Source organism: Micromys minutus (genome assembly GCF_963924665.1).
Source record: "Micromys minutus genome assembly, chromosome: 18".
In the NCBI taxonomy this organism is placed as follows: Eukaryota; Metazoa; Chordata; class Mammalia; order Rodentia; family Muridae; genus Micromys; species Micromys minutus.
The window spans coordinates 26638851-26782143 of NC_137953.1; the positions used below are offsets into that span (position 1 = coordinate 26638851).

Consider the following 143293-nt stretch of genomic DNA (forward strand, 5'->3'; position numbering starts at 1 on the left):
AACATTTGTGGTCTGCCAACTTAGCATCCCAAGAGCATATATGTGGCCTTCTATGTGCTGGTATTGTAGGAACCTCCATGCTGACTGCCACAGTGACAGCATCATTTTATATTCCTACCATCAGTGAACACAGGCTGTTCTTTCCCACATTCCACCAGTCTTGGCTGCCCTTGGATCTGGTATCCATCATTGTGACTGGAGTCACATTTGCATTTTCCTAATGGCTAAAGATGGTGAAAATTTTATTTATACATTTATTGCTCGCTTGGGTTTCTCATTTTGAGAATTGTCTTATCGATTGAGATTTTTTTTTTTCAGAATATGAAGATTTATTACTGTGTTTCCATTGTCAAACTTTAAGATCGTGGTCTTTCTTTCTTGCCTTTGTACAGAGCCAAAAGAGACACATTGGCTACTTTAACAACCTTAAAGCGGACTCCAGGAATATCACCCACAGCATTACCTTTTCGACCAAATCCAGCAACTAGAACTTCATCGTTTTCCTCAATGAAGTTCAAGCAGCCATTATTGGGCACAAAGGCTGTGATCTTCTTGCCGTTCTTAATGAGCTGCACCTTGACACACTTCCTGATGGCAGAATTTGGCTGTTTGGCTTCAACCCCTACTTTTTCCTGCACAATCCCCTTAGCATGAGAGGCGCCCCCAAACGGATTGGCCTTCAGGGCCGTGCCCAAGTGGGCTTTCTTGTACTACTTGTCATGCCACTTCTGGTCCACCGGTGACCACGACACTTGCCCATCTTGACGATGCCACGGGCCCGAGAGAATCGATTGAGATTTTTGTATTTGATTTTTTAAAGTTTATTTATATTTTAGGGAATGTTATATTATATTATGAATTACATAATTTCTCACTTCCATTTTCTCCCTCCCAATTTTCCCTATAGCCCTCCTTTCTTTCTTTCAAATTTAGGGCTTTCTCATTTCATTAATTGTTGTTGCATACACATATATATTTCTAAATTCACAAGCAAATTCTGCTCAGTAAATATAATGTTACTTGCATGTATATTTTCAGGGCTGATATTTGGAATTGGATAACAGTGTGTTTTTCCCTGGGGAAGACTCCTTCTCCTGCTGTTAGCATTCTTTAGTTGCCCGCAGCTCTTTGTGGAGGGTTGAGAGATATTTAGTTATTTTTTTAGTTCTTTATGTACTGTAAATATGACTCCTCTGTCTGATGTTTCATTAGTAAAGTTTTTTTCCTCCCATATCATCATCTCTCTCTCTTCATCTTGCTGATTATTTCTTGAGGCTTTACTGTACAGGAACTTTTTAACTTTGTATAATCCTATCTGTCAGTTTGGGGGAGAGGTTATTTCCTGGGTTATTTGAATCCCTTTCAGAAAACGCTTGCCCATGCCTGTATCTTGAAGCATTCACTCTGATTCCTTCTCCCAGTTTTAGATGTCTTCAGTCTTGCATTAATGACCTGCCATCATCCTGAACTGGTGTTGTGCTGGATGGGAGCTAGGCATTCAGTCGCATTCTTCTCGATGTGACCTTCAGTTTGCTCAGCACAACTTGTCGAAGAGGCTGTCCTTCCTCCAGTGCATGCTTCGGACATCTTGACAGAAAACTAGGTGTTTGGTTTATTGAATGTATTGCTTCTGAGTCACCTATTCAGTCCATTAGTGTGTGTTCTTGTGCCAAGTTTAGATTTAGTCTCTGTATTGTGCTCACTTTCTGAATCCTCTGCTCTGTTCTGCTTCTGTCTATGTTAGGCATGCTTTTGTGGTTCCTATGGCAATGTAGTATAATTTGAGATCAAGTATTTATGCTCCTAGCATTGCGTCTTCTGTGTAGGATGGCTTCAGATACTTGGGGTCTTTTTTGCTACCATATGAATTTGGACTGTCTTTTCTACTTTTGTGAAGAATGCAATTGGAGTTTTAATGGGCCTGTGCTAAATATATAGATTTCTTTTAGTAATATAATCATATGTACATTAATTCTACTGATCCAAGTGTATGAAAGATCTTCACATCTTCAAGTATCTTCAATTATTTATACAGTGTCTTCATCCATCTGTTTATTCAAAAGTCTATTGTTTACTTTCCAAATGTTTGTGTAATTTTTGTAATTTCTCCTGATATTGCTATGTAGTTTTCTTCCATTATAATTTTTGTAAGATATAATAATTAATTTTGATGGTTTTGTCTTTTTTTGTGAAATAATATAATTCATTTTAGAGAATTTTCTTCCAGGCTGCTAAGAATAATGTGTATTTTGAATATCAGATGGAACATTTGATATCTGTTCAGTGCATTTGATCCATGATTGAGTTTAACTTTTAGGTGGTTTCCAATTTAAATGACCTATCTAAAGATAGAAACATAGTATGGAAGTTATTACTGTACCAGAACATATCTGTTCCTTTTGCCTATTAGCGCTTTGCAAAATTGAGAGCTCCAACATTCAATGGCCATACATTTATAATTTGTATAAATTTATTAATATGTAGTAGCATCCTTTATCTCTTCTGAGTAATTTTTTTATTTGAAGTTGAATCTGTAAGATACTAGAATAGCTACTATAGCTCATTCCAGCTTCAACTTTCTTGATAGATAAACTACCATACTTTGTTGACATCTTTGCCAGTGAGGTGTGTTTCTTGGTGACTACGCCATTGAATCTAGTTTTTAACCAAAGCATCCAGTCCTTCTCCATTAGTGAGTGAGGCAATTTACAGCCAAAACTATTATTGAGAGATATTTATTAATTCTTATCACCTTGTTTCTCTAGTTGATTAGATTGCTGTTTATTAACATCTTTCTTCCCTACTAGTAACAGGGAATTGTTGGTCTCTTCCTGTCTTAGTTAGGGTTACTATTGCTGTGATAAAACACCATCACAAATGCAGCTCAGGGATAATAGGGTTTATTTTACTCACATGTCAACAGTTCATTATTAAAAGCACTGAGGGCACAGACTCAAGCAGGGCAGGATCCTGGAGGCAGGAACTGATACAGAGGAGTGTTGCTTACTGGATTGCTCCTCTTGGCTTTCTCAACCTACTGTCTTACAGAACCCAGGACTACCAGCCTAGAGATGGCACTGCTCACAATGGACTGGGCTTCGCCCCATCAATCACTAATTAAGAAGATGCCATATAAGCTTGTCTACAACCCAATAGTAAGAAGGCATTTTCTTAATTGAGTTTCTCTCCTCTCAGATGAGTTTAGAAAAGTGTCAATTCGATATAAAACTATCCATCACACTTCCCATGCCTCCTTTGTTCATCTTTCCTTACATGGTTTTCATGGCTGACATTTCCTTGTCTCTTTCTATATGCGTAGTAGTATTTCTTTAAGATTCATCTGCATTACTGGGTTGGCGATCATAAACTACCTTAGTTTGTTCTTGTTTCCAAATGTCATTATTTATACATCAATTTTAAAAGATAACTTTGCTGGATAATAAATCTTGGTTGGGGGTTACTTACTTTCATGGTTTGAAATAGACTGTACTTTCACATCTTTTAGAGTTGTTGACAAGAAATCTGGTCTTTTCTTGTAATGTTTGCCTTTGTGGGTACATTACCATTTTCCTTACTCCTTTGGTAGTATTTCTTTGTGTTACATTTTTTATATCCTGACAATAGTGTGTGTGTGAAGAGTGTCTACTTTGTCATGTCTCTCCTGTCTGGATGTCCATTTCCTTCCCTAGACTGGAAGGATTTTTCTGTTCGTATTTCCATTAATGGATATTTATTCCTGTAGTTTTGAACCTTGGCCCTTCTTCTATTCCATGGGTTCTTAGAGCATTATTCCTTTGGTCTCCTGAGAGCATTCCAGAGTTCTCAGATGCTGTGGTCATGCTCATTCACTTATACTTTATTGATGTTTGAGTATAGTGTTTCATTGACTGTGTGCATCAGACTTGGTAATTCTTTTCCTGCTAGGTTGAGTCTATTGGTGAAACTATCCACTGTGCTTTTTATTTAGTTCACTGAATTTCTCATTTTCAACATTTGCATTTGCTTCGTTTTCTTAAATCTCCACTTCCTTGCTCAGAGTTTCTTTCAGCTTGCCTTTTCTCTGAATGAGGAAATTTTACAGATTTTTCTCATTTGCTGCCTTTCCTCTTTGTGCAAAAAATAAATTTGCTTCTTTGTAATCTCCATGGAGTCACTGATATCTTTTTTTCCAAATTTTTGAGATTATCACCTCCCATTTTAGCTGTTTCAGTGTTTTTGAAATCCATAGTCAAGACATTTAGAACTATGGTACTTTTTTGTTTTTTGTGCTTGTTTTTCTGTGCTGAGTTTCTGCTGGACTGGATAGGCTTCTAGTTTTATTTGGGAGACATTTTATTGAGGCTGATCTCAATGCCATCTAGGAAAATCAAAACACATTTCTATGATGGCCAGAAAAAGTTATATAATTTGTAGAAATAGGCCTCCAATGAGATGGGTTGGATGGGAGAAGTGCGCTCTGAGCAGGCCTGATGGCCAGAGTGTGGTCACAAACCCACAAAAACGCAATGGCTGCATCGTAATCCCAGTGTTCCTACACTGAGATGGGAGCTGGAGACAATCTAGTGGGCTGAATAAAAATGGTCCCCACCGGTCTATAGGCAGTGACACTATTAGGTGTAGCCTGTGGGTGTAGGTGTGGCCTTGTTGGAGAAGGTGAGTCACTAGGGGTGGGTTGAGGTCTCAGAAACTCAAACCCAGACCCAATGGTATGCTGTCTCTTCCTGCTGCCTGCAGATGGAGATGTAGAACTCTCAGCTCTTTTTCCAGCACCTGTCGGCCTGCAGGCCACCATGGTTCTCGCCATGATGATAATGGACGAAATCTCTGAACTATAAGCCAGCCCCAATTAAATGTTTTCTTTTTTAAGAGTTTCCTTTGGTCATGGTGTCTGTTCACAGTGATAGAGACCCTAACTAAGACACAGGAGAATCACCTAGAAGCATGGGGCCTAGCTAGCCTCGAGTATGCAGTGTAGCAGAAGCAAGAGAGACCTTGTGTCAGGAAGTGGAAGGAAAACAGACTCCTGAAAGTTGCCCTCGGATCTTCACACATGCGCTCACCTGCCCTCGCCCACACACGAATAGTAAATAAAATTGAATTTAAAATTATATCAAGTATGAAAGGGGAGACATCAAAATCTTTTACAATATTAACTAAAAATATTGCTAGACATGCATTCAGAAGGAAAGGGGGGAAGTTACGGAGGAAGGCTACTGGGGGTGTCTAGGAAGGGATGGGGGAGGAAGAACTAGAAGCAGCTTCTCTGTATCTAAAATCTTGAGATGTGCAGTTGTATGCATGGTAGCATGGGAAATCTTGAACTTACCTTTCCTACTGTTTGTACTGGTGTTGAGACAGGATTAGACAGGTGCCTGAAGCCCACTGGAGCTATCTTTACTTGAATAGTTTCCGTTCTTTGAATATCACTGTGGACTGAGCACATTTTCTCACTGTGAAGAGTTCCCGGATCGTGCTAGCTAGGGCGTCTGATGCTCAGCTGGGAGTGACTCCTAAGTGTATTCCGAGTGCAGTAGGCAGCCACGATCCTGACATCTGTGCAGGCATCGGATGCGTCTTCATGCTTTCACGATCTCTTAAATTATAATCACCCTGCTGGGGGAGCACTTACGTTTGTGGCTCTATCGTTGTGAAGGGCAGACAGTCCTGCTACTGATCTCAGACTAACAAAAGCTCAGATTTATCAGACTCTAGGCTACCACTGGGGCCAGGGCGATACACATCATCACGGTCCGAGGCACGCCTCCTGCTGCCTATTTCTATTGTCAGCTTCCTGCTATTCTCCACAGCTGCTGCTAGGCTGGCTCTTTCTGGGGCTGAGGGAGGAGAAACTGGGGCACACTGCTCTGTGGTGACTCCCCATTTTCATGCTCAGCCTCAGCTAGCGGATTCCCTCACTAGTTGGTGCTACTTCTTCTTCTACTTCATAAGATGTGACAGAATGACACAGAAGGAGATCCCTCCCACTGCTGACTATCTGTGGAGCAATCATTCTCACCTGCACCTGGACTTGAGACTTTGAAGGTGTGGATTGGTCCAGAGGACAAGACTGCTTTGTCTACCCTGTGGAGGAGCAGTCCCCTGCCCCCCTGCCCTGTCCCATGTGCCAAAGAACAGTGTAGCTGGAGCTGGGATCTGCTTGGCACCACATCCTCTGTCTTTTTCTCAGCTACTAAGAGTCACCTGGCATGGTGATGCCTGCCTTTAATCCCAGCTCTCTGGGAGGCAGAGGCAGGCAGATCTCTGTGAGTTTGAGGTCAGCCTGGTCCACAAAGTGAGTTCTAGGACAGCCAGGACTACACAGAAAAATCCTGTCTCAAAAAAAAAAAAAAAAAAAAAAAACCAACCAAACAAAATAGTCATTTTCATATAGGGATTGTTCTTTGTCCAAGAACAATGTGAAAACTAAGGGCACATCGAGATAGGAAAGACGTATTTTGCAAAGTACTGGTCTGCACCAAAACAATGGACTTTGAATTATAGTTGTCCCTTGAGACTTGCATTCGGTTGTTTGGAATGCCTGGGAAATAGCAAACTTTCAGATGCCTATTCGCAAAGAAGCTGTGAGCTTGTTCCCATATATCTGAGAACACCTCTACTTATAATGGCTTCTACTATGCAAATATTATAGTCTAGCTGACATATTGTATCCTTTAGGGAGTAATGACAACAAGAAATGGTCTGTTATATACTCAGCTTACATGTCAGCCTACTTTGACCTGAATATTCAGCTGATAGGACAGAGGAGAATCCACAGCCATGAGGCCCATTGTCTGAAGTTTCTGTCTGGCAAGTTGGGTGTGAAGGGAATGGAGAGAGGGTGATTCTGGTGTGAAAGCTAGACCCAAGGCTAACTTTCTCAGGGACATACCTGATCAGGTTAGCACTGTCTCAGTGTTGTTGCAGAGCGAGGGGGGGGGGGTCACACGAATGTCATGTCATTTCCATTACTAGGGTTCCAGTTCTGATTTCAGCAAGCACTCAATTCACCCATTTAGGTAACCCATGTTAAGGTTGATTCTTCGTGATTTTTTTTCTTTTTAAAGAACTATTCATCTACCACAGAGCTACATACACACACACACACACACACACACACACACACATACACACACATGTAGGTTGATGTCAAGGCAATACATGATTAGACAGTAGAGAGTGGGGTAGAGACAAAGTTTTTGTAAGGTGGGAGAGAAAAGGAAGAAGAGAATCAAGATGGAGCTGGAGGAGAATCTAGATCCAGGTGGTCTGAATTGGCGATAGGTAGATATGAATATTTTCAAGGGTTTTGATAGGTCAATTTGTCTTATCTGGGTGGGCGGTTTATATCTTTGTCAACTGGTTGTAAGCTTATTGTATGGATGCATTGTGGATTGAAATTTTAACATATAAACCTGATTGATACATTATTAATTGTTGAGTCATGATTTTACCAGGTTGTGGGAAATGTGAGCAAAGTTAGCAGCTGGCTGGGAGACAGCCACTAGAGGGCGGGTTGCGGATGGCATGGTAGAGAAGCAGCTAGGGCAAGTGGATCCAGTTTAGTGGCCTGTGGCTCCAAGAGGGAATTGGTAGTCACCGACTTTTTTATTTGTATCGCAACACAGATGTATAAAATCAGTCTTTGACTTAGGGTTTCACTGAGTTGTCCAAGCTGGTTCTGAACTTGTTACTCACTATTGAGCCCAGTGTGGCCTTGCCTTGTGATCCTCCTGCCTCAGCCTCTTAAGCAGTCGAGTTTTATGGGCATATCTACCAAGCCTAGCACATGTTTCTGTTTTTAGGATCTGTTACAGCCCTAGTCAGGTGTCCCTTTAACCTTTCTGAGTAAAGGAAACCAAGATCTAAAGACCAAGTTTCTGTGGGGGATTAATAGTCAGACCTAGAGAAGAAATCTTTCTTTGCAACTCTGTGATATAGTCCCTCCAAAACCTGGCCCACTTTATGGTACTGAGAATATTCTTGTCTCCATGGCTCTTCATTAGGCACACCTTCCCAGGTCCACTCTCTCTGTGCACCCTCTCAGGAGCCAGATAAACCCTGCTGGGGGCTCAGCACATTCTCCATAACCATTTACCAGGAAGCCCAAGGTCCTAGAAGGGAGAAAGGCAGACTTGAGCCCCAACAGTCTCTCTGGGCATCTGCAGCAATGATCCTCTCATGCTGCCAGCTCAAAGGTGAAAGAATGTGGTCTCAAATGGTGTCCTTCCCACTGCCTATGCACGAGGCTTCAAACAAAAAATGTGTGTTCCTGTCCCTGGGGAAGCAAGTGCTAGACTACATACACCCGGGTGAGGCTGGGTACGCTGTGAGGTCCGACAGTAGAGCGCTGAACTCCACTGACCAAGGAGAGGACAGAGGTTTCTTCCTGCTTCTGTACTTTGTCTGGCTGAGGGGTTGGATCTCTGCTGCTTACATTTTCAGGGGATTTGGAGTAAACGCCCTTCATCAAGAGCAGAGGCACATATAATATAAGCAGTTGCATGTCCCGGCGAAGGACCATGCAGAGGACCAAGAGGAAGGCAAGCAGGCTCTTTTCTCAGCCTCCACCGGGTCTAAGCATCCTCTTCAAAGCCCTTTCTTCCAGCTGCTTGCTTGTCTGTGCCAGGGCCTGAATCCTGGAAACTTTATCTATTTCCATGGTGTCCAGCAGCAGGCTAATCTGGTCGAGGGCAAGGCAAAGATGAAACACCATCAACATTCCATTCCGTGCTCAGGCCCTGGGAAGCTAATGAAAAGCCCTCCATCCCCCAGTGTGTGTGTGTGTGTGTGTGTGTGTGTGTGTGTACATACTTAGAATTAAGGCAGAATCCACTATACTGGGGAAAGCAGAGTAGTGGGCAGAGCTCTGAGGGCCTGGATCTAAATGTTAGTCCAACCACTTATGAGTTGTGTTATCTTGTGGAAATTAATTTAGAAAGACAGACAGACACACACACACACACACACACACACACACACACACACACCTATTAAAAAACTAGTGAGATAAGGAACGGAGTTAAAAGGAACTTAGGATGTAACAATACGCAAGCTGTCAAGATCAAGTGTTCAAGGTCCTTGGCTACAAGGCTAGCAAAGACCAGGCTGGGCTATGTGAGACCCTGGTTTTTGGGTTTTTTGGGGGGAGCTTGCTTTTTATTTTAAACAGAAAAGAAAATGGCTTAGTATGTAGTAGGCACATACAGCTAGAGTTTACTCACTCAGCACTGTTTAATTCATGAGAAAAAGGACTGGAAAGTCACCAGGCTATTCTGGAACTATACCACGGAGCCTACACTCCTTGCGATCAAAACACCATCATTTTGAAATTTAATTAATCAAGTCAAATTGCTAAGCTACAAAGTGTTAAAATGCTTTATTGGGGAGTCTGGGAAATAGTTTGATGGCTCATCAATATCCTTTCTCTGTGTTTGTGTCCTGGGTGCATTTCAGTCCCTACCAACGAGCCACAGCCAGTGACATTTGACTGTGGTGTGGGTTAAGCTTTCTTGGGAGGCCCGAACAAGGAGAGCTCCAACTGAAAAAAGGGAGAAAACCTTTTTAATATTTCCCCTTCCTGTGGAAGCTTCTGGGGGGGGTGTGGGGACTAGAGACCCCCCTGCCCTGTTTTAAGACTGGAGACAAGTCCTGTGAAACCTGAGGCATCGCTGCTTGAAGCTCTGCACCTTCTGCTTAGAGTCCTGGTGTCTGGAGGTTTGTAGTCTCTCATTCCCATCTGATCCTTCATCTGTCTGGCCTGCAGGCTCTACAGGACCCGACTCAGGTTCTCCTCCAATCCCACTGACTGCGGCAGCACAGGCACTGGAGCAAATCCCAAATGCTAACCAGCGGCTGAGTCCTGAGCTGAGTCTGCCCACTACAAGACAGAACTCAGCTGTTGCTTTGGCCGGCTGTCAATCACTGGACAGTTTGTTACGTAGGTGTGGGAGCTGCTGAGATAGACCAGGAAACACAGGGCAGAAAACAACCTAGTCAGAGATTAGCAGGCTGCTCCAAGGAATCACATTTTCATCTCTTGTGCCCTGGGTGCCAACTGTCTTTTGCCACACCCTGGCTGATTGCTCCCTGAGACTGCGCCAGTGAGGAGCGTGTGTGGCCTCAGCATCAGGAAGCCCTTTGTTTATACTGTGCTGACCTCTAGAGGCTTTTAATTAAAAGGCATCCCGGAGGACCCACTCACTTTGGCATTGACATCCGCTTTGGGGCTGTTTCCCTAGAAAACAAAATGCTAGGTTCTTTTCACACTTCTTCTTTGGCTGCTAATCACAGCTTGCCCAGGGTTTTTTTTTTTTTTTTTTTTGGCACTGTTTTTTATTCCACAAAAGGGGGAGGGGAAAGATGGTTAGGGATTCAGAAGTACTTTGTGCTTCTTATGGTATCAAAAGGAAAAGTGTCAGCTGGTCCCGGAAGCATTTCAACCCCGCTTCCAAACTACCAGATGGCTAAGCCTGACAAACGGAGGGATGTTTGCTCTTAATTCAGCAGGACACTGGGTTAGACACCTAGTCCTGGACTCTCCAGATACTGGCATGTGGGTTGGGTTGTTTTTCCCCCTGTGTGGTGAATCCACCCATGTGTGCTCATCAAGCCCTGGGGACATGGTGGCACCCACCCCACCTGCCTGACTTCACTATGGAAACGAGTGTTTATTAGATCCCTAAGCAAGGATCCCTGTTCTCTCCTGGCTGTAGTTTGAATCCTGTGATGAACTATAAAGAGAAGGGAGTGTGGCAAGGCAGGAGGAAACCTCCAAGCACAGCTGTGGATCTTCACATGAAAAGGGGATCCTGGGAAAAGGATGTCCATGCAGGTCACCATTGCTGCTTTATGGGACCTTGTGGCACTCCTTCCTCTGCAGCAGAGCTGTACAGGTGTTCTATTGATGCTCCTCCCCCAAGGGAAATCAGAAATGAGGTCACCAGGCTTACTCTTACCCATGAGAAATCAAAAGGATGGGAGGGGGTTGAGTAGTGCCACACAGACTGTCAGGGACCTGTCTAGGCCAGAACCTTCCTCTTGCCAGATGATTTCAGAGATTAATGGCAGGGAGAGGGGAGATGAGTAACGCTGAGATCTGTCTCTGCACGTAAAGGAACCGAGCCTGTGTGATCAAGTCATAGAACTGGGAATTTTCTCATGATAAAAATCTGTCTACAAGGCCCTTCTGGAGCCAGTCTTTGACCAGAGAGCCTTAGAATGTGCACACACAGCTTTCCTCTGGACTTAGAATCAATTCCAAGGACCCTCCCCCCAACGACATTAAACACACAGCCTCAAGCTGGGGCTGCGAAGCCATTTTCAAGTTTAGAGACACCCCCCCCCCAATTCGGAGCAAGAAAATGGATCTTTAAGCAAAGAATGAAGCTTTCTGCCAACTTTCAGAGCTTCTTCCGACACACCTCTGTCTAGTGAATAAAGGCACGGGGAACGAGGTGTCGAGGAAATGCCACAGGATCTGGATTTCTAATTGTGCCACCAAGCATTCCTAACTAGGTTTGCAGAAAGGAATTCTCACCTGTGAAGCCAGTACTAGTTTAAAGGGAGATGACTAATGGCGGAACACTAGCCAGAGCGTGCGTTAGATGCACGAATTACCAACCTTCAAACCCACCTTTGATGGAAATGCTCCCTCCCCACCCCAGTGCCCACGGTCCCAGCTCTTCATTTATAAATCACACACAGTGTTCCTTAACCAAAATCTGCAGAAAGAGTAAAGCAGACAGATAGCTGGGAGGCTCTTTAATAGCAAGCATACGGTAATTACATCCTCAGATGTGGTCCTTGCTCTCATGGGAGGGAGGAGAAAGCAGATGGGACAAGGTGAAGCATCTAACAAAGCACACAGCTTTTTGGCAACCCATTTCACAGTTTGTCACTTAACAAGAGAGCTCTCTGAAAGGAAATACAAACTCAAAGGAAGCACACACGTCACACAGGAAACAAACAAACAAGAACAAACGATGAAGTCCCTTGCTTTTGCTCCTTCTGATTTGCTTCTCTGGAGAAATCTCACTTTTACACTGGATTGAAAACCGGGTTTGGATTTGCCCAGCACTGAATATTTATTTTAGTGCCTTTTAGAAAGCTGGCATTTGTACAGTGTTGGTCTCTGCCAGTTCAGAAGGTTCTTGCTCAAACAGAACCTTGAAACAGCAAAAAGGAAAGCCCAGGGGAAAGGGGAGTTGAAGAACACACTCCCGGCCTTCCCCTTGATAGCGAACAACTTGAACACAGTCCTAATCAAACTGATCGCTAATTCCTATGTATCTTGGTACACACTTTTAACTGCTCGGAACTGCTGAACCTTGCAGTGTTGATGAACGGGGTTTCCAACAGGAAATGCTCAAGGTCAATGCCACAGACCACAGGCTGCCAGCATCCCAGCAAGTTTTACACCTACTCCGTGTGAAACCTACAAGACCTCACCTTCTCAAGTCATGCTTGCTGCCATCAAACCAAAGTAACTCGCCGAGTTTGTGTGGAAGAGGAGTGTTTGTTAATGCGTCTCTGGAGAGGAAGCAAGAAACCATGATGGCATCTCCCTCAAGGTTTGTTCTAGGGACTAGAGCCTCCACCTGAGTCTCCCTGACACCAGAGCACCAGTGAAGGAGAGAGCAGGTATGGCCCACATCATGCCGTGACAGCCCCTCCTGAGCCAGCACTCTTGAAGGCAAGCTTCCCTGGCTAGTAGCCAATCTTCTTTCTAAGGGAAGGAATTTTTTTTACCAGGTGTGCAGGACACTTGCCTCTGGCTTGGCGGGGGGCATAGTGAAAGTCACAAAGCCATTACCAGCATCCTCTAAGCACCCAGTTCTCTAGAGACAGCCAAGTCGTCCTGTGCCCCAGGAGGTAAGTGTGGACTGTGTGCTTTGTTTTCAACTCAGATGGAGGGGGACCGAGCTCCTCATTGTGACCACTCACCCCCTCCCCACAAACATTAAGCCTTGTCCATCCCTACATTCCTCTCACTGCAGAAAACCAGATTTGATTAAAACGGTCTCCCAACCGGTGAGTCTGAACATGCAATAACTAAAAGTTCCACTCTGGGATCACAATACCCTGGACGGACTCTTTGTGCTCAGAGAAACTGAACAATATTCAGAGACATGCATTGTGCTAGAGAACAGTTTCTGTCTGTACTGAGCAGTGGTGTCACTCCCGGACACAGTGTCACTCAGGAGCACTGCAACCCTACTTCTGACACCAGTGTGCAAGGACAATCTCCTCACGTAGCAGACGTTTTGTGCTCTGGTCAAGGAAACACAGAGTATAGCGTGTCCCGCGGCTAGCTTAGGAGTCACAAGCGGAGGACCCTTTAGTCTGGCTGAACCCTAGGAATGCTAGGCACCGAACGGGGCCTCACTACCCTCCCTGGCTCTGTTCTTCCATGTCTGAAGCCTGCTTGGCTCAGTGCCATCGCCAGACAAAGGAAAGTAACCGGGCAGATATGAGAAAAATGTCTCCACGGGTCACTCAGTGATAGGATCCGCCTTTGTAGTGCCGTCGGTGGTGTGGTTCAGATTTCAGCTCACGCTGACCAGCAAGCAATCAGTTTTCCCTGTATGTTCATTCCCACTGCCTCTGTCTGCTGCCACCAAGTCTTCACTGTCCCCCTCTCTTTCCTGAGTGACCGCCATTTTCCCCTCTTGGGTTGCCTGCCTACCACCTCCAAAGCCTTCAGTGTAGGGGGTCAAGGAGCAGCTCTGCCTGCCACTAGCATTCGGCAGAGACAAAGCGTTTCCTGGGGCCTCTGCTTACCCATGTCTCAAAGCGACAGAATCTCATCAGTACCTGGGATAGAGGCCACACCGGGCTCCAGGGATCTGAACATCTGCTGGCCACCATATTCTAAAGGAGCCACATAGCTAGCATCTTAAGGACACCATCTTCGGCAAAATTACAAAATATTTCCTTCCCACGTCCCTCGGTGTCCTGGGTTATTGCTCTTCTGAGCACATACTTCCTCTGGCAGCTACATTAGGAGAGGGTTTTAAACCAGAAGAGCAAATAGCCCTGTGTCATGGAGAAGTCACATGACCTGCCAGTATCCTACAGTCGAGGGTTAAGTGTCTCTCCCAACTCCCGAAGACCTTTCTCCCATGCTATGGCTGATACTAGAAGGCCTACCTCTGTGGGCTTGGGAGGGGTCACACTTGTCTCGCTGTGGAACAGGTAGGCTCGGGTGTGCTCACAGGCCCACACTGGAAGGGACACACAACAGCGAGGGAAGGCAGTTTGTGAGGACCATGGACTTGTTGATGTCTCTGGGATTTGCCATGGGACTCGACCCAGGGATGTCCTCTCTTTCTGACCCCTGGGCGGAAGAGGAGATTCAGTAGCACCTCTGCACCTTGAGGAGGGGTCATGGCTCAATTTGTACAAATAGAGAGCATTAATGTGATGACACCGAGTACACCTGGTCAACGATTAAATATGTTTTTGATAAAAAAAGTTCATCTTCTATTAATATTCAAACACATGTAAATTTAGATTTGAAGCCTCTGTGTATAAAATTTCAGGTTACCTCAGAATGGAGCAAATGGCTCAGGTGTCCTCATTTAGGTACAAAAGCCATATATTTGTGCGACCTACTATATGTAAAAGAAAGTTACCTGCCCCGGACAGTGTCTACAAGACAGAGAGCTCAGTCTCCCTCTGTATGCTCACAACGTGGGACCATGGGCAGGACTGCAAAGGCTGAACCTCACACCCTGGAAGGAGCTCTCAGTCTGACGTCACTAATGGGCTACTTCAAGGGAAGTCACTTGGCTTGAAATTAATCATTAATAAGCTTCTCCCCCCAAAATATAACATATAGGTACAAAAGCACAGATGGAAACCAGTGTGTGGCATCACCCAGCAGCTGCATTATGCAGTGCACCAAGGAGCATGGGACCCTTCGAACTGCCCCTGGGTTAAACAGAGAATGCCCAGGCATAGTGGCCATCCACACGAGCTGCTGTGGTGTCATCATCTTCTTTTTTTTTAATTTAAAATACTACTGGTGTGTGTGTGTGTGTGTGTGTGTGTGTGTGTGTGTGTTTGAAACACTCCCTAACCGGATGCACAGAGGAATCAAGCATTGTCAAGGGGACACTTGCTCCCTAAGTTATGAGATCCTGAGACAGGGAAGGGTCTCACAACGGCATCAGAGAATGTCCTGCTAAGTATTTATTGGCTAAATGTTGACAGCAGTTCCTTCTGGGAGTCGTCTGTGTGCCCTCATCATTAAAATCATCCTCTTTTAACCAAGAATTCCCGTAATTAAGATTCTTACTTTCATGCCTCTTTAAATTTTCACTGCGAGTGGGTTCCCTAGAGCATTTAATTATAATTTTAAATAAATTAACTCACTGGGAACCTTTCTTGACATTCTCCAAAGAATAAAAGATTAGGAAAGTAAAGGATTTCATTACATTAATATTTTTTATCCTAGTTTATTTTCCTGTTAGATTCATCTATGGCTTCAAAGCTTAAGGGGCATTGCTCAGATCCTGGCTTTTCTCTTGATTTAATAAGTTGCCATCTCATCATGAAGCGAAAAGGTGAATGTTTCATCTGCAAGTTTATAAACAGCTTCAAGAAACCAATCATTTATATGTTACTCCCCATCCACTCTTTCCACTATTAGAATCTAAAAGTGGCTTTGGAATCAGCATGTTCTAAAACGATCGAACAACCACGAAACATTGACACCAACCAGTGGCTGCTACAGGCCCAGAAAACCAACCCCACAGTGATGAACTGTCCGAGGGGATTCAGCCACTCTCAGCCTCTGCGTTTGCACAGTGCAGACCATGGCTGGATATTAAAACTCATGCTTTCTAAGCAAAACCTTCACTTACGGACACCTAAAAAGTACATACAGAGTGTAGGCTGCGTTTCTCCTCCATCATGCCTTTCCTAAGCAAGGTCACCTGTGAGGACTCAAAACACATCCTCAGTACATTCAGAGTTCTCTACATTCCAGTTAGGAAACATTAATTCTCCAACATAAACTCAAGGGGAACAGGCAGCCGCGACATGAACTCTAACTTCAAAGAGGCAAAAGCTACCAAGACGTCTCCATAGAGACCCCACCAAGGTGGGACCAAAATTCTGGTCACTTCTGAGCAAAGCTCATCACAGACATTGTGTGGTCACTTAAAAGGTATCTCATTTTCATTTGGATGCTAGGAGCCAGATGTCCTGTTCTGAAGAGCTAATGCAAAAGGGCTATCCCAGGAACACAAGACCCCATGGGGCACACAGGGCTTAATCCCCTTCCCAAGGGGAGTTTACTGCTGACTGACTCCCATTTGGGGGTGGTCTGCCTCTGGCTCCTCCTCCTCCACATCCGCACTGTACTCCTCAAATGCGTCGTCATCTGCGTCTGGAAGCCCCAGCAACTGTAGAGAAGAAATTGGACAAGAAAAGGAGCAGCTGTAAGCATTGCAGGCAGAAGTCCAAAGGCAGCACATGTCCAAATTCATCTGCTTAACACAGAGAGTGCAACCCTGGGCTCAACTCCCCCACCACAGCCTTTACAAATTGAACAGAGGACACACTGAATATTCATGGACTGTTGATTTTTACCAGCTACCTTGGGGAGGCACAGCCCCACAAACCACATGTGTGGGAGACGTGCATGCCACACCCAGGGTGTTGGTGAATCACACCACAAGCATTGCCAATGTCCCCAAATCAATCCTTTGCTTTTATTTCCTCCCCACAAATACTTGTGGCCATTTATTATACGTGGCAAATGAACAAAGATGAAAATAAAGTAGGATGTACAGAAGCAAAAGGTTAAATTTTATGGCATGCTAGTCAGATAAAATCTTACATACACTTAAAATTGAATTTTAAAATTATCGATATAAGAGGAATATAAAATGTAAAAATTGTTAATTATAAGATTGATTTTTTAAAATTCATACAGATGCCCAGAAAAAGACTGCAATTAAATATTTTCAAATATTGAATTTTCTTTTAAAATTTTACATATAGTTTGTGTGTCTGCATGCATGTCACAGAATATATGTAGTCACAGGACAATGTACAAGAGTTGGTTTTTTTCTCATTTCATCATGTGATGCCCAGAGACTAAACGCAGGTCATCAGACTTGGCAGCAGGGGTTAAAACTCACTGAGTCTTCTCATTGGCCATTTTTATTTTTGCAAACATTTAGAGAGAGAGTGTGTGTGTGTGTGTTTGTCTGTGCCTCTGTGTGTGTCTGTGTGCCTGTGTGTGCCTCTATGTGTGTGTGTCTGTGTGTGTGCCTCTGTGTGTGTGCATCTATGTGTGTGTCTCTGTGTGTGTCTGTCTCTGTGTGTCTGTGTATGTGTGTGCCTGTGTGTGATATAAAGCATTTCTATAAAACTGGGACTGCAAACAATCTTTCCTATTTCATCTTTAAATTATTTTACATTTATTTTATATATGTGTGTATGTATTTTTGTATATGTATATGAATGTTTGGCCAGTCTGTATGTTCACTGTGTGCGTGCACAGTGCCCACAGATGTCAGAAGAGGGCATCGGATCTATTGAAATTGGAGTTAAGGATGTTGATGAGCCATCATGTGAGTTCTGGGGATCAAACCTAGGTCCCCTGAAGGAGCTCTAAATAATTTCTCCTTTCATCTGTGTTCCACAAGCATTCTATGATGTTCTACAGTCGTGATCAGGGAAACATAACAAATTCAAGATATTTTTCAGTTTTGCATACGTGTGCATGTCTATGTTTTTGGTATGCACACGTGAGTACTGGTACCCTTGGCAATTAGAGGCATGGGATCTTGTGGAGCTAGTATTACAGACAGTTGTAAGATGCCCAGTGTGAGTGCTAGGAATCAAACTCAGGTCCTCTAGAAGAATAAGTACCCTTAACTGTTAAACCATCTCTCCAGCTCCATGACAACAGTTTTTAATGACATTGGTTTTTCATTAGATACTAATCACTCACAACCAATATGAACCAAAACTTGTGTGTTGGCAGAATGCCACAGCCTTCAGTGTTCCTGGGCTTCTGTATGGGATGACATGAGAGTCAAGAGTGACCAAGAGACATTTCACCCCAGATCTGTCACCTTCAGGCCACTTAACTAAGTAGTTCCGGTGACCTAAATGGTAACTGACTGCATTAAGACATTAAAAGTAGACCTGTTCATTCCTCATGTGGCTTCTCTATTGCTCTGCCACCCCTCCCCCACTCTCCCTGAGGCTCAAATGGGGGAACAGTAATCCAGATGTCACAACTAAGACAATGTCTACACTCAAGTTCTAGAACTCTCAGCCTCAGACCCCCAGGAAGGCATGCAGGGCTAAACCATGTGGCATCACTGGTCTCAAGTCAAGAGGGCCACAGACAATGGCAGATGCATGCTGTCTCTGTAGCGCTCAATGCAGACAACAGCTCAGAAAGTTACTGTTTACTTGGGAAAGGGCAGGGAGAGCTTGTCCATCCCTGGCACACCAATCTCACCTGTCTTTGGAAGAAGAGATCCCCCTCCCTCAGTTTCTCAGACTCTACTCACTGCTTATTATCTCCTTCCCACATTCTAATGAAATCCAAGACAAAATCTGCCTCCTGAGATATAAGATGGCTAGTCACAAGGAAAGCAGGCAGCCGCTATGCTGATGGTCAGTGCCTATTTGAAGAGCTGCTGACACCAGCTCTCACAGCCAAGCGAGAGGAACACTGCAGTGTCCGACAAAGCAGGAATGAGGACGCAGCACCAGGAGCTTCCACGTCATCTGAGCAGAAGAGGAGACACAAGACCACTCTGTATAGCAGAATGCTACCCACTGCAAAACAGCCAATGCATCCACACACTGCACAACAGCCAATGCATCCACACACCGCACAACAGCCAATGCATCCACACACTGCACAACAGCCAATGCATCCACACACCGCACAACAGCCAATGCATCCACACACTGCACAACAGCCAATGCATCCACACACCGCACAACAGCCAATGCATCCACACACTGCACAACAGCCAATGCATCCACACATTGCAGAACAGCCAATGCATCCACACACTGCAGAACAGCCAATGCATCCACACACTGCAGAACAGCCAATGCATCCATCCACATACTGCAAAACAGCCAATGCATCCACACACTGCAGAACAGCCAATGCATCCATCCACATACTGCAAAACAGCCAATGCATCCACACACTGCAAAACAGCCAATGCATCCACACACTGCAGAACAGCCAATGCATCCACACACTGTACAACAGCCAATGCATCCATCCACATACTGCAAAACAGTCAATGCATCCACACACTGCACAACAGCCAATGCATCCACACACTGCAGAACAGCCAATGCATCCACACACTGCACAACAGCCAATGCATCCACACACTTCAGAACAGCCAATGCATCCGCACACTGCACAACAGCCAATGCATCCATCCCATTTAAGCTGAGGTAGCAATTGGCCAGTTGGAAAGCTGGGTTCTGGAGGATTCTGAGGCTCAATGAGAAACTAGTTTAGTTAGCCATGACATTCATGGGTAAGAATCGTACAGCCAAGTGACCTCGTCCTGATACTAGGGCAGCTGGACCTCGAACGTTCTGTGTGTTGATGGTCTGATCTAGACATTCCTCATGATTCTGTGGGGCAGTGAAATAAGAGCTGGGCCCATTTTAAAGATGGAAACAGAGGCCAAGAAAACGGCAAGAAGCCACATAGCAAGGGTCAGGCAGTCCGACCCACCTGGTGTTTCTAAGGACTCTGAGCCCAGAAGCCAAGATGGGCCCTGCCTAGGTCAGCTTTCCTGCTCAGTGTGTCTCACAGGAATCGCTGCAGGAAGTCACTGCCTGGTACTCAGATCTCAGTGACATCCTCCGTAACTTTTAGCATCTCCGACAAACATTAACAGCACGGTGCAGGACTCTGATCCAATGCAGGCCCTGCCTTTACCTTGGCTTCACCCTGCTCAGTGGCCGGTGCTTCTCTTAATCAGCTCCCAGGCGGCAAAAGCCAAATATGCTGTGCTGTCCTCCACCCTCCAGAACAGCGCTCTGGCAATAGATGATTAGAACAAGTTTTGTTTTTTTGTGGGAAATCTGATGAAATAGGCGAAAAACAGGAAGATGGCTCTAAATGGGGGGAGGGGAAGACTGATGTTTCCTTCAAAGATCCAATCAGGTTTCAGAGTGTGTGGAGTGAGGCTCACAGCTATTGATGACTTTGGTTGTAGGAAATGCGGGCTGGACGAAGGGAACACAGCTCCGTCTGAGTGGCACGGCCTTCAGGTGATGCTGCTCTTCAGACTGAGGCTGCCATGGGCCCAGGATTAACAAGGTCAAACAAGCAGGGTTGCGGAGGCCCCTTGGGGGCAGCGGGAGGCCACAGAGATTTTATGTCCTTACCTTTGTGGAGAGACTGCACAAGGCAGGTGACTAGCTGATGACCTTAGGAAAACAATCATGACTGGAATAGGCACACTGCCATTTTCAAATCCCACACCTGACCTCCAGAACGCAGTTGTCTGAAGGCACAGGTGAATGCGTTTATCTTGGGGGATGCTACCACGGAACTATCGGCACCCAGGGCAACCATCCAGGGAAACACGGCACTGGTTTCCTGGCTCATGATCTTCCTGACTAGATATGGTTGTCTCTCAACTACAACAGCAGCAGCCAAACCCTGCCTGTGCCATCTTTCAAAACTCCATATAGAGGGAAAAGCATCAGGGGGAGGCGAGGCATAACTTTCCCCACTGACTTTTCGTCCTGTAAAACTGAGTTCTAACAGCACCAGGCCCTCGCTTTCCTTCCCACAAGCCCTCCCAGCCTCCGTCTGCCACTGTGCAGCTCCTTCATGGCACTGCCAAGAGACTCGGGTGTCCTCAGTTTCTCAGACTCTACTCCAACTCGTCAGAGAGGCAAGCTGTGTCTGCTCTCCAGACCTCTCCAGTTCCGAGTCTCTTGTTCCACTTTTGCTATTTTTAAGCTGGCCTCACATCTGCCTGGGAGATGGTACTGCTTTCTGTTCTGGGCCTACTCTCCCTGCTGACAGACAATCTGAGCACTGTAGTCTACAAGAGGACACCTCTCAAGAAAGGACATCATCACACCCCTCCACCCCTGCTCTATATCTTCAGCTCTCCATAGCTGGCAAACCCAAGTCATTCCACAGCCATGAGACCCTACATCCTCCTGAACTCCTCTCTCACTGTGCCCAGGTCCCCACCTCCACACCCCATAGCTCTGTGGATATTTCTTATACCAAGAACACATGCAATCTCCTGACCCTAGGCTTTCAGAGCTGTCTTTGTGCCCAGCACCTCTCCTGGCTTTCCCCATGCTCACTGCTGACTCTGAGATCTATCTCTCATTGAAGACTCCCAGGCCAAAACCACTGAAGTTCTGCTTCTCCTAATGGTGGACCGGATGATTAGGACCAAGCCTTCCACTGAGAACACTAAAGCCTTTTCAAGCATTAGACCTGGAAATGACCTCTTGAGGACAGCGAGGACTTGGAAGCCAGAGAGGTCAGCCTAACTTGGGCTGGGAAAGCAAGAAAGTATACTGTACATACAGATAGATCAAAGGAACACCTACAGCAAGGTCCTGACTTTATCCAGGAGGGCTCCAAAGGTCCACATTCCTGGGACAATGAACTAATAGAAACCAGGTCTGAAGCCTGGTTGGTTGGCTGGTTGGTTGGTTTGTTGTTGTTGTTGGTTTTTTTTTTTTTTTTTTCTTTCTTTTTAATCACCTAGAGTGCCTAGGAACTATAAATCAAGCAGCAAAGGCCACCTCAGGCTGACAAGACTCTCAAGTCCTAGCAGGTCCGACAAAAGTCCTCTCTGAAAGGTTCCATCATCCTGGGTCTTCATTAATTCCTCCTGTCCACGAACTCACAAACATGCTAGCTTGCATTCACACAACGCCACACACAAATGAAGGATACCAGAAGTGCCAGTCAGGAGACACAAAAGATGCCAAATAGACTTAACAACCTTGAAATGTCAGAACGTCAGGCGGGCTGTTATGCAACCAACCTCCCTGTGTTCAGAGGACTAAAGCTTGAAGTCTTTAGTAGAGAAGATTGAAAACAGTGTGAGAAATGCACAGAAATTCCATAGCACACCAGGCAATATAACCACAGTGGGCAAAGAAGCAAGCTGGGGTGGGGCATGTTGTGATGCTGGGGGTGATGCTGGAAGAGAAAGGGAAGTAAAAACAAAACAAACAGACAAACAAAAAACCAGGGGAGGGGCAAGCTTTATGCAAGTGTTTTTGAGAAATGAGACAGGAAGAGACACCCCACAGGTACAGGCTTGGACATCCTTTATCTATCTCTTCACCCACACCCCTGATGAAAACCCCACTATGATTTAAAAAAAAAAAAAAGGTTAAAAAAAAAGCAAAGCAAGCAGACAAAACCCACGGCTTCCCGGTGGATTTGGAGTCTACCGGGTGAGAACTGGATCACCTCTTGTGTCCCTCCACCCTGTCAGTACTTCTATACTGAGGCTAGAACAGCCTTTGGCCCTGCACCAAACAGCCCCGTTTTTGGTGCACCCGCTTTCAGCCTCCCCACAGTGGCTGCTGTCTTTAGACTGACAAGCAGACCGGAGACCAATCTTGGGTCTGCCCACTTTCCCACCCATCTCTGCTATCAAGGTGCAGTTACGGAGGGGTACAGGGTGGCTTCTGAAGCCACGTAGCACCTACAGGTCTAAAGGACTTGAAGACCTTTTCCAAGACTTCATGGAGTGTCTTCTTGCCGCAGGAAGAGATGTAATCTTGCGCCAGCTGCAAGAAGGGCAGACAGTCCTCGCTCTCGCTCCACACGTGCTGCGGCCCATGAGGGCAAGGAAGAAACAAAGAACACAAGTCATTACCCCAGAGTTTTGGAGAGGCCCTCGCTTGACGTCAGCCTCCATTACCGAGTGGAATCCACCCACTTGTTCTTCATTTGCTTGCATGGTAAGGGATGATGTCAAATCCACAGAATTCCACCAAGTGTTTTGCTAATCTCACCTGTGAGGCCAGGTATCACCCCCCCCACCCTCTTGGCAGGCACCCAAGGGTGATTTTAAAAAGGGGGTGGGGGAAGAAATTGGAGACTTTGCCTTCAAATTCCTTAACTTTGCCTCCAGCTACAGCCAAAGAATTAATGAACTAGTTTGTAATTGTGAACTTGGGACAAGGTGTTCCCTCTGCAGATCAGCCCTTGAGTTGGGATGCTGGTAGATCTCCTCAGAATAAAATGAATTTAGGGGGATATGCAAAGTCGGCTCTGAGTCACTTCAGGACCCTGGTCTTGCTCAGGGTCCTCATCTCCCTCTACACATTAAGAAGACATCTTGCCCGGGCATCATAACCAACCTAGCACATATGGACAATAGTCTGCATTTAGGTTTGCTGTTGTTACTAAGGCTGGGGAACATTTTATCTATGTGAGGAAATTCATGCTACGACATCTTTCAAACTAAAGCAAGGTTTTCCCATAATGGTCAAAGATCTAGAACAAACTAGAGAAGCAGACTGTTGAGGTCCGGATGAAGAAGCAGCCGCGCTCCAGAACGGACGAGCCAGGAACACAGGGCACCCCACAGGTACCACAGGTCTCAAGGGTTTCAACTGCGAGGGCAGTGCTGAGGCCTGGGAAAAGGAAGGAGATGCAGAGGCTAGGCAGCGGGAGACAAGACCTGGTTAGAAAATGGTTCAAGAGGTGTAGCACCCCCTGCCTGCTTCTATTCATGTGCATGAGCAGGACATTAGCCTACAAAGTTCAGTTTGCCACCCAATGAGCTCATCTCACTGCGGGGTGCCTAAGGAGGGCCTCTGTTCCCAACACAGCTGGGGTCTGGGTGAGGATAAGCAGGTGTCATCTCCACACTCCCATTATCCATGTCACTGTCTTAATGGTGGCTTCCCGACCCACCCAGCTGCTCTAATTCTACGGTCTCCTAACCCTCCACTACCTCACCGAGTCACTGGAGAGCACCCCAAACCCTCCTGTGCAGAAGGCTAGTCGTGCAGAGCACGCCTCAATTCAGTACCTTGTCCATTCCCGGTGGACAGAGATACAAGGATGCGTGGGGTGAACACCTAGCAGACTTTACGTTCTGTCTGGGCACCGTGTGAGTGCAAAGTGAAAAGCCAGAGGCGTATCCGAGTGTGTACAGTGCTGGCTGGCGGCCTGGCCCTGGTCTGTAAGTGATGGGCACAGGGAACTCTTCTCTCTTTCTGCATCTGCAGCAAGAGAGGGTGACAACCTGGGCTTCACGCCTGACACAGACAGGAGTCATAGGATGAGTAAACCCGACACCCAGGGTGACATTGCTGTGATTGCTCTCCTAGGCCACTTGGGTTGAGATCAATCCATAAGCAGGTGGATCTAAAATAAATACATAAACAAAACCTTATAGACTTCTTTTTTTTTTTTTAAAGTGTACTTGGACTTTAAATTACAAAGTAAGCAGAGGCGTCTCATTCAGGCAACAGCAGAATGGCAGTGTGCCCGGCTCCTGGCGGTGACCAGCATCAGCTCAGCTCAGCACTCTAAGCTTCTTTAGCCTCAGGAAGACATTCTTACCCCCCTCTCCTGACTCCACCTCTGGAACTATTTATCTGTAGGAGAATTTAGACTTGAACCCCAGGAAAGGCTCTTCTGCCTAAAGCAGCTAATTAGTCTGGTTTTACCCAGAGTCCCAGCCTTGATGGTTTTGTGGACTTAAGAAAAAAAAGGGGGGGGGGTCTGTGAAGATGGCTAAGAGGCTAAGAACACTCGCTGCTCTTGGAGAGAAGATGGTGTGTTCTCTGGCATCTCCAAGACAGCGGACGACTGTCTGTGACTCCGGTTCCAGGGTAGCCAGCACCTCTGTGGGTACCGAGCACACACACAGTGCACATACATACATGTAGGCAAAAGACTTATACACACAGAATAATAAATAAATCAGAAAAAAAAGGAAAAACCCCATAATCTAGAATCACTGTCTCCAAGTGTTGAAAAGACACGGGGCTTGGGTCAGACAGACCAGAGGACTCGGCAACTTGAAAAGACACCATTTACAGACTGCTGATCTTTTTTCTTTTCCTATTGTCTTTACAGGCACCAAGTATTTAATTTAATTTAAACTACTTCTTTCCAAAACTAAAGGTATCTAGAAGTGTTAGAATGGAAGACAGGATGACCTGAGACATAAACCTGGAGAGAGAGAGAGAGAGAGAGAGAGAGAGAGAGAGAGAGAGAGAGAGAGAGAGAGAAGAAAAAAATGATAAAAGGAAAGAAACACGAAACCAGATTGGGGAAGAGAGCAAGCAGCCAGATGAGAGGACAGAGCCTCCAATCAGGGTCTGAAGTTAATTCCATACAAAGACAAAGTGGGTGGCTGAAGAAGTCCCAGAGTCCTGGACCAGAAGGTACGGCCACTGTAACCACAGCTAAGAAAATACTTCAAGCACATAGAACCAAGCACCCACATTAGCCAGGAAAAAAAAAAAAAAACTACCACAGGAACTGGAGAAATTAGCTGCAGCCACAGAAATAGCTTAGCTGGAAGTGTCAGACTAAAGAATACTGGCTGCCCAGGGTACAGAGGGTGCTTGGAGCCTGGGTGAGTTGCAGGCCGCCTGTGGTAGCAGGAGACACTGAGGAGCAGGAAGTGCAGATCTGGGTCCTTAACTGTCAACAGTCACCTGGATGCTTGTTACAATGCAGACCTCAGACCCGCCCAGAGTTTCTAAATGGAGGTGTGCTACATTTCAAATTATTTCCTGGAGAACTCAGGCAGTTCCACTACTGACCACGGCCATGAGCTACAGTGACTTGGTCTTTGCTCCCCTGATCCCGAGTGACCTGCCACTCGTACAGCCAAAGCCCGATGGGAGCACAGTGACTGTATACCATGTGAGCCTCTTCCTGTTACATCAGGTCTGAGCTCATCCAGCTAAGACAACACAAGTAAGTCATCCGCAGGAAGTGTGTTCCACTTTCTGTATAGAGATGACAAGATCTGGTCATCAAAATGTGACATTAGATCACTAAGCTAACTCAATCCCACTGAGTTCTTTTTGTCCTGGGGGTGTGTGTGTGGGGGAAACATGCTGCTAGACTTGTGGCTATGAACCAACGAAACCACAAGGGGTTCAGAGTGCAGATTATCCCCTGGACAATATAAAACAAAACCCACTTACTCCACATTTTCATTGTACTAAACGCCCTAAGTAATCTAACCCAGTTAAAGCATACAGAACCCTGTGTGCAGGCTGTGTGTGTATAAATACGTCATTTCACATACTATCCCTGAGCAGCCTCAGATTTCGGCACCTAAAAGAGGTCCCCAAACCAATGTCCCCATGGACCGTCCCAGCTGAAGTGTGGAGTGTCTGCTAGTCTTGCTCTATTTTTAATTAGTGTCTCTTAATCTAAAATTGCTGTCTGTCCACATAGCAGACAGGACACAGAAACCACAAACCTTGTGGTGCCCAACGTGCTTGCACACCCAGTGGGGAGAACACAGCCAGTCATAACTACGGCAGCCGACTCGCTGTACTGAGCATTCTGTCAGGGAGGAAACTGGTGCTCAAAAGGTTAAGCACCTTACTTGTGGCTACACGGGCAGCAGAAGGCAGAGAACACCCCACAGAGGTTTTGCTTGCATGCCCTCAACTGCCTCTGTGCATGCTGCTCAAGGGAGTCTTGGCTCAGCCATGTCAACGGTTATATTTAGAGGGGGTCTGAAAATCACAGGCGTCTGCCTGCAGACTGCCTGTCAATTAGCCGATAAGTAACGGCTCGTTCCCAATCCTCTGGGTTCATAGGACCCCATAATACCCTCTTCATGAGTAGCTACCATGCAAGCGGCTTTATTCTTTCTTGAAATAACTTGTTGTAGGAAGTGATTCCAATGTGTGCTTGTCTCCTCACACAGCACTCACAGTCGTGATGGCTCATAGTGTGATTATCCTCCTCTGGATGGAGCAACCCAAAGTCGTAGGTGAAGAGGTGCCTTTCCTCCTTCTCACCATGTCAAGAGCACAGTGCGGCTCCATCTACATACACCACAGACACGCTCACAACCCAGAACCTTGTGAACATGCCTGTAAGAACTGACCCTCCATGAGTACTGTTTCTTTAACAATATGACGATTGCTATGTGTTTGGATCAGAGGGGGGTGAAACTGCACAATGATGCGTATCCGATCACCGACCGGTTGTCAGGACAGCGGAACTATAAGGTGAACCGGCTGTCCCTACAATCAGCAGTTTCTATTCCAGGTGTAGACACTCTCCAGTTCGTGGGCAACGGACGAGGGCATCCAGTGCTCCAACTGGACACAAACCAGCATATTTGTGAGTGTACAGGGGCACATGAGCATGTACACACACCACACACACACACACACACACATACACACACACACACGTACACATACAGTTCTGTTCCCCGGTACCTGAATGGCTGCCCACAATCCCCTTCTCAGGGCTGATAGCCCTCAAGACTTTCTGAGAAGAGAGAATTGACAGCCAGTTGCCGGTTCCTGCACCCTCTGCCCAGGTGGCACAGCCCTTCCTGTCATTTGCAAAGCCATGATCCCCAACACGGTGGGCAGTTTGGGAAGGGGTGACATTGGCAGATAGCCTGTGAGGTGAGAAGACAACGAAGAACCGAGGAGCTGCCCTGTGATGTTCAAAGGCATCTTTGTTCTTGAGCCTCTGGCACTACCTTGGGTCAACTTTTAGCGAGGTAACAGAGATCTGGGCTATCGGGGTCTCTTACACAGTTTCCTCCCCTATAAAATGGGCACAACATCTACCTCATAGAATTTTTGTGAGGCCCAGTAAGGAGACATCTTTCATGGCTGAGCAGAGGGCTTGTTACACACCCGAGGACCTGAGTCTCTAGCCACAGAAGACAAGATCCTGGGGTCTTGATGGCCAGCAAGGGTGTTCTAGGGAGAGAATAGCAAATGGTAAGGTCCTGAGGCAGGAAGTGCCTGTGTAGGAAATGGCCAGGAGACAGGTCACGCAAAGGCTTAAGATCTCCCTGCCTCTGCCTCCTGAATGCCAGAATTCCCATCATGCCCGATTCCAGATCATATTAGCTACTTTAGAGATGCTGGTCAGGACGCTTGGGTACGAGAGGAGACAAGCAGTGTGAGGACTCACCCCCATGGGCCCTCACAGGCATGGAGGAAAAGGCTCTGCGTATGCTTTCCTCACGGTGCTGGTGGAACTCTGATGATCTGGATGCGGAGTGGGGGAAGGGGGAGTCAGGAGGTTTGGAGACTGGAAGCTATCAAGCAGATGGCAGTGACATTTACAGTAATGGCACTAACACAGGCTCCCAGATATGAGCACCATAAGCTAGACATGCTCCCAAGTAGTCCTGCCAGGCATTCAGTGACAGCAGGCTGCCACTTAAAGTCAGGTAACAGGAGGGCATACTTGTTTAAACCTAGCAGAGCGGGAGGTTCCCAAGAACTTGGATGTCCGAGCAGAATCGGGGCTAGCCACTGCTACATTCCTTCAGAGCTAACGACCTGTCCTTACAGGCATGAGTGTCATCTGCAAGTTGGATAGCTCTGACCAAGGAAAGACCGAGCCTTCATCAGTGTTTGTAACTGTTCAGATGATCAAACTGAAAGATGCTATCGAACAGTCTTGCTGTTAACAAAAATCTCCAAAGAGCAGAGGTGATACTTAAACTAAAATTTCTTCAAGTGCTTAACAGATTTTTCTAGAAGAAAAAAAAAAAAAAAACAAGATTCCAAAGGCATGCATTTAACATACCTGGTGTGATACGGATTTGAGGGATAGTTTAAAAACAAAACGAAACAAAAACAAGCAGAAACTTGGAGAAAGTTCTAGTTCTAGTGTGTCCAGGGAATTATCTCCTTCATCTAATGGTCAGCTAACACTTTGCTCAGGTTCCAAGTGAGAGCAAATCTGTGCTTAAATGAATCAATAACCTGTCTCCACTGTGAAAACTACTCGGAGGTATTATTTTGGAAATAGGGTCTCAGGATCCTAGGCTGACTTGGAACTCCTAGGAAGACCTTGAACTTCCACCTTTAAGTGTAGGGACTGAAGACTTGTGCCACCCCCTCCCCCATCCACACACACACACACACACACACATCACACCACACACACACACACACACACACACACACACACACACACACCACTTTTGCAGTAAACCCAGGATTTTACACATACTACACAAGTGCTCTACTAACTGAGCTGCACTTTTAGTTTCAGATAAGGGTTTTTACAAAGACTCTGGGGAACACCAGGTCTCTGAACTTGAAATTTGCAGGGCTCTTGCTGTGCACCACACTGCTAGGTCTGCTTCAGGGATCGCCAGAGAACTGTTATTAGGGAACTAATTTTGTGGATAGGCAACTCAAGGGAGGATAAGTGAACAGAACCTAACTCTGGATGCCACCCAAAGTTAGGAGCAGACTTTATTGGGCAGATGTGCCCCAGCCTGCACCTGTCCTGTCCGGGTCTCACGGATCCTAGGTTGAACTTCCCATGGGTGGATGAGGTGTGCTGACCCAGGGGGACTGGGAGGTATGTCCAGCTTTGTCATTTCACCTGATGAGCCAAGCGGGTCGATGCACCATGCACCACCCTCTACAGCAGCAGCGCCTTCAGCCTCAGGCTGTCGACCACAAGATAACCCTCATCCCCAGCTGCTTCCATCTTACATTTGGGGTCTATTATTTGCAGTGCTTACAAACACTCTACTGCGCGTCATCCCCGCCCTGCCTCCACACCTCCCATCCCAACCTCGTGCTCCCTGCATCGCCTTCCTAAACTGCCAGCGCCAGAATACCTAGTGGGAGGGTCGCAGACCAAAGGTTTGGCTACAGTAGTTTCTGGTTCTGGTCTCTCTGGATCGGGGTGTATGGGAAAAGCTGAAAGGGCTCGGCAGAGATACAGTAGCCTCATGGCTGGCCAGAACCCGCATGGGCTACACACACTTGCTGGCAGCTCAAAGAGGAGCTAGGAAAGCAGGAGACCCAGGATAGGCGTGCCCCCACGAGTGCGCGCGCGTGCACGCGCGTGCATTTTTAAGCTCCAGGGCGTAATTCCGCAAAGAGGGTCCAAAAGATCTAGCATTGAGGGTGTGGACAGAGGCTTTGTGTCCGTTCAAGGGACTCGCAGGCTGGGGAAGGGTTCCTGGTGGGAGGAGCGGCTGCAGATTTGTGTCTGAGACCCCGAGGGGGACTGACAACGCTCCCAGACCCGACCTCGGATCCTGCCGCAGGGGCTGTGAGCCCTGCCCGGTGGGTACCACCCGGAGGCTCCCCTGGGATGCCCTTAGCCACGCGCCCGGGGCGGGATGGTCCGGGACGCCACCGCACCTCCGCTCCCCGACCCTCTGGCTCCCTGCCACGGCTATCCGCCCCACCCCGGCCACCCTGGAGGAGCTCGGGCGAAGCGGAGCGCGCCCGTCCCATGCACTCACAAAGCTGTCGCCGCAGCCGTTGTCCGGACACAGCACATAGAAGGAGACGCCCGGGTCGGCGTAAAAGTCCATCCTGCGCTCCGTCTCCTCTGCCGCGATGAGCTCGAAGGGTGTGCTGGAGCACCACTTCTCCGCGACATCTGCCAGCTGCTGGAAGTCCATGGCGGCGCCGCCCGCGCCTCCTCCGGGGCTCACGGCTCCCGGGTCTGTTTACACCGCCCGCTCCGCCTCTGCCCCGCCCCCACCCCCACCGCCCGCCTTGAAAAGAACCCGAGCACCCCGGGGCCCCGCCAGCCCGGGGCCGCCCCGGCTCGTGACGTTACAAACTCTAGCCAATCCCGGGAGCCCAACCCGGCGTGGTCCGGAGCCAAGTGACGTCAGGATGTGGGCGGGGCGCACATCTCTGCAGGTGGCGGCGGGTGGGGCGGGGCTGGTTCCGCACCTCTGGTTTGGAGCCACTTTGGAAGGCTTTCTCTGGAATCCGCTATAAAGGCGAGGGGCGCGCCCAGAACTACAGACTGCTCGGTCCTTGCCAGGGCTGACTGTGGAAGGTGCTGCTAGCACCCGAAGAAACAGCTTTGCTTTCTACAGAAACCAAATTCGGTCACCCAAGGAATCCTGAATGTGTTTTCTAGACTGATTTGGAAGGAAGTGTACTTACTCTCACACGCACATCAAACTGCGTGCTTCTTACAAATATCTTCACTATGATTTGCCCTGAATTTATGTTATATGACCTAAAATGGCCAACTGTTGTTTTGTTTGTTGGGTTTGAGGTTTCATTTTGTATTCTGAGTTGCTGGAAAATTGAACCCAGGGCCCTGCTTTTCAGGCACGTTACTACAGAGCCACACCCCCACCCTGTTTGGAAAGCAGGGGGCCTGCCCCGTTGACTACACCTGTTGAATGTCCTGGCTGCTGTGTGCCCAACTGACACACTGGGTTAGAGGGACAAGAGTCCTCGTCTGAACACTTGGCTTCCGGAAGGGACACATTAAATAGCATTCATTCTATAAACATTCAGGCATGGTTATTTTTAAAGTATGCATTTTAACCAGTGTAAACTTGAATGGTTGGTCTCCGCCTCAGCAAGCCTGCAGTCTAGCCAAGGGGAGCCCAGCTAATGCACCTGTTATTCCAGACAGGAGACGTTATTCCACGGTTGTCTGCTTTGATCATTTCTGTGGCAGAATTTTCTTACGTTTATTTGTTTGCTTGCTTTTGCATTTTTGTCTTTAGACCGTGGGGCTGATTCTTTCTCTACTTCCTGCCTTCTGAGGCTAACGGAACCCAGCGACATAAACTTGCCTTTCAGAGAGATGTCCCAAGAGCCTTGCTCCAGAGCACCTGGAGCATGAAGGGTCTCTTCCAGGAAAAGGTGGGACCCAGCTGATCTGCTGACGGCACGCTGTTGCTCTGTCAGTAATTTCCTTCTGCTGCAGTCTGGCTACTCTTGACACTGCCGACGGAGACCAGCACGGCTCTTTAGACTAGGGTGCTCAGTATCAATGGGGGTGATGAGAAAGGAGCTGGAAAAGTACAGCTCAGACTAGAGAGGCAAGGCTAGGACAGGTAGGAGCAAGACCTCGGATGGCAACCTGTACACTTCTTGACAGTGTGACTGGAGTGTGCTACCTAAGTCCAGGAAAGCCCAGTTTCCACATCTGTGAAAATGGGTATATATTCATAACCTTGTAGTAAGGGTTTGAGAAAGTAGTGTGTGTGTGTGTGTGTGTGTGTGTGTGTGTGTGTGTGTATGTAAAGAATAGAAATCCAGTGTTTTAAATATTTTATTCATTATTTTTATCTTTATAAATGGTTTTGCATAAATGTATAGGTGTGTACCATGTACATGTCTGGTGCCCATACAGACCAGAAGAGGGCACTGGATACACTGGGGCTGGAGTTACAGGCCTTTGTAAGCCACCATGCATGTGCTCGAAATCAAATCTAGGTCCTTTTGGAGAACAGCTAAATGTCCTAACCACTGAGCCATTTCTCTAGCCCTGGGTTTTGTTTTTTGTGTGTGTGTGGTTTTTTGTTGTTGTTGTTGTTGTTGTTTTTAATGTAGGAAATTTGATCATATGCCTAAGCTAACAGCACTACTCTTTGGTGTCCGATGTGTGAAACGCTATTGATTAACTGGACATTTTGTTAAACCAAGCATGAATGTTAAATTTTCAATGCATGCTGATTTATGTAACATTGCATTTATGTAATATGTGCAGAAGTATGAATGAGCTTTGAGACTGTCTGACAGCCAGAATGGATACTAAAATATAATGGCGCATTAATTACGTTCCTCTCTCATGATCTACATTTTCACGGAAATAAAGAAACAAGAGGGAGGGGTCATCTTGGTTACACAGGAACAGAGTCTGGAGGGTCAGTCAGAACACCTCTGCTGAGTTGTTGATCGCGAGGCTTCCCGGTGAGAGCCTTCATATAGTTTGACAGATAAGTTGAGGCAAATTCTTCTCTGCTGCCTCACTAAAGACACATTAGAACAGGGGCAGTGTAGCAAAGGTCCACAAAACCTGATGGGGTCAATTGCTGGTGAAGCTCTGTGGGCTTAGATTTTTTTTTTTTAAAAAAAACTTACTTTTAATAAGCGATCTAAAACACTTCGGAATCCCTGCACCCCCTTCTAGCCCACCGTCTGGAGATAGGGGAGAAACGATGGTACCAGGACAAAGGGATGTGGGTCTGTTTAGAAGGAGTTCTTTGGAGGTAATTCCAACATCTGTCCGTCGGGATACCGCGGTCCGGAGAGCAAAGAGGAACCCGCAACGGTGGTATGATCCAACGGAAGCAGCAAGGCCTTAGAGACAGCCGAGCGACTTTGGGCAACCTGGACCCCAGGAAAGTTCTCTGCTGTGTCTCTCTCAAGGACATGAAAAATCAACAGACTTGAGACCAGGGAAGCATTGCAAGGCTAGCTATGCAAGCACACTGTTTTTGCCCGTTGAGTCCCTTTTAAACTCCCTCCAAATATCACCGTGTCTTCCCACGGGTCTTACCTCAGCAAAACACCACGTGAGTCTGCATCACGTGACACATCCAGAAACTTCCACCTCAAAGCTCTGTGGGTTTGTTCAGTTTGGTTTTGGGTTTTGGGTTTTTGAGGTTGGGGGGTGGTGATTGGGGATGGAGGAATCCAGGTCCTTTCACAGTCCCCCAAGCATTTTCCTGCTGTGCTGCAAGCTCAACCCAAGGCTATTGTCTTTCAAATGTAAAATCTTGATACAGAGATGCAAATCAGAGCACCAGAATTGTGCTTGACTTCACAGTGATACCTGTATTTCTATGACTGAATCAGAAATGCTGAAGGGAAATGCAAAAAAATGGGCAAATGGCCACTGGATAAACACTTAGCTGGATGCAGTGTTTATTTGCACTAAAACTGGTTTTCTATAAAGCACCTCAGCAACAAACTCTAGAATCAGAACACTCGGAAAGATAGGCTCTGAACTCACATAGACAATAGTCATTGTCCATAGACAGTCTCAATGCCTTAGGGTTTTACTGCTGTAGACAGACACCATGACCAAGGCATGTCTTATAAAGAACAACATTTAATTGGGGCTGGCTTCCAGGTTCAGAAGGTCAGTTCATTATCATCAAGGCAGGAGCATGGCAGCATCCAGGCAGGCAAGGTGCAGGAGGAGCTGAGAGTTCTCCATCCTCATCTGAAGGCTGTTAGCAGAATACTGACTTCTAGGTAGCTAGGATAAGGGTCTTAAAGCCCACACCCACAATGACACTGAAAGGATAAAAAATGTAGTCTAACCCCTCCAAGGACCCCAAACTAAAGGAGCCTTAACCCCCACACCTAAGAACTCCTAAATAACTCAAATTCCAGACTCTGCTCTCTGCCAGTAAGCAGATATAAGGTCATACTCCTTGTTGTTCCAGAGCCTGTTTTCTGTATGAAACTGGATAAAAGGGTGTAGTACAGGCCCTTGGATACTCTAGCCGGGCCTAGTAAGTTAACAGGAGATAAGCTGACTTAACCACTTATCTGGCTTCTGCAAACTGCTTGTACCATAGAAATCCCCCACCCTAGTGACTTCTGACTGCCGTAGTCACTCCCACCCAGGAGTCCGTGCAAATACAGACCTCCGCCGAGACTATAGGGAACTGATCAGTCCCTGGAGCTCGGGCTTAGATGGTCTACAATGATTGGCTTAGATGATTTATAATAATTGGTTTGTGATTCGCAGGCTTTGCCATGATTGGCTTATAATTTGTGGGCCTTGTAAACCCTATAAAAGCTGTCCTCATCCTGCACTTGGGGTCCACAGTCCTCTACCCCTGCGTGGTGTACGACTGTGGGCCACCGCGAGCTTGGAATAAAAGTTCTCTTGCAGTTTGCATCAAGACCACTTCTCATGAGTGATTTGGGGTGTTGCCTTTCCTAGGATGGAGCATGGGGGTCCTCGCTTTAAGGATCTAACAACACACCCACTCCAACAGGGCCACACCTTCTAATAGTGCCACTCCCGGAGCCAAGCATTCATTACAAACCATCCCACTCAAGAAACCCTGTGTCTTACTTCATTTCTTTTTCATGACTTTTTCCTGGTGCCACGTGCACTGATCTCCTCAACTAAGAAATGCCTTCAAATGTAAATACAGAGAATATCCAATAAAACTGAAAAAAAGAAAAGAAAAAACACATTAAAAAAAAGAAGAAGAAATGCCTTCATCAGATTGGCCTGTAGGCGTGTCTGTGGTACATTTTCTTGATTGTCTACTGAGTAGGAGGACACAGTCCACCATGGGAGGTACCACTCCTGGGCAGGTACTCCCTAGGCTTCTTACTATGATGGACTCTGAGTAGGCTATAGAACCCAAATAAACTCTTTCTTCTCCAGATTGTTTTTGTCAGTCTTTTCCAAATCACATCAATATAAAGCAAACCAATGCATGCTTTTTTTTTCTTTTGTGGTCATAATAATCTCAAAGAAAGTCTGTTTATTACTATTGTTATCATCATCATGATTATCATCAAAGGTTGTTCCTCCTCCTCCTCCTCCTCATCACCATCATCATCATCACCATCACAGTGTTGGGAGTTGATGCTAGGGTCTTATGCATGCAAAGCAAGTACTCTATCACTGAGCTACAACCTCAGTCTCAAAGCAAGTTTAGTCTAGTCCTGTAAAATCCAGGTTCATATAGTATACAATTAAGTTCTTTCTAGAAGTTCTCAGAAGGAATATGATAAATTATAAAAAAGATTTGTAATCTTGTGGTTAAGAAACCTTTACAATCACATTCATCCATGTATCTCTAAATTTGGATGGATTTATTTCCTCTTAAATTCTCCTTAAATTCTTGTTTCCAGGAAGTAACATCTTTCCCTCTAAATCTGAGACCCTACAAGCCAGATGTCAGACAATCTCTAAGCTGTCTTCATGGGTGTTGGTGAATGAAGTAAACTGTGTTTTCTTTAGCGTTAAAGTCAAGCTAAACATGATAGCAATGCATGTAATCTCAGTATGTTGGAAACTGAAGTAAGAAGGGTGGTAGTTTGAGGCAAGCCTGGGCTACACGGTTCAGGCTAGCCTGAACTACATACAGCAACCCTATTTCAAAAGATGCAACAAATAAACAACAAAAACCCCTCAGTTGATGACCAAATCTGATGAAAAAAGTGTTATCCTCTTATGTCAACTGAATATGGATTGTCTCTGGTGTGAACTGAACATGGATTGTCTCTGGTGCAAACTAAACATGGATTGTCTCTGGTGTGAACTGAACATGGATTGTCTCTGGTGTGAACTGAATATGGATTGTCTCTGGTGTGAACTGAATATGGATTGTCTCTGGTGTGAACTGAACATGGATTGTCTCTGGTGTGAACTGAACATGGATTGTCTCTGGTGCAAACTAAACATGGATTGTCTCTGGTGTGAACTGAACATGGATTGTCTCTGGTGTGAACTGAACATGGATTGTCTCTGGTGTGAACTGAACATGGATTGTCTCTGGTGCAAACTGAACATGGATTGTCTCTGGTATGAACTGAACATGGATTGTCTCCCCCAAGCACATATTTGGAATGCTTGATTTCCAGATGGTGGTGCTGTTTGAGAACTTGTGGAGGTAGCTGCTAAGTGGAGGAAGCTGGTCCTTGAGAATATGTTATCCCTTGCTATTTTCTGCTTCCTGGTTGGCCATGAGGTCGACAGCTTTTCTTTTCCCTGTTTGTACTCCCATTTTGTTCTACAGGGTTACATGGGGGCCACGCAGTGATGGACTGTGACTTCCAAAGAGTGAGACCAAATAAATCTTCCCTCCCTCCAGCCACCATGCCTTCCTCACTGTCTGGTTACTTTATTATTATATTAAGATACAATAACAAAGGCAACTTATAGAAGAAAGCTTTTAATTGAGGTTTTACGGCTCTAAAAGGTGAGAGTCCTTGACTGTGACAGGTAGGCATGTCACTGGAGCAATAACTGAGACATTACATCCAATCCCCAAGCAGGAGGCAGAGAAGGAGAGGGAGCTGGGAATGGCCATGGACTTTTGAAACCTAAAAACCCATCTTTAGTGACACACTGTTTCCCACAAGGCCACTTTACTAATCCTCCTCGAACAGTTCCACCAACCAGGGGCTCAAGCATTTAAACATATGAACCTATAGGGGCCATCCTTATTCAAACTACCACACCTCCCAAGATGCAGTATCTTCCTCAAACCAACTCCTTTAAGTTGTTTCTAGCCAGGCATTTTGTCACATCAGTGAGAACAGTTAAAGACAAAACAGCCTTTAGCAGAACCTACAGGACAACGTTGACTGAAACAAGAATTACCTTGAAATGTCTTAAATTTGCTAAGATTAGTTTATAATTAGTAACCCTTACATGAGAAGGTCAAGAGAGGGTGACAAGGTATAATAACTCAACAGGGAAATACATTTGCTTGTTCCAAACAATATTCCAAGTGATGACAATGAAGCCATGCCTGAAAAAAAAAAAAAGACAGAAATCGAGATGAGAGCACTGAGCACAGTGCTCAGGATTACATTCAAGGAGTTCTGGATCACTGGGAGGAAAATACAGTTTATAGAGGAAGATGATTTGAAATACAGTGCTTGTGAAACACTCTCTATCATGAGCATGGGGTGGCCTTGCCTCTTTAGGAAGCTCCATGAGTAATTGTGACAAACATGCCCACTTGCAGGTCCAATGTCTAAGAAGAGCCAGTCAACTGAAAGACAAGAAGGAGCCCATGAAGCAGGCAGACCAGGCAAAGCATTGCCAATATTAGGTACTCATAGAAAATCATGTTAGCTGGGTGGTGCATGTTTTTAATCCCAGCACTTGGGAGGCAGAGACAGGTGGGTATCTTGAGTTCAAGGCCAGCGTGGTCTACAGAATAACTAAGACAGACTGCATTCAGTATTGTAAGGAGTCCCGAGGCAATTAAAAGTATGAAGGAGACTGTGCATGAATCAAATACCAGCACTGTGCTGCTCTATGTGAAGGACTGGAGCAACCACAGATGTTTGTATTGATAGAAACACACAAAAGCAATTCCCACAGACATCCAGGGCTGGTTACATTAGAAAGACAGTTAAAGTGGCTAAGCAAAGAACATTGGGTGACCAAGATGGCATAGTGGGTAAAGGCACCTGATGCTAAGCCCAAGAACCTACATTCAATTCTTACAACCCACATGGTGGAAGTCGATATTTGTTTGCTGATATAAGATATATTTATCTTATTCAAAGTAGTATATGGGTGTGTGAAGTGGGGGGAGTTGTATAAAAATCCTCACAGTTCCCAAGGCCAGGCAAGGCCTTATGAGAGCTCAACCCCAGTAAGTAGAAAACCACTAGGAGCTTATGTCCTCTTCTCCTGTCCCCTCCCGTCGTTCTCTCCCCCTCCTCTCTTTGCCTTCCTTCCCCTCCTCTCATCTCCCATTCCCTGACATCGCCCCCATCTCCCCCTCTCACTAGGACTATTTTTACATTTGACTCCTTCACATGAGCACCGTTTTCTCTCTAATGCCCACGGTTTCTCCTTCTCCAGACATACGGCAGCTCCCAGTCACCAAAGTCCATAATCATCACCACAGCTCACAGGCCTACCACCATGTCTGAATCCCAACAGCAATGTGATCAGTGCTCTCTGGGGCCAGGCCTCCAGTATCACAAACATGGCTGCCTTGTGAAGATGGAGCCTTCTCAGTGACAGGGAGCATGGCTGAGCATGCATTCTATGTAGCACCTATTTCAACTGCTCAGAATAAGTACACAGGGGTTGGGGGAGGGTGGTGTGGCTCAGCAGTGACGAGCACCTTCTGTTGGGATTCTGTAAACCCCACCCCTCAGTTGCTTAGCAACAACCAGGTATGCCCCACCCCTCAATTACCCAGCAGTGGCCAGGTATGCTCCGCCCCAGTGACCTGACACTATAAAAGGAGCTGCTTGACCCCTCCTCTCTCTCTTGGCCTCTCCTGCCCTTGTGCTCTTGCAGCCTTGCTCTCCCATTTCCCTTCCCCCCTCTCTCCCACATGCTCATGGCTGGCCTCTACTCCTCTACTTCTCTCTCTCTGCCTCTACCACCCTCTTAACTCTCCCATGACCTGAATAAACTCTATTCCGTACTATACTGTTGTGTGGCTGGTGCCTCAGGGAAGGGATTCCCAACATGGGCCCCTCAGAGGCATCTCCCTTGCCCCCAGGCCTCGCCGCACCCCCATGGGCCATATGCCCCCCACTCTCTTCATCCTTCCCCTAACATTGGTGCCGTGACTCGGATCATTATCCTCTCAGAACATTGGTGCCCTGTGACTCTTCCTTTCAGTGACTTTTCCTTTCATTGGTGCCCCGTCATCTTTTCCTTACACCTTCGACTCCTCCAGAGGACATGGGTTGGTTCCCAGCACCCATATCAGACAGCTTACAGCCTCCTGTACCTCTAGTCCAGGGAATCTGGCGCCATCTTCTGGTCGCTGCAGGCAATCTCATACATGTGACACAAACATGCACAGATACACAGATAAATAAAGAGAAATACATTTTTTTTCAGAATTCCAAACTATATTTACTGTTTACAGTAGTAAAGGATAACAGATAATGTACAAAGCAGTGCATAAACACAGCAGAGCCAACAGACGTCCCACCTAGACCCACGCAGCGCACAGTGATGGAACATTTTCCTCAGGTCTTTAAGCAAGCGAGAGATGGCGGGTCGGTGTTAGGTGACTATAAAAGCCAGAGATGGCTATCAAGCAGCAGTGGAGCCTTACAGAAGGATGACAGGCAGGAACTGTGGACATTTAACTGACCCCACAATGAGGAACCAAAGTCACCCACTGATGCGCCACTTTAATACACAATCCATGAGAGTGAGGTCACCTTTCCCGGGCTTGCTTTTGCAACCACACTTGAAAGCGGGTCTCTTATACAACATCGCTGAAAACCTGATACTTAACCAATCACCTTCTTATACAGAAACCATGATTATGTATCAAAAGCAAGTACTAGAAGAAATCTGAAGCCACGTTCAATTTCCAAATGACACATGACAATGACTTTCTTCTACATTATAAAAGGAAGAGGGGGTTTCACTGCACCATCCTTACTGATGTATCCATTACCAGATACTGAGTGGGAAGTGGGCATGTGCAGGGATGCCAGGGCCACAGGAGGAAGAGTCCTCACATTCTGAAGAAGCACTGGTCTTTTCCCTTTCACTTTACCATATGCTTGAGAAAGCTCAAATATACAGTATTTCACATTTTAGTACTCTGCCTACAGCAAACAGGTGGAACTCCGCTTCTCTGCCCCACCCCACATCCCATAGGCATGCCCATTGGGTAATGTAACTCTTTACCTGATCAGGACACGTTACACAGGAGGAAACCATAGTTCTAGGCATTAGACCCAGGCCATAGGGTGAGAGTTTACATCCAGACCCAAGTTTGGGAGGAAAAGATTTTAGGGATGGGAGAAAAACAGAAATGGAAACAAAAACAGACCCCAAAAACTCACACCTCATGTCTCCCAAACCAAACCCTCCTAACGGTCAACTCATGTAACACTCTCGCCCCTCAGTGTGACCTGGATGTAGTTCACTCCAAGTACATCAGAAAAGAAGAATCGTTCGGTTGGGGACTCTGGCTTCTGCTGACACTGTGTGATTGGTGTGGCTGCATGGTCACCACTCAATAGCAAATGTCAGGACAATGGGTGAGTGTGGGGCGGCTCCCTCGGGCCACTCCTCCCGCCTGCTGCTGGAATACATCAGTGGTGTCCTCATCCTCTATCTCTAGCTTGGCTGGAGTGTCTGTTTCATTCATTGGTTGTCCATCAAACCGGAATGGAATCTGCCTCATTGCCAAGCCCTGCCTCTCACAGTAGGCCTTCATCAGTTGGCCCAGTGGGGTGTGCCTTTTGATCTTGAGCTGCACCACTGAGCCATACTGCCCTGCCACTTTCAGGTTGATGTGGTCATTCTCTGTCTTCACACCCTCCTTGGGCTGCTCTCCCGACATGGCTGCGCAGCGACGGTGGTGGCAAGTGCAGTGGGTACCGGTGGAGTGACGCTCTAGCCCGGCTGCTCTCCCCAAGAGAAATCTTAAAAAGTACACATGCATTCATGACAGCCCCATAAAGAAAGACGAGATGTAAAATGTGAGACTCAGGATTTTAATTTTGTTGCTTTTTTCAAGACAGGGTTTCCTCTGTGTAGCCCTGGCTGTCCTGGAACTCACTATGTAGATCAGGTTGCCCTCAAAATTCAGAGATTCACCTGCCTCTGCCTCCCAAGTGTTAGGATTAAAGGTGTGCAGGTAGACTCTGGATTTAACAGCAACAGAAACCCTTGGAAGAGGGTGTAGTCAGAGGACACAGAAAGCAGAGTATGAGTCACAGTAAACCTTTTAAAGAAATTAAGTTGAGAAACAACACAGTGGCTAGTACAGCGCAAAGCCCGCAGTGTGTTAGGGTCTGGCCTGATCTGTGTGCACTTGGCGATGGGGATGCTGGGAGGTGTAGTATACACCATATGTAGGTAGGATGCCATTTCTTTCCCAGAGCGACTTAGAATAGCCAGATGGACCAGTTCACAGATGCAGCAGTTCACAAGCTAGTGAGTTGTGACTCTGCCTCTTAAGAGGAAGGTCATTTCTGGAAGCCGAGGCAGAATCAGAAGATTCTCCCTCTTCATCTTGTGTTTTTGGGGTCATTATACATGGAGAATATGTTAGTCCAAGATACAGCTAATCCGCCAACGTGCTAGACACAGCGCCTGGATGTCAGTGGTTTTCCTTCAGGAGAACAGGGCTGACTGGGAACTGCAGTTTGCAGTACCCTTCAGCATAGATGGAAAGGCTGCAGCATGCATCACTAGCTGGAGAGCCATGCTCTCTGCTGAGCACACGCTGCTTTCCCACCTTCCCGAGGAATGAGTGTGTAAGCTAGGGCCCGCCTGCACATACAGAAAGCAAGCTAAGCAAATCGCTTTCTTCTAAGGCCCCCCTCTGGCTCAGCCATTCTCCGAAGTTCACAGTGACCATCTGGGATAGCTCGCTGGAAGGAATTCTAAATGGTGTGAAACAGGTCTAGACCTGCACAGGAAAGATCTGAGCACCCTTCCCTGCAGGATGGACCTACACTGATGAAGTCAGTACCCCTGGAAGCAGCAGCCAGCTAGTTTGGGATCTTCAGCATTGCTTCTTTATTGATTTAGAAACTGAAAAACTTCGGACTCCCCTCTGGGAAGTGCCTCTGAGCCAAAGATTGAGCCACAGATGAGTGCAGCCAATTCATTGTCCAGGCAAGAAGTCTATGTAACCATAACCTCTCCATCCTGTGGGTGAGCCAGTCCGTCTCGAGACTCTTTCCGACCAGTGTCAGAAACACAGAAGTGGAAATCTTCCTGATATGCACTAAGAGTGACTAGTTTGGGACCAGCATCCCAGGGAAGAAAATGGAAACGCATCCTGGTCCACAAAGAGGTATGTTGATAGTGGGGAGAAATTATGTGTTTTCCTGGGCAACCTTGCCAATCTAAGCTTCTGAGTTTAGTCACAGGATATAGCTTTGGCTCTACCCCTAGGTCTGTGTTTCATTTTCTCATGGGTAAAACAGACATATAACACACACACACACACACACACACACACACACACAGAGAGAGAGACACAGACACACACACACACACACAGATACACACACACAGACATACACACACAGACACACACACACACACTCACACACACACCAAGGTTGGTATTGGTAAAGAATGAACCAGAAATCATATACTCAAAGGTTTAGATTAAGTGACAAAAAGAAAACCTTTGAGGTACATTCCCAAGAAGTAGATGCTGAAGATGTTCAGGGGTAGAAATCTGGACTTAGATGTTTTATCCTAATATTTTTCACAGAATTCAGTAAAACCTTAAAAACGTATTTTAATTAAAAAATATTTTCAAAAATTAAAGTAGATTCTAATCATTTACCCTCTTCTTCTTCTTCCCTCCAGTCCTCCCCGAAGCTCAGCCCCCTAGACTCCCTCTCCAATTCATAGTCATGATCTCTTTTTCTTTCATTGTGATATGTGTATGTATGCATTATATTAATTATATTATATTATATTAAATTATCTGCTAGGCCCACTTATTGCATGTTGTCATTATTTGTATATGCTTGGCCCAGGGAGTGGCACTATTAGAAATTGTGGCCCTGTTGGAGTAGGTGTGTCACTGTGGGTGTGGCTTTAAGACCCTACTCCTAGCTGCCTGGAAGCCAGTATTCTGCTGGCATAACTTCAGATAAAGATGTAGAACTCTCAGCTCTGCCTGCACAGTGCCTGCCTAGACTATGCATACTCCCACCTTGATGATAATGGACTGAACCTCTGAACCTGTAAGCTAGCCCCAATTAAATGTTGTCCTTATAAAAGTTGCCTTGGTCATGGTGTCTGTTTAAAGTAGTAAACCCTAACTAAGATACATGCATATGATTTTTCAAGCTTACAGCTTGGTGCTAGATAACCAGTTAAGGGACTCATCCCCAGGGAAGACTAATTCTCTCTCTCTTAGCGTTCCTTAGCGTCCTGTAGTCTTTGTCTAGGGGTGTAGCCCCAGTGAAGTTCCCATTTTCTGCATCAGTATGTCTGTTGGTATTGTCCTTGGTCAGGTCTAGTTTAGGCAGCCACATTGTTGAGACATCCTGGGTGAAGCTTCCCTGGTGTTTCTAGGGGACACTATCTCACAGCAGATGCCCTGGTCCTGTGGTTCTTACAATCTTTCCACCCCTCTTTTTCCAAGTTCCCTGAGCCCTAGGTGCAGGCATTCTGTTATAGATTTAGCAACTGGAGCTGGCCAACTTCAGGATCAGCTGTTCTCTGCATTTGGACCAGTTGTGGTTTCTGTAATGGGTTTGAACTCCTACAAAGATAAGGTTCTTTGATAAGAACAAGAACAAGGTTGCCCTGTGGGTGTAAAGATGAGCATTTAGAATGCAGTTAGGAGTCATGCTAGTTTAGTGACGCAGCAGTAGAAGAAAGTTCTCTTCTAAAATCCATACCTTCACTAGCCTCCAGGAGTTGGCTAGGTTGCCGGTACAAGGCATGGTTTCCCTCCTTGTTGAGCAGGCCTTAAGTCCAATTGGACAGCTGTTGGTAACTGCCAAAAAATGAGTGCCACCACTGCACCCTTAGGGAGATCTGGTTCTGACTGTGGTTTCTTAGGCACACTTTTAAATCTCACTCACTCATATGCAAGAGAAAGGAAACTGTTGGTGAGCATCAAGAGGCCTGTAGGCGTTTCTTAGTAGTTACGGTGAAACACACAGAGCGTAGTGTGATGAAGGTTATGTGACAATCTACGCTCTCTTCTGCAGCATTTTAGTTAGCTGACGTGAACATCCATCTCATCGGTTGTACCAAATTCTACTCTCTTTTCACCCCCGGAAAGCACCCACCACTCGCAATCTCTATGGGCTAACCCATAAATACCTCATACAAATGCAATCATACAAGATGTGGCCTCTCCCAACTGGCCCCTTCTGCGTACAACACTTCACGCTTCCATCGAAGGGACCAGCATCCATTGCTTCCTATGGTGGAATAATATTGTCACGCAGAAACACCACATTGTCTTTAACTGCTCACCACTAGACAAGCTCCTGAGATATTCCAGCTTTAGCAGTTGTCAATGTGTGGGTGAGCTTTTCTGTGAAGGCCAGCTTTTAGTTGTTGGGGGTCTACACCCAAAAGTGGAGCTTCTGGGCTGTGTAGTAAGTCTATGTTTAACACACAGAGGAGTTGCCCAACTGCTTTACTGTAACTGCTGTGCAATTTACACTTTCACTAACCACACACAAAGGGCACGTCCGTGCCCTCATTTACCATTGACTGCCCTTCCCCTTCTGGTTATAGCTATCAAGGTGAATATGAATTGCGATCTTACTGTGGTTTTAACTCGAACTTCCCTAATGACTGAATTCTTGGCACTTTGTGGCCACAGATGACTAGTCTCATAACATGAATTTTATTTTAGAGAACTATTACTCTCAGGAGAACAGTGGTTCTCAACCTTCCTAACGTGACCCTTTAATACATATGGTGACAACCCCCCCCACAACCTTATATCATTTTCCTTGTTATTTCATAACTATTATTTATGAATTGTAACTATAAATATCTGTGTTTTCCAGTGGTCTTAGGTGTCTCCTGTGAAAGGGTCATTCACCCCCCCAAAGGGTTGCAAACCACAGACTGAGAATCACTGCAGCAGATGACTGATCCTTACCATTGGCAGGTTTTCTGCAAAGGCAGCATGCACTTTGCTTATCAGCTGAGTACCCAAACCAGTTCTATTTGGCTTGGGAAGTCAGGAGTGCACGAGAATACATCCTAGAGGCTAAGGCATTATGCTGGCGAGCTAAACTTACAGTTCGATGCAGGACTCCCTAAATGGTGGCTGAAGGTCAGTTACAGCTAAAACAGACATCAGCTGCTGTTTTCATCTCCATTTCTACTCTTAATAAAATGAGTCTTGGAGAAAAAAAGCTCTCGAGGAAGATGGGTCCCCACTTGTTAAGAGGGTCTTGTCAGATTAATGTGAGCAGAGCTCTCTGTGATGATAAGACCGCTGCTGTAATGGAAGGGTGAGATGCTCTTATTAATAAGTCTTCCTGGATGAGGACTTACTGTGTGGGATCTTGCCCCAAGCAAGTTATTAGCAGCTGAGAACGCATAGCTCACAGACATTATATCATTCTTAATAACACCCCTGTCCTTGGCAGCAAGCTGGTTCTGTCGAGGTTAAGGCCCACGCTCTGCCACTTGCTGGCTAGACTCTCTGAACACCAATTTCTCTTATCAATATGGAAATCAAAGTGCCCACCTCTTAGGGTTGTTTCCAGGATGTGTAAAGGTAACCTACTGAACTTTCCTCAGTCTCTGACGCATGGACAAAAGGCAATCCATGTGTTTTACCTTTGCCTTCCTTCAAAACAGGGATCGACAGATACTATTCACTCTGTGGCTCAGGAAAAAGAAAGGTACCAGTCCCATAGAAGCCATCATTTTGGGACCTGCCATCCTAGCTGACAATCATTTCCAGTTCCCTGATGGCTGTGTGCTGATTCAAAGTGATGGCCACACCGCAGTCACATTGGGACCCTCAGGCCACTTGTGATTGAACACAGCCAGACTCACTCTTGTCTGAGGCTTTGGGAATGAGAACATAAGATGGATGGTTCAAGTGTATGTAGCTAATACTATATAGCACATGACTCACAACCACTGCCTGTGGGTTCCAGCTTATAGTGGGACACATGGAAAGTGTATCCTCGGATAGAGCAGAGGGAAGCAGACAAGCAGCAGGGTCATGGGAGGAAAGCCCCACATTCTCCCTGGTCCTGAGGTAGCCCTGCTTCTCTCTTTCGTCTTGAGTACCCAGAGGTTACCAGCTTTGGTGCCTATGAACTACAACAATGATGCGAATGACAAATTATCCCTGAAGACCATCAGGTCACCTTTCTGAATTTGGTGGACAAGATTTTTTATAAGTTACACATTTAACCAGGTAAGCAGTAGAGCTAGGTTTAATGTCCCGTTTGATACCTCCTTCCACCAATGGCAGAAAAGCAACTTTTACCTTCAGATAAACTCAGGCATTTTCAGCTTCTCAGACATCTTAGGGTTCACCCAAATTCAGAATAGTCTCACAGATGACCTCCTCTCCAAAATGGAGCCACAGGGCTTCTTGAATGTACCAGAATGGGAGACATTATCCAGGATCATCCTACTGTGTATAGAGTAAATCTTAGGAATCTCATGTGGACTGGGCATGGTGTGAAAACCCTGAATCCCAGAACTTGAGACATGGACACAGGATGATCAGGATTTTAAGACCATCTTCAACTACATTCTAAGTTCAAGCCCAGCCTTGAGAATGAGAATATGTCTACGATAATAAACAGAAGGCTCTCACTTGAAACTGTTTGAATGTCAGGAACCCAACTTGTGGCTGCTTCTTCTCCTCCTAGTTCATCTTCTCCATCTTCTTTGTTGTCATCTTTTTCCTCCTCCTCCTTCTCTTCTTCCTCTTCCTCCTCATCATCAAGAACCCAGACTTGGAGTTCAAGTATCTGGCTGAGCCATTTCAGCACGAATAGCACCATCAGGTGACTTTTAGGCAGCTCCATGAGTTTGAACTGATTTCTTGGTTGGTGGGCTCTGAGAACCTGCCTTCCAAGAATTCTTTCCGTCTTGCAAGCCTACCACTCTCCATGATTTCAGGACCGTCTCCTCCCAGATATTCAGCCCACAGTCCTCAATTATTCTGTAGCCCGAATGAGAGAGAGAGAGGCTGAGCCAATGCTAGAGTGGCATCTGCAAGAGCAACTGAAGCATGGTGTTCATTCTCTTGAAGCCAGACTTGTTCCAGAAGAGGGACGAGGAGTGCCATTCCATCTAACGTGCTTGCTGATCGCTACTACTGGGCTTTGGGTCATCTTTGTCTTTTGGCCTATCGGGAAACTTGTCGATCCATTCTACTCTTTCCCAGCATGCAACACAGCTAGCTGTAGGCCCGCTTCAGACATCCCAGTATTGCTGAGCAATTGCCAACGAGAAAGACAGCATAGGAGGGGGGTTACCTAAGAATGTAAAATGTTTTAGCATATTGGAGATGAGCAGCTCAACTATGAAATGTAAGGCGGACCAATACATGCAAGTTGTTAGTGAAAAACCCTTCATCTCGTGCCCTTTCACACGCTTGCTTTAGCAGAACATCCTCTCTCCTGTGTGCACTTCAGGAAAACACTCCTCCATGTGTTCGCCCCAACAAAACACCATCCAACACAACTGACTCTACAAGGAACTCTTATGTTTCCACTTCATGAGCCTACCTAAAGTTTTTAAATAAAGAAATGAACAAGATGACACAGACCATCAAAGCAGCCCAGACAAACAACCAGATTGCCTGGAACTTAAACCTTCTCCTTTCAAAACTGACCACTGGGTCACAGAGACCAAGACAGTGTGGCATATAAACCATTCTATTAAGGATCAGTCAGACACACTGAGATGGTCAATGGGGAAAGAAGTGAGTCGTAAATCAAAAACTATAAAAGCTGTATACGTAAGCACATACGGGGAGAATCTTCACGACCTTGGCTAAACCAATGACTTCTTTTTAAATACAATTACAAGCACACAGACGAGAACACAGAAATGTCATAAGATTTAAAACATGCTTTAAATAACACCATCAAAAAGCAAAAGGGCAAACTACTGGCTGGTGTTTGAAGATCACGGATCTGAAAGGGGACTTACATACCAAATATATTTATGAGTTCTTGCAATTTAAAAAACAACAATGGAGAAAAAAAAAAAACATCACAGAAGTTGGGCGAACGATTTGAATAGAATTTTCTCTAAGGAAGATATACCAAGAGCTAACAAGCAGAAAAAGATATTCAAACGCCCTTAGTCACTGGAGAAATACAAGTCAAACTCACCAGGGGATTCCACTCCATACTCACAAGAATGGTTGTAATTAGAAATACAACAAAAGATACATAATAACAAATGTTGATAACTGTGTGGGGAACAAGCCATTCTGTATTACCAATGGACAAATGGCGGAGGAACATGCGGAGCTGAGGATTTCTGAAATGTTAAATACGAACTTGCAGTATGTGACCAAGGAACTCTGTGCTTAGTACACACGACAGAAATAAAAACATCGATCTACACAAAAATGGCACACAGATATCCCCAGCAGCATCATTAATAACCAAAAACTCGGAAACAGTCCAAAGACTCATTAACTGGGCGAAGGTAAACAAGACTGGTATCCACACGATGAAATAACAAACAGCAGTAAAAAAATAAATAAATAAATAAAAGAATCAAATGGATATAAATTACAATACGGATGAACTCTGAAAACATGCTAACTGAAAAAAAAAATTGGTCGTAACATCACATGCTGTACATTTACATGAAAGGCTTCAGAGAGTTTACACTATGGAGGTAGATAACATCCAGTCTCTGGCTGGAGAGGGAAGAGTGGATGAAGACTGAGGATCAGTTACTAATTTGCGGTTGTGACAAAACATGAGGCAAAAGGCAACTTAGCAAGGGCTTATTTTGCTCCCTAGTTCCAATGGATATGGCCCATCACGGTGGGGGAGGCTCATGCCTACAAACCGGGAGCTTGGGGTGATCACAGAGCAAGTGCTCAGAGACGCTTGCAGGCATTCCCAGATGCACTGGCCGCAGCAGGCACACCATGGGTGTGGGATTTCCCTTAAGGTTAAAGGAGACAGTCTGACTTTACAGTGCAGGGAGGGAGCGTGACCTCGGGAGTGTGATAAGAACCAACAAACCACACATTTCCAATGAGCAAGTTTACAGCACATATTTTCTTAAATGTGGGATTAGGGACGCAAGGTGCGCGCTACACGTGGATTCTGTGGTGCCTTTGCAACTCTGATAAATCTCAAAGTGCTCTAAACTAAAAGTAACCAGTAACCGCCACAAGCCCCGAGTGCCCTTTGTTAAGAGCGTAGCCACACACTTGGATGTGGCAAAGGTGACCTACAAGGTGGCGAAGTCAAATGGAACCGCTATGCCAAGGGCAGGCCTGTGTCAGGTTGTGCAGGGTCTGTCAGGTTTCTGGCTCGAGGTGAATCCCACAGTGTTTCACGGCTGTGTTGGAGAAAATCTACAACCTAGGGGAGGTGTGTCAGGACAGGGAGACAAGGAGTGTGGTCTGAGCTCCTCCAGTGCAGAGAGCAGCAGGGCGGCTCAGGGGTGCATGTGAGACTTACAGTGGGCTTTCATTCATGGAGTTATTTTTTAGCCATTTTCATATTTTTCTGTTTAACTTTTAATTAATTCTAACAGATATATGTACATACATATATATGAGAAAAAATGTTGCATATAGAGGATTGGGTGATGTCTTAGGCCTCTACTGGGGGCTTTAGAATGTGTGTGTGTGTGTGTGTGTGTGTGTGTGTGTGTGTACCCCTAAAACTACTGAATTATATTATTAATTTTATAAATGATGGTAAGGCACACATTGGCATGTTGACCACTGTAGACAAATAGCTTAGGGGAATCAAGCACATTGATGATATCACAGGAGCATTGCTGATGTCTAGTTCTAGAACATTCTTATCATTCCAAACAGAAGCTCTACAACGTTACATAATTAATTCCCTGTTCCTCCTCCCTCCAGGCCCTGCTTAACTCTGGCTTACTTTCTGTTCTTTTGAACTTGTCTACTCTAGATAGTTCATGTAAGCTGACTCATTCCATGTAAATGTCCTCTGCACTTGACATGGTTGTAAGGCTTGTTCGGATTATTGTACGTGATACAGCATCATTCTGTTCGTGATAAAAGTAACATCCCATTGTTTGAGCCATATTTTCTTTATTCCTTTATCTGCTGAGCCACAGTTTCCCTGCTCAATGATGTCACTCGGGCAGGAGAAGAGTTGGCATCCCATTTCCCAAGTCACAGCAGCACAAGGAAAACAAGCTGCTCTGTGGACTGTAGAGGCCAGGTCCAAACTCTGTGCTGGGAACTCTTGCAGGCTCCCTGCACCAGGACGGGTTCCAGATGGCTTCTCCAGACTGCACATCTGTTCAGACAGACTAGGAAACTGTGAGTTCAGTTTTTCCCTCGAGACCCAAAAGAAGTTACAACACTCCAAACAGGCTACTTGGATGACCAATATCTCCCTGTGGGTAAAGGAATAGCAACTTAGGAAAGAAACTTGGAGAGGAAATGAAGTGGTTGACAGTCACTTGACAATTTTTATAGTGTCGGCTTATTGGCAGCGTGACTTACCTGAGATTTACGTTAGTTTTAGATTTAATTTTAGCTCATGGTTTCGAGAGGTTCCATTCTGTGGTAACACGGTCTGTGGATCACAGCGGCAGGGAGCAATGCTGCTCATTTCCTGGTGACTGGGAAGAGGGGAGAGAGGAACAGTGACCTAACTTCCTTCATCCAAGTCCTACCTCCCCATTACACAAGGCCAGTGACCAAGTTGCCAACACAACCCTGGAGGACACTTAAAGACGTAAGCGATGCTGTAAAGCCAGTCTGCTTATGAGGAACAGCTGACCCGACACCATTCATACTTTTAAACCTTATCTTTAGAGCAATAACTCCCATTCTCTTTCCTTTCTGGCATGTTGGGGATGGACTGGGGGGGGGGCTTGTGAACCCCCTGAGCTGCAACCCCAGTCCTTCTCCAGTTAAAAGTAAACTTCATGGTTTTCAAACAAAAGCAAAAAACATACAAAGTAAAAAAAGAAGCACGTAAAACCGAATCAAAACCACCTTTTCTACTTCGTAGGAATATTGGCTCTAATTTCTCTCTCTTCAGACACAGAGAGATGGGGACTATTTTTTTATAAACACAGTCAAACTTTTGATTTCTCATGTTGGCTTCTCATCACATTTACCTTTGAAGAAAAAAGATCCAGCCTGCTTGCAAGTAAATATTTAAGTGGCCACTAAACTTTAAATATCCCTTTGAGATGGGCATTATCTTTCTGTAGGGAGGAGGGCCCTAATAGATTATAAAGTAGTCACATAATCCAAGGCCAAGAGAGGGAAGTAACTCCATCTTTAGCTTATAGAGGAACTAAGATGAGTTGGGTTAATGGACGAAGGTGACCATGACTTCTGGCAACCACTTTCCCAACTACAGTGTGTGTTTAGGTCTCAGGTTGGACCCAGAGAGCATGCCAAGAGAATGAAGACCCTTTCCTGCCTCCCCACACTGCACTCAAAGTGACCAATCTCAATAAAGATTGCCAGAATCCACATCCAGGTCCTGCCTTAAGTCTCATAAGCCCCGTGGGGCATCTCCCATTCTCCCTGATAAACCTATTGCTCTGGTCACTCCTTGTCCAATCGGACTTAACCCATTTGTGTGTACCTGAACAGTTGAGTCGGAGAGTTTGTGATTTGTTTTCCAAATGTCCGTTTAAATGGCTGGAGGGAGGGGAGTTGAGTACACATCAGAAATCCCAGCAACTGGGAAGCTGAGTTCGGAGGACATGGTATGCGAGCCTGTAAGAAACGAATCATCCAAGGAAAACGGAAGGATAGATTCAGTTCAACCCCAAAGCCACCAGAACAACCTGAAAAGTTTGTGTGCCATACTCTGCAGCTCAGTATGGAGCAGACAGGGGGCTTCATGGTGCAGGCTTTGGGACTTAGCTGCCATGGTGCAGAGGGATGGGGGGTGTCTAGCCAGCCTCAAGGGGCCACAACAGCTTGCAGGGTGGGTTAGATAACCTGTTCTCCTGACCCAAAGGCAGCAGAGAGATAAGCAGTGTGCCTGTTTTTTTTTGCAACTGGCTCCAGGGCCAGTAGATGGGTGGGAGTTCTGGATCCATGGGCAGCAGGTTTCTTGCAGCCTTGGTCCTGTTTAAGGCTCTGGTTTTAGATTGGGGATCCCCTGAGGTGCCAGTTTAGATTACACAGGGAGGCCTTGTCTCAGCATATAGAACAAGGGTAGAAACACTAAGAATAATACTTGTCTGCTCTAAAGGTTCAGTTTGGGTGGCAGTGGCTGGAATGGCAGCTGCTTGCAGCTGTCCAGTGTTCTCTGTTTATTTGGATCAGAACCCGACCAGATTCATGACACCTTTGTCTTGAAAATGGACTGAAGTTCTAATTTCCTATGTTTCACACACAAGTTCCTGTGCTCTGACCTGCTGATTCATTCTAACCAATGGCTTCTTCAGTGGTGGATTCTTACCACTGAGTAAGTGCATGCTTATTCAGGCTAGATAGCCTGCTCTTTTCACTGGCCTGCAATCATACACATCGGGTTTCCTTTCCTTTCCTCTCCCCTCCTCTCCTCCCCTCCCCTCCCCTTCTCAGACCCCTTCATCTCCCTTCCCCTCCTCCTCTCCATTCCCATTCTCCTCTTCACTCCCCTTTTCCTCCCCTCCTCTTCTCTCTGCTCTCTCCCCCTCCCCTCTCCCTCCCTTCCTTCCTTTCTTTCTTTTTTTTCTACTCAGACTTGGAAATGGCCACCTGCTGCTTTCTGCCGCTGAGCTCTGTGTTTGTTTACCTGCGTGTTTTCCCTGAATGACTTGCTTCTGTGGATCAGTGGTGAAGCAACCGCCTCAGGATATTGGGTGTCCAGCATTTCTGGTGGATTTCCTAGAACACAGACTATTCATTTACTTGTAGAAACGATGAGTTTCCTTGTGACAGTGTTCTGCAAATATATCATTATACCTTTTCTCTTTCCTTCCTTTTTTTTTTTTTGAGACAGGGTCCCTCTCTATAGTCCTGGATGTCCTGAAGTTCAATATATTTGCCAGTCGAGTCTCAGAATCAGAGATCTACTTGCCACTGTCTCCTGAGTTCTCAGATTAAAGGCTTGCACTACTGTACCTGGCATTATGCGCTTTCTTATTCATCCCTACCCCCAACACAGCTGTCCTCCATGTAGTTCCTCCCCCATCTTGCTGACTCTTCCCACCTCTGTCTTCCTGACACACATATTCTACTTCTCTCCCTTGCTTTCCCTCTCCCTTCTTTCCCACAAGCCCCTTTCAGTCTGGTTTATTTTAGCTAATACTATCAGCTCCACGTTCACCTTGCGAACGTCATAATTGCATTCTTTACAGCTGAGAGCATTTTCTCTCTGTCGGTCTATTGATGGGCATCTGGGCTGGTTCTGTATCTTCCCATTCTGACCAGTGCAGTGATAAACACGGATGTGCAGCTAGCTCTGTGATGTGCTGATGCAGCAGTCTTTAGTATCATGCTCCGGGGAAGGGCATAGCTGGATCATATGGTAGGTCTAGCTTCAGCTTTCTGAGGAGTTCACAGTGGCTACATCAGTTCCCACTCCCACTAAGCAGTGGATAAGGAAGAAGAGAGTGCCTTAACAGGAAGATTCATGAATCAGTTGCAGGGAAGACTGTCTGTATTATGCCTCTAAATTACGTTTCTTTCTCCCTTGTGGGACAGGAAAGCTATGAGACTGGGAGCGGCAGTCTGGAGCAAGAGTGAGGTCAAGATGTGTCCAAACCTCAACGGGAAGGAGTTAAGACTGTTGCCTCCTTGCTCTGGGCATCCATGTCCCATGGTCTGTACAACCCCCACCTCTGCCACCCTGGAGATAGTCACATAGCCTGGTGGTCGCATTACAGGCTTGACTTTCCTCTTTCCCTACAAGGACATGTCCAGCAAGCACCTGAAATTCCTCTTCATGCAAATGAAGAGTACTTAGTACCTCAGCACCAGCCAATAAACATTCTCACCTTGAAAACCCCCGCCTATTCCCCAAGGTTTATACAGCCCTTCTTCATCCCCATAAAGGAGAGCTGTTTTACTGAAAACCGGCTCAGAGAAGGCTGTTTGTCCCCGAGCTTGCTGCTCAAGGACCGAGGTCCTGTGGAACCCACCCTCCTGGCTGAGGTTCAGTCCTCCAAGTCCTGCTCAGTGAGCAACAGTGCCTGGACACCTGAGGCCAGAGAAGACCCAGGCCAGCAGTCAATTACTTTTGAAAAGCCCTTTGCTTTTCCTAACCTAAGCCCTGTATCTTCTTTTTCTTTTTCTTTTTGGACAGAATTTCACTATGTGGCTCTGTCTTAGTTAGGGTTTCTATGACTATGATGAAACACCATGACCAAAGAAAGTTGGGGAGGAAAGGGTTTATTTGGTTTATGCTTTCACATTATAGTTCAACCTCAAAGGAAGTCAGGACAGGAACTCAAGCAGGGCAGGGACCTGAAGCAGGAACAGGACATGACTCAGAGGCCATAGAGGACTGTTGCCTACTGGCTTGCTCCCCTTGGTTTGTTCAGTCTGCTGCTTTTACTAGCACAGGACCACTAGCCCAGGTGGTGCCTTACCCACAGAGGGCTGGTCCCTCCCCCATCAATCATTAATTTCAAAAATGTCAAGCTGGGGAGATGGCTCAGTGGTTAAGAGCACTGACTGCTCTTCTAGAGGTCCTGAGTTCAATTCCCAACAACCACATGGTGGCTCACAACCATCTGTAATGGGATCTGATGTCCTCTTCTGGTTTGTCTGAAGACAGCTTCAGTGTACTCATATAAATAAACTAAATAAATCTTTAAAAATGAATGCCCTACTGGCTTACCTACAACTCAATCTTATGGGGGCATTTTCTTAATTGAGGCTCCATCCTCGCTAATTACTTATGTCAAGTTGTTATACAACTGGCTAGTACAGCCTCATACTGGCTTCAAATTTAGGATCCTCTGCCTCTACCTCTGAGGTACAGGGTTCATCATAGGTGTGTGCCACTGCATCTGGGTGTTTCTAGCTCATTTCTTTTTATGATATTCTCTGGTCACGTTGTTTATTTTCGCAGACACTCTTCTTCTCTCCTGTTACTCCATCAGCATGTCTGAGTGCGTGTGTTGTTACTTCAGAAACACAACGTAGCTGCAGGGACTTCTGTCTTTTGCATGAGCTTCTTGTCTAAGTTGGTTCCACTTATTTCCTGTATAGCCCTTTCCTCTGACCATAGAGCACATAGATGGTCGCCAGATCATTTTATTTGAGATTGCTGACATCTGTGAAGGGTCACTCTGTTCCGACTGCTTGTTGGTTTTGTGCAGTGCTGGTGCATTTGCCTTGATATATTTCCCATCTTGGCCAGCAGCCGTCTCTCTTCCCTTATGACCTTGTGCTCTGTGTTCCCCTGTACAGGGTAACGCTAAAAATATTCGACAGCTAGCATCACACAGATACTGACCAATCAGAACAGATTCTGGCCATAGCTCTTGCAGGGTCAGAGGCTTCCTGCAAGGTCTGATGTTACGCATGAAGGTGCTGGTCTGTGAGATAGCCAGACAGTATGAGATGTTCAGTTTATTCTCCTGAAAATATTTTGATGCCATAATGATCAACATAACCATATACTATGCTATCAGCCAAATATAAGCCCTTCCTGGCAATGTCTTCTTTCTATATAGGAAAGATTGGAGGAGTGCGTATGTAGATGTGTGCTAATGAGCTCTGTCACTGTAATGAAATGACCATGTGTCTTGTTTACCACCTGATCATCATGGCAAGAAGCAGGCAGGCATGGTGCTGGATCAAAAGCTGAGAGCTTTACATCCTGATCCTTAGGCAGCAGGCAGAGAGAGACTGGTGTGGGTTTCTTGAAACCTCAACACCCACCTCCAGTGAATCACCTCTTCCAACAAGCCACGCTTCCTAACCCTTCCTAAACAGTTCCACCAACTGGGGACTATGTATTCAAACATTTGAGCCTATGGGGGCCATCCTCATTCAAACCATCACACAGAACTCAGTGATGTAGTTGTTTGGGGACACTCATGATTTGCTAAGTAACTCTTTACCTATGATCCACACTCCTATAAGGAAGCCCTCACCCATACTCCCTTAACTAACCCCTTATTCATGGTCTATGTTCCTGTCATGAACCCTCACCCATGCACCTGAAAGCAAACCCAGTAAACTAACTCATTAATTCACCAAGCTGAACTTATGTAAAACCCTTTCTTCGGCCTGTAGTTGATCTACCTGGTGACAGACATTTGGTCCTATCTTCCCAGGAAAAGTAATGCGTTGAGAAGACACACTGGCTGCATGCCTTGTGGCTTTTTCTCTCAGCTGAGGGACGGTCTATCTCCTAGTCTTTGTCTCACTCCTGCAACTGCATTCCTAACCCAACTCTGCCCTCACAATGACACTGCTCAGAGTAAGACATAAGGATGCCATAGCACCAAAAAAAATAGTCAACTCAAACCACAACTCTTGTTCCAAAGGGAATAAGACCAAGTGTAACATACACCAGATCGGAGTGACTGTGGCCTGGGAACACAGATTCAGGCTTTCCTGAATGATGCAATCCACTGTGGAAGCAGTAACAACAAACAAATCAAATATTTGCCAAATATATTGGTGGGGATACTATGTAGGTGGCTAAAAACTAAGTGGGGGAAATCCCTGTTCTGTTTTCCAATGCTGTTGATGACATTCTTAGCTTTGGGGAGACTGGTGGAAATTATGGGTCAGCTTATGACATATGATGCATTATGACTTAGGATACATTCCAACTTAAAAGATATATTCCAAAGGTTTCCCCTGATGGAAGCATGTCCAGTCAGATGCATAACTAGGTAAGAACTGGTGAGGGGACTAAGGGCAACAGAAGATCATTTTAGCTCTTTATCAGCAACATTCCAACTCTCCCAGGACAGAGAGTCCTAACCAGTCTGTAGAACCAATGTGGGTAAAGCTTTCCCAGCAAACTTCAGTTCACAGTGCGAATCAGCTCCTTTCTAAGTGGGATTTTAAGGAGGCTTTGGACTTTCCCTCCGTGGCAATGTGTTAGGATCTCTTTTTTCCTGACAGGAAATCTAGGCATTTTTTTCAGCTACCTCTTAAGTTCAAGGCACAAAGGAAAAAAAAAAAAAAAAAAAAAAAAAACTCAGTTCCTTCTACTGCTTGATGGCTGGGAACTTCTAAAGTTTTAAAAAAAAATTTGATAGCCATTTTGTTAGACCCTGAGAAGGAATTTCTAGTCTACACTCATCCTGAAAGGCCCCAGAGACAATTTTAAAGCACTGCATACAGTAGTTTGGAGAAATTAAGTCAGTGCTGTATGTCAGAATTGATGGGAAGAGTTCAACAGTATAAGAGAAGGGCCACATTCCCCAGACTGATGCATGTGGAGTGGCCCAGACAACAGTGTTTTTAAAAAGTGCTTGTTTTTAGACTCCTTCCATCAAATGTGTCTGTATAGATCTGAGAACCAAGAACTGGGTTTTAGTCCTACTGATTCATAATTTGACACATAAACATACCATTGACACCAACATTTTAGGAGTATTAACAAAGGCCATATAACATTATACAAAGACACATGCACACACACACAGTCACACTCAGGACACACACAGAAACAGACATGTATGGCAACACAGAGAAACACAGTCAGCCCTCCCCTACCGTATTTCTCTGCTCCCTCCCTCCTGCCCTCCCCTTCCCTTCTACCCCACAGCAGTCATTCTAAGTATTTCTATATAACCAGGGCAGCAGGGGGAGCTGGACTGTGTGGCACTGACTCACATTTACTTTCATCTAGCTGGGTCACAGAATGAATTCATCTGAAAGAATCAGGAAGCACTATTTGAGGTGACATCTAGCTTGCAAAATGGTCTTAAAACCCTTGCAAAGCCAGAGAGATTGCCATCAAGGGCAGATTATACCAACCCCAGAGTCAACGACAGCTACACCAAATAACTAGACAGGACATCGACGAATTAACACAGTTACCTGGAGTCATGCCTCCTGCGCCCAAGTCCTGCTTGATGTGATAGCATTTAGACATGCAGGAGTAATGGAAGAGAACTGACAGTTATGATTCTGTATCAGAGATGTTTGGAAGCATCTTCCTGGAGCAGAAAAAGGACGGAAGGGCTTAAGTCATGGCATGGGGCTAAGGGAACATTTGCAGGTGTGGAAGACATGTCAGTCAGGGTGAGAGGGCAGAGGGCTGAGAATGTGGAGGTCAAGGGAGACATTGAAGACAAAGCAGGTATGGAGAGTGAAGGAGAAAGGAGTAGGGGGTATGTCTTGCCTGAGAGACACCGCTGACTTGGCTGAAAAAGCTAAAGCAGCAGCCAGACTTGGCCTGGGTCTCAGGTATAGGAAGGACGACTAAAAGACAGCCAGGAGATAGGTGGGTCTGAGATGGAGCCATCAGCCTGGACGAATGTACTGCACCTCAAGTGTAATTTAAAGATTGTCTGCAGGGTGTCTGGTCTCTAGGATAGGTGAGAACAAATCTAAAGCAAAAGCTAGGTGGAGGGATTGGACTCTATTTTCCCCAGTGACTGAGGAAACCTCGGGTACACAGAGGATGGAGAAGGTTGAGGGCCCAGCATCTAAGATGACTGATCTACAAAGGACTTTGAGCATTGACAAAAGTAAAACGACTTCAACAATTCTGACTCTAAATCCAAACAGTGCCCTATACCTGGCCACACAGCAAAGACTCAGCCAGCAGCTTGGCTGTGTTCTCTAAGGAGGACAGACAGCTTCACACAGCAGCCTGTCACCAAAGCCAATGTGAACATCATGGCTCCAAGTACTCAGTTCTGTGCCTCTGGAATGATGACAGCAGTAGATCTTGGTTATACACACAGCCATGTGTTGTTACCCTCAGTCTGAGGGTGTCTTCCACTGTGCATGAATGAATGAAAGGACTACCAGCTCTCCATCCCTCTCCGTTACATCTGAAGTGTATACTATCTCCCTCTCTCTGCTTGGACAATACTACATTTGCTTGTTGTGAGTCCTAAGACTCTTTTTGGAGGCAGGCAAGGATGTGGTTTTGCTGGAGTAGAGTCTCTAAGGAAGAACTTCCTAGCTCTGAATCTCCCATCTTGGAAAACAAAGGAGAGACTACTTCTGCAAAGGGCTGGTCTGTCTAGAGTTATCTAGATCATCACAGATGTCACAATACTGGCTGATGCTGGAAGTCCTAAGAACCTTGTGAAGATCCTGGAGCTGGGAGAGCTATTTGGTAGCCTGTATCCAGTCCTCGTCAGCTGTGGGGATTAGGCAGAAGGCTTGCCAGTCTGTGCCTCAGTTCTGACTGTAACCTGAGGGTAACTATAGCACCTGCCTTAGTTAGCAGGAGGATTTGTGTCAATACTCATCAAGGACTTAGAATGATCACAGTGTGGACATTTCATAAATAGTACCTATTATTGGCACATACAATTAAGCAAAACCCAAACAAAACCCTTTGAAGAACATTTAATAAAATACTCTAAAAATATGTTTATTGTAACTAATGAATATAAAAATCTGACAGATGTTTTCAAACATTCTCCAAAGAAAGTAAAACCCTCACCCCTGCCCCACTTTTCATAAAATACAGGAATAACAACTTGGACAGAGAATCAGACACATTTGCACACAAGATTTTCACTCAACAATTGGTCCTAAAAGCTCCAATACATTTCTAAGTAAAGGTCCATTAAATTAGGAAGCCACAGGTTGTTTGACACTTTCGAAGTTTAACTTAGTTCCTATCAGCATTGTGATGTTCATTCAAAATACTGAGGGACAAGAGGTGATTCTGTGACAGATACCCAAAGCATGTGGCTCTACAAAACTACAAACATTCATGAGGATACAGACTGTGGAATTAAACATCAACATAGAAATGAATCTGAGAGAGTCTATGTATAGTTTAGCCTTTGGCATCTGGTATAACATTTCTTCTTCATAAGAGACACTGCACTGTTTAACTTTTTAACCAGAATAAATTTCTCTGCACATTTCTCATCAAACACAGATTGTCCACAGCCAATTTCACATGAGGTAGTTGGGCTGTTTAATGACATTCTAGTGAAATTCTCATGGCACATGGGAATCACCCATTACCCCATGCCATGAAGCTGGCTCATCAGCCATGTAGATCACCCTTCTCTTCACGGACTCCACCCACACATCTGGACACACACAGGGCTCTCTGTGAATGAGCTCAGCTGTGTAATGAAGCCATCCATCCTAATGCTGATGGAGCACCCACTCACTCCAGGGTGAGGGGACCACCTTGCCCAAGGTATGTGTAAAGGGAGGATACTGACCATACTTTAAATATATTAAGACATTTAAAATAAGCAGGATGTCCCCACACAGCTCGACTAGAAACACTTTCACCCTAAAGAAGTGACTCAAGGGTTCACAATTTACAAGAATTCTGAAAACTGCATTGCAGAGCACTGCCATTTCCCCCTTTCCATTAAAGGCTATATATAGACAAAGGAGAAGAGATCAATGCATGCGACATCTGTACCAGAGGCATTACCAGTGACTGGGTGATCATGCCCTAGAGTTCCCAAATGCAGCTGTATAGCAAGAAATCATGCAAATGATCTGCAGGATAGTCTAGACAGGGTTGGACTGGGAGAATTCACAGGGATGGGCCAGAGTGCAGTAAATGACCCTCAACTAATGTAATATATCTATAACCTTGTCATGGATAAAGTCTTCAAATACCGTTAGACAGCTAGTGGATATTTATGTCATTATCGTGTAATCCCGAGTTAGCTGCTACAGGTACAAAGGGTCACGTGAGAAGTAAAACACATCTGACAACACTTCATGTGCATGTCACAGGATGGGTCTAATGCACACAACCATGTAGACTGTAGTGTCACAAAGCATCCCATGTCTGGCTCTCTATGCCCAAACACGTTAGGCCTTCAATCAGAATGATGGCCCAACACATTGCAATTATTCAGAACTTCTACATCCAGACACCTTTGAATTTAAAAAATAATTGGTAGTGAAATGAAATATGAGGGTAGGGGGTTTGAGCCATTGTAAATCTGTGACTATATCAGAGGCAGTAGTTTGATGATTCAGAAACACGACAAAGCCCCATGCCTCAAGGACATAGTGGTCTAGTAGGAAACACATTAAAAAAACAAAAAACAAACAAACAAAAAAAAAAAACTCTTCAGAAAGTCTCCAAAATGCCATATATATATATATGGATGTGTGTGTGACTTTTAAAGTTGGACTAGTTTTTCTTTAGAGTTTTTCAGCTCTTCTCACTTCGAATTTAACAAAGTGCACTTTATTTATGGATCTCACCATACACTCTTGTACCTGAAAACACTCCACAGACAGAAGTCACCTGCACTAACTGTACATGGAGCAATCAAAGCAGAGGGCACACTTTCCTGTGGCACTCTGCTCTCCCATGTTACAAACGTGAACATGGTGCCTGCCCTCAGCGCTGACATTTTGGCTAGGTATATAACAGCTCCTGGACCAGGCGGGCTGCTGTTGCTAAGAAGGGGAAACAAAGCTGGGAGAGATCACTGTGGCAAGCTGGTGGGGGGGGGTCACTGCTAGTGATGCCCAGCAGCAGAGAAAAGCCGCAAGGCTGAAAGAGGGCGCTCAGATGTTCTCCACTGTGACACTAGGGGATGCTTTCACACGTAGACTGATTTGGACATAGTAACAAGCCACTACATTCCTACAGTACCCTTCTGGCTTCCCTTCTGGGCTGTGCCAAGAGCTGCCTCTATTATAAGTCGGTTTCTACCCTTAAAGATATTCCTCCAAGTCAGCATCTGTCAGTAGTTTTAGTTATAATCAGATCTATTTTCAAAAGACTAAAGGCTTATCACAATTATAAAGCCTTTGTTCAGTTCAACAGACATACTGATGCCAGCCCACGTGGAGCTGAGCCTCGTGGGGTGAGGGTGAGGAGTAGACTGATAGACAGAGGTGGGGCTGTGCTCTGTAAGCGGTCAGCCAGGGCTACTCACTCAATTCTGCTGCTCTATTTCCCTTGTCTCAAGAATATGCTAACAAAATAATCCAAAAACCGTCAGCAATGAAGAGAAGGTTAAGCGATGAAGCATTTTGTTAACAAACCAACCAGTTCTTTATCTGTCAGGATGAGGGTTGCTTAGAAATACCAGGGCTCTTGGGAGAGCTCCAGGGAGCACTTTCAGGTTCCTTTTCTCATTTCTTAGAAAGTAACTGAAAATCAGACAAAAAAATTAGCTTTAACTAAAACGAGAAACCAAGAACTGATAACTCAGGAGAAATAAACTTACAAACCCAGACTGCCCTGCAAGGCAGCTCTCCTGAGTACACTTGGGGCCTTAGTGAGGACCTGGGCTGAGGTGTTCTCAGAGTGCCAGCTCCTAGACTAGAGATCAGAGGCACCTGCAGCTGCGTTCACAGCCACGCTTAGTGTTAATATTCTGTAGCAGAACCCACCAATGGCACGTGGCCCAAAGTGTTCCCCCCCGGAGACAAGTGTGTTGGCTGCTTTTCTTTTTCTGTCTTAAGAGGCTATGTCAGGGGCAGGAGGTATAATTTATGCCCCACCCCATTCCCCATTTCCATTAGCCAGAGAAGAGAATCCATATGAAACTCTTGTAAGAGCAAAGTGGCATACTGTAAGTCTAGCTCACTCCTCCCTTTCCTAAGTTTAATTTCTATAACTTCTCATGTCAGCAAAATGCTTGCTTGGCTTAAAATTTTATTAAAAGTATTCTTAAGAGGCAAGGTCTTGCTATGTTGTTCAGGTTAATCTCCAAATCCTGGGCTCAGATAATACTTCACCCTCATACTTCTGAGTAGCTGGGGCTGCAGGTACCTCTGTGGCCCACTCTACTGCTGCATTAATTTGAGTAAACACCCACTTGTTTAAAGACAGACAAAAGACATTTTAGTACTTTTCCCTGAGCAGAGCCCTACTGTATACAGCAACAAAAGCAGTGTGCATAGTCATCCCCTTTACCTGTGCCTGGCAAAGGGCTCACTTTCTTCAGGGGACTGCTTATGCTGGAGCGACTCTTCTTCCTGTTAGGGGGAAGTAGCCTCTACTGGGGAAGGTATTCATGGCTTCTTCCCTATGCACACTCTAGTCAGCTTGGTCCATTTCTGGGAGATGGCATCTTGTCACTCTTTATAGAAGAATGCCACAAGCTGTTACGCCAGCTGCCGGTCTATTCACTCTCCATTTAATTATGCCACTTGAATGATAGCCACTTCCTCTGGAAGGAGAGTGTTTTATTTGGTTTCTACAGAAGCCTGGGAATTCTGCAAACTAGAATTCAAATGGGAATTTGGCTCCTCAGCCTTGTATACTTGGGTGTCTCCTAGAAAGGTTATCCACAAGGACATTCCTGTTTCCCCTCCATTCTGGGTTTTTCAGGTATGTCCTAGGACTCTGTTCTTTGGAATGGCATGTCATGTGACTTCAATACAGAGGTGATTGAGATCACATTTGGAAGCTACTTAGCTCTTTTGCTGAAGAGAGTTAATAAAGCAGGCAAAATAAATAAATAAATAAAAATCATCAGAAACAAGATCCTTCATGAGACCTCCCTATTGTAGGCTTTACTTGTGAAGTCAGATAAATACCCTTTTTTAAGCTTGCTGTTTTGCTATGATGTCCAATTCAGATAACACACATGAAATGTATCATATTTGCAAAGAGTGGCATGTGTCACTCAAATGACTTACCACACGTTTCTATTCTGTTCTCAAGCTAGGGTCATCCTTTTGAGCCATTGTCCCACCTGATAATAGGCATGGCAGTCCTTGTCACTATTTTCCCACAAGTGCCCAAATGCCTTCACTACACAGCCCTTCCCATCTGCAGAGCAATGGAGAAGGGATCCACTCAAGAAAGTCTAAGAATAACAAACTCTTACACACAAGTCCTTCAACAAAGGGGCTTACACTCCCTCCAATAAGCAGTCAGCCTCTAAGCTATTTTAAACACTGGTTTGTATCATAGTCCTGCGTACTGTGAGGGTTTGGGTGGCCCATTAAAACTAGTAACTAAAACAAAACAATACAAGTGTGATCCCAACAAATCCATCTGTCAGTTTTGCTCTTACTGCCTGCTATCCAAGTCTGGGACAGCGATGATCAGGTTTCCGTAGGCCTGTTGAAATATTTAGCACCTTGATTTTTAAACACATGAAACATTAAAACAATTCTAAATAAAAGCACTAGGACTTCCTCATGTCCATCTCCCCAAGGAAAGGCGCTGGAGAGTATCAAAGCTCTTGCTGGAAATTAACTAGGGCAACACAACACTTTAGCAGACTTTATTCCCTGAAGTTAGGAGGTGCTGTCCTGTGGCTGTCACACCACCTCGTCAGATTCCAGCCCATGGATCTCATATAACGTGTCCAGTATGGCCAGCTGTTTTTCCATAGCAGGGAGGTAAAGGCTGAGGTCCCTCTGCATCCCAGCACTGAAAGCTTCTTTCTGGTGGTCGCCTTCTTTTATGGTTAGCGCAGCCACAAAGTCCTCATAGGATGGTGCTGCCCTCAGTGCTAACTGCAAAAGAGTTACTTGTGAGGATCTGCAATACAGCTGTCTCTTGTACACAGACAGAGACAGACAGACAGACAGACACACACACACACGGAGGAAGGGAGGGAGGGAGGGAGCGGGGGAAACGGGGCTCCATGTTCTTTCTGCAGGAACAGGGTTGCCCAAGCACATTGGAATGCAATAATGATTCCAAGTCTTGATGCTCCATGTGGAGCTGAAGAACTTGGTGTTCTCCTACTGGGTTTTGGTCTTACTTTGGTCTAATATTCCCTTGTTATATCCCAACTCTTCTCTTCTGAATTATTTATTCTGTGCCCTACGCTTCAAGTTGAAAGTATGTAACTTGATTTTTTTATTTTACAGAGTCTCAAAGTTAAAGAGATTTTCTGAGTCTCAATTTATACTTTTGAACAGTTTTGGAACTGTTAAAGACAATAAAATGAGGACTTTTGAAGTTGGATCAAATGCATTTTGCATGACAAGATGGCCGGGAGCCTATGGTGAAGAGGGTAGACTTATGATGGTGATACTGTTAACCTGTCAGGATCTAGAATCACTAAGGGGACAATCTTATGGGCACATCTGTGAGTGTGTGTGAGAGACCCACGGTCAACATGACTTGCACTACTGTGCACTGGGACTTCAGTCTGAATAGCAGGAGAAAGCAGCAGACCCCATGGCTCTGCTAACTGTGGATGCAGTGTGGGCAGCTGCTCAAGCTCCTGCTGTCTGGCGGACCCTGGGAGCCCAGGTCCTTAAACTGCTTTGCCAGGTATTTTGTTGCAGCAACAAGTAACTAATACAGAGAAAATGTCTGTTTGCTTCTACACTGGCATTTTCATCGTAATTTATAAAAACTATGCAGTTTCTGTCTCTCTTCTTGTACAAACATTTTAAGTCTCAGGAACACGGGGGTTAGAACCGAAACCTAGATTTACTCATTGCTTCTCAACCACCCTTTCTGGGTGGAAGACTTCCTACACTCCTTCCCCATCTTCCACTGCAGTCTGGCTAGTCTGGTTTACAAGCCTGCCAAAATCTCTCTTCCAAGTATCACGAGGCGAGCTCTCCTGAGACAGCAGAGAATCTGCACTGTCCCCCTATATTTTGAATGCCTTTGAGAATCCATCCTCATTTGTGAAGTAAGGGTGGCTTGTATCTTTGCATCTCAGATTTCTCACAGACTCATTTGAAGACTTTAAGCAAAGTGCTTATGTTCTTAGAAACTCACCTTCCTCAAGCACAGAAGGTAGATAAACATTTTTTTTTTAATTTTAAAGATGAAGATCATATTAGTGTTTTACCCAAAGGCTGAAACATCATAAAACATTCAGAAGATAGTATAAATATAAAGGAAAGAGAGAAAAAATAAAAATAAGGCAGTTATTCAAAACCCAATGTAGAAAATCTTCCAGAACTGAAGGACATGTAAGTTCTGTAATTCAAATGGAAAACCAAAACAAAACAGAAAAGCTTATCATGAGAGTTTAGTGCAGAGAGAAAGGAAGAGTAAGGCTATCTAGAAGGGAAGTGAAGTAACGAAGTGGGAGAGCATGTACTGACTTTCCTGGTAGTGAGGGTGGAAGCTGGAGGACAAGTCAAGACCTCCAAGAGTCCTGAGGAAGCAACCGTTAGTCTATAGTCTCTACACAACCAGACCAGCACTCTAGGAAAAGAGGCAAGGCCAACGGTGAGCTCAGCTCTCCAGTCTGGCTGAAGAAGAAAGCAGGAAGGTCAAGTGACAGTTGGGTACCCATAAGCAAGTGGCAGAACCTTGACTGGCATTTATTTAGATGTGATGTGTTTGAGAATAAAAGTTCAATACTTGGCTGGCAATGTGTCAAATTCCAGGGATGGAAAGATGTTTTCTCTCAGCTGCTGAGATTGGCTAGTTGGCACATTAGAAAATGCAATAAGCCTTCCAAAGTATGGATGAGTTGGGGAGTAACTGCGAGGCTGCAAGGCCGGTGAGACTACACATTAACTCATTTATAGACAGAGCTGTGATAAAATGCTTGAAATCACTGGTTTCTCAAATACTATAAACACTGGACTCTGTTGAAGGCCATCAATGGCTAAAGATGGGTTATTTTCCTCTGTGTCTCAGGTCTCTGTCCATAACAGGGAAAGTAAGAGTAATCTCAGTGTTAGGAGAGCAATAACTTTATGTCTCTCAGAATGTATAGTGTGTGGTAAATACTCCAACTGCACTCTGTAAATGCAATGTGTGGTTTTGATAGGCAATTCTTTCAGCAATCTATTTTAGGGAATACGAATTTCAGTAAAATAATGTATGTGAAGAGATGCTGTGCCACTGCTAAGAACAAACTCGCAGGGACTTGCACTTCTTACAGAGGAGTCAGCACACTGTGGGATGTATTATGGAGCCACTAATTGTATTTTCTCTCAGACTCTTGTAACAGTAAAATGGTCACAACAGTGATTAGAGCAACAGTGCTTGTCTGGCAACCGAGGCTGAGTTGAGGGCTTGATCCTAAGCACCACAAACAACAAAAAAAAGTCATAAAAGAATCTATTAACAAAGACTACAGAATTATACTATAAACTAAATGTAAAAAATATAAATTTACATAACAAATTACATACATGCCATAAACATGTGGGTATATAAAGATAAACATGTATACATAGAACTATATATTTAAAAAATATATAAACTAGGTCAGTATTTGAAAGATTTAATAAAATTTATTTTTAAAAGCTAAGAAGGTAAAGCAAAATGCCAGGAAGGAAGAAATGCCAAGGTACCAGGCAAACACATGCATACAAATGTCTAATATCTTTATTGTTATAACAAATCTTTAAGAAGAAATTACTAGCCCTGCCTGGTAACACATGCCCACACAGTTAATATATGAAGATAAAATTCAACTAAAAACAAAACAAATCAAACAAAACCCAAAAAATAAAAAACCTGAACTAAGAGCTGAGAACCAACTTAATGAGCAGCAGAGGAGCTGTTAGCTGGAACTCATCACTGGGCTCAGTCTCTCCTCAGTGGGATTTGAGCCCACAGCCCTCCCATCCCTCTGCTTTTTTCTCTGCAGACAGCTGCTTCAGAGGCACAACTCCAGTGTCACAGAGACACTCTCATTCCTAAGTCTCTGTGAGACTTCTCTATTGCTGACATTTTCACATTTCAAAGCCTGTAAACACAAATGAGTCGACTTTTTTGGTTTTTGTCTCCAAAGATAAAGCAAGCAGAAGGACCATGTAACCAGTCATTGTCAACCTCCCTAATAGTGTGACACTTTAATACAGTTCCACATGTTACAGTGATTCCCAACCATACAATTATTTTTGTTGCTACTTCATAACTGTAATTTTGCTACTGTTGTGAACTGTAACGTAAATGTCTGATAGGCAGCCCTGTGAAAGGTGGCTTGGTGCTCCCATGGGTCTTGACTCACAGGCTGAGAACAACTGATATTGCTGATCATGCAAACTTTAGGGGACAGGAATGACTTACCGCAAAGACCCCTCGAACTACCCAGCCATGGTGTTGCCGTAATGTTTTGCCATATGCATTATCTTGAAAAGAAAGAGATTTTGTAGATGGTAAGGTGCCAATGTGATTTGTATAATACACTGTTTAATATATGCTTACTATTGAATTTTTCTTTCAAGACAAACAGGAATTTTCACCAATATTTGGGTCACTATATCTGAACTTCAGTTTATTATCACAGTGGGAAAATCTTCATATATAATACAATAAGGAGAGAGAAAAATACAGAAAAAAAGAGCACAACTAGAAGACTTAACTATACACAACATCCCAGAGAAATATTCTCTTTTGGCTGTATTAAAATAAGATGAGGTCTAAGCCTGGTCTTTTCTGGTTGCATAGAGAAGATTAGATATTGAGAAGCATCAATCCTCATGGCAGTTCTCCCTCATCATCACGGAGCATGCTCTACAGCCCCACAGTATTCTTTATCATCATCACGGAGCATGCTCTACAGCCCCACAGTATTCTTTATCATCATCACGGAGCATGCTCTACAGCCCCACAGTATTCTTTATCATCATCACGGAGCATGCTCTACAGCCCCACAGTATTCTTTATCATCATCACGGAGCATGCTCTACAGCCCCACAGTATTCTTTGGCCTCTAAAAGAAATGAATGAGCCTGTTATGGTGGTGCACGTCTCTAATCTGAGCATCCAGAAGGCAGTAGCAGGTGGATTTCTCTGAGTGTGAGGCCAGCCTGGTTTATACATCAACAGCCAGAACTACACAGAGAGAGACTGTCTGAAAAAACCAAAAATAAAATAAATGACCTTCTCCCAGTTCTTTGAGATGTATCTGTTCCTCAGAGACTCATTCTAAATTTCTAAATGGAAAGCCTTATCATTTTCTTTGACTTTCTCTTCCATTTACAAAGGAAGAAATGAAAGGCCCAGAGAGGAAGTGACTCTCCTAAGGATACAAAGCAATGACAATTTGGGATATTTGTAGCACATCAAACAATTCTTAGAAAAAATGATTATTGTTTGTGAAAAAAAATAGTGATAACAAAAGCCTGTGATTCATAGTCTTAAAACAAATTCCAGAAAACAGTTATATACATACACTCTTACCTATATTTCTACCTTAACCAAGATAGCCAAGAGAGCAGGCTCTGCTTACAGAGACTGCCATTTTTAATAGACAAGCAAAGCCATTGTCCCAGAAGAAATCTGCATCAAGGAAAAACTTCACACAAATGTCCTCTTAGGGCCATGTTTGTCATGGGTTAGCAAGCCTGCCTAGGGTGCCTCTGAGCCTTAGCATGCACCAACAGGCCAGAGCTCAGAAAGCCTGGGTCTGTGACAGGCTGTTTTAGTCTTCTGCTGAACACTGCCATTTATACTTCAAAGGGAATTCAGAGTGCGAGGAGAATTTGTGGAGAAGCGTTCAGCAGGAATGGAAGAGGTTCAGAGGAAGTATGGGGTGGAAGTAACAAAATACACTATTGGTAGGAAACAACACAAGTACACATGTAGGTGTGAAATAGTCAGAGTTCAACGTTAAATCACATCTGTTGACACAGTCTGTTTGCAGCCATGTCTGATGGAGGGTGACTAGGGTATGTATGTACATCACCTCCTCACAATGGATAGCAGTGGGAACTAGGGTTATTACAAAGATATCATTTTAATAAGAAGACCTCTGAAATAAGCCTGAATATCAGGAGGAAAATTTAGAATTTATAGCTCCCATTTCTCTTCCATAAACAGCACCAGAGGAGAATGGGGAAGGGAGAGCAGAGCTGAGGCTGGTTATGATAATTCCATCATAAAGCAACTTCTGTCCTTCTAAGTTTCTCTTCACCTCAACATCTTCTGGTCCTGTTTGTACATCAAGTGAACATACCAGTCAGAGTGCTGGGGGAAGTGCAGCTTATGGGCAGAGGGCTTGCCTGCTGTAAATGTAACTTTTATTCTCCTGATGCAACTGTGGTTTCTGAGGCGTCCTCTACCTGTTAACCTATGCCTGGTCCTGAAAGCTTCTAGCCTCCATATAATCAGTAGTATCTAGACCTAGTATATTTTCAGTCTCTGAAGATGCCCCCTTGGAAGTTGAAAAAAGTATGACCCACTCCAAAGGCATGGAATTAACTTATTTTTATGTTTATAACAATGGCTACTTAGTACCCGACTTTGTGTCTCAAGACTGTAGTAATCCAGGCTTTAGAGTCACAAGAATTTCACTCCCTCTACATATTCCAAGACTTACACTAGGCCTGTGTGGTGGCATGTGCCTCTCATTCCAGTACCTAAGAGACTGAGGCATGGGATTATGTATTGGAGGTCAACCTGGGCTATACAGTGAGAAACTATCTCAGTAACACCAAACTAAATTAGCAAGCAAAGGGCTCATGCAACATGATTTCCATAGGTCCAGAATGAGAATTCAGCCATGTTATTATCAGCACACCATGAGGATGCTATGAAGTCTAGCTTTCCTGATAGATGCATCAACTCATAACCATACCAGTGTTCATTCAGTAAGCACCCACATGCTGTAGTTACAGCATTGTGATGCAAATACAGGTCAATCTCCTCTTACCAAAGCCTCTCTTACAGTCTTGGCTCTGTCACTACAAAATGGACATGTGGAAGAATGCAGAATGACAGCTGGGCCCTGATCTCACTTCGCAGCAATTCCCTTAAACTGATAACAAACTAACCTCACGGTGGATTAGGATATACTGATCTTTAACAAACCAGACCTGACCACCAGGCACTGCACAGGCCCCTTGCTTCCTGCCCTCTTCTCCTTTCTTATTATGACATGGGACTGAAGCCAGGGTCTCACCCACGCTAAGTAAATGCTTTACCATGAAGCCACACACATCATCACCCCTTATAGATCCCTTTTAAGAAAGCATGTAAGAAGCAACGAATAAAAGTGAAATTTACAAAGGAAAAGGAAACCGAACCCCCTTGTGCTTGGCCCCATCTCCAGAGGCTCTTTTCCAGGTCTAGCTGCAAATCTATGAGAACATGAGGCACTCACTCAGGGCTGTCTGGATGTCCTTTTCCCCATTCTTCACTTCAGTCAAAAATCCCTTTAGAAATTTGAGACCTCTAAAATTAAAGAGAGGAAGAAATATTATTTTTGAAGTTCATCTCAGTATCTCAGGCAAGGTAGAGAGAGGGCAGGACAGATAGACATCCTTTCTGAACAGCTTCCCTGCCATTTCTGTTAGAAAGTTCTAGACACTCCCCTCACCCTCTGTGTCATCCCTGAAACATTTTTCAAATTATAATGCTATGGGTTTAACACCATCTAGAATTCATTAAAAATGAAAAGTCTAGAATCCCATACCAGACTTGGTGGTCCAGAAACTCTGGTTCTGAATGCAGTATTTCCCAGGCTTTGCCACTGAAGCAGAAAGCTGCTCATTTGAGAGAGACTCATTAGCTCTCCAGTCTAAAATTCTGATCTTAAAGATACTGCCAATATTAACAGTATGTATTACTATTGAGCTGATGCTTGGTTCAGCAGACTTTCTAAAGTTTACACTTTGGTTGCATCCTCTGAAAGGCAACAGTGAGCTGCCAATATTTCAACTGAACTGAACTTGAGCATGTGCTGGCTCCACGTGGGCCTTACCTCTTCAGCCACAAGAGGGCTTCGGTAGCTGAGTTCCTGATCTGAGCCACATCAGCCTCCACCTCATGCAGCACTATCTTCTGGAGGGTAGCAAACTCTTCTTTGTTGGTTATGTACTTCTGATTCACTTTCTGGAAAACAAAGCAAACAGGGCAAGTGTGGAAGCTCGAAACTGACATTACCAGTTCGATCAGGACACTGTTCAAATCTATAAGCAACAAAACTAAGAAACCAAAGTCAATTCCAAAAATTCTAGGAGGCTTTAACTCCAAGAGTGTCAAGCTTTAAGCATTGCTCTTGGGGTACCATTGCCTCCTTCAGAAACTCTCTTCTGTTTCCAACTACTTCTCATCTTGAGCGTGCACGTACGTGTGTACACACACACATACACACACACACAATCACTTGTATGACTGAGACCCCATATACCTCTCCAAACATGTCAGGAAAGGTATACACAGAACTTCCTCAACATATCATACCTAGTGCTGGGGACTGTCCTTTATTTTAGAGACAGGATCTCTCTACACACCCCCACTGCCCTGGAACCTCAATTTGTAGATGAAATTTACAGGTTGGCTTTCAATGTTCAAGAGCTTCCTGCTTCTGCCTCCCAAGTGCTGAGATTTGCATGTACCCCAGGTCTGGCTTATAAAGAGATCTAATCCATAAGTACTGGATGTAATATAACAACTTGCACTTCTCTGGGAAGAAGGCTCAGACTTCCTGTTGTTGATGGCCCCACGGCTGCACCCGGAAGTTGGCCACTGTGTCCAGACAAATGACAGCTATTGCCAGCCAACAAACTTTTGTAAAGTGTTTTCTTGTTATTAATCCCCAAATGCATACCCTCATTGCTGACATGATTCCCCACTGATCCGGTGGTCAGCCTACCAAGGGCTTGCCTCTCCCACGTGTCAGTCATTCCTCTACTGAAAATTCCCAGTGTGCACGACTCCTCTACCCCCTTTGATTTATTCTTGTCAAACACTAAAGGAGTAAAAACCATTCATTTATAAATAAGTTTCTGCAGAAACAAGAAAGTATATTCACCTTAATATTTCCAACAAGATCCATCTTAACAGGAGCAAACACTGTGGGACCAAGTTTGTCTGAAAAAAGAAAAAAAATAATATTGAAAAAGATCTTTTAATGTAGGAAACATGTATCATTATATTAGAAAATATTTTCATCATAATAATACACTAGAGGCTCTTTTCCCCAACATTACTCTGACTTCTGGACTTGGTCATTAGCTTTCTATCTCACAGCTTTGAGACGTGTCGCTGTGACAAGGTCTGATGAAAGCACCTCTCCTAAGTTTAGAGCATCCATTCGAAAGTCCTCAGGCTGGTACACTGCTCAATGTGGCAGCCACAGATATGTGACTATTTACTACTTCCAATTTTGCAGAGTCCAAACTGAAATGAATTGTAAGCCTAAAATACCTATCGGTTTTTAAAAACTTAGCACCAAAGGGAAAAAATGCAGAAAACCTCATTAATGGCTCTCTAACCTGATTCCATCCATGTTTATGACATTTTAGATATGCTGTTATGTAAGATATATTAATTTTTATTTTATTATATTAATGTATCTCCTAAAAACTTATATATTACATGTGGTTTGACTATACTACTAACTCTAGTTTAGCTAGATCTAACTTTATAATTTTAATTATTTATATTTAATAAATATAAGTTTTACTTTTAAAGCATAGCATAAAAACAGAAGATAAAAAACAATAAATTCTAAAAATTATCTGATTGGTCTTTTATAAAAAAGGTAGAAAATGATACAGCTAAAAAGAATCCCAAATATGAAATAAAACAGTGTGCTAAAAAACAATAGTTTCACTGGCTCTAAGACAGGAAATGAGAATTAAAAAAAGGAAAAAAAGAAAACACAAAATAAGTAAAGAATGTAGAAACAGCAAAACAGGAGTGAATGAATGTAAAGAACATAGCTCATTATATAGGTAATTACCCAAAAACATACATTTCAATAGCTGCAGAAACAGCATTTAATAAAATTACCTGATTCATAACTATAAGAACTACCAGCATATAGCAATCAATATAGCTATATACATTACTGCTACATATGTGAATAGCATCAAACCCATAAAGTCCAAAATTTATTCCTAATAAAACAGTCATACATAGCACTGTTTAGAGAAAATAAATATAGAGAAAATGACTAAAATAAATGTATATTTATATTCATTTATATATTTTATATACCCATATATATATATATATATAAATATATGCATCAGATAACACAAACACATATTATATGTTGTGAAAGACAATAATTTTCCCCAGATTGGCTTACAAATTCAATGCATACAGCTTTAACCAAAATCTCAGTGACCCTTTAATAGGGAATTTCTAACTAAATTATACAGATCTGCAAAGGACCTAGAATTTCCAAAACAACCATGACAAGAAACAAAATTGGGAGACTTGAGATACTAAGAAAATACAAACAAATCATGGGGCCAGAAAAAAGAAACCCATTTATAAGCCTAAAAGTTCTGGGGCAAATAGCCAAAGCAATGTAAGAGGCAATATTGGTTGTTGTTTTTCTTGACAAATGGTCCTTAAATAACTAGTTTGTGATTAAGACAAAATGACCCCCAAGTATCAGCATCACCATGTGTACAAAAAGTACTTCTAGCATGAACTACAGCTGAGAAGACAGCTCGGTCTGTAAAGTCCTTGCTTTGCAAGCGTGAGCACCTGAATTCAATTTCTAGCACCCATGGACAGAGGAGGGCCTCAGGTATAGTGACACAGGCTGACAGTCTCCACAAATGGGAGGGACACTGGAGGAAGACACAGGAAGATCTTTGGGGCCCTCTAGCTAAGCAACCTGGTCTACTTGCAACAGGCCAGTAAGAGACTTTGTCTAAAAAAAAAAAAAAAAAAAAAAAAAAAAAAAAAAAAAAAAAAAAAAAAAAAAAAAACAGTGGGTATCATAAGGAAAACCACCCAAGACTGTCCTCTAGCCTGTGCACCCATGCACTTAACACACACGTGTGCATGCACATGCATGATAGATGTAAAATTAAATATCTAGAGAAAACACGAAAGTATCTTTATTACCCTTGATTAAAAGTAACTTTAGGACAACTGAAAACATTTAACACAAAAGTCAAGTTTGTCAAAATGTGAAACTTACTTTTCAAAAAACAGATTTATAAAAAGATAAAATATAAATAGAAAAGTTTGAGTCTGAGGAAAATATCTGTGATGCATGTCTATAATGAAATTTTTCTTCAAAATTCAGTAACAGAAGCATCCTAAGTAATAAAACAAAAAATAATCAACTTTAAACCTGGACTAGATTTGGAGAGTCGTATCACAACAAAAAATCCTGCAGGGCCAAGAACTGTATGATAATGTACTCAGCATCATGGTACCTGCTAAATGCAAATTAAAGCTACAATGAAGGCCACTGAGTATGAGAAAGGCCTAAACCCAAGTACCTACACCAGCAAACGAGAGAAGGTGAAACAACAAGAGCCAGCGACTGTGGGTGTGGGGAAACTTCCTGCAGGCTAGCACAGTCGAGCTGCTCAGTAACACCAGAGTTCTTGTCCCAGATGCATGAGAGAGCAAGAAATACACACCACAAAGATAAATCTCTAAATATGCTTAGAGAGAAAAGCCAGGTATGAGTAGACATTTACACAGACAAGGAAAACCTAAGCCATGCTGACAATCAGGCTTCACAGGGGATGGTGAACCGAATGGTACAGGGACTGCTCTGTGGTGATGAAAATGCTCTCTAGTTTGCTAGGGATATAGAAGACATAGGGAGGAACAGACTGACAACTGTACAATTACGTTCTAGACGCAGGTTATACTTTAACTAAAAGGACATGAACAGGGCTTGGGAGATGGAAAGTGTGGAGCACTGGCAGCACAAGTGTGGAGACCAGAGCTCAGGTCCCCAGAGCCCACGTCAGAGTTGGGGTGTTGTGGAATCAACCCATCATCACAGCACAGGGAGGTAGAGAATTGAACAGAGGATCCCTGTAAATAAAGTGGAGAGTAACGAGGAAGACACCCAACATCAACCTCCGGCATGTACATATATGTGCACAGTATGTACATATTACACCCACTCAGATATGTAAACACACATACTCATATACACGAGAAACAAGGGCATGCAATAGTAGATCATACAGTAAATATCAACATGTCAACAATATTACTGACTTTATACTAAAAAAATTTTAATATTGTATATGTATATACAGATATATAATTGTATTTATCTTTGAAACAATTATCACTTAGTAAGATATTTCCCCACAGTACTGGCAGATTTGAAGGCTTGTTCCTGAACTACTGCTTGCATGTATATTTTCTAGAAAGCAGAATTCCCTATTTTCATTGACTATATAATCAATAGCTCAATCAATTACAAATGGAATGGGAAAATGCAAGAGTGTTTAAGTCGGACAGCTTTCACTATGTGGCATGTGATATCAAGAGGAAGCTAAGAAAAATCAATTACTGTGCCTGATACAGAATATTTATAATGTGAAAATTATGATAAAAGTCCAGAAACTAATGGATATAAGCCAATTGTAGAAATCTTACCTAGTACTGGAACTACCGCATAACAAGATGCCAAGAATGCTTCTGTGGGAATGCCACTATCTTCCAGAAGTTCAATGTCACTAAAGCTAAACAATTGGTTATTGAGAATGGAAGATTAAAACCACATCAGCACTCTGCAGTTCAGAGATGTCACAGAAACAGTTTTTGGGGGTAAACTACTCTGCCTGATTTCATGAGTAGTCACAGGCATTATTCTTCTATCATGAAACAGTCTATTGAACATAATCCACCGCATAATTCAAGCCATTCTCATCCCCTCCACCTGGTAAATACTAAGAAGTACTTGGTATACCATAGTCTCTATTGCTTAGAATACGCCATCATAACTGATTTCTAAAAAGGGAAACTAGTGTCAAATAGCCAGGAAATTTAAAGGGCCCAAAATACCTGGTATTCATAGTACTGAAGAAAGTTGGAATAACTTCTTCACTGTCTTCCCATGGAGATTCGGGCGAGCGAACTGAGTCAGATCCGGAGTCTGATCCGGGCTGTGCCAGATCCCTGTCATGACTCTCCAGGTTTTCCTCTCCATCTTTCTTCATTATCTCACCCTGGACTACAAAGGAAGTGATGCCTATCACTAAATTCCCACACTATTAGTATAAAAGTGAACACATAATCCTCAGTAAAGATTTATAAAACACAGAACAGGAAGTGTTGTACACATGCCCACACCCCTAAAGAGCATGTGTGGATCTTGTCACTGACCAGCACACATCACAATTACTCACTATCATTCAGTACTCTTCAGAAGCATGTGTTGTTTTATATTTACTTATCTATTTTGTCATTTGCATAGTGAGAGAACAACTTACAGAAGTTGGTTCTCTCCTTCCACCATGTGATTCTAGTGATCCAACTTGGATCATCAGGCTTAGTGGCAAGTGCTTTTACCTACTGAGTCATCTTGTTGGCCCTGGAAACCTGATATTAAGGACCTTATGGTATCAGTTATAGCAATATAAGGGCCACTAAGTGACTTTCTCCTATGAATGGCCAGTCCTGCTTGTAAGCATATTCTGTGTTTATGGATTGGGCCACTTGTTAAAATTTACTTGCTAATCCTAAATCAAGACTTGTAGTGCTTTTCCAGCTGTTCATGGCTATACAGGGTAGTACAAATTTGCTACCTAGCATGCATGGGCTTAGGTGTTTGTCTTGCTTCAAAAATCACACCAGAAACTAATGCCTTTATTTACTGTCATACTCTTTTCATGTGGCCTTTGTTGCCAATTCTGCAGTTGGAGAAGGCTCTAGACAGTTACTCTGTCTGGAGAGCATGAACACAAGAAGTGTGAGATACACCTTCACGGACAGAGTATGTGCGTGGACAGGCTTCATTTAGACATGAATTACAGTGATGCATCTGGGCTCAGCCCTTATCTAGATCACATACATGCTTCCAAATAGAAAACATGAAAGCAATGTTCTTTATTGATTGGCTGATCAAAACCACATAGTTGTAGAAAGCAGACTATTCCCTTAGATCATGTTTGGGGAACTTAATGTGAAGACAACACATGAAAACTGACAGTCATATTGTAAAGAACCCTGTTCAAAGGCTTTTACCTTAAATCGGACTGGTTTATGCCCACAGATTTCTATAGGGAAACTTTACTCAAGAAATCAGACTTTAAAGGGGTCTGTTACTTTCCTCAGATCAACATCTAACAGCTTCTAGGATTAACATATTAAAAATGACTTGGCTAGAAAAATTACAGAATCTTTTAAGTCAGCTAAGGAAGAAAGAAATTTTCTTATTTCAGTTACGTATACTGATTTAAAATTATTTAGTAAGCAGTTATCACACAACTATAAATTCTATCATAGTTAATCTGGCCAATATGAAGACAGACTTTGTGATTAGTGCCAGTGCAATTAGTAAATTTGAAAGGACAGAATTCCCAGCTACACAGGCATTACCTGAACTTTGGCTTGATAAACACACAGAAGTTTGGTGGTTGGTAAACTGTGACATCCTCAGGCCCCACTAGAAACCAGGAGATTGGAAAACTTAGCTGCTCTAATGTCACACACCAAGTCTGACGTTGCAATCTGGGTTCAAAAGATACTAAGGTATTATGGGAGTCAGTGAACCACTTACACCCACCAAAATACAGCCACGAGCTTCAGCACGTGTATTTTATTTACAGTGTTAGATGGGTAACAGATGCTGGACAGTTCCGTGACCGGCAGTAGCAAGCTCCCTTAGGAGATGGGCAGCATGCTGCTCGGAGGCCAAGCTCTATCTGTGTCCATCCTGTGTGTTAGGTACACCCTAAACCTACTGTTCAACACAGCAAGACAGACTTTTTCTAACATTACCTGTCACATTATCATCTGCGTTTTCTTCACTGGAGATGCTGCAATCCACCTCTGAGGATTTCAGATATAAGGAACTCTTGGTTTTCATTAGGATTTCTTCATCACCATTGACTTCTATACTTAGTGATCCATTTTCACAACTGTTTAACTCCATCGGCCTAAAACAAATTGTTTAAAAGAAAATGTGATTTTCTGGCCACAGGCTGCCCAGAAGATTAAACTTCTTAATGCTGTGACCCTTTAATACAATGTCTCATATTGTGGTGACATCAACAATAAAATTATCTTGTTGCTAATTCATGACTATAATTTTGCTACTGTTAGGAATTCTAATGTGGATATTGATGTGTGAATCCATGGGGCTTTGACCCACAGGTTGAGTAATGTTGCTCTAAGGGATAAGAGGATCCACAACCACCAAACACTGATTAAAGGCAATTTGTAAAAAACAAAACACTAACCTTTTTTTCCCCCACAGACACCAAGGCAAATACAGTTAACAAACTACTAAAGTTGGGTGTGGTGGCTTATTCCTGCAATCCTTTTTCCTTGGGGGGGGGTCAGCTGAGGCAAAAAGTCTGCCATTGTCCTAGGCTAACTTGGGCTGTAGATTAAGACCCTCTTGAAAAATAATAAATACAGAAATGCTTGTGGCTTTTCCTGTACCCTGAGTTAACCCAAGCTCCACTAGCATCAGGAAATGCTCAGGACAGCTCTTTAGTTTGCAATAGGCTTTCTCCAGGTGCCACATTTAATACTTAGTTGACTTTCTTCAACTTCTCCCTGGGAGGCTTTTCCTTATGACACTTGGCCACTTAAACATGTTTGCTTAGCAGTTAATTGTCTGAAGTGACAAGCTGTGGCCAGCAGAGAATTCTCCTATCAGCAGGAGTCTCAGAAAAAGGCACAAAGTAGGATCACAGCATTTCCCAAGGGACTGAGCACACATCAGGGCAGCAGGAAAAAGCTGTTTAACATTTAAATGAACAGCTGACTCTGGTAAAAGGATGTAATGTCTTCATACCCAGTCAACTTAAAGCAGTGACAGAGCAGCCTCCAAGCTACATAATGACTCCACCCAAAGGAAATACACACTTCAAACCCACAACTCAAAATGTAAACATAAAGGAAACAGAAATTTATAGAAATGTTTCTAGTGAAAGTGTTTGAAAAGGAAAAAAGTAGCAATGACCAAATTGAGGACAGTCTTTGTAATAAGGAATCAAAATGCACATAAACAGCATATAAAGGGATGGACTGTTAATAATTTAAAAGGATAATCTGTACTGTGTCAATTCAAGGAAGTGCCTACACAATTTTATTTTGTCTATTTTTATGAGTAAAGACCCTGACAGTAGCGAGCCAGGAAGCTTTTCCTTTCTTGGTGACACTCAGATCAGACTCAAGGACACACACATGCTAGGAGAGCATTGTACCTCTGAACTACATACACTTGCAGTTGTATATACAGTTTTTTTAAATCAATCATTTAGAGAAATGGTACTAGTTTATATTTTGCTTGCAAGTTATCTTTTGACTTATGAGCTACTAAGATTCCATCTCTAAGTAAGACAGAGAAACAATACTACTTTTCCTGGGGAAAAGCACACTGAAATCAACATTCAGCCCTTCTTCAAGAGAAGGTCTAAGCTTCAGCAACTCTACAAAGACCAAGTTAGTAGATGTGAGGGCAAGACTCATTTCCTAGGGAAATGGCCACATCTGTCCATTTCTGCCAAATCCACTTGTGGTTTAGCTGCTCACAAAGGGAAGTCAGGTCATTCGCTCTGACACCAGATCAAACCACCATCACCGCATCACTCCCTTTTTACAAACAAGGAACACAATGTATAGATTTCTAACTTCTAGAAAGAAGAAAAATAAGAGTTACTATACCTTTCCAGTGAGTTATGAATTGGTATGATAGGATGTTTCATCTTTAAAAAGAAAAACAAAGAAATGAAAGTTTGTGTGTTACACTTGCAACAGAGTGTTATTTAGAATATCATCACATAAGAAAAGTGGTCAATACAGACAGAATACATATTACCCTCCTCAAGGAAAGAATCCTAGGTCCAATAGAAGTACACCCAAATTTCTTAGGAAAGGATGATAGGTCTCAATACCATAGTCAAATTCCTAATGACTAGTTTTCTTTGTAATTTGTTAGCCATATTCAGCACTGAGAGATAGCAAATTATGGTGCAGTACTGTATCTAACACTAAAGATAGAAGGTAAGCATTACAGACAGAATTTCTGTCCTTAAGTCAACTTCAATAGAAGTTAGGGCTGAAACAGGGAGTGTACGAGAGGACATCCTCTTAGTCTGACCTAGGCACTGAGGGAAGATAAACAGGGGCTAACATAGGAGAGAAGCAGAGACAGGACTTCAGCACTGGGAAAGGACTTAAGCAATGGCATGTTCAGGCTAGGTGTGGTCAAGGGAGGAAGCTGCTGACATGGGAGGAGGCTACAAAGTTTAAGTCTTAGCTTATAGGCCATGAGGAAATGACCAATTTACTCATTACTCTTGGCTAATGGAAGTGTCAGGCTGACCCTGACTAGGTAGGATAGCAATAATCTTGGGAAGACTCTTTGAGGTTAGAGAGAAGAGATTATAGTAGAAAACCATGTAGGGTTAAACTGCTAAAAAAAAATACCCAACTAGACACAGGATCAAAGGCAGATCCAAAAGTGGACAGAAAGAAAACGACTCTCAAACAGTAGTAGGCATGGCTGCATGTATCCTTATATTTTGCCACAGGGCTGCTGGAGAGAAGGGGAGCTGGGCTTTTACCTTGCTGGACTTAAGCACCGCTAGTTGAGGGGACCCTGGGGGTGTATGGTAGAGCAGTTCAGAGGTAAAGGCTGCATTTGCAATCTGCATGCATTCTTCCAAGGTCTTCAGGAAAGTGTTGCAGGTTGATTTCAGCAGAGTTCCTACATCGATTCCCTCCTATATAACAACCAGAAGAAGAACCTTTTGTCTTGCTACAAAATGAAAAACTCAGTGGTATACTCACAAACAACATTAATATGCCCAACCAGCATGTTGCTAGATAAATATGCATATCAGTGATATGTAACAAAAACCAGTTAGTCCAAGTCATCCATTTTCATATACACCTTGCTGTTCTGACCCTTTATTTGCCCACTGTTCCAGTTAATGGCAACTTCTTTTCCCTCTAGACTCTATGCTAGCACCCTGCTAGTGCTGGGCACAGATGCAGGCACTGTACATCATTTGTTCTCAGTGTGGAAGACTAGAGGGCTTGAAGTAACCAAAATTCATTTAAAGAGCTAGTAGGTACTTTTGTCTTTTAAGGAAGTTTCATTTTCTGAGTGTTTTGCTTTTGAATATTGATATTAGTAAGTTGTTCATGAAATCTCTGAAGACACACTCTTGACTGGGGGATCAAGGAGATGACATATATGTTTAATAAAGGTCCCAGGTGATGCTGTGATTGCAATCTGTATTTGTTATCAAGTTCCCAAATTCCTTCAAGGGTAAGAAAGTGTGTGCTTTTAAGTACAGCAATGCATGTAATTCTGTGTTGGAGTCTGCCCCTTTCTTCCAAACAACAGCTGGTTCCAAGATGGCAATTCCTGGAGAACAAATACCCATAAACAATCTGACACTATCTTTGTGTATAACATCAGTGACATCACTAAAACAACACTTTACCTCAGAGTCAGCGACACTGGCTGTGGCCACTTCTTTTGTTTTATCTACTTGTTGAACAAGGAGGTCACAGTACAGCCTTAGTTCCGACATTTTGGTTTTCAAGTGTTCAGTATTTTCTGCAAATTCTAAGTTAACAACAACAACAAAGGTAAAGTATATTCAGACAGGACAGCCATTTCCTAGTTAGTAGGCTCCACAGAAGCGGAGTAACTGATGCCTCAAGTGAGGTTTACAGTGTGTTTCGGGGTGAGAGGTAAAGTGTCAGAGGAACAGAAACGCAGAGAGGGCATAGCCCAGCTCTTCCTTCAGGGAACACACAGAACGACCACAGGTTCAGAAAGAGAAGAATCTGTGGGAGCCCCTCTCCTGAACTGTCTAAGCCCACCTCTCTGTAATACGGGGCCCTAGTGCTGTGTTCCTGGGAACAGTGTTCTGAGCACCAGATCACATAGTCTGTCAGGGCTAATGGCACATAGCCATTACAGGCAAGGCTCTGCAGATACCTTAGTGCTAAAGAATCAGCAACAATTGCTGTCACTTCTATTTCCTTTTCACGACAATGCTACACATCACCTGCTCTGAGACAATCCAACAGCTTCAAGAATTTGTTTCTGATTTAGCACCAACACAACCAAGGAAGAGGCCATTTTATTGGGTCTACTTCAAGAGTTAGGAACTTCTCTGTCACATGAAAGGCTCCCTCAGTGCAGCAATCTCTTCAGGTACACATACAGGCTTGCAAAGCTGTGACTGGAGCAGTAAGCCTCAACACTCCTACCTCAGGGGAAGGAAGAAGGTCCACTGTGGTGCTCAGAAGATCAAATGATGTCCCTGAGCTCTGAGCAGCAATCAAATATCCACCTACCTGAGGGGAGACCTGGGAAAGCAGGTACACACTGCAGAGAACACTCTGATCCCTAGGCATTTTTCAAAGATGAGGTGAATGAGGCTCAGAAAAATTAAGTAACTTGTGGCAGAATTGTATAGCCAGTAAAGTACTGATACATCATTTACCCTAGGTGCATCTGGCTCCAAAGTTGTCATGTTTCCTACCACACCAAGAAAGCAAACTTGTGGAACCCTGCGTCAATTCTGCAATATGTATAGCATTTCAACAATACAAGTGGCTTGAGGGAATCCAGAAATAGCAGTGGGTAGTTTCCGAGGTCCTCAGACAAGGGGCCGTTGATACTAACCTTTTTCCTTCTGTGTCCTGCTATCTGTCAGGCAGGCCTTGGCAGATCCCAGAGCTACCAGCCACCGCTGTCTCTCTGCCACACTTCTGGCTTTTAAGTAGAAATACTGTTCCCCGGGGATGATGAGGTCCATACGAGTATTATCCACGGAATGCACTTCGAGCAAGGAAGAAGATCAGACTCATTAACAACTATCTGGGCAGCTCCATCCCAGCTTGTTTAGTTTGTTATAATTTACTATTTATGTACTTATGTGCTCATGTGTGCACATATATGTGAAGGTGCATATGTCTGTGTGTGTACTAAGGCCAGAAGAAGTCAGCTACTCTTCTCGATCAGCTGTTCCTTCTGAATCCAAGAGTGTGTTCTCATCACTAAGGTAGAAGCCACCAAGCCCAGAGATCCTTCTGTCTCTGTCCTCCTCAGACTTGAGGTTACAGGAGTGTGCAAAATGCCTGGCTTGTGATTACATGGGTATTGGCATCTAAATTTCAGTCCCCAATACTGGGTAGCAAGTGATTTTAACCACTGAACTATCTCTCCTATTCTCCTGAAAGTTTCTTTAATGACACTAAGTTCTTTGCATTTATCTGTTCTAGACAGCTTTGCTGATTAAGAAGAGAAACCTTGCAGGATGTAGTGGCACACACTTCTAATCCTAACACTCAGGAAGTAGAGACCAGCTGGTTTACAAAGTGAGTTCCCAGCCAATCAGAACCACACAATACAGAAATCTTGTCTTAAGGCAGACGCTGTCTACTCTTTCCCAGTTCCCCCCAACATACACACACACACACACACACACACACACACCAGTCATCTAACTGAACCTTGTTATCAGGATGGAGCCAGAGTCTCTCTTTGGCCCCGTGAATATATAAAGTATGTTATTCTAAGCCCAAAAGACTAGCATGCTCACACAGGAAAGCGTAGGCTTGCCATTAGGTGGCATAGGACCTTTAAGAGGGCAGTTAAGTAGGAAGTCATTGGAGGTCACTGTTTGGAGGTAATTATGTAGTTCTCACAGATTCTGATTAGTACGTGTGGGGGGGTCATTACATAGGAACAAAGGCTCCTCCCAGGTTTCTCTGGCTTTCTGTGTGAGACCTCCCTTCTCTATAATTTATCATCATGATACCATATATCAGTGTGCCCTAACCAGTTAGCCCTCTTTTATCTAGACTTTCATAGTCTAATATGTTAGCTAAATGAAATTATTTTATTCATACATTACCCAGCCCCGAGTATTTTACTATGGCAACAGAATCGACTAACATACCTGCTAATGACCAAAATTTTTATTTCCTTGGAGCTATTGGGAAACAATCAAGAACACATTTGCCCCTTTCTGTTTCTCTCAAGCTCTCAGTGTGGGTGTGCAGGTATTTTCTTAGAATTCTTTCAGAGAAGAAACTAGCAAACTACATTCTTCTTCATCTCCACCAAATTTCCATCTACTAGTAGTCTCTTCAGTCACACACTTCACCATCTGAAGATTCTAAAGCCAAGGAGTAAAGACTATTTGCTGTCCCTGTAGTGCTTTCTTATTTTGATTGGAAGGTGGGGTGTGCAGGTGGGTATGTATGTCTGTCCTGATTTAAACACAAAGGTGTTTGATGTTAGAGTAAAATCACTGAAGACTCACATACAGCCACTGGCCCCAGGTAAGCAGGTAAGAAATGAGCATAGTCTGAGTGTGAAGATGTTGTTTTCATTATTCTGACCAGTTTATAACCCATCCTGAAAAAGCTGGCTGCAGTTTTAGTTTTTTCCAAAGGCATTCTTTCAAGAACAACTGTCTTTGCACCTTTCCTCATTTAGAACAACCAGTGTGTCCTGCAGGAGCAGCACAGAAAGGCATGCAGGGACCAGTAGTTTTCATTCTTCTAGGGAAGTACAAAGAAAACAAAAGGTTCCAAGTTAGCTGGTCACTCACCTTGAATCTCACAGACTGCCATTTGGATGCTCCCTTTGCAGCCCTTCCAGGCATCTTCTGGAGAGTCGTAATAGGATAATATTCCCCCACACAGAAGGAACCACCGAGGCTGCCAACCTAGGGGCAGAGTTGGCACAGTTACTGCTGGTGTGCAAGGTACCAACACAGGCATGGAAATAGGACCTAATAGTGTAGGGTACCAAGTCCCAGATGCAAGGACCTTTTCATTTCTTCTACAAAGGAAGCAAGTCAGAAAAGACGTGTACATTTGATACTAGTTTTATAAAATTAGAAACAAAAGTCCTAGAGGCATATATTTTAGTCATGAGATATAGAAGTTGGGAAGGATCAGGAGCAAAGAAGTGTTGGTGATATGCAATAGGACTTACACAGATTTTTATTTTCATTTCCCCCCCTATAAACACAGTTCTAGTGGCCAGATCAGCAGCCATTACCTGCCCATATGTTACAGACTGCATGCTCCCATGGAGGTTTGCAGTAACCAATGACACCGGTGAAAATCTCATCCAAATACCCATGCCAGCTGGGATTCCCACAGAGCCAAAGACACTCAGGCCAGTTAACATGAGAGGATCAGATGACCAGAGGCCAGATGGTTTTAGTACAGAATTCTACCAGATCTTCAAAGAAGAGCTAATATGAATATTCCTCAACTATTCTACAAAATAGGAACACTATCTCATTCATTTTATGAAGTCACAGTTACTCTGATACATAAACCACACACAGACCCAACAAAGAAAGAGAACTTTAGACCAATTTAGCTTGTGAATATTAATGCAAAAATACTAAATCGAATTCTCACAAACCAAATCCAAGAACACATCAAAACCACCATTCCCCATGATCAAGTAGGCTTCATCTCAGGGATGCAGGGATGGGTAAATATATGAACATTGATCAACATAATACACTATATAAACAAGTCAAGGAAAAAAGTCACATGATCATCTCATTGGATGCTGAAAAGGCCTTCCACAAAATATAAAACTGTTCATGATAAAAGTCTTGGAGAGTTCAGGAATTCATGGCTTACACCTAAATATAATAAAATCGCAAATTAACTGGAGAGAAACTAGAAGCAATCACACGAAAATCTGGGACAAGACAAGATTGCTCATTCTTTCCCTATCTATTCAATGTAGTACTTGAAGTTTTAGCCAAAGCAATTAGACAAAAAAAGGAATCAAGGGATACAAGTTGGAAAGAAGAAGTCAAAGTATTACTATTTGAGATGATATGATAGTATTCATAATCAACTCCCAAAATTCCACTGGACAACTCCTACAGCTGATGAACAACTTCACCAAAGTGACAGGATATAAAATTAATTCAAACAAATCAGTAGCTTTCCTTTAAAAAAAAAAGATTGATTTATTATATATAAGTATACTGTAGTTGTCCTCAGACACACCAGAAGAGGGCATCAGATTTCATTATTAGATGGTTGTGAGCCACCATGTGGTTGCTGGGATCTGAACTCAGGACCTCTGGAAGAGCAGTCAGTGTTCTTAACTGCTGAGCCATCTCTCCAGCCCAGTAGCTTTCCTTTATACAAATAATAAATGGGCTGAGAAAGACATTAGGGAAACAACACCCTTCACAATAGTCACAAATAATATAAAATATCTTGGTGCAACTGTTACCAAGCAAGTGAAAGATCTGTATGACAAGAATTCAAATCCCTGAAAAATTGAAGAAGGCCTCAGAAGATGGAAAGATCTCACATGATTATGGATTAGTAGGATTAACATAGTGAAAATGGCCATCTTACCAAAGGCAATCTACAGATTCAATGTAATTTCTATCAAAATCCCAACACAATTCTTCACAGACATGAAAAGAACAATTCTCAACTTCATATGGAAAAACAAAAAACCCAGGATAGCTGTGATGTTTTGTATATGCTCAGCTCCGGAGGTGGCACTATTAGAAGGTGTGGCCCTGTAGGTGTGTCACTGTGGGTGTGGCTTTAAGACCCTCATCCTAGCTGCCTGGAAGCCAGTATTCTGTGAGCAGCCTTCAGACAAAGATGTAGAACTCTTAGCTCCTCCTGCACCATGCCTGCCTGTATGCCACGTTCCCCACTCGATAATAGGCTGAACCTGTAAGCCAGTCCTAATTAAATGTTGTTCGTATAAGAGTTGTTTTGATCAAGATGTCTGTTCACAGCAGTTAAATCCTAAGACAATAGCCAAAACAATTCTCAACAATAAAAGAACTTCCCGGGGAAATTTCAAGCTGTAATACAAAGCAATAGTGATAAACACCATATGGTATTAGTAGAGACAGGGGGATCAATGAAATAGAATCAAAGACCCAGAATTAAACCATATACATACTTGATCTTTGATGAAGAAACCAAAAGCATACAGTGGAAAAAAGGTGCTGGTCTAACTTGAGGTCTATATGTAGGAGAATGAAAATAAATCCATATTTATGACCTTGCACAAAGCTCAAGTCCAAGTGAATCAAGGACCTCAACATAAAACCAGATACACTGAATCTAATAGAAGAGAAAATGGGAAAGAGCCTCAAACTCATTGACACAGGGGGAAATTTCCTGAACAAAACACGAATGGCTTAGGTTCTAAGATCAACAACTGATAAATGAGACCTCATGAAACTGAAAATCTCTTGTAAGGCAAAAGACATCATCAATAGGACAAATTGGCAGCCTACAGATTGGGGGGAAAATCTTCACTAACCCTACAACCAACAGAAGGTTAATATCCAAAATATATAAAAAAACTCAAAAAGTTAACCTCCAAAAAACCAAATGACCCAATTAAAAAAACAGGATTTAAAGCTACACAGAGAATTCACAACAGAAGAATCTCTAATGGCTGAGAAAAACTTATAAAATGTTCTAAGTCCTTAGTCTAGAGAAATGCAAACCAAAATGACCCTGAGATCTTACCTTACACCAATCAGAATGGCTAAGATAAAAAACACTCCTCCATTGTTGGTGGGATGACAAATTAGTACAACCACTCTGAAAACCAATCTGGTGGTTAAATAGTTCTACCTAAAGACCCAGCTATACCTCTCTTGGGCATATACCTTAAAGATGCCCCACCATACCACAAGGACACATGCTCCACCATGTTCAAAGCAGCCTTACCTGGACTATCCAGAAGCAGGAAACAACCCAGATGTCCCTCAACTGAAGAATAGATACAGAAATGTGGTTCATTTACATAATGGAATACTATGCCGCTATTAAAAATGAGAACATCATGAATTTTCCAGGCAAATAAATGGAACTAGAAAATATCATCCTGAGTAAGGTAACTCAGACCTCAAAGGATATGCATGATATGTACTCAAAAATAAGTGGATATTAGCCAAAAATATAGAATACCTAGGATACAACTCATAGACTGTAAGAAGTGTAACAAGCAGAAAGGTCCTAGTGAAGGTGTTTCAATCTCACTTAGAAGGGGGAAGAAAATAATCATGGGAGGCAGAGGGAGGGAGAGATATAGGTGGGTGAGGGGAGGAAAAAGGGAAAATGGGAAAAGGATCAGGTAAGGGGGTACAGAGAAAAGTCCAGAGGGTCAGGAGAATTTTTGAATGGAAATAAGCAGCCTCGGGAGTGGGAGATGGAGGACCTTCTAGAAAGTACCAAAGATCTGGAAGGTGAGAGACTCTCAGGATTCAATTGGGGGGGGGGGGAGACTTGGTCCACTTTCAATAGATAGGCAAGGCCTCAAAGTGGAAGGACTGGGTTACTGTCTTAGTCAGGGTTTCTATTCCTGCACAAACATCATGACCAAGAAGGAAGTTGGGGAGGAAAGGGTTTATTCAGCTCACACTTCCACATTGCTGTTCATCACCAAAGGAAGTCAGGACTGGAACTCAAGCAGGTCAGGAAGCAGGAGCTCATGCAGAGGCTACAGAGAGATGTTACTTACTGGCTTGCTTCTCCTAGCTTCCTCAGCCTACTTTCTTATAGAATCCAGGTCTACCAGCCCAGGGATAGTACCACCCAAAATGGGCTGGGCCCTCCGCGCTTGATCACTAGTTGAGAAAATGCCTTACAGCCGGATCTCATGGAGGCATTTCCTCAACTGAGGCTCCTTTGACTGTGATAACTCCAGCTTGTGTCAAGTTGACACAAAACCAGCCAGTACAGTTACTGACCCACAGCCAAAATTTCTAACCCAGAATTGTTCCTGTCTAAAAACTTCAGGGACAGAAATGGACAAGAGACTGAAGGAAAGGTGATCCAATGATAGGCCCAACTTGGGATCCATCTGGGGTGGGGACACCAAGGCCTGATACTTTTACTGATGCTATGATGGGAGCCTGGCATGGCTATCCTTCAAGTGGCCCTACCAGCAGCTGACTGAGACAGAAGCAAATACTTATCCAACCATTGGACTGAAGTTGGAGACCCTGTGATTGAATTAGGGGAAAGATTGAAGAAGCAGAAGGGGTAAGCGACTCCATAGGAAGACCAGCAGTGTCAACTAACCCAAATCTCAGGGAGCTCCCAGAGACTGAGCCAGGAGCATACATGGGCTGGTCCAAGGCCCCTGGCACATATATAGCAGAAGTTTGCCTAGTCTGTTCTCAGTGGGAGAAGATGTGCTTAATCCTTGAGAGACTTGAGGCCCCAGGGAAGGGGAGGTCTGGTGGAAGGGGGAGTACCCTCAAGAAGAAGGGGAAGAGGAATGGGATGAGGAACTCTGGGGGTAACGAATGGAATGTAAATAGATAATTTTTAAAAACACAGAGTTTTAGTAATCCACGATTTTTAATTTTCCTAAGGCAAATTACACTGTCACGAATATCATTGTCACACAACTATCTCCCTTGTCTAAGAACTATCAGGATCTAAGAAACTGCAATAAAGATCACAATGACCTCTCAGCAAAGAGCATGCAGTGTCCAGACTAATGAGCCTAGAAGCATAGGACAAATTTCTCTGACCATTTAGTACTGGACCACCACAGCACAGCAATCTTTAAACGCTCAAGAGTTAGTTCTAATCATGTCAATATTGAAGTTTGGGGACAAGCTATATACAGCAGAAGCAGGCATCTTAGCTAAGTCTTCTCACATACTCCGAGATTCTAGACAAAGAATGTGATTTGCAAGGAATCAAGCTTTATCTCCTCATAAAATGCCCTCACAACTAACACACACACACACACACACACACACACACACACACACACACACACACACCCATGGATCCTTGGGAATTGTATAAACCATGTCATTAGGGGCTGGAGAGATGGCTTAGTAGTACAGAGATCTTGCTGTTCTTGCAGAGGTCCATGGTTTGGTTTCCAGCAATCACACGGTGGCTAACAACTGTTCTAGAGGACCCACTGCTATCTTATGGCCTTTATGGGCACCAGGCAATGGACAGGAACATACATTCAGGCAAAATATTTGCATATATTAAAAAAACTTTTTTTAAAAATGTGGGTAGGGGCTGGAGAGATGGCTCAGCAGTTAAGAGCACTGATTGCTTTTCCAGAGGACCCGAGTTCAATTCCCAGCAATCACATGGTGGCTCACAACCATCTGTAATGGGGATCCAAAGCCCTCTTCTGGTGTGTCTGAAGACAGAGACAGTGTAGTCATGTACATAAAATAAATAAATAAATCTTTTAAAAAAATATGGGTAAAACATCAAATGGTATCTAAATGACACTGACTTACTTTGATGGTTGGGGAGAATGCTGTACTTCCTAAAGCCATTCCACCCTTCCTTGTTTCCCCAGGGAAACCTGTTATGAGAAGGCTGAAGAGATCCAAGGGAAGGAGTTGGGAGGGCAGGTGAGATGTTCTTCCCATTCACCAGGGTCTGCTTTTCTACAAACCATAGACCCAGGCCTGCCAGAGACACAGCTCTGCTTCCATAAATAAAACAAGATGAACATTAATTCTCAACATCTACTCAACAATAATAACTGAACTGAAGTACCCTGCCATATAATTTTTGTCTTACAGTAAATATCTTACTTATTTCTAAAATTACCAAAACAGCTACTTATCTTTCTATACTTTTTGAATTGAAAGCTTCTGCCTAGGGAGGAAGATCCTTTATTGACTATAAAGAGCCCTATGGTCTTACCATGGCCACACGGTAGAAAAGTTGTTGAGATGAATTCATAAATATACTTATGTTGGAAGAGGACATGTCTTAACGTCATCTTCAAGTTCTACAGAAACACAAACTTGATGGTGATCATCCATGCAACCTAGTAAATATACTCTTCTGAGTACACTACTGCTCTCTTGGCATCAGAGGTTAATGATGCATTGCATCTTTGTAAAAGAAAAAAATCTGATTATGTATTCCATTATTTAGGCTACCCCCTCCTTACCAAGACAAAAAAATCAGATTCTCAGAATGTGAAAATGGAAGAAGTCTTTGAAACCACCCAGGCCAATTGGTTTTATTTATCTCAAGGCACACATTTACACAATAGAGCTAAAAAGAAAACCACACCTTCCTATTGCCTCTGTGGGCCCCAAAACTCTCAAGCCTTGGCTCTCCACTGCTAGAAAGCCATCCTGATATAGAACAGGTTTTCCACTTACAGCTCAACTCCTGCCACTCTTGCTTGTGTGGATACCACCCCAACTCCAACTCAGATATACCACTTTTGTAATAGAAGGCATTCAAGACATACCTGATAACTATTTAAGCAAGTTTATGATGTACTTGCATTAGTAGTCTCCAAAAACAAAACAAAACAAAACAAAACAAAAAAACCATGCAACAGGATCACATATTGACAAAGTAAATTACTATAAAGAATTGGCTAATCCTAAGACCTGCAGTGGGCAAGCTGGGGCCCATGGAATAGGTTTCAATGAAGATCAATGCCCCACCCTGGTCATTCCAATCAGGCAGAAGTTCCTTCCTACTCAGCCTTTATGAGGCTTCAACCAGCTAGGTGAGGCCCTATAAACATGTTTCAAGGAGCATTTTATTTCTATCTACTAATTCAAGTGCTAATCTTACCTAAAAATACACTAGACCCATGCAGAATATTTCTCTAAATGTGTGAGAACCTGGGCCCTTAGGTTTCATTTACTGACAAGCATCTTGTGTGGTGGTTTGAATATACTTGGCTCATGAGAAGTGCTATTAGGAGGTGTGGCCTTGTTGGAGGACATGTGTCACTGTCTAGGAGGGCTTCAAGTTCAGCCCAGTGCAGAAAAGTCAATCTCTTCCTGGCTGCCTTAGGATCAGGATGTAAATCTCTCAGCTCTTCCTCCAGCATCATGTCTGTCTGCTTGGTACCATCATCCTTATGACGATAATGGACTAAAAGCCTAAAACTGTAAGCCAGCCTTATAAGAGTTCTGTCAAGGTGTCTTTTCATAGCAATGAAACACAAACTAAGACATATCTTAAGATTAATCAGCTTACAAGGAGAAAAGGATAAAAATTTTATTTTATCCAATGTTTTAGGTCATGGTCACTGGGACTTTTGTGAAGTGGTACACAGTGGTACTGGCCAAGAGTGCATGGTGGTACAAGACACTCACCTCATGGTAGCAAAAAGCAGAACAGGGAGAGACCAGAATCCAACTACTCAGGAATATGTCCAGAGTAATCCATTTCCTTTTTCTAGGCTCCTCATAAAGATCTGTCTCTTGCCAACAGTATAAGGCTGAGGACAAAGACTTAATTAAGAACATTGGCCTTTGAGGAACATTCCATATCCAAACTGCATCAGCACCCTGTGGCTCAAACTGGCACTAAACTAAACTATCACATCAATTTCATGACCATTTTTAATGTAGCACAAATTTTTAAAAGAAGTCTGCCAATTAAGCAGAGACAAAACACTGTGATTTCAGATTCTGAAAAAAAAAAGTCTTGATGGGTGGTGATGGTGCACACCTTTAATCTCAGGCAGGTGGGGCTCTGTGAGTTTAAGGCTAGCCTCAAGTGAGTTCAGGACAACCAGGGTTACACAGGGAAACTGTCTCAGAAAACAAAACAAAACACCAAAAAAAAAAAAAAAAAAAAAAAAAAAAAAAAAAAAAAAAAAAACCAAAAAACAAAAAAAAATTACAGGTATCTTAAAATTAAAAAAGAATATACTAAGCTAGTTTTATTTACAGGCATCTTAAATTGCTGAGAGTACTCCCCTCTAAAAACACACATTAAGAAGCCCAATCCCCATTAGATGAACTCAATGCTGTGGTGGAGAGTCTGATTAGTGTTGGACACACTGTTCTTTTTAATGCCCAATACTGACAAGCTGAGCTACAGCTCAGCAAAGATGACAAGAGAATAGCAGATGATGAAGAGAGGATTGAACTACTTCATGTTTCAAGATATTCTGTAGACAGTATGGCAATGAGAGAGATACTCAAGGGTAACAAAAGATGTGGAAACTACAGGTCTGTACCATTCCTGCTCCTTAGCCTGACAATTGACTCATCTTCTAGTCCAACCCAAGCCCCCTTTTGCTCCTCTGTCAAGGAGGGAACATGTTTGCAAACTCTACATATGGAAAGATGATCAAGAAACTCTACCCTCAGTTATTACCAGAGATGGTATTCAGGGGGAAAACAATAAATGGCTCTTTTATGTGTTTTGTATAATTCTGGATTATGTCACTGCAGAAAGTATATGTGACATTTCTTAGAAATTCATCATTCACCCTGTATATTTCTATTGCTACAAACTCTTCTCCATACTTCATCCATACTTCCTTTCGATGGAGCTGACCAGCTTCAGGGCAAGTATGTATATTTGATACAGACCTGAGTTTTACATGCTCCATCCTCACTGAGTTGCAGAATAAACAACCAGCACAATGACCAATCTAGGAACTTACTCTAGGTCCAGAGAAAGACAGAAAGTACCAGAGACTATCTTGTTTTCTTTGACCTGAAGGATGTTTGCTTGGAGCATTTGGGAGGCTGAGGCAGGCCTCCTTTCAGTTCAAGCTCTACATCATGAGTTCCAAGCCAGCTAGGGCTACATAATGACAACAAAGAACTAAACAACAGGTTGTTAAAGTCCTACATATCATCATGTCCAACTACAGCCTGCTGGCCCATCCTCACACAGCAGGTGCTCTTCTGCACATAACCATCAACAACTATTTGCAGCATTCACCCTTTCTAGGACACAGGAACTTGTTGGACTGGCCAGACTAGCCTCAAAATCCCTCCTGCCTTGCCTTCCTTAGTACCCACCAAGCCTGGCTAAAATGGGCTTTATCTTTAGCCTAAAAACTTTTCAATTCAATTAATATTAAACTATATATATTTTTTAATGACTATAATGTTCTTCAGACTGTGCACTTATTTTAGATATAAATTTATATCGCTCATCTTAATTTTGCACTAAAATTTCTTTTTAAATATTCTAACAGAATCACCACTTTAAAAAATTTAAAATTTAAAAAATTTCTAATTTTTTTTTAGTTCTTAAAGAATCAAATTTAAAAAAAAACATGTGAGTCACCCGTGTAATGTGTGGAACAACCACACTGCACAGCATATGACAAGCAGTTCATCCAGACCACGTGGAAGAAGGTGGCACCTCATTAAACAAGCATCTGAAATACCTTAAATTCTATATCAAGTAAAATGTATTCTTTGGGAAACAATTCCAAATGTCAACCAATGCACAACAGTCAAGGGACAAACATTCTGCCCCCTTCCCAGGCTCCTATGGGCTGTTCTTTGTGGTCAATTCTTCCTTATGTTATTGTTGTGAAGAAACTATCATGAAGGGAACTCATAAAAGGAAGCATTTAATTGGGGCTTGCTTACAGCTTCAGGATTTAATATATTATCATCATGGCAGGGAGCAAGGAGGCAGGCAGGCATGAACTGAGAGCTTACATCAAATCCACAGGCAGATCAGCAGAGAAAAGGGAGAGACATTGGACCTAGCATGGCCTTTTGAAACCTCAAGCCTCCTCCAACAAGGCCACACCTTCTACCCCTTCCTAACTGGTTCACCAACTGGGGACTAAGCATGAAGATATATTAGCCTAGGGGCCATTCTCATTTCAAATCATCGCACCTGTTCACCACTGAAGTGTTTTCATTTTAACTTGAAAGTAGCTTCCAGCTTAACTGGGGAGTTCCTTGAGGCTTACATTATTTTGAACTATATGACTTAATTTTCTCATATTTGAGGATCTCCACATCTTTCTAGTTAGTAATACAGAATGATTCTTTTGACGTCACCCGGCAAGGTAGAGAACTGTGGCTGTGGTGGGTGGTCACGGCACTTGAACAGCTGCTGTAGTTTTGTTTTCATTTCCAGTGTAGGTATGTTGAAAGCTCTGCTCTTCCAAGGACCTGAGTTTAATTCTTGGCACTCACATGGATGCTCATAACCATTTGTAACTCCAGTCCTATAGGATCTGACACCCTCTTCCAACCCCTCCTCTAGGCACCAGGCATGTATGAGGTGCACAGACATATATGCAGGCAAACACCCATAGCCGCTCAATAAAATATAAAAGTAAAAAATTAACATAATACAAAGATAGTACTAATTTGATATGTACAGACTGAGGAATGGCAGTAGGTAACAAATCAAGCCACTGTATATTTCTAATGTTTTATTTACTCTTTGAAATCCTCATCTATTCATAAACTGTATTCTGGTCATACCCATTACCCCTTCCAACCCCCTTAGTGTTCCTATCATCCTTCCTAACTCATGTCCTCTGTGTTTCACTGTTGTTACTGATAACAGCAGAGTCCAAATAGTGCTTCCCACATGTGCACAGGTGTGGGGCCACCACTGAGGCCTGGGAAACCTAGTACCAGTCATGTTCCCAAGGAGTGTTGATTTTGCCTCCCTAAGCAACTACCTACTATATTTTCAAAGAACAGAAAACTTGGTATGCCTAGAAGAAACACTCCAATTTCTGGAGTGCAGTGGTTTTAAATGTAGGTCAAGATGTTTGAAGCAGCATTTGTAGGCAGCACGTGGCATGTCAACATGCATGGTGCAAAGTACACGTGTGTTCAGAAATGAAGCTAGAATGAAGTTCTGCCATACAACACATCTGATTCTGAATTGCTTTCTGGTCACTGTGGGTAAAAACCCTTTTACTTTTATTATTACCCTTGACATTCAATTATATAACGCTGTACAGAGTTGGGACTCCCATGTAGTTTTAGAATCTGGGTGCTTGAGCACATCAGTCACTCTGCCTATCATCAAGTCATCAACGTTCCTTAAAAACACCTGACAATTAAGGTGTTACTGGGAACCAAGTATTTATAACATCAACATTAGCAAGAAGAATCAGAAACCAGAAACAATTCATTGTGATTTTTTTTAATTCACAAGAAATGTGGGGTGGGAGCAGGAAAGTGCATTATTTAAATCCATTACTTGAAAAATTAAACTGAAAGTAGGAAAAAAGGAAAGGAAATGTACTTTTTGATCAATAAAGGAAAGCTCAATGACAATGAATGGGCCAGAATAGGAGGGCAACAGAGCCCCTTAACTAACTTCCTGAGCCTTTAACTAACTCTAGCTTTAGCTGTCCCCACAAAACTTTTTCGTGAGTTTGAATGTTTTCCAGCAGTGGTGGCAAGCTTTCAAAACTGACATGTAAATCTTTGTCCACCTGGAGAGCAACAGAAAATTCAGCTTTTCCCCAGATTATGTAAGACCAAGTGACCAATGTTTAGAAAATAAAATTAAAATTTATACAGAATTGACAAACTTTCTGAAGTAGTATGCCAAAAATTAACTTTTACCATAACAACTATAATTTCTATGTTATTTTAATCCATGTTACACAGCATTGTAGTGGTTTGAACAAGACTGGCTCCCATAGGTGCGTATATTTGAATGCATAGTCACCAAAGAGTGGAACTATTTGAGAAGGATAGAGGTGTGGTCTAGTTGGAGGAAATGTGTCACAAGGGGTGGTGGGATTGGAGGTTTCAAAAAACTGACACTAGGTCCAGTGTTTCTTTCTGTCTGCTGCCTAGAGATCAGGATGTAGCTCTCAGCCAATGCACTAGTGCCATATACTCTGCCATGCTCCCACACATGCTCATCTACCATAACAGAGTGATCCTCTGGAACCCCCCAATTAATGCTTTGTTTCATAAGCGATAATTTGGTCATGGTATATTTTCATAGCAACAGAACAGTGATAAAGACATGCATTGTTTATTATATAAATGAATTAAGAATAATTTTAAACTGAAGCAAAGCATTTACTGATCTCAAGTAATCCTGACTTCCACAGCCTAAAAGATTGCCATATCTAGTCTCAGTCATACCAGATTTCCCCAGAGACCATCTATACTTAAACATCTCTAGCAGAGCCCTACACAGGAAGTGGTTAGCAAAGCCTTGGGCTCTTGTACCAGGTCAGTCAGTTACTGAGGAGGAGGAAGAAGGTAGAAGAAAGAGCTGATCTCTATATAATAAGTGAACATAGGCCAACAGAGCAAAGGACCAAGTTGCTTGCAATGCCAACTCCATGGCCCCAAATACCAACAGTTCAGCCTGTAAGAGGTAAACCAGTATTGTTATTAAAATCTCAGTAAAGACACCAGAGTAAAAGGTAACATTTAGCCTCCTCTAGAAACAGCTATATGCAATGTGATCCTCCACACCATTTGAAGTCACAGCCTCAGGGCAACCACTTGAAAACCTGTATGTTCAAATCCAAACTCAAGTGGGAGTAAATTTTCATGACTGATAAGATCCTCCATCAGACTATAGTCTCTTAAGCACAGAGACCCTGCTCAGCTTCAAACAGTGGCCTCAGCACTTTCAAAAGGTCCGATGGATAAGAAGTTCAATCTCAATAGGGTTTTCTCAGATGAATAAATGAAAGGGGAGTGATGGCATTAAGATTTATGAAATATTTTCTCTGATATTTAAAAATAAAGACAGCTTCTTGTCTTAGAACATTTCTAGCTGGAGGAAATGAAGTGCATTTTCAAGCAAATATTCTGCTTCCTGTGATATGATAGAATACTGAAAAAAATTAGTTCTCTGTAGCAGTATTCTCCATACAGTTTGCATTTCTCCAACTTTTTGGGTACTGCCACATACTCTGCAAGCCTGACACAGGATCAAAGAAAACATCCAGGCACTGTAGCATTTAGATGCACCTTGCTTGTCTTTTTTCTTCTATTTTGTACACATAGCTTGTTTTGTTGTTGTCTTAAATCTAGTTCTAATGGAATTTGGCTGACTTTTGCCTAGTCTAAACAAAACAAAAGTGATGGTAACAGGAAGTGGCAATAATTAAGCACCAAGAATGCAGCCTGAGAACAATGATCCCCAGGCTTCTTCAGTTCACAGATCTAAGACTCTAGATCACTTCCAACATACCCAACCACATCACACAGCAGGAGGAGAGCGGGTGGCACTCTGACGGAGACCACACCTAACATCGACTAGCCATACTCTTCTGCTTATTTTGTTGTCCCAATCATATGGCTGGAGGAAGGAGCAAGGCACTACTGGGGAACTGTGCAAACCTTTAGAGGTGTGGTCTGCTGGGAAGTCTCTAGGACAGGGGAATGTCCCTTTAGAGGACTGTGGGACCCTAAAAATGAACTGTTTTGTTTCCTAGCCATGAAGTAAGTGTTCTGCTTTTCCACATACGTGTCCCATGATGGGCTACCTCACTCCAGGCCTAAACAACAGGACCAACAGATCACAGACTACAACCTCCAATATTACAAGTCATCTCTTTATAAGTTAATTATCACATGAATTTCACCACAATAGCAAGAACTGAACAACACACCCTGTCACTGAACCCAAAATTGTGCATATAAAAGTTAATCATTAGTTATCTACATGGGAAAGAGATGAAGTTGTACTGCACCTCACTTCAGACATGAAAGTCAACTCAAAATGAACCAGAGATCTAAGTGAGGAGCAAAAACTACATAAAAAAAAAATACATCTGTATCTTGATGGCCTGAGGTTAGGCAACAGTTGATATTAATGGTTATGGTATTAGAAGTATACAAAAGAAAATACCTGATAAATTAAACTATATGAATATTTAAAACTTTTGTGCTATCAATGACACCCTTAAGAAAATGAAAAGACAACTCACAGAATAAATACTTAAAGTCATACATCTGATAATAAATTGGAATCTACATTAAAGAACATTACAACTCAATAAGGATAGCTGGGCAGGGACAGAGAATGCATTTAATCCCAGCACTTGGGAGAAAGGGGCAAGAGGAACTCTGAGTTTGAGGCCAGCCTGGTCTACACAGTGAGTTCCAGGACAGTCAAGGCTACACACAAAAAAGCGTTTTCTCCAAAAGCAAATCAAAAATAAAAAACAGAAAACCAACTCCATAAAAAGAAAGCTAATTAACAATGTAAATAGACATTTCTCAATGGCTTATAAGCAAATAAGAAGATGATCAACTATAGTTATAGTATAACTTAGCTATACTATAGTTAGGGACGCATAAGTCAGAACCATATAACAACTCAGGTGAAGTAGGGTTAGCTGTAACATGAAATAAAGTAACAAGCATTAGTTAGGATGTAAAGAAACCGAACCTTGATTGCTAGTGAGAATGTAAAGGGGTGTAGAGACTAGAAAACAATCTGGCAGCTTCAAAACTGTTAAAAGAATTATTGTACGAATCCACTTCTAGACATATACATCAGGAGAAATAAGACATCTATACAGAAAAACTTGCATACAAATGTTCACTACAACACTATTCATAAGAGTCCCTAGACACAACAATCCCAATGTCCATCTAGTGAAGAACAGATATGCAAAACACATACATGAAGTATTATCTAGCAATAAGAAATGTATCAATACATACTACAACATGAATAAGCTGAAACAAAAATATGCTAAAATCATGTGATTTGTTTGAACAGTCAGAGTCCAGCTGTTAGCACTGTTCTTGGAGGTTGTGGAACTTTCTGGATGGGACCTAGCTGGCAGAGGTGAGGCTTGAGGATTAGGAGGCACCTCCACTTGTGGTCCGAGCTTTCTGCTCCATACTTCTGATGCCAGAGCCAGGCTGCTCACGCTGCTGTGCTTTCCTGAGCATGATGGACTGTGCTCCCTGACCTATGACCCAGAATAAATCCTCTTCCTTTTAGTTCTTGGCATCAGCTATTCTGTCAATAACAAAAGAAAATAACTGACATAGAAAATAGACCAGACAAATCTATACAAGTAAAATGTAGGTTGCTAAGGACAGGAGGAGACAGGATTGTAAAAATGCTCTAAAACTGCTGGTAGTAATGGCTGCACTCTGTGTGTATACACACACAAGTTACTAACCTATAAACTTTACAAGGAAGCGTATCTGAGTTATTATTTCAATAGGATGTTACAATTACAACAATAGAAAACATGAACAAGACCATGACCCCCCAGCCCCCCCTTTCCCACGGCCCCCCCCCACCCCTGTCACCACGTTCCAGATATCCTCTGGGCAATTACACAGCATACAGAGTGAGAGACATTTCTAGCACCTGGAGGAATGTCACAGTGCCTCTGCCGCACTGGCAGTCACCTTGCCAGCATGATGAAAGATTCTGTTGTTCCTGGAGTGCAGTGCCATGATTGTGTTTGTACCCAACTTGCTGCAAAAGCTTACAGCTGGTCAGGGCTTGAGGCACCGGTGCTCCTGTCTGCAAAGTGTAAAGCATAGCCGGAGAACTTTCTGTAGCTCAACATACACCAAGTATTCAGTACTCAAAGCTCCCCTCACTCAACTCCTCCCTGGCTCCTCCTCTCAAATAGACCTGTATTCTAGGTCAAACATGCTTCAAATATAGGTACATTATGAATCAGCTAGCATTATATAATGATCAAGCAGGAGGGACCTTTGACAGTGTTATGTAATGGAGAAATGACTCTGGAGCCATCTATTAACTGTGTGACCTTAAGCCCAGTCCAATGCTGTGATTCAGTGTCTTCATCTCAATCTCAAAAGTGGAGATGATAAAGGCTTCTCAACATTGCTATTAGGTCTAAATGCAAACTGTTCACAATGGTGGTAAACACACCATAAAGTGACGATGTGCTTTTAAGTAGTATTCTTAAAGTTAAATTGGGAAATCAGATTCCTTTTATTGGGGGAGACACTAAATTTTTTAAAAATGGCCAAGTGACTGGCACTGGCAGTGATAAGGCTGCTGCCCACGTCCCGCTCCTGCCAACCCTGTCCAACAGCCCTGCACAGATGACACTGACTGTATTTTAGGTTTTGAAAGCCATTAATAATGAGAAAATGGTGCCTAACACCTGTACACTGTGCATGTCACAATGCATATTGTTCAGTTCCTTTTAAACATCCCGAATTTTTTAACATCTGGAAAGAAATTTCAACAACAAATCACTGAGTGTTCACTATTCTGTACTTCAAAGAGCAAGATGGCCCCAAAGCTTTTCATTTTTCTTTCATTTCCCATTGAAGAAGCACAAGAAGTACTGAAGAAGCCTGGTAACTGAGTGAAAGGGGCCTTTCTTCTCCTTTGTTCCTGCCTCCTTGGATTACACTCAGGCTATAAATTTAGATGCTTTTCTTAGGATCTGAGAAACTTTCAGTAATAGATACCCATAAAATAACCACAATGTTTCTCAAAATACAGTAAACGTGTTTTGAGACGTGTAAAGAAAGAAGGTCTTACTAGGCAGTCCAGGCTGGCCTATAATGCCTCGGCAACCCTCATACTAGGATTACAGGCACATGCCTGACAAAAACGAAATGCCTGGATCTGGATCTGTTTTGCATGGTAGGCAAGCTCTTCCACTGAGCTACAATCCCAGACCTATAACTAGGAAATGTTGTATGCTGAAAACAGAGTAGCTCATTTAAATTACACACACACACACACACACACACACACACAACTACACTACACACCACTTACACAGGCCCTGGTAAGGCTTCTCAAACACCCTGACATATTTGTTGCCTCAAGTCAGATGGCCCTTCCTCTTTAAGAACTCCAGGTCCCTATCCTGTTTAAATCCCTCACACAAGCACTCTTAACACTAATTCTTCCACACTGCCTCCTTCTGTGCCCTGCCTTGGCCCACAGGACTCAACCTTCTGGCTCTATTTACTAAAGTAGCCTTCCTCCAACAACCCAGGCTAACCTCCTGGGTCTCTAAGCTGCCTCCAAACCCACTACACACATTTGGAATCGCTTCCAACTACGTATCCAATCTTTCTTACTGGCTAGACCATAGGCACAAGCGGCCAGGAGAGCTGTTGGCCTGTTCAGCATCATTTGCCCTGTTCCTAGCATAGTGCCTATGCAAACAAAAATATCATCATGGTTTGCAGGTGGTAAAAGCATGTGCCCAGCAATACTAGGCCCAGGTTATACCTTAAAAAACAAAACAAAACAACAACAAAAACATGCCCCAAATACTCAAAGGGTGAACAGATATACTGAAGTTTTCCACTCAAACTTGACACAGCAGTTTTGTTAGCTTGTCTGTGGTAAAGTTTCACTGTGTAGTTCTGGCTCTCCTAGAACTCATCAAGCAGACTTGGCTTGGCTTCAGAACTCTAAAATATTCACCTGCTTCCCAAGTGCTGGGATTAAAGGTGCACAACACCACACTGTGTGCAAGACAACTAGAATTTATTAAGCTTTTCATAAGCATAAATACACAAGTTACGTAAAAGTAATTGGTTATAAGCTCTTTGTGGAGAAAAAAATCAGAAGGAAAGAAACCCTGAACAGGGATATGTATCTTAAAGTAACTATATGTAAACTATAAGCAAAAAAAAAAAAAGTTTTGAAATAACCTCCATACAGCATACATTGGAGTCATAAAGCACAGGGTAACCAAACGGGTACTCACCTCAACCCTACTGGCTAGCGTTCCTAGCACTGGAGTTACCGAGCACACCAGCAGTGGGAAGCCTTCATCAGTATCACTCGGTTGTGATCCCTACAGGCTACAATGATAACCCTCCCTGGTACATCAGTGGCTTGAGTGTTGTGGGCATAACTAACCACTTTCTGACTGGACCTAATGGCCGCTCAATGAAATGGAAGCCATTCCTGGTGCTGTTAACAGAGCCAAGAGTATGTGGTTACATAGGTGGTAAGTCCAAATTCAGGGCTATAGCATTTAATCAACTTCTGTAGCCATCGTCATAACTAACAGACCCATGTGTTGCTTATCAGGGAAGTCTCTCATCACTGTAGATAGCCATTAACACAGACCCTCAACTAGCCAATATGTAAGAGACCATGGAGTGCTCAGTCCAAAATGGAACAAGCATCACCCCCTCTTCCTAAGGCTCTGGGATCTTAGTGGAAGAGTAAGTGAAAAGACTGTAAGATCCAGAGATGGTAAAAAAAAAAAAAATCAAGGAAACAAGTGTTTTCTGGACACAACAACACAGTTGCAAACATGCACTCAGTGATTATGACAACCTGCTTAAGACTTGTGCAAGCTCAAGCCAGACAGAATCCCAGCATCGAGGGGGGAGGGAGGTATGAAAACCCAGCACTGGCTGAGGAACTACTGAAATCTGATAGCTGGTGGGAGAGGGGGTGTCAGTTCTCTTTAATGGTGTGATCTTTAGCAGCCCCCCCCCCACTCAAGAGTATCTGAACAACATTGACTAGGGGAGATGGAGAAGAAGAGCAGGAACAGGAGGACCTCAATTTGGGTGGGGAGTGAGGGTAAAGAGGGTGGGTATGGGAAGAGGAATGAACATGAGTAAAATGAGCTGTGTGACATTCTCAAAGAACTAATAAAATACTATCTTAAAAGCAGAAGCTTCAGAAGAAAAGAAGTAATGTTTCCACCTAAGTTCATCAGCCACTCTCCAACAGCAGCTGGTGGGAGACCAACCAGCAAAGAGGAGCAGAGGGAACAGGGACCCATGTGATCTTCCTAAACTAGCACCATTCTCTTCCAAAGTAAGACCATGTCTAACGAAAGGCACTGCGCTGGCCCTCGATTCTAAGCATTTCCAGAAGAGTAGTCAGTGGTGTGACAGCCTTCCCTGAAGAGTAAGTGGCATGCAAGCCAGAGCAAAAGCAGCAAAGGCTCCAATGCCCATCTTTAGGGCTTCGACCAGAAGCCACTCAACTATAGCTCTTCCTTAAGGAAGAGTAGACTCTTACCATTAAAACAGATAACACAGGCAAGAGAGAACAAAGACGCCCAAAGACAGCTAGAAAAAAAGCTGTTACAATGAAGAATACAGAAGATGAGGAGAGAGTATTTTACTACCAAAACATTCCATACAGAAAGGGGAGGGAAAAGAAGAAAGGAATTAAGGTGGGCCAGGAGAAGAAAGTTTTGTGTGTGTACAGCGGGTAGGAGTAGGGAGATGTCCACAAGGGGTAAAGTTGATTCCAGGGTTTACAATTAAGATACATACTTACCTCTCAGTGTTTAGGACGACAGAATGGCCTGGCAATGCCTTCTCTTAAACTACACGCTAATCAGCTTCTAGCAATCAACTGCAGTACAGCTTTGAGTTCTTCCTATCTAAACTAATCTCTCTGCTGCCATCACTGAAGACCCTTGAAGGGAAGGCCAGGTCTCCTTAAGGAAAACCCTTCCCACCACGCCCTTGGTAGAGATTAAAGGAAAAAGAAGTAACTGTGCTAACTACTACACCACCCGGAAAGAGATACCAGGTACATGCTGGCAGGTGTACTTCCGCCTGTACTGTGCCATGACTTCCTCCAAGTTACTCTGCCAGCTCTTGTCAAGCCACATTCATCTGTCCTTACTCCAGACCTGCCCCATCAAAGGATGGGGGAACCTCAACCTAGCTTCTGCATTCCCACTGACCCGTGAAATGTTAACCCATTTCCCATAATAAAAAGTTTAACTTTAAAACGCCCCCAGCACGGTTCATATAGCATAGAATTTATTAAATACTGGCTGCTCGGATGAAAACAACGCTCACTGAGAATCATCTTCACAGCTGAAGAATAGCTCTAACTTCTAGATAGTTGGAAAGTGCTTCCAAGAGCTAAAAAGGAGGTAGGGTGCTATTTTAAGCCATTGTGCCAGGCAAGACTAGGACACGGTTGCTAATATCTGCATTCATTTTATGACAGAGTTCTGAAACAAAAGAAATATTTGGAGAGAAAAGCTGATTGCCAGCGTACATCAGGGCTTAGGGCTGCGTGCGGAGCCAGAGTTCCACTACCTCAGTCTGCAGGGGGATGACCCTGAAGGTGCCGAAGGGAGAGTGCGTGGACACTCTGGAATCCAGGGAGTTGCTGGCACTCCGCACCCTGCAGCTGGGCTGCGGCCCAAGCAAGGCCGCCCCCCGCCCCAAATTCGCGAGATTGGGGTGGACCCCGAGGCGGACCCGGGCTGCAGACTTCACCCGGTACCCCAATCTCGGTCCTGGCCGCGAGCCGGCGGAGGGCGCCGCCAGGCGCACGGCACACACGGAGGCCGGCACTCACCGCTCAGGTAGTTGGTCCACTTGTACAGCACGCCCTCCATGGCGCCCGCGGGCCCCTCACCGCCCCGGCCCGCAGCGGGGACGCCGGGCCGGCCTCACATCCTGGGCCCGGGGGCGGGGTCGCCGCGACAGCCTGGGAGCACCAGCTTCGGGTCCGGGAGCTGCGCCTGCGCCTGGCGCAGTCGGTGTGGACGCGGCAGAGCGGCCGCCAGAGAGGCGAGGGAGGCGCGGCCCCTGAGGCAGCGGTCGCGGGCGCCTTCCTGCGGCCACTGAGCCCACAGCGCCCGCCCCGGCGCGCTCGCGCATGCCCACTGCGCCGCGCGCACGCTCCCAAATCCACGCCGGGGTTTGGCCGCGGCGCAGAGGGACTGGCTGGCGGGCGGGGCTCGGGAGCGCACGCGGGTGGCGGGTCACCCCTGCCCTCTAGGCTACCGGGGGTCCAGCTTTTAGTTTCAAGCTTGTCTGTGGAGAGCGATCCGGGCTGAGACCCAGAATCCTCGGATGAGGCCACTCTGTAGTGCGTTTTCGGATGCACTTCTGTTTAAGGCGCTGTTCAAACTGTGGGGCCTCTTGACTGGAAGCTTGGTCTTCGGACCGCTGGCATTGACTTCACCTGAGGTTCTGTTAGAAATACAATCTCGCCCGGGTTCCAGACCTTTTGGATCAAAAATCACCATCATCGGCACTTTCACAAGCTCCCCGAGGGGAATTTCTGTGTACACGAAAGTATGAAAATGCACTGTTGTCAGGAATTTTATTCAAGAAAGTGTCAGGTTAATGGAAGGTGAATGTTGAGAAGCAGCATAATTTAACCCGAATATTAGTGTTACAGAACTATGCTCTGAAGGGCTAAAGTGTATCACCCCCTTAATGTAAGGGCGGCAGGTTTAGTAAATTATATGTAACCAAACTGGTTATTTGCCTGAACCGTGAACCTTGTTTAATGCCCTGTTTTGGTTGTTTTGTGTTTTGTTGTTGTTTTGTTGTTTTAATCTAGAGTTCCTCTTTTGGTGATTTCTAGTTTCTTCTCAGTCTGCTGCAATGGACTACATCTGAAATTAGGGCAGCCATTCAGAAATAGGAACTTAAAACTGTATAATTGTTAAACACAAATGTTATTTATCTCTGTGTCTCTGTCTCTCTGTCTCCCCGTCTCTCTTCTTTCTTTTCTTTTTTTTTTAAGAAAGACATCCTTAGCCATTATTTACTTCCCACCAAAGTCACGTAAGTGAGGAATTATTAGCAGTCATTCATTGACAGCAAAGTTTGTAGAATGAAATCAGCTCAAATCTTAAGATGGAGTGCAAGCTCTTTTCGGCCAAGTGCACTTAAGCAGAACTTCTAGACTAAATTTTTTTTTTTTTTTTTTTTTTTTTTGAAACCTTGGTCCGAGCTAATTTTTTGCAACTTGACACAATAATCTAGAGTAATTTGGACAGAGGAGCTCAGAACCATAAGGTTTGCCTGTCGGCAAGTCTCTAGTGCATTTTCTTAATTATTGATGTGGAAGGGTCCAGCCCACTGACAGTGGTACCATCCATGGTCAGGTATCCTAGGTGACATAAAAAGCAGGCTGAGCAAACCAGTGAGCAGCATTCCTCTATGGCCTCTCTATCTGCATCAGTTCTTGCTTCCTGGTTGCTGCTGCTTTGAGTTCCTGCTCTGACTTCTCTGGATAACGGACTATGATAGAGAACTGTAATAGGTAAAAACCTACCGCCCCCCCCCCCCCAAGTTGCTATTGGTCATGATGTTTTAACCCAAGAATGAAACTCTAAGACACTGTCTAAATGGGGGAAATAACCACATTAAGTTAGTGAGAATATTGCACCAGAATGTGCTTTGTGAACCTTAAAGCATCCCATTAGGTCCTTAGACTTTATGTTCTAAATTAGGAACCATAGTTCTGAGCCTCTGTGTCATCTTGGAGAAGAGTGCTTCCCGTTGTCTGGTCTTTCCTGTCCCTAGTTGGAGTACTTCACAGAAACTAGGCTTACCCCATCCCTGAGGATGTTCGCCTGCATCCAGCTGACTTACTGAGCTGGGAGAACTTCTAAAGTGCCGGCTCTAGGATTGTCCGAAGGGCACAACTAGAGCCCGGAGTCCAACAGCACGCAGAACCACTACATTTTTGCAGTGCCATTGGCTGGGAAGGTGCCTGAGGGACAGCACCGCCAGCCAATGGAAGGACGCTCTTCCCAAGCCGCCGCCTTATCAGAGCCAATCATGTTAGGATGGAGCTTTAACTCTTTAATGTGAGTTAGCTGTATGTGTAAAAGTTCCTAGTAAAAGTGCCACGTCTTCCTGGGAGTGTGTCTGTTGGGGGAGTCCTGAACTTGCCTTAAGGTGTCCTCTGCTTTCGGCACATTTTTAACTCTATGAAGTCGGGGGGCCTTTCCTCTGCTTCGGTAACATGAAGTTTTTCTTGTGGAACGCGATCTTGACACTGTGGGTCACGGTTTTGAGTGGAGCTCTGATTCCTGAGCCAGAAGTGAAAATCGAAGTTCTCCACAAGCCATTCATCTGCCACCGAAAGACCAAGGGAGGGGATCTGATGTTGGTCCACTACGAAGGCTATTTAGAAAAGGACGGCTCTCTGTTTCATTCCACGTAAGTAATTGCGCCTAAAGGCAGAACGATAAAGGGCCCAACCTTTCACACCAGCCCTCCTACTGTGAAGCTAACAGTTCCTTTACCTCTACAAACTGAAACATAAAAATGAAACACTTGCTTCACTTTGGAGAAAATAAGTTGCCAAAAGCCAGTTCTATAGGTCAAAACATTGAAAGGACTTCCTGGAAACATGTAGTCTTGATAAATTAATCTCCTTATAATTTTATTTATAAAATTACATCTAGAGTATCCGAGGTTTTACAGAAATACTTAGGTTATAATTAAGCAGTAAGTAGAAAAGGCTTAAAAGAATTTTCTGTCTTAAACTGCATTCTATAGGTAAAATATCTGATCCCCCTTTTAATTGTGCACAAAAGATATTAAAATGTGTCGTTTTCCTTCAAGAGCAAAAATGCAGTCATCTATTTGCCGGCTTCTAAAAGACACACAAATACTGTTTCAAGTGACCTGCTTCACTTTCTGGCAGGGGGCATTTTGGCCAAGGCACAGGATGACAGTTACTCCTTCTAGAAAGTCAGGCATGGGTATGGTTATAGAAGAGTAGAAGGCTTTCCAGGTGGTTTACACTAGCATTTCTTTTCTATAAACAAAGAAATCTGCAGGTAATGTTAGCATGTGTAAGGGTCTCCATTCAGAAAGTACTTGACCAGCACTTCCTTAGGGTCTCTCAGTAAGTTCATCTTCTAGTCATCTGCATCCATTCATTCATTCATTCAGCCTGTGAAGCCACACCTCAGGGCCTGCAGATGCAAAGTTCACTAAGAACAAGTTCTGGTCCTCCAGGAGCTTACCACATGCAGAGAGGAGGAACACAGGACCGGGCTCAGTTTGTAGAGGGTACAGGATGTCCAGAGGGCTGGAAAAGCATGACAGCCTGAGGCCAGTTGTGCTGATCAGGGACACAACAGCCTTGAAAGTCAGGAGTGGACATTATCAAAGCTGGACAGGAGATGGAAAGGATCTCGCAGATGCGGGAATCACGTGAGCAAAATTGGAAGCTTTAACTCACTTCAGATCCTTCGGTTTGGTTTGTTTTAATAAACTGCTGTGAGACATGGTCTCTGTGAGGCTTAAGGGTAGTGAATGACAGTCTCCAAGCAGTTGGCTCTGGTAAAAGGTTTCAAAAACAATTTCTCAGAGCTTCATCCTTCAGCCCTTCTCCGTGAGGCCAGTGCACAGTAGATAGTAACCAACACTGTGACATTGGGCTTCAGAATATCAGCTACATCCTTGCTTTCAGTCTGATCCCTTTCATGGCTAGCCTTATCCTGAAATAGGACACTTTCCTTATTGAAAGGAATGAACTGCCTAGGAAGTCTCAGGTGCTAGTAGTTGAACTGTTGTAGTCTCTCGGGATGCCTGGGCATTCAGACTGTTCCTTTCCTCTCCAGGATTCTCTGAGTAGCCCCATAGTAGGTCTTTGCAGAAGGTCTGGGCATGAGTGGAGATTTAGGGTGAAACAGCCTTTTTCATGCATCAGAACCATCAGTAAACTGTACCTCAAAAAGGCTGCAGACAGGGAGTGAGACACCCTTGTCTCTAAGTCCGGGTGCAAATGGACCTTCAGGTGTTAGCAATACATCTCCTAGCCTTTTATCTTTCTTCTCAAACTCAAGACATTCCCCGAGTTTTTCCTTGGTCTCTTGCCTTGTGGAAAAGTATGACTTTGTCATTAATAACTTGAACTTAGGGGTTAGGTATATCTGAAGCCAAATACACGTACACGTGACATCATTTTCTCGGTTCAGGGGCTAATACTGGAATAGTTGACATCCTGTCTACAGGTTCTATGTCCCTCCATTCAGATCAACTATAGATCCAGAATATTTGAATAAAGTAGTTATTGAACTGTGGGACTTTGTATTGTCATTGTCCAGTGTAACAATTATTCATATAGCATTTGCGCTATAATCTGTGCAATCTAAAGATGGTTTAATGTACACAGTAGGTTATATGCAACTACTGTGGATTTGAGCTCCTTGTGATTTAAGGTACAGAGGACCAAATCCTGGAGACAATTTTCCAAGATACCTATCAATGATAGGGTTGTCATTGGAGTTAGAGACAAATTTACAATAATACTTACCTTAAAATACTTGTTCAAATTACTTTTCTTTACTAATTTCTCTGCCCTTCTCAAGTGTCTTAGTCAGGGTTTCTATTCCTGCACAAACATCATGACCAAGAAGGAAGTAGGGGAGGAAAGGGTTTATTCAGCTTACACTTCCACATTGCTGTTCATCACCAGAGGAAGTCAGGACTGGAACTCAAACAGGTCAGGAAGCAGGAGCTGATGCAGAGGCCATGGAGGGATGTCACTTACTGGCTTGCTTCTCATGGCTTGCTCAGCCTGCTTTCTTATAGAACCCAGGTCTACCAGCCCAGGGATGGCACCACCCACAATGGGCTGGGCCCTCCCGGGCTTGATCACTAGTTGAGAAAATGCCTTACAGCTGGATCTCATGGAGGCATTTCCTCAGCTGAGGCTCCTTTCTCTGTGATTAACTCCAGCTTGTGTCAAGTTGACACAAAACCAGCCAGTACATCAAGCTAGCTCAGTTTATGAATTTTGCAGCAGGAAGAGTGGGCAGGAAACTGAATTGTTATAAAGAAGGTGTGTGTGTGTGTGTGTGTGTGTGTGTGTGTGTGTGAGTTTCTAATCCAAGAATTTCTGTTTTCTTTCGTTTCTAAGTTCATAAGCTTAACCACTGATGGGTAGAAACACATGAAGCACAACAAGGATCTTTGTTTTTAAGTCACTAAAAAGCAAATCTCTAATGTATATCTAATGTATAGAGTGCTTACCTAGCATGCACAGGGCTCTGCTTCGATTTCTAGTGGATAAACAAAGTGAGCTTTTAAAATTCTGCTGTGTTTTCTTTCTGGCAGTCACAAACATAACAATGGTCAGCCCGTCTGGTTCACCCTGGGCATACTGGAGGTTCTCAAAGGCTGGGACCAAGGCTTGAAGGGAATGTGTGTGGGAGAGAAGCGAAAGCTCATCATTCCTCCTGCCCTGGGCTATGGCAAAGAAGGAAAAGGTAAAACTGTACCCCTCACTGCTGTGCAGCTCCCAGGATATCCTCCCTCCCAAGGGGAAACCTGCCAAGTTGCTTTAGCAATGCAAGAAGAAAAGCCATCCAACAAACATGTCTCAATGATTCGAACATTTGGCATAGCTTCATCGGATGCAGTTGCATGGGTATATAGCTCACAGCTAGGGAGCCTTCCACGCTGTTGCTCTCATGGGTAGAGTCACATTCTCGCTTTTAAACATATTTGCAAAGTTTTCAATCACTTAATCCAACTAGTTAACTTATTTATTGGTTTTTCAAAACAAGAGCTTCTCTGTGTAGCTCTGGCTGTCCTGGAATTTGCTCTGGAAACCTAGCTGGACTTCTAACTTGGAGATCCGCCTGCCTCTGCCTTATGAGTGTCCGGTGTGTGCCTATCTCAATAGTTTAATATAAAATAATGAATTGGCTTGAATTGAAAATAATTGTCCCCATATTACAAGCAGGTGGGCTGATCCATACAGCTTTTGTACCATTTTTCCCCCAAGGCATTGACACCTGGTATTTTAGTTAAATTTATACAGCACTCCAAAGGCTGTTGGGTGATGCTTATCAGCTGGCCCAGAGTGGTTTCTTCACTGAAATCTGATCTGGGCCAATGGCCAGATCTGAAGACACAGGATTGTGAACCAGGATGTCTACCGCTGTGTTGTTGGTAAAGCAACTGGAACTAACTTAAGTGTGTTACAATCAGGGCTAGCCAAATAAGATGCAGCTCACTTATTGAAAGTGCCGTTTGCAAAAAGTTAAAAAAAAAAAGTATGAAATGTGTCTGATGTAAAAGTAGCAAATAGATTTTCTGTCTGTCTAGCTTTCCCCATGGGAAGTATGTGCACATTGAAAGTGGCTCACAATGAATAAAATAGCCATAGTGTACCATGATTCTGAGAATCATAGTGTACCATTTCTGAGTCAGTCTTCCAGATTCTCTATGAAGAAAATGTAGTGCTTAGACAGAAGAAAAGAATTGTAAGAGGCCATCAGAAGCAGACAGAGAATCACTGATGTGGTGTAACTAGACCTCATGGCACTTTTCAGCCAAGCACAGCCATTGACAGAGCAGGGATGACGATTCCTTGCCCGTTTCCTAGGGAGGTTAAATGCTCTATGTGAGTATGATGTACTCCGAAGCAGGACTAGCTGTCTAAGCCACGTTCTCTGGCATGGCTATTAAACACATTCAGCTCTAACTGTGTTCTTTACAGAAGAAAATGGAGCATCCTAGGAGAGGTTTTCTAAATGCCTAGGTGTAATCTTTCTCTTCCCGTGTCTCTGGTCTGTGGGTGGCACATTTAGTTCAGCTTTCCTTCCCAGCATGCAGATCTAAGTCTGGGTTGTTTCCTTTGGTGTTGTGAAACTAATTCTTCTAATATGTACTTACCACTAATTTTGTAGTATTTTAGTACATGCTTGCATGCCTCCTTGGAAAGATACCAGCTTTCCCACGGCCTAGTGTATGTCCCTTTCCTGTCTCCACCGGCAACGGTAAGCTTTGGCTCCTACTGTGAGTGTTTACCTCTTAGAAACTGACTACCCTCTCATAGAACTTTGGGAAAATGGGGACACAGTGAAGACTTGTCTAACTAGTGTCTCCTGACCTCTGTACCCTGACCTTTGTACCTTGACCTTTATATTAAATAGAAAAAGCAAATTAGAAAAAAATAAAAAAGGCCTAAAATTCCAAGAAAGGTTTGTCTCTTTGACTCTTAGTTGAGGCTTTTTGTTTGTTTGTTTGTTTGTACTCTCAGATTTTAAAAGGCTTTTTTTTTATTTTTAAAGATGTGTTAGTTTCCTTTCAGAAGTTGATTTAGATTTCCATTTTCTGACTAAATGTCTCAGCAAATAAATGCATAAAGTCCTGTGTGAGAAGGTATCCTAAGTTGTTGGAAAAAGTTTGAATTTTCCTTTATTATTTTTAAAACCATAAAAATTATATCTCTGTAAGATATCAAGCACTATTTATCAAGAATAACCCGAGGGTTTTATTTTTGTATGGATTTTTCCCCCTTTGTTTTTCCCATGGATGCCTAAGGTAGGAAGTTATCAATCACTTTACAGATAAGGAATGGGGAGCCTAGAGGTGGCAGATGTGAATTTCAATTGTGCTCCATGTCCACAGAGCTCACACTATTGTATACTGCCTCCCAGTGGCAGACACTGCAGTGCCAACCCCTTGTGCTTGAAGGGTGGGACTTTCTGATCTAAATTAACAAAGCTCTTATACTGCCATTCAGTCTGAATTACTCAATTTCTATGTAACGTGAAGGACCCTAATTATACGTGAACATTATCGTCGAGGCTTTTAGGGACATCTGCATATACACCTGTATGTGTGTTCTATTGCTACCCCGAACACAGTGCTTTTCTTCTGCCAGTGTGGGTTGGTTATCCCTTCTTGTGTTCTTTCCTGGGTAAAGTGTGATTATAGTAATAAGTGACCCACTACCTGACAATTGCAGAGAGCCTCTTCATTTCATGTAGTCAAAATGTCTGTCACCATAGTTGATTTTGTTATGAATCTTTTGAGATCTACTAAATAAAATTTTCTCTACCTCCTCATATCAGGTAAAATCCCCCCAGAAAGCACACTGATATTCAACATTGACCTCCTGGAAATTCGAAACGGCCCGAGGTCCCACGAGTCATTTCAAGAAATGGATCTCAATGACGACTGGAGACTCTCTAAGCACGAGGTGACCTTACCTTCTGCCTCTACGCTGTTTCTCTTCTACTTTTATTTTAAGCTCACGTTTTCTAGAAATACTTTCACTGCCGGGAAAAATAAGTTTTCTTCAAAGGAGTGACAATGGGTGTGTCAGCCAGACCTAGGGCAGGCCCCATGCTCAGAAGTATTGACCAACAGAAATCAGACTCCATGGTTTTAGTGGGGTTTTCCTTTTTATTTTATTATTTTTTTATTTTCTTTTTCAAGAGTGATTTTTATTAACTCCAGTATGGGCTTTTCTTTATAACTGTGCCATTTGATTTTCAAATAGTGTATCGACAATCTTATTCCATCATTGATTTTTCTGCAGGTTTTTGTCTTTTATGAACTTATTCCAGTGGTGGTGGTGGGGAAGGGGTTAAATGGGATTTATAGCAATATATTTACCTGGCTAGGCTGTAACTATTCTTTTTTATTTCTTCTTTATTAATTATTTTATTTATTTAGATGTCAAATATTCCCCTTCCCAGTCTTACTTCCACGAACCCCCACCCTATCCCCTTTGCCTTTAAGAGAGTGCTTCCCCACCCATCCACCCACTCCCCATCATCCCTCTAGCATCCCACTTCTCTGGGACATCAAGCCTATACACAGTGTGGGGGGGTCCTTCTTTAAGAGAGAGAAAGAACATGAAATTGAATGGAGGGAGAAAATCCGGGAAAAGTTGGAGGTTGTGAAAGAAAATGATAAGATATACTATACAAAGTTCTCAAAAAATAATCAATAAGGAAAATTTTTATTTAATTTTATTTTTATTTCGGCAAAAGATTATTTACAGCTTTTTCTAAAGTGCTTTGAAAGTTGCTTTGGGGGAGGGGGGTAGGAAATCACTGCTTAGGTAAAAGTATGTTGTTGGCTGAGAGGCGTGCCTAGTCTCCTGCCGCTTCCTTTCTTTCCTAGCTCAGGGTTGACTATATCTCAGCCTCAGCCTGGGATCTTGGAAAGCTTGCTTTTTTTCATGGTGGTAATGACTGTGTGGGACACACGTAGGTCCAGGGAAGGTTCTCGTGTGGGTGGTTTCTGCTCAAGATGGCTGACTGTTGGAAAGCTTTCGGAGTGCTCTCCAAAGGGGTGGTTTGCCTGGCCAAGTTTGTTGATGTTAGCCTCTGGAGGAAGGGATTTCTGCATTTTACACAGAGGGATTTTCTTCCTCAGCCACCCCAAGGCCTGACTTGAGGTAGGAGGAAGAAGAAGGGTTTCTCTGAGTCTCAAGCCTTTCCAGATGTCCCTGGCTGTTGTGGAGAGAGCATAGGTAGACATGTGCCTCGGTTCTTACTGAGAGGCCCCGTCCTTCATGCCTCATTCTGCTGTGCCCCCGGGGATGCTGGGTTTTTCTTTTGAATGTTTTGCTGAACTTCACTCTAAGAGCCAGGAACTGAGGGTTCATTTCTTTTTGGTTTGTTTTTGTTGCCTGTTGCTTCTTTTGATCGAGACAGGATATCCCTGTGATGTCCAGGCATGCCTTGACTTTGAACCTCCTGCCTCAGCTACCGAAGTGCTGGGATTTAGAGTCCCTGACACTGGGTTTCATATGCTGCGCCGTTAACAGTTAACTTTCCCCTTCTATCCAAGATAAATGATAATTCTCTCTCATTAAAAAAAATGATGTAACATTCTCATGACTTAAAAAAATCAACTGACACACACACATACACACACACACACACACACACACACACACACACACACACACGTATTTATATAAAGAACTCTTGGACTGGGCATGGAACTCAGTGTCCAAGCATTTCCTTAGAACGTGCAAAGCTCTGAGATCAACCCTCAGCACCTTATAAAAGAGTGTTGGCTGTGCCCATGTTATCTTCATCTTTCATCCTTCACTGGATCCCTCCACCTCATCTATTACTTTCTAGTGCATTTTTCCAGTGCTTAGACAAATAGATATCATTAGTTCACCTTGTCTTACTCAAAAGGTAGGGAAAATGTACATACTATTTCTTCCTTCACAGAGCATATCCTGAGACTGAGACTACATTAATCCACACAATAACTTTCCCTCCCCTGGGTCTCCCCTCATTACTTCTGTTCCAACTGCATTGTGTCACTTTACCCTAAATAGATAGCACATATTGACAGGTCACAGTCTGGGAAGAGAGGGCCGAGATCACTGGTCTAAACTGGCGGGTCACGGATGGATGGGATGGCAAAAGCTGATACTGGTTGGATTGCAGCTTAGTAATCCGTGAGGGGGGGGCGGTTGGAAGCAGCATTTTGGCTCTATGTTTTTATGTATGTGGTTTGTCTATGTGGTGTATGCACGCGTGCAGTGTATACACCTGTGAGTGTTAATGCAGAGGCCAGAAGAGCAGGACGCCGGTTGTCTTCCCCTACTGCTGTCTGCCTTAATGCCTTGAGATTGTTACTGAACCGTTTGGGCTAGTCTGGCTGCCTTAGCTGGGGATCTCTTTCTTGTTGTTGCAGCTGGGGTTGCAGACATATGCCCTTTTTGCAGTGCTGGGCATTTGAAATTGGGTCCTCATGCTTCTGCAGCAAATGGTCTTAGCCACTGAGCCATCGCCCTACTCCTTGATTATACTCTAAAGACAATAGAAAAGTGCAGCGTAGACACTCACAGGACCCTGCTTTGATTTTTAAGTTCACAGGGTCCTGATCGGGCTCTGCTGGTGTGGCCTCGTCACAACTGGTACATGGGTCTTTCTACTCGTAGGCATGGTTCAAATAAAACTGGAGACTAGAATCTTATTTGAGGAGGAATGTCTGGAATTCTGACTCTCCCTAGAGAAGAAAATCCGAGGAAACCAGTGAATCCCAAAGCAACCCTCCTTCAGGTGCACCGCTTCGTTTGGCTCCGACAGTAGCAGGCAGTACGTGCTGCTGAGCCAAGCTGGCCGAGGAACACAGCTACGGGACAGTTTGAGCTGGTGGTCCCTCTGTAGGCCCGCTGCTGACTGTGCTTTATTTGTCCATTTATTTCACCTGAGAAAGCTGTGTTCCTTGGCAGACGCTTTGGAAAGAGCTCCGGTTATTTGCAGTGAGCTTTAAGGCCAGAAAGACTTAAAAGCTCTCTCAGGAGGAGACTGGAAGTTACAAAATAAGTTGCACAACTGTTATGCAAGCATGTGGTGAACTTAACCCCATGTCACTACTGGACATGTTTCGAGGGTTCCACGATGGTTTGAGGCCAGTACACACACGTTTTTGGAGAGCCATAAGGAGAGCTGTAAAGCAGTCTCCAATGGATATGGCTTTTAAAATAAGTTTCCATATATGCTGAGTCATGTACCGGCCTGTGTGTCCTGCTGGCTAGGATGGATATGTGTCTTCACGGTGCCAGCTTCTACAGAGATAGGCTCCAGTGTGTGACTGCCCCTTCACGGGTCACCGTGGTTCCTACCGAGTGTGACCTTGTACTCTGTGGCTCTGACTTCCTGCATGTGTCCTGCGGCAGACGGTGGTCTGCTGGGCTGTCTGTCTATGGTTAAGCCGGTTTTGGAAAAGTTGGAACTAAATGAGCAGTGGGGGAATTTGATGAGTGAAAAGAGGGGAGGGAAAGAGGAGGGGGGAGAAAGGAGGAGGGAGAGAGGAGGGGGGATATCTGTGGTGAACCATTTGGAAATAAAAGCCTGGGCAGACTTAGATGAGCACAAATGTAAAAGAATACTATGAATACTAGTATACTAAAAGCATACTATGATATCTTCCCCCACAAAACACCAGCTTTTTCTTTATCTGATTTGATTCTAGCACATACTTGTTTCAAACCTCTTGCTTATGAAACTTAAAGCCTTTCTAAGAATGTTTTCTGATATATATGTATATTACATATCACGTATAGTGTACACATATTTAAGCTATTAACTTTTGATTAGTGCTCTATTTTTTGTTTTTGTTTTGTTGTTTTTGGAGACAAGGTTTTTCTAGGAAGACCCAGCTAACTCAGAGATCCATTTGCTTCTGCTGGTATCCAGGGCACGCACCACCGTGCCAGGCAGCAGAGTGAATTATCACACGTTTACTTCTGAGTTTCAGCAAAGTGAATTGTAACATTTGAGTAAGCCAGAAACCACGTAGCATAATTTGTTTAAATTTTTCTTTGATCATTACATGTCCCAAAAAAATATACACACATAAAAAAGCAGTTCATAAGAATGTTCCTCTTGGAGCTGTGATTAAGAGTGTGGACTGCTCTTCTAGAGAGAACCCAAGTTCAATTCCCAGCATCCACATGGCTCACAACTGTCTGTAACGCAAGTTCTAGCTGATCTGATGCCTGGTACCTTTTTTTGACCTCTGTGGGCACCAGGCATGCTTATGGTGCACAGACAAACATGTAAGCAAATCCTTATAAAATAAAAATAAATTTTAAAAAAACAAAAGAATTTTCTCCTTCTATAAGTTAAACTTTAAAATAATATTTTAAAAAAATCAAATCTCACAAACTTCTGGAAGATTTTATGATGCTAGCAATTTCTTTGAAGTGTATTTTATTCAATAGTTATAGTGGAAATCTTAATCACGGCTAGCAGAAAATGCAAGGTGCATGGCATATCTAAACATTTGGAAAGTTATGTTTAATTCTCTCAACACCATAAAACGCTGCCTAAACATTTTTTAAAGCCTACATTTTAATTTTCAATTAAATCGGAATGACAAACAGTTTGAAAGCCATATCAAATAAAACACCAAGACAAAGTTGAGGTTTTATAGCATTTAATGTCTGGTTCCCCTGCTCTATGCCCTTCGTGAGGGCTTGATGAGGACTTTGGCTGTAGGCACCCTGCAGCAAGCAGCTCTCTCTGGGCTTGTTCGCCACTGTTGATTCCCTTGTGACTTTAAGACTTCACGCACAGTGCTGTGGCAGTAGGCCTGACTGTACGGCGTGGAGCTAATAAAGAAACCACTTTCACGCTTGAAGAGTGTACTAAATATCATTTAGAGTCAGAGAATATTAGTGTATAAGCCAGGAATTTAAAATGCTTATAAATTGGAGCTGAGGTGGAAGGTGTCATTGAAGTCCTTGTCATTCAAACACCATGACCCAAGGTCCAGACCCAGAAGACAAGATGGGAAAACAGGTGGGTGTGGAGGAGTGTATGTGTGTGTAACCTTAGAGCTGGCAAGAGGAGACAGGCAGATCCCTGGAGACTGATAGCCAGTCAGAATGGCCCACTCACCAAGTTCAGGTGAGAGACTGTCTCAAAAATAAATCAAAACTCTAAAGAGCACATTTGAGGTTGGCCCTGGCCTCCATAAACACAAATACACACACACATACATGTACAACCCCACATGGACAAGCACTTCCATATACACAAATACACACACCCATGCATGTACAACCCCACATGGACAAGCACCTCCATATACACAAATGCACACACCCATGCACGCACAACTGACATGGACAAGCACCCACACATACTCCTCAGAACACCCACAAATTTAAATGGGCTGTGAACAACAGTCTTAAATGTTGGCTTCTTAATGTGAAATGATAAGGATAAAACGGAATCCGGCTTAAAACATGCAAATGGACTGGGGAAATGGCTCTGTGCATTCAGTGCTTGCCATGTAAGCTCAAGGACCTGAACTGGGGTCTCTACTACCGTGCAAAAAGTGTGGTAGTTCATGCCACAGTCCCAGCACTGGGCGTGTATGGGGGTAAGGGAGTAGAGACAGGAGATTCCAGGGGGCTTACTTGTTGGCCAGCCAGAGTGACAGTCAGTGAGCTACAGGTTCAGAGAGAGACAACATCTCAAAAACAGGCAAAAAAGCAGGTAATTGGTTTTAATAAAAACCCTTATATTTGATGCAGTGGTTTTATGCATGCACACACACACACACACACACACACACACACACACACACACACACACATATAATATTTTGATGCATTATATTTGGTGTTTCCATCATAACCATAAAACAAACGTTTGTTCTAATTCCTTTGGAACGGGTCGCAGTTATTTTTGTTCTCGCTTTATGTCATGGCAGTGATGCATTGTGGGACACTGATGAGAGCTAGTTATTAATGATAGCTGTTGTTTTGCAGGTTAAAGTGTATTTACAAAAGGAGTTTGAGAAGCATGGTGCAGTGGTGAACGAAAGCCATCACGATGCTTTGGTGGAAGATATTTTTGATAAAGAAGATGAAGACAAGGATGGATTTATATCTGCCAGAGAATTTACATATGTGCATGATGAATTGTAGGGAACTGCCTGCCATTTTACACACGTTCACTTCTAACGGGAAGGCAGCACCTTTAAACAAAGCTGTTTTCTCTTTGCCTTTCTTGTTTTTAGTTTTATATTATTTTTCTATTATTTAAAGAACCCCAGAGACTTTGTAAATATCCATATCCTTCTGTTAAGTTATTAGGCAGGGACGGTTGTCTCTGGGTAGAGGAATTCTGTGCTGCCTCTGTGTTCACGCAGGAGCTGGTTTTGCGTGCTTGCTTCTAGTGGTAACATATTGCAACTGGAAACACACCACAGCATACAAATGGGTGTAGCACAAACTAGTGTCCTCTACCTCCCTCTGTTTTCTTAAAGTTGAATTATTGGCAATAGTCCAAAGCTTGCTATTTTCATGTTATAGTGAAGTAGTTTTTCCTTTACCTGCTTTTGAGTCCCTGCTCGCAAGCAGGAGGAATATGGTGGACCTTATTCCTTAACGTCTTTGGCCTCAGTGGTTAGAGACTTCCTAGTGGCTAATAAACTATTACAATGAGTCAGACAAGTGATACATGTGTCTGTTTCCTTGAATCAATGCAGCAAAATATGATAGGCTTGGCAGAGAGCGGCATTTGTAGTCAGGGTTTACTTTTGAGGCTACCAGGTTAGCCTTCTGGTTCTTCCATAAATAAAGTTCACAGCTAGCATCTTACTTTGCAACAGTGTTGAATCACGAGAGAATTCAGTATGTCAGTGAGACTTTTCCCATTTCTGACTGGTCAAAAGTAAAGCTAACCAATAGCAATTACTATCAATACTTATCCTGGGTTTGAAAACTGACTTTTATCAAATTGGCTTTTATCTTAAAACAAACTTCCCAGATCTCCATTTGTTAGGAATAGCTCCTCATAGTTTGCAAGTGCACTCTTGCCTGACTGGTGGTGTCTGTCACCCTTGGGAAGCTGCTGGGTCTTTGGGTAATTCTTTATAGATGAGAAGAGAAGTGCTGTTCAGAGATTGGCTCTTGGTGCCTAAGCTGCAGAGGCACCTTCAGTCCCTGAGTGCAGCTTCCACTTCTCTGCTAATGAAGAGGCAACAGTTTGCTTATATCTCTTGGGCCCCATTTCCCTTAGCATCTTCGCTTCTGGGGACATGTTCCTGCCAGTTCCTGGCTGATCACAGCTCTCCTTAGGATCCAGGACGGTTCGTGATGTCTGAGAATAGCCTTCACAACTGCTTTGAATTGTGTCAGTCACCCTCCCAGTAACCAGTGAGAGGGGTCAGGGGGATGTCTTGGTTCACTTGTTCCTGTCACATTACAATGCTACACCAGTTCTGCAATGACATTGTCTCACCAAACATGTCAATGGGGAGAATATACCAAGGACTTGTTCTTGAAGATGTCACGTGTAACTGTAAAACAGCTGCCACCACTGGCTTTTTTTCTGAACCCCGGAGGCTATGAGAAAGCCGTGAGTGTCACGGGACAGTGGTGTGTCTTGAAGGCTGCTTGACACCAAAGCTGCCACCACCATCTGTGCTGGACCAAGGAAGAAGAGAGAATCTTGGTTACTCTGTTCCATGGATTTGTATCAGACCTCAGCTAAAGGTTCAAACAGAAGTATGAAAGAAAGACACACCCGCAGGTAATGGTTGTTAAAGCCGTCTCCCATTTTATATAGCAGTGCCTCCATATTCTCCCATTAGTGGAAATAATCAAAACTAACTGTGACTTCACATGTACGTAATTTGACTCATAGCTAGCTGCTCTCTGTGTCATACTTAAATTGCTTTAAAAATAAAAGATTTATTTATTTCATATATGTGAGTACACTGTCAGAAGAGGGCACTGAATGTCATTACAGATGTTTGTGAGCCACCATGTGGTTGCTGGGAGCTGAACTCAGGACCTCTCGAAGAGCGGTCGGTGCTCTTAACTGCTGAGCCATCTCTCCAGCCCATATTAAAATTTCTATGTCTGTTGGGATACTCTTTTTTTTCTTTTTTTGAAAATAAAGTTTATTTGGGAGTTCATTTTGTGAGAAGACTTTTGTGCATGTACATGTGTTTGGTGTTTGTGTATATATATATTTACATATGTGGGGACACAGGCCTTTGTGCAGGTACCTGTATCTTCCTAGATGTTCCCACCTAATACATGGAGACAGGGCCTCACTGAACCTGGAGCTCTTTGTTTTGGCTAGCCTGCCTGCTGCAGAGGTTCTGAATCTGCTGCCTATCTACTGAGGTTATACATGAGCCATTTTGCATATTGGCTTTTTTTTTTAAACATGGCTTCTGGGGAGCTGAACTTTAGTCCCCAGATGTTCAATGCAGATGGTTTGCCCTCACCCATCCCCTCTTCTGATTTTATAAAAAATGAACCATATTAAAGCAGCTTTGCAGCTCCCTCCTTCCCTCCCTTCCTCCCTCCTTCCCTCCCTTCCTCCCTCCCTCCCTCCTCCCTCCCTCCTCCCTCCCTCCCTTCCTCCCTCTCTCCCTCTCTCCCTTCCTCCCCCCCTCCCTCCCTCCCTTTTTGTCCCTGCTGAGCATTGGGCCTTCTGCATGCTAAGCCACTCACCTACACCCCTAGTTCCTCTCCAGTTTTATTCTAGGTTTCATGACAAAGGATGGGCTGTCTCCTGAGATGGGTAAAGTGATATGGTCTGTCTCTGAACTGCTGCTCTGCGGTGGTTTGTCATGAAAGCTATTGCCGCCAATTAGCAATAAACCTTGAGCATTAAGGGCAGAAGTTGATTATAAATTTCACGAAGGGCTTATGGGTAGAGGGGGTGTTACCACCATTGTTTGGGCTCGGCTCTTTATTGTGTGTGTAGCAGGTAGACATGATTTCTGCCTATGGGGGGAATTAATGTTATCAAATGCTTTATGTGATTACATGGAACGCTGGCTCTGCACAAATAACAAGAAACAATGATTTCTGCTTCAGATGAAGCAATTAGCTGTTTGGGATTTTTGCTTGTGTGAATGAACTGTACTTATTCATGAAGTAAAATTACATCCACAGTGCTGTTTAGAGTTCTGCATGCCCCCTCTCTCTACAGAACTGAACAGTGTGTGTGTGAGTGTGTGTGTGTGTGTGTGTGTGTGTGTGTGTGTGTGTGTTGGGAGGGAGAGAGTCTTGTTTGAAATTCCAAGAAAAAGTAGTTGATTTGATGATGTGTTATGGTGGAAATTTTTTTTTCACATTTTATTTTAAAAGAAAATTACCACCGTCATGAAAACCCTGGGGGGAAATAACTTTTTTTTTCTTAGAGATAAGAAGCATTTAAAAGGGGTCCTACTGGACCAGAGAGCTATACCCTGCTCTCCAGTCAATACAACACAGACAAAAGATGCTTAGAGGTCCAGAAGTCACTATGATAAGCAAGTATATGGTGGACAGATGAAAGAGAACAAGAGGAAGAACCATTTATGCACTATGAAGAGGCAAAACTGGAGACACAGGGTGGTGAGAAACAGACAGCCTGATATGAGTAGCCTGCACCACCGCGTGGGGCCATGATAATGTCCCAGGGTTGTGCAGAGCTGGCCCTGCCCCTTGCTAGCTGCAGCACATCTCTAGAAGAGTACAAAATCAGATTAACAGCAAAATGAATTATTCTCTTACTGTGGGGTATGTGCACATATGTGTGTGTGTGTGTGTGTGTGTGTGTGTGTGTGTGTGTGTGTGTCTGTGAGTGTATAACTTGATGCTAAAAAGTTTAAGACTGAGAACATTTGGGGTTTGAGCTTTTCAGGTTAGAGATGCTATACTGGTCAAAAGACTTAAGGAGATATTTTTTAAAGATTTCTTTATTTTTATTTTACATGTATAGGTGTATCTGGGCTCCATAAGTGTGCCCAGTGTCCTCAGAAGTTAGAAGAGGTCATCAGATCCTCTAGAACTCTAGTTGAAGATAAAGACTGTTGTGAGCCACCAATCAGGTGGGTGTTGGGAACTAAACCTGAGTTCTCTGGAAGAGCAGCCAGTGGTCTTATCCATGGAGACACCTCTCCAGCCCCTTTACAACAACCCATGAAATCTAAAATACTTCAGGTCTAGAGTATTTTAGTAAGGGATACCCAACCTGTAACGTGAAACATGTATACCAAATATAATAATTGAAGAGTCTCTTTGGCACCTGATCTCCTCTCTCCAAAATGTGTCCTTATCATGTAGATAAAATTCCCTGTGTTCCTTACCATCTATCATTCTATTCTTAGTTCATATGTTTATAGCCCTATGTTTCAATCCCATGTAAATTATGCCAGCAGCAGCTGTTTTTCTTCAGATGGCACCAGTGTCCTGTCGCCTCAGCTTGAGTGGTGCTGTGGAGTGACCCCTTCTCATTTATTAAGATCATTGCTAAAGAAAGGGTCAAAGCCACTGAAAAACCTGCAAGGCTTAGCAATCGCTCAGAGGGACCTTTGCTTGCCAGGCCTCTGTTACTGAGGTGCTGGTTCTGATAAAGAGCGGATGGCTTTGGCGCACTGAGTCAACCCATTCTATCTAAACCAACCTTAAGTGCCTGCAAGCTAGGCTAACTTCAGTCTCGTTTTACGATCTAAAGAGGAGCACAAGGCCCTTGCTGAGCTTTACCCAGCAATCCAGAACAAAGTAAAGGAGATCCTGTTATTGTCTGGTGACAGCTGACTTATCCCCCACTAGGGGATTTCTGGGAACTTCTAAGTCATTTCATTAATTGAAATGTCCACACTGTAGTAGGAAACGTAATTCCTCCAGAAAGCAGTTGCAGTAAAATGGGCGTGAACACAATGTAAAGTAAGACACCAGGGCCAGTTTCATTATCACAAGAAGGTAAGGTAACCTATCCTTTGTGGGACATCCCACCTTCTCATAGAGTGCTCTCCTTTATTTGCCAACTCTGTTCTTGCCCAGTGCGTGTTATGTTAACGGAACCCTGAGCCTGGTTTTTGCCTCTAGTTAGGAGGTGGTCCATGTTCCGGTAGCTCCTTCTCGTGTGATTGTATGTCTTCTGGAATTGTTAGGCAGTCGTTTTTTCTACCAAATTCATGTTTGAGATGATTTTCAGGCGGCCCATCGGCAGCAAAATTTAAGTGAGTTAGTAATTAAATTTATGGGGAAGGGGAGATGGCTCAAAGGGTAAGATGCTTGATGTGCAAGCACAACAACCTGTGTTTGTATCCTCAACACCCGTGTTAAGGACTTGTGCACATCTGTTGGCCCAACGTTAAGAGATGGCAGAGACAGATGGTTTCCAAGGGCTTGCTGCCCAGGCTGTGTAGCCAAAAGGATAAGCTCCAGGTTCAGAGAAAAACTATGCCTCAATTAAATAAATAAGTAAACAGACAAATAAAATTGAGAGCAATAGTGAAAGACCCAAAATTAATCTCTGGTCCCCACACCAATACACACAGGCAGGTGCAGCGTACACACACACATACAGAAAGAAAGAGACAGAGACAGAGAGACACAGAGACAGAGACAGAGAAACACAAAAGCGATTAAACTATGTAGAATAACTAGAAGAAATAAAGGACAAATCTAAGTATAAATACAAGATTTCCCTTTAAGATAATATTTAACTTTTTTTTCTCTCCTATATTATTTCGGCTGAATTTTATAAAGTACAGAGCTTCCCACAAAATGCCCTTTTTTCCTTTCCTCCTGAGGAGGTAGCCAAGGTTTTCTGCTTTGTGTCCTAGTCTTTAAAGAGAATTGAGCAGCATGTTGAAGTTAAGTGATTCTTACATTAAGGCTGAGCAGTAAATCAACTGCTTGAGTTTTTTTTTTTTCTAACATTTTATTGCTATGGCAACAGTATCTCCAAAGCTATTAAATCTTAGTGGTTTATTTTCTCAGAGTTAAGCTATGTTCACTGGGTTTCTAATATTTCATTTTTGGAGAGTTATTTTTAGTACAGTTAATGTGTAGTTTTGCCCCCAATGCTGGGTGCATTGCACAATATCTTTGTTTTATTTTAATTAATTTGTTTAACAATTTCATTCATGCATATAATGCATTCTAGTCAGGCACATCCCTCCACCCTCTGATCTTCTCCCAGAAATCCCTCTTTCTCCTCCCACCTGGGGGCGTTAGTGGTGTGTGGGAAGAGAAGGAAAGGGCTTCTGACAAAGTACAGGGAGCCATTGTCTTCAGCGATACAGGAGTTAGTCAGGTTTGTGGGCAGCTCCACACTTGTGCCCATGTGAGTAGCCTTTATTAAACCAAGTGGATCCCAAAGTAAAGGGAACCCCTCTCCCTCCTCTCTCCCCCCCTCCCCTAGCCCCTCCCCCTTTCCCCCAAGGAAGGATGAAACTCCAAATCCGATTTGATGTTTGACTGGGTTTTGATCATTAGAAAACCAGGTCTTAACAGCATCCCTTCAAAATATCTGCGCAATTAGTGAATGGCTCCTGTGCTGGTGTGAATGAGACATTTCCTATAGGTTCATGTATTTTAACAGTTGGTCCCCAGTTGGTGGCGCTGTTTGGGAAGCTGTGGAACCTTTAGAAGCTAGATCCTCGCTGAAGGCAGTGCATCATGGGGGATGCGCCAGCATACAATGTGGCTTGGACCTGTGAGGGAATGAAGAAATGTCAGACAGGCGTGAGAAGCTGGAGTCAAGTGGTCAGTGAACTCTAAGAGCCATACCTATTTCCACAGCCAAGATTCTCAGCCTGTTTATTAGGTTCCACACAGGAGAGGGGTTAGCTAGTCTTGGTTGGAGGTCTTCTGTAGATGAACAATCTCAGGCAGGGAACACCCATGAGAAAGAAGCCACAGTTGCTAGTTTTTGTTTATACACTGCTCAGTCTTCTGTAAACACAGGTGCTTGGACCAGAGGGACACGGTTGACCCATATGATGAGAGGCTTTGCCAATTCCCATGGGTCTGGGGCCTTAGTACCTGTCATGGCTGAGCCTGTGTCATGAGTGCACTCAGGACTGAGTGACATTAGTCACTCAGGACTTCTGCTTCTTGCAGGGGCGGGCTCTGAGAGTTTATGGCTTCAGCCCACTTTTTTGTTCTCTCAGCTTCCTGGGCACAATGAGGATGTGATCTCTCCGTTTCCTCTTCCAGCCACTGCTGCCGCGCCTCCCCTGCCAATGCGAACTCCCCTTCTGAAACCATAAGGTCAGATAAACTCTTTCTTCCCTAAGTTGCCTTTGGTCAAGGTGTTTTATCACAGTGGCAAAAAGAAACTGATACAATTCCTAAAGGCAAAGCAGATAATTTGTGAGTTTTTTAAACTAGGAGTATTTATAAGCTATATTTTACTTAGAATTAACTATGAACTACTGGTTAAAATACATTTCTTTGCCCAATACGATTTACATCTAAAAGGCTTGGTAGATTATTGAAGTTGTAAATATAACTAAAAATAGAGTTTAACAGCAAATGCTTTGTTTTCCCTATATTCGGTATGCACAGTAATTCTGTAAATTGCCTTAAGGGCATCCTAAAGGACTGTTACTATGGTAACCTAAGCACGGTGCTAGGATGAAGATGGATGACTGATGAATCCTCACCAGTGCTGTTCTTTCTGATCGTTCCCTAACTCCTCTGTCAGCTCCTCCCTGTGAGTCCTCTAAGCATCCTCTCAGGGCAATTGTGAGGCTTTCTCTCCTAAGTGCTGCCTTCACATTAAGTTGTCCGGCTCATCCCCATGAGATTTGTAAAGTGACAGGTCTATTTTCCCCCTACAGCTATTTATTCAGGAAGGAAGCACTGAGCAGAAAAGACCCCTATACACATTGTGCTCAACATGTTTCTAATTTGCCTGTATTTCAGAGCCCTTCAAACCATAGCAAGGCATATTATAGGTAGGAAAAGGTCAAGCTGTGAGGGATAATTTTTAAATAGTCTGTTTGGGTACTCTTCACTTACGACCATTCCTTAAACTTGTTAATATTTCCCAATATACTGGATCAATATGCCTGTCTGTTTATAACCCTTATGTTCCCCAAGTAACACATACAATAAATATTTGCAAACAAACATGTCTGTCCTCAGGCTTCACATCGGTGGGTTCAAGTCAACAAGGGTGGAATATTCTGTTTGGTACTTTGAATATCACAATTCCTTTAATATTACGTGTTTTCTTTTAAATTCCTAAATATATTAATGATATCCTAATGGTGGTTTTAGGATACTTTGTATGCTAACCTCATAATTTCTCTCAGTTTTAGTTGGGTTTGGTTAATTGTATATCTTCTCCTTGTCTTGTAGTTTTGATGCTAGACTTCATTTTGTTTTGAATTGATTCAGCTCTGCAGTTGCATTATTCCTCTCTGTAGTCACTGCATAACGATGGTAAAAATGTGCTCCTGTCTTTGAATGCAGAGATTCAGAGCATTAGATTTATACTTAGGACCCAGATCCATTCCCTTTGTACTTCTGTGAACGGGGAATAAAGTGCCACTTTAAAAAAACATATGAGTACGCAGTTGTTCAGTACCATTTTGATTTTTCCCCACTGAGTTACTTTGCCATTGTTAAAAATAAAAAATCAACTGTGTGTACCATTCAAGTCTGTTTGGGCTAATCATTCTGTGTGTCTGTCTTCTGTCTGGGCTACGTTCTTTTGGTTGCAGTAACTCCATAGTGAGTCTTCAAATAAGGGAGCTCAAGCCTTCCAACATTGTTTTTTTTTTTTTTTTTTTTTTTTTTTCAAAACTGTTTTGGGTGTTTGTCCCAATAAATTTTAGAATCTGCTTGTCAGTTTCTATTTTTGAAATCTATATGGTATTAAGTTTAATGTATAGATGATTTTGGGGGAAAAAATCCCATCAAGTTGGGTTTTCTAATTTATGAAAATATGATTTCATTCATTTGTTACTTTCAGAATTTCACAGATTTTTACAGTGGGAAAGATAAGTTGCATGGAGGGACAGTTATGATGTTGTTAGGATTGTGCATTTTGCAGGCTCCCAAATAATTTTACTTTCATCTTAGTGGTTGTCAATAAAAACGGAAGTCCAGCTGTAACATTTTCTCTGGGGTGGGGTTATGTGCATCACCCCTGACAACATGTGAGTGCGAGAGTCACCACTGCACCCCTACTTCTCCTTCCTGGAAAATCTGTGCCCACTTCTGTGGAATAAAGCAAAAATACAGTGTACTGTTATTTACTAGCTCCGAGCATGCTGGATAGACTATAATTGACCATGTAACAATTGTATGTCATTTAAGAGAATTTTTCCTTGTAAGCTAGCTCACAGAAGCCTTGTAATTTATACACAGCTAGACTCCACATGGCTGATAGAGGCCAGTGATTAAAGCCCTAACCAGTAGTTGAAGATTTTTTTTTTAATTTTATCTGTTGGACTGTTCTGTTCCCTTATTTCTATTTGTGTGACTTTAATGGTAACAGAGTCTGTTCTATACAAAGCCAAGAACAAAACTGTCTTATTGATGCTTAGTAAGTGCTACAACACCTTGGGATAAGCTTCTGTATGCAGACCTGCCCGTGAGATAACAGGGGGCTTTCAAACAGCAGCCGTCAAACTACAGTGCACAGGGAAACCTGAAAATCTAACAGAATGCAAGTTCCCTGGTCCCTGCTCTGGAGACTTCAGACATGATGGGCGGGGCCCAGGAAACTTCAGACATGATGGGCGGGGCCCAGGTTAAGCTCTTTCAGGGGGTTTCTAAAATTATTAGCCACATGTATTAGGCTATGCAGTTCATTGTTCACAGTAAATAAACAAAGCACCCCTTTGTTCTAATTCTGTGGACCAATGGTCTATTCTGTAGAATCTATGGATGGCTCCTGACACGTTCCCTTATCCTTCTACCACTGTCTGTTCACTCATCCGACAAGCTCCAAGTACACACAGATTTAAGAGATGTGGTAAAAAGTCGCCTTCCCTAGAAGCCAGCCACCCAGCTCTCCCCCCTTGCGGGATCTCCTGTTACTTCTGGATCTTTCCAAAAGTAGTCTAAGCATTTGCAAAGGGAAGTGCATATATTTTCCACACACACACACACACACACACACACACACACACACACACACTGTCCTACACCTAACTTATTCCCTCTTTAGCCTTTTACTTAGTATAAATGGGAAGTTCTTGTATCAATACACAGTGATCTCATCTTTAAAATATGCTGGATGGCGCTCCATGATATTTGTAGGCTGAATTGTATTCAATCTTTTAGTTTCGTTTTTGAGAGAAGGTGTTACTATGTAGACTTGACTAACCAACAACTGGCCCTGCTACCTCAGCCTCCCGAATGGTGGGGTTTTGGGTGTGTACCACCACACTAAGGTTTGGGTCTAGTCGTCGCTGGCACATAATAAAGCCACCACAGAAGTTCATTTCGCACCCGTACCCTTCTCTCCGTAGGATAAATTTCAAAAGTGGAATCAGGTGACAATCTACATTTATTCTTATCTTGAGAGACACTGACAACACCTCCCCCACAATGGAGGCTATGAAACTTTGATTTGTGCTTATCTGATAACTGGAAAACGCTTGTGAGTCTTCCGTTGCCTGCTGCTGCTACAGTCTTCCCTGTGGACTCTCATAGTTTGACGTGGCTTTTTCTTATCAGTCTATACAGTCGATCGGGTCTCAACCCGGGAAGCATCGTCGACCATCAGTAACCTTGAGATGGGCGTCACCTCCTCTCCCAGTCAAAAGTTTGTTAACCCTGGTTTGCAGTCTTGCCTTTGTTACTTTTCTATGTGACCCTGGCCCACAAAGTGTGAATTTGCTGCGTAATCTGGTTAATGAACATGATCCCAATCAGTTACTAACGGGGAATGACTTTAATGGTGAGTCAACCAAGTGAAGAATGCACATCTCTGCAGGGAATTCTTGCCTAGGCTCCAAGGCTCAGACTAGCGACCAAACATCAGGGTGAGTAAAATGTTGCCAGGAGAAAGCTGGCCCTGGCTCCTTAAAGCTTTGAGAGACTTGCAACCAAGAAATAAAAATCTAGAAGGCAGGGAACCACTTTCTGTTGAGTCCCGCCCCCCTCTGCTGTTCTTGGGGGCTCCTGGTGCCCTCCCCTCCCAGGCGGGGCGGGCTCTGAGGCCTCAGCTGTCAAAGGCGGCCCAGAGCACTGGGAGGCGGAGGGTGGGTCTGTTGTCGCGTGACCAAGCCAGCTGTTAGCAGGGGGCTGGAGAGCTTGGAGTCTGGGGAACCCGAGCGCCGGCGGTCTTCTGGGCTACTGATGCGGAGGCTGTAACGTAGCTGCCGCAGCGCCCCCAACTCAGCATCAGCACCACTGGACCGGGCTCGAGCCGGCTGCTTAGCAGGTGAGCTCCTTGGCATGGGGAGCGCCGGGGTGCGGGCAGCAGCTCTTCCGCTGGGCAGTCACCACATTTTCCATTGCAACTCTAATGCCTCGGTTGCCTCCCCTCCCGAGTATGGACCGGCGAAGGGGAGACCAGAGGGTAGTTGGCCTCGGTCGGGCCCGACTCAAGATCAGGGACGAAGCTACTGCAGCCTGGTCTGAACCTGCTCCTGCTCTCCACCCTGCATCCTTCCCGCACCTCCCTTTCAGTCTTACAACCCGGTGCTGCTTTTCCTGGGCGCCTAACTGCAACGCCCCGGGACCTGTTTCTGAGCTTCCCGGGGTCCCTGAGCTTCCCCGGGTGGCTCCCGCGGTTCCGAGCTCGCCTTGCCGCTAGCAGAGAGAGCCTGCCTGGCTCCTTCCTGAGTAAGGGCGAAGGCCGCTGCCCTTGGCCGCCGGGCGGAGTCCTGGGATCTGTGCTCATCCCTCAGGGCCAGTGAGCTGGGGCCAGACATTGCTTTGCCCAAGGCCTCATCTCTGCACATTGGAATGGGGGGACCCTTGCTATCAGTCCACCTCAGTTTACCTCTATCTCCTCTGGTGTGTGTGTTTGTTTCTTTTTCCTGACTGGGCATAATTATTTAGCAACTACAGTGAGGTCTGCAGGATGAAAGGAACGCTTGAATTTTAGAATTTAGGAATAAAAATGTAATCCCACCCATTTACATTTAAGGCAACTTATCTGTCTCCCAAGCTGACCTAGTAGGGTTCTGTTAAATAGAGTGTATTTCTGTGTAATTGTAGCTTGTTAAGGGCTTCTTCCTGATGTGTGTGTGTGTGTGTGTGTGTGTGTGTGTGTGTGTTTGTGTGTGTGTTTACTGTGCTTCACGCTTGCCTAAATCCTCATCACTTGCTGAGGAAACCTATGCTAATTCAAAATGGCAGCATGAAAAATCAGGCCAGGCGGAACCCTAGCAGACCACAGCCAACTGCAGCTGCCCCCAGACGAGCTGCGGGAGAAACAGCGGAGGAAAGGCTCTTCTGTGTATAGGCAGGGGCTGTTCTGAGAGCTGGATAAATCCTGGTTAAATGCTGCAGTGCCTGGGGGAGCAAGTGGGAAGTTTGGGGAGCTGCAGCTGTTTTCCCTAACTTGTGGATAAAGCCTAGCCAAAACTCCAATTTGGTCTGATTTTCTTTAGACCCATTTAAAGTCAACTGTGTAGCTTACAACTGTGCACAGCTTACATACTTTGTACATATGAGTTGCTTTATAAAGGATGGGTGTGCAGAGTTCCTCCGGGAACAGCACACTACAAACCCATACAGGGAATGGCTTTGGAAGGGCTGACTTAGCACCACAGCACCCAGGCACTAGGATTGCAAATTCTTGAAAGGTGACTCATTTCAGGATTTTTTTTTTTTTCTGTAAGGCATTTTTTTTTTTTTTTTCCGCTTTTCACTGCAGGGCTGCCAGCCATCTTGTCTTTTAGGAAGGAGGAAGTTCATGAGGAGGCAGGTGCCTTGGATAAAGAACAGAGGGGAAGATTTCTCTAAGGGTTACATTTCAGGAACCGAGCAAGCTCGTCACAGACAGCAGAGATGGTACATTGCAGGGCGGATGGACAACTAAGGGCATGCCTATGGCTTCAGCCGAGGGCGGGCTTCTGTAGCCTTCCTGTTCAGAGTTCCAAGTCTGAAGGGGAGAGCAGGTTTGCCCTGAATATCTTTGCAAAGGGACGCAAACTGTAATGGATTTAAAATCTCAGGTGACTAAGGGACTACCCCTCCCCTCCTCACGGGCCCATTTAACTGCATGAAGGCGTCCACCTCAGGTTCAGATCACCTTTTCTAGTGATGAAACTGCATCTCTATGTAAGAACCGCAGCATTAGTTGTAACCAAATCTTAGAGGTGGGAAATCTATCCTTTGAAAAACTGGTCACTTGTTTCGTATTGGTGGTCAGCTCTGAGATGAATTTATCTTGCTGAGAAACAGGAGTGGGCTAGGTGTCTACTTTCATGTAATAATAAATGACAAACCTGGTTTGAAATAACTCCAGAGCTGTTGAGAAGCTGGGTTTTTATACAACTTGAACTTTTGTTGTGAATGGGTGTGGGAAAGCAGAGCTGGGGCCTCTGCATGGGACAGTGTTCTGGAGGGTGATGGGGGGATGGAAAATCTGCTCTTCTGCTTTCTCAGACCAATTACCACAGAGAAGAGGGTAGCAGGAGATGGGGAATGGGGTAGACTGGAGCCAGGTATGGAGGAGAGATGCCACAGTGAAAGCGGATGCAGCTGGGACATGTGCCACCTAAAATCACTGTTTACATTAGAACACGAATTCAAAGACATGTTGAAGAAACTGAAAATAATAAGTTTTAAAAATGAGCAACCTGAGCCCAGGTCTAGTTTTAATCTCAGCATTCAGGGGCTGAAGCAGTGGATTTCCGTGAGTCTGAGGCCAGCTTGGTCTACACAGCAAGCTCCAGGACAGTCAGAGCTATACAGTGTGATTCAGTCTCCAAACAAACCTGGAAAGAAAAACCAAAGCACAGACTGAGGGAGTATAGTTTAGTAGCAGAACTCCTGCCTAGTGTGTTCCAAGTTCTGGGTTCCATCTCCAGTAATGAACAGGCAGACAGACAGACACGAGGTTTGTATTTATTGGAGAACAATGAGAATAGAAGTAAGCAAATGTGCTTAAAAAGAAAAACCTCACCACTTTTTGATCTATGGAAGACACTGGCTCTGTGCTTTTTAAGGTTTTAAAATGTGGCTAGTCCAGGAAGAGATGCCTTTCGAGTGTAAAACTTGCACCAGATCTTAAAAGTTGATGTGAAAAAGAATTTAAAATAAATTTATATATTAATTTTTAAAAGAATTTAGAATAAAATATTTATTAATAAACACATACTGGATCAAATAAAATGTGTTATTTAAATGTTCACCAACTTTTCTTTGCCTTTTAAAATGTAGTCATTAAACATGAATACATGGTTCATATCTGTCTTGTATTATTATTGGGCAGTATTGGTCTGGGCCATTGTCAGGAAGTGGAGATTGGCAAGAAGTTCTGGATACTGCTTTTGACACTGAGTATAAAGAGCCAGGATGGGGAGGATGGAGACTAAATGGAGTGATTGGTTGATGACACTGGATGAAAGAGGACTATGTGGTAGGTGTGAATACCTCAATTAGGAGATATTCTCCTTCCCCCCCCCCCTGCATGCACTTGCACACACGAGTGCTCGTGTTTGTTTGTTGCTTGCTGTTTGTTTTTTATCTGGCATTTTTATCAATCCCAGAACCTTGTGCACATTGGCAAGGGCTCTGTTCTAGTTTCATTTTTACTGTGATTAACGTTCCCTGATGAAAAGCAACATAATGACATGGGGAGGTCAAAACAGTGTGGCCTCGAAACGACTGCTCACTTTGCATCCATAGCCAATGGCCAAAGGAAATGGATGCACGTGCTCACTTGCTTGATGGCTTGTGCTCAGCTTGACTTTGCCACTCTTATACAACCCAGGGACCCTTGGCTAGAGAATGGTGCCACCCACACTGGGCTATGTCTTCTCATATTAGTTAATTTTCTTAAGTCACTCGGCCATGGATATGCCCATAGGTCAACCCAGGTCTTCAATGAGATTCTTCCCAGGTGATCTAGGTTCTGTAAAGTTGACAAGAACAGATACTCATCAATCAGAAATGACCATTGAGCTATGGCCCAACCAAATGAGGCACATTGAAATTGGATAAGCAGACTATGCAGTGACCTTTGACTTGGAGCACCTAGAGTGGGTGTTGGCAGATTTTAATGGTAGTTAGCAGGGACTGACTTTATGTACATGAGTACACTGTCGCTGTCTTCAGACACACCAGAGAGGGCATCAGATTCCATTGCAGATGGTTGTGAGCCACCATGTGGTTGCTGGGACTTGAACTCAGGACCTCTAGAAGTGCAGTCAGTGCTCTTAACCACTGAACCATCTGTACAGTCCCCTCAATGTTACTTTTAAGATGTATCCAGATATTTTGTAATTTTTATGATTTTTGTACAACAGCTAACAACTTGAATTTTAGTAGCTTATTTTAAATAGAAGCAAGTTGGGGGGCTGGACAGACTTATTCTTTGTTTTCATAGCCTACAGTCAATGATACCAGATAATCTAACATCCTTCTCCTCAGTTTCAAACAGACTGCATCACCATGTTTGGCCACACTGGACCCTCCACTCTGTTCTCTTCTGGGTAACATCAGACCATCTTAACACCAATTACAATTTTGTAATATAGCTTAATATCACATTGGGCTAGACCCATTTTGTACATTTTCATTTCTGGGACTTCTCTGTCAGTTTCCCCTTTCTTTGTAGATTTTGGGGATGAGCTGAGAACTGGAACAGGGCTCTGAGCATGCACTCCCCCACTGAGCTTGCAAGCCCTCAAGCCCCCATTTGAACACACATTCTTCTAAAGCCCCATTCATATGTTGATTGCTGCCATATTGACTCCACAGACTAATTTAGTGGTGATTAACATCTCTGAGTAACACTGGATGTTTACAGCAAAGAATATACCCTGCCCTCCAGAAAGCTTCTCTACTGTCCACATAACATCTTATATTTTATTTACCTCTGACCAGCCACAGCCTAGCACTTCAGCCTCTCCGAGTGCGAGGCATACCCCTCTCCCCTCCTGTGGACCGCCCTCCATACCTGTTCTCCGTCTGAGCCTTATGTGGAGCTCTTAGCAGCTCTTAGGCATGGTTTTGAAGTGCGTGCTGATGCCCTCACTAAGGCCACATGCTCCCGTTCCCTCTTTAGCAGGTGGGATTCCTGAGGTCCAAGAAGGTAAAAAGGCACTGGTGTGTATTAATCTATCTGCCTGCCTCTGTTCCCCTGCATTATTCCACAACATCTCTCAGGCTGTTGGATTTTTTTTTTATTTCAAGTCTTCCTGTCAGGATGACAAGATGGTAGCTGAGCCCCACCTGAAGCTGGGAGAAGCAGTTTGAGGTGACTCCTCCAATCTTACTGCTTCTATGCTTAGCCCGAACTCCCTGTATCTATTCTCCTTGTGGTGATCCAGATACTGTGAAAGCTCCCCGGAGATTTGGTCATTGTTGAAATCAGGTTACTCCCTTTCTCTCTGGTCACACACATATCTCTCCTTCAGAAGACACAGACCTTGAGAGCACTTCAGCTTCATTTGCCCTGAGCTCAGTGGTTAGATGCTCAAGCTATATTTTGGCAGTTCCTCTGTCTGAAAATTGCTAATTAAAATGCAGCGATCAAGAGCCATGTATGTTCTTGAGGCCCCTGTGTGCTTTTTGATTATACTCAGTAGTGACCCAGTGACCTGAAATATTAATGGAATATCTTAAAGTGTCCTTCCTTCTCACTCACTGAAGGAATCAGATTTAAAGAAATCAAAATGGCAATAAAGGAAAATGGCCTCACTATGAAAAAATGTTCAGACTCCATAACCAGTAAAGTGAAATGTAAGGTTGGTATTTCTGTTACATCTTTATGCTCAACTCTGAGTTACAGTCGAATCTTTCCAGGTCCCTTTCTGTCTGTCTGTCTGTCTCTGTACATGTCTGCCATTATATATACTTGCATTTATATGCATGTATATGTACACATGTATATTTGTGTCTACATCGTACTAATAGATACACATGTAGCATGTAGGCTACTTTTTGATAATAACATTGGTAAAAATTGCTAATGGTAAAACCCAATAAATAGTTCCAGCACTAATGGATAATTACAAGAAGTTTTAAATTTTACTTTGCTGGTTGTAAAATAATCTCATTTCACACCAGCAAGATTTGTGCTTATACAATAATTATAATTTTATGTCTTCTGTAGAAAGTGGGTATCTAATCCATTTGCTTTGCAGTGAGAGGTAAATCACAAGCTTCCATTTTAATAACGATAGGGAGGACTCTTCTAAAGCCCCAGTTTACAGGGTTACAGGTCCGTTTCAAATCGCTGTAATGGCAAGGATTAGAATAAACAGTGCATTGTTTAGACGGAGAGGAAGACAGATGGTGGGAGAGGAAGGTCATGATTCAGAGCAACCTGCCAAATTAGTGGACACAGTGACAGCAGTGTTGGAAATGGGACCAGAAGGGGATGAAAGGCCCTAGAGGTGGCTCTCATTGCTGCTCAGAGGGTGTCCTGTGGAGCATGCTCTTGGCAATGACCACAGGCCTCTGCTCTCTCAAACACACTTTTTCTCCCTCAGCACCAAAACTCTGTTCTGACGGTAATTCTTTTCTTCATGGATTTTTATTCCAAATGATCTGCATGTAGCTGTACAAGGTTGACATCATGCCCCATGTTACATGTGGAGAACTTAATATATGCAAGCACACAGATTCCAGACTGTGGGTCAGTCTGTCTTTCTGAAACAGCCTTAATGTAGCTATAAAACTAATTACCCTGACACCATATTCCTTGCCCGTGTCATTGACATTTTGCATGCTTTCTCTCTCTTCTTCTCTCCCTCCCCCATCCCCTTTGAAAGATGGGAAATCACTTTCCAATCTGCCTTGTATAGGAACAAGTTTCTTACAATGACCTTGATTTGACTACCTTCATCTTACCTCTCTGGCCTGGGTCCTGCTTAAATTGCTTGTCCCCTCCTTCCCAGATTAAATAGTAATAATAATAATAATAATAATAATAATAATAATAGTAATAATAATAATAATAATAATAATAATAATAATAATAATAAAGGTTGTATTGGGTTTATTTCTCTTCTCGTCACTTCAGAAGCCTTTCTAAAAGTCATTATTCATTTTTGTTCTGTGTATGTCTATTTTTGTTATGTGTATGTGTTTTGTGTGTTTTGCCTACGTGTATGTCTGTGCATGAAGTGCCACCAGAGACCAGAGAGGAGCATCAGTTTCCACGGAGCTGGAGTTATGCACATTGTGAAGCACGTGTGGGTGCTGGGAACTGAACCTGAGTCCTCTGGGAGAGTGGCCAGTGCTCTCTGAGCTCACTGGTCGCCCCATCACAGGGCCACAGTGATGAGCTGCAGTAACTTGAATAGCAGCTGTTCCATTTAAAGCTTTTATTGTTGCATATTTTTTTTGTAGCCATGTGAGAAATTTGGAAATGCTTGGGGGAAATATACAGAGTGTTGTCTGCAGCCCGTGGACTGTGGACCACCTCACTCCACCCTGTTCACTTCCTTTACATTTCAGCATCTTCTTAAATAACAAGAATTTAAATGGCATTCACAGTTGTGTGAACTCTTAATTTTAGTAGCTTTCTCCCATGTGTATTGCTTAACTTTTGCAGACATATAGATAGCCGATTTAATATCTACTTGATTCTTATGCAAGTGGCTGTGTTTGAGGAAGAGTAAGTCATTGGGTGCACTGTTCCTCTATCAGGAGTTACAGCTAGGTCAAGTAGTTCCAGATTTCCTGGGGCCCTGAATAACATATGCTTTTTTATCATTGTGTGTGTGTGTTGTGGGTTGTGTGTTTGTATATATGAACTATATGTGTATAATAATATATCATATTGTAATATGTTATATATATATATATGATACTCTTCCCATAGTGTATGAACATTCTGAGCCAAACTAAAGTCCTTCAAGGATTTGTCTGAGACACCTTGGAATTATACATAGACGCTCCAGGAAACCATTTCTTCGAAAGGTTGCTTATTATAGGAAACTTCGAGAGTCTGCGAAAAGATGCAATAGAACAGACCTCGAGCTCCTGCCCATCACTTAGCTCAGCTTTGATCTCGAATGATCGATTTTTCCTCTGAGCCCTTCCTCTTCATCCCGAATTATTTCCTTATAGCATTTGACATAGTATGTATTTTTATAAGATACGTTCTTTTTTAGATTAGGATTTTCTTTTTGTCTTCTTTCTCTTCCTTCTCAGAGTCTTGCCATATTGCCTAGCATGATCTCAAATTTTTAAATGATTCACTCAGTTCAACCTTTCTAGTAACCAGGGTTACTGGTGCTGGCTATTACATAAGCCATGGGTGTCTAAAACTGTTTTTAAATGAAAACCATCACAGCATCATGATTCTATATAGGATATAAACAACCATTCCTCAGCTTATCAAATACCTACTCATTGTCCATGTTAGCCCAATTGCCTTAGAAGACTTTTGTGTGCTTTAATTAAATTAGGATTCAGGTAAGTGACTCATTGTAATTGCTAGGTGTGTATCTTAAGGATACACACACACACACACACACACACACACACACACATTCCATGTGTAAATAGTAAGTGTGCTCAAGTTGCACTTTGGAATGGGAGTCTATCTGATGATCAAGGTACTATTCACTGGTAGGATTAGTGCATCGTCATCGAAGAGTTGGAAACAGGAAGTAAGCATCTATTAAGTGCCCACTGTATGCAGCCACAGTGCCAGCAGTTTTCTATGATGTCTCTCATAAATCTGTGTGCCTTTCTGGGTGTAGGGATTGTTTCCATTTCCAAATGACAGTTTAGAATTAGTCCATGGAGTCAGGATAGGAAGCAGGATCTGTGTGTCTCTACAGCATATCTGACTCATGCCCCGGTGCGCATGGGCCTTCAGAGCTGGGCAGACCTTGGAGAAGAATGCAGGTGCACACATCTCATCTTGCTGATCTTTTGACAGACCCCAGACTGGGGATGGAGGGATGGAGGAGGAGCTTGGAGCCTGCCTCTCCCACCCAGTTCCAGTCTTAGAGCCATACAGAAAGTGAATAGGTCTTGTCAGACCTTTGAGTTGTCAGAAAAGGCCAAACATCTGAATGTCTGCCTTAAAATGTTACCTGTAAATTTAAGATTCTAAATGGCAGTATTCAGCCCAAACCAATGAATCCACAGGTCTGTCTTACTCTTCTGGAAAACATGTTAGCTGAAGATTGTCACAAAGGACCCAGTGGTTAACTGTTGGGGACAGATGTTTCCAGAGGCACTGTGTAAGCTCTGGCAAGGCTCCTCCAGGCTGAGACTTAAGGTGAGTTGGTCCCATAGCCTCCCACTGTTACACTGTGTAGTTCATGTCCAGAATACACACCCTCTACTCCCCCTTATTAAATGAAGACTTGGTTCTCAGCTTGTGGAATACTGAGAGATAATGGAATTTTTAAGGGTGGGCCTAGTGGGAGTCACAGGTCACTGGGGGTATGTGACCTTCTCACAACAGCCCCTTCATCTCTTTTTTTCCAATTTTAATCAGGAAGTAAGCAACGCTGCCTGTCATAAGCCAGTCAGAGCCCCCTGAGCTGGGAAATGGTGAGCAAGAGCAGCTTCTCTATTGTACGCTGATTTTTCTTTTCAGTGTTGGAGAGTGAACACTTAGTTAACACCTTCTAAGGTATTTTTTGGTTGTCCCTCATGCAAAGTCATGACTACTAGGATCAGGTACCCCGCCTCCCCCCCACCCCCGACTGTGGAGTTTTATGCTCTCCAAAGTTTCCAACTCCAAAGGAACGTGTACAATCTATCTTCACTTAGGTAGGGCTTGCTGAGTCTGAGATAGCTCATGCTCCAAATTTTCGGGAAATCTTTTCCCAGGCACTTCGGGATTCCTTCTTATTTTCAGTAGCAAAGCTATGGCTGAAGACTCAATTTCTAAATGAGCATCATTCGTCCCGTTTTCAATTTGGCAGGGATGTCAGTCACTTTAAAAGTGAATTTGTCAACCGATAAAACCATTCCTTTGCTTCCACGGGAAAGTACTGTGTCATGGGCTTTGGATTCCAAGTTCCTCGGAGACTGGGGAGTAGGGAAGACCCTCTGGCCGCTGGTTCTCATTCTTTGTATAAGGAAAGACAGTTCGCCCAATTATATTCACAACAGCAAACAAGCCATAGTTCATACCGACAGTCATTTTCTTCCTCTCCGGTAACTCAGGCTTTCTTACCATTGGCTGAGGTGACGGATGAAGGTCACTCTAGCTTGGAGGAGATAAAGGGCCAAGGCAGTTTGGCAGCCACACAAAGAACCCCCTGCCCAGGCTCAGGGCATTCACGTTTTCAATAACTCCTCCCTGAGTTTGAGAACAAAGCCCTTTTCTCCCATGCAGTTTCCTCCCTCCTTGTCTAGACATTCTGCACCGGTTTCCTAGTTACAGGAGCACTAACTCCAGCCGCACAAGCCTGCAGACTAGCCTCTTGCCACCAGGTCCAGGGTGAGGGCTGGCAGATGCAGCAGTACTGAATGAGAATCAGGAGAGTGTGATCCCAAGAGGAAGTCATGAATCCTGAGGAGGTCCCATGGGGACTAGGGGCGGGGCTTAGGGCTTGTTGGCTTAGCAATGGCAATTGATCTGAGGCTGTACTGGGAATGGAAGAGCACCACCGTATGCAGATTATTTAGCTTTAGGTTTGTAACGGTGATAAAATATACACACAACGACCATCATGGTCATTCCTAATTGTATAGATCGGTCATGTTAAGTACATCCACTCTGTTGGATGACCAGTCAGTACCCAGGACTTCTTCTGTCTTGTCTTGCTCCCCCCTTTGCTCAAACCCTGCAGCCCCTGTTTTCTACTTTCTGTTTCTAGGTGTCTGGCTGTTCTAGTTCCTGGGTGGAACTGAAATCAGATGGTACAGATGGGACAGCTGTTGTGGTTTGAATGGGAACTGTCCCACAGCTACCCATGTGTTTGGTTGTTTGGTCCCCAACTGGGGGACAGGCCTAAAGGTGGGACATAGCTGGAGGAAGTGGGTCCCTGGAAGCAGACTGTCTACTCTGTTTCCTGACTGAGAACCCAGTGTGACCAGCTGCCTCATGTTCCTGTCAGCATGTCTTTCCTCCATGATGGACCACGGCCCAAAATAAATCCTTGTTCCCTTAAGTTGCCTCTTGTCGGGTTTTAAGTCACATAATGAGAAAAGCAACCAATACACTTAAGGATGCAACTTTTCATGTCTGACCTTACTCCAAGAATAGAGAATTTTACATCTGGCTTTACATGATGAGCCAGTCAAGGAAGCGCATTAAGCATGTATAAAATTACTGTCGGGCTATATAAGGTATATAGAAAACATCACACAATTTGTGTTTGAAGTTTGGGTCCTTCCTTTTGTTATGTGTGCAGGGCCAGCAATATGAAAACAATCTGAAGTCTGAAACATTGGGCAAAGGGATATGTACATTTGTGTTTCTCGGATTAGCTTACTCATTATCATACTGTTGGCTGCTGAATCTTAAATTTAAAATTATAGTTCCTTGGTTTCACTGAACACATTTCAAGCACTCATTAGCCACACTTGGCTGGCC

At 43.7% G+C, this 143293-nt stretch overlaps 4 protein-coding genes across 5 annotated transcripts; 1 reads left to right on the forward strand and 3 right to left on the reverse strand.

Annotated features, from left to right (window-relative positions):
* Window positions 1–15872: 15872 nt before the first annotated feature.
* MTURN (maturin, neural progenitor differentiation regulator homolog) lies at window positions 15873–30656 on the reverse strand. The gene is made up of 3 exons (XM_080931950.1): window positions 30477–30656; window positions 22717–22839; window positions 15873–16409 (listed from the first exon to the last, which is right to left on the reverse strand). The coding sequence occupies exons 1-3, from the start codon at window positions 30636–30638 to the stop codon at window positions 16299–16301; spliced, it is 396 nt and encodes a 131-aa protein (XP_080788076.1). The 5' UTR covers window positions 30639–30656; the 3' UTR covers window positions 15873–16298.
* Window positions 30657–40661: 10005 nt separating this feature from the next.
* Window positions 40662–40991, reverse strand: LOC308432452 (small ubiquitin-related modifier 3-like; the record flags this gene model as incomplete). Its single annotated transcript, XM_080932187.1, has 1 exon — window positions 40662–40991. The coding sequence occupies one exon, from the start codon at window positions 40989–40991 to the stop codon at window positions 40662–40664; it is 330 nt and encodes a 109-aa protein (XP_080788313.1).
* Window positions 40992–64655: 23664 nt separating this feature from the next.
* On the reverse strand, window positions 64656–106305 carry PLEKHA8 (pleckstrin homology domain containing A8; the record flags this gene model as incomplete). The annotated part of the gene is made up of 14 exons (XM_080932620.1): window positions 106195–106305; window positions 85761–85877; window positions 83825–83980; window positions 82629–82753; window positions 81741–81899; window positions 80839–80879; window positions 78943–79100; window positions 77005–77173; window positions 76597–76682; window positions 73031–73089; window positions 71978–72108; window positions 71378–71448; window positions 68341–68402; window positions 64656–64853 (listed from the first exon to the last, which is right to left on the reverse strand). The coding sequence occupies exons 1-14, from the start codon at window positions 106232–106234 to the stop codon at window positions 64656–64658; spliced, it is 1572 nt and encodes a 523-aa protein (XP_080788746.1). The 5' UTR covers window positions 106235–106305.
* Window positions 106306–108477: 2172 nt separating this feature from the next.
* Window positions 108478–121627, forward strand: FKBP14 (FKBP prolyl isomerase 14; the record flags this gene model as incomplete). 2 transcript variants are annotated; one of them, XM_080932584.1, is made up of 4 exons in its annotated part: window positions 108478–108803; window positions 111717–111868; window positions 114467–114594; window positions 120658–121627. In XM_080932584.1, the coding sequence occupies 4 exons, from the start codon at window positions 108607–108609 to the stop codon at window positions 120814–120816; spliced, it is 636 nt and encodes a 211-aa protein (XP_080788710.1). In that variant the 3' UTR covers window positions 120817–121627. The 2 variants fall into 2 exon arrangements, with proteins under 2 accessions (XP_080788710.1, XP_080788711.1); XM_080932585.1 differs by lacking the exons at window positions 108478–108803; window positions 111717–111868 and adding an exon at window positions 113308–113386.
* Between the last annotated feature and the right edge of the window lie 21666 nt (window positions 121628–143293).

Coding starts and splice junctions, on each gene's coding strand:
- MTURN (XM_080931950.1), bottom strand. CDS start 30,638: ATGGACTTCCAGCAGCTGGCAGATGTCGCGGAGAAGTGGTGCTCCAGC. Junction 22,840..30,476: donor ACGGCTGCGGCGACAGCTTT/GTGAGTGCATGG, acceptor CATGGGCCGCAG/CACGTGTGGAGCGAGAGCGA. Junction 16,410..22,716: donor TCTTCAAGTCCTTTAGACCT/GTAGGTGCTACG, acceptor TCTTCTCTACAG/TTGCTGGGGCTTCCAGACGC.